Consider the following 144,179-nt stretch of genomic DNA (forward strand, 5'->3'; position numbering starts at 1 on the left):
GAGACAGCCGCTTGTATACCAAGGGTTGATGCATGTAATGAGCCGCTGGCATGGCTAATTGCAGGTTAGTTTTTAACAAGACAAACTAGCTGCGAGATAAAGCTTGTGATTGATTATAACTACATAGTCTGGTGGAACTCCCCCTAGCAACAGGGAATGATAGGTTAGAAAGAGGCGTGGCCCAACCTTATGAGAAAACATTGTCAAAACCGATCCCATTTATATCAGCGACTTGGAAGAAAATGTTGATGGGTTGGTTAGTAGGTCTGCCTATGACAAAAATTGTTAGAGCTACAAGTAGTGAGGAAAGCTGTCAAAGGATATAGGTCAGTTACAGAGATGGCTGATGGAGTTTAATCCGGGCAAGTGTGAGGTGTTGCACTGTAGCAGGTTGAAGACAGGGGTTAAAGGCAGACACTTCATGGCAAGACCATTAACAGCATTGATGTACAGAAGGATCTTGGGCGTTCAAGTCCATAGTTCTCTGTACACAAGTACATCGAGTTGTAAAGATAACACATGGTTTGCTTGCCTTCATCAGAGGACATAAGTTTAAGGTGAGGGGATCAAGACTTAATAGGAACCTGAGGGATAACATTTTTTACACAAAGGGTGGTGGTTATATGGAATGAGCTGGCGGTGGAAGTAGTTGAGGCAGGTACCATCGCAACCTATAAGAAACATTTACGGTACATAGATAGGATAGGTTTAGAGGGATATGGGCCAAACACAGGTGGGACTAGTGCAGATGGGACATGTTGGGCGGCTTTGGCAAGTTGGACCGAAGACATTGTTTCCACGCTGTACGACTCTATAACTTGAATGTAAGTCAGGAAGTCATGTTGCTGCTTTCTAAAAATGTTGGTCAGGCTGTCTTTGGAGTATTGTATGCATTTTTGGTTGCACCATTATAAGCAGGATGGAGGCTTTGGAGAGCTTGCAGAAGAGATTTACCAGCATGCTGCATGGATTAGTGGGCATTAGCTAATGGAGAGGTTGAACATTTGTTTTCTTGGAGCGTTAGAGGCTGAGGAGGAGTTGAAAGTCAGTGGGTGAAAATGTCAATTATTAGAGGACATAGCTTTAAGATGGGAAGGGCAAGATTTTTTTTACAACGCGAGACTTGGGTGCCTTGAACGTGCGGCCAGGGATGGTAGTGGAGACAGATACGATAGTGACGTTTAAGAGTCTTTTAGACAAGCACATGGATATGCAGGGAATGGAGGGATATGGATCATGTGCAGGCAGGGGGGATTGGTTTAACTTAGCATCATGTACAGTTTGGTACAGACATTGTTTAGTTTATTTTAGTTTATTATTGTCCTGTGCACCGAGGTACAGTGAAAAGCTTCTTGTTGCATGCTATCCAGTCAGCGAAAAGTCTATACATGATTACAATCAATCCGTCCACAGTGTGCAGATACAGGATAAAGGGAATAATATTTAGAAAGGCCTTTTCATGTGCTGTACTTTTCTATGTTCTATGAATGAGATAGTCTTTGGTTAGAATCAATAATTATCAATAGGTTTGACATTACAATGCAAATGCTATCGGCCGTGTCTAAGCTAACGTGCATTTTCCACTGGGAAGAAGGGAGGGGAGGAATATAGTTGATTATAACAATTGCCACAGATGTGATTGAGATTACTCAACATATTCATGCAAACCTATTGCTCTGACAGGAACCAGTTAGGTGAACAAAGACAAAGCAAAAACATTTGCCAGTGCTTCTGCTGTCTTGCCCAGTAATCCATTACCTAGATCTTTACTTTAGAGATACAGCGCGGAAACAGGCCCTTCGGCCCACCGGGTCTACGCCAACCACAATCACCCCGTACACCAGCACTATCATACACACTAGGGACAATTTAACAAATTTACCAAAGCCAATTAACCTACAAACCTGTACGTCTTTGGAGAGTGGGAAGAAACCGGAGCACCCAGAGAAAACCCATTTGGACATAGGGACAATGTACAAACTCCGTACAGACAGCACCGATAGTCAGGACTGAACAAACCCGGGTCTCTGCCGCTCTAAGGCAGCAACTCTATCGCTGCGCCACCATGCTGACCTCTGTGATAAAATGTAATTTGTTACCTCCCTGCTGAATAACGTCACAGCTAATATTATGAATAAATAATTGTAAGATGCAACACTCTCAATACTTCACCCTGCGCCCACACTGCAGCCTGGTGACACATCTCGGGAAATGTTCACAGTCCCCAAATATTTGAAGCACAAAATGAATACCCCATTGCTGCTCTAGACTATAGCAAGGTTGAGTTTGATAGGATTCACAGAAATACAAAGCGTTTTCACACAAAACAACAAACACTGGGGCTACTTGTCACTGTCATCTGATACTGTACTGATTTTGGAGATACAGGTGAGGTGCAGGAAGACTGGAGGGTGACTAATATTTATTTAAGAAGGGCTGCAAGGACAAGCCAGTCTTTTATCTCAAGTGGGGGAATCAAGAACCAGTCATGTTTAAGGTGAGAGGGGAAAGATTTAACAGGAATGCGAATGGCAACTTTTTCCACACAGAGGGTTGGTGGGTAAATGGAACGAGCTGCCAGAAGAGGTAGTTGAGACAGGTAATATCACAAAGTTTAAAAGACATTTGGACAAGTACATGAATAGGAAATGTTTAGTGGGATATTGGCCAAAGGTGAGCAGGTGGGATGAGTGAAGATGGGACATCTTGGTCAGCATGGCCAGGTTGGGCTGAAGGGTCAGTTTCCATGCTGTATAACTCTATAACGTGGCACTGCAGATGCTGGTTTACAAAAAAAGACACAAAGTGACGGAGTAACTCGGCGGGTCTGGAGAACACGGATAGGCAATGTTTCGGGTTGGGACCCTTCTTCAGGCTAATTTCAAACTTCTTTTGTTTGCTGGCATTTCCTAAGAGATGCCCCAAGCATTGAATGTAAAGCAACAATAGGAGTTGTGGAGCAATGCACACACTTCTGTAAGATTAGTTTGTAGCACACAGCAATAACTAGATTTAGCTCTGAATGATCCAATCCTCCTAATCTGTTAGTAAGCCAGTAGTACTGTTCATGCAGATTTCCATACAGCCAGCATTAGTTCCAGTGCACACAAGGATGGGAGTGACCTTAAAGTCCAATCTTCAAAATGCATTGTAAATAACTCTGCATTGTACATTTTCACTCTCATTGCACTGAAATATTTGGAGCAGCTGATAGCTCGTTCCAGGCACCTACCACCCTCCTTGCAAAAATATGTCCCAGGCATTCCCTCCCTCTGGAGGCTCCATGGACCTACCACCTGTGTAAAATGTGTAAGAAGGAACTTCAGACCTTTCTGTCCTGGGCCTCCTCCACTGTCAGAGTGAGGCCACAAACAAATCGGAGGAACAGCACCTCATATTTTGCTTGGGCAGCTTACAACCCAGTGTTATGAATCTTGATCTTTCAAATTTCAAATAACCCTTGCATTCCCTCCCTCTCCTTCCCTCCCACACCCTAGTCTTCCTGCAAGTTTCACAGCTAGCATCCATATATCCATTCGTTATCACCATTTCCACAGCCAACAATGGACCATTGTGGGCTCCACCTTTCCTCCTCCTATCTTTCTCATCGGTGCCGGTTCTGATTTGTTCTGAACCTTTTCATACCTTTAGTTCCATCCCTCCAACTCCCAGTCTGTAGAAGGGTTTCGACCAGAAACTTCACCTATTCGTTTTCTCTATAGAAGCTGCCTGACCCGCTGAGTTACCCCAGCATTTTATGTCTATCTTCGGTGTAAAATGTGTTCTATGCACTCTCACTCCTCTGCAAAAACATTACTCTGGCAGATTTGCACTATGGGCCTTCACTTGCTCTTTCTTCCCATGGTGGTAAAACAATGGCCCCTGTTCACGGTCCTTTGTTCATCTTGTAGGTCTTTTCCCAGTCGATATGGGGAGTTGGCACAGGGGCAACATCTTGACCTGAACATGATAAAGCCCTATCTATACCTTTTATACCACAAATAACTTTTTATCCCACCCGTCTGGCTGGACTTGGAAGCAGTCTGCAAACAGTAAAGTAAGACTGTACAAACATAATTCATCATCCAGTCCGTTAACCAGCACCTTTATGAAAGTATTCTTAATTCCTTTAAAAAAAAGGAATAAACCTTTGAAATAAAAATTTTGGAGATGAAACTCAGTGTATAGATTCTAAAAGAGGAAAAACAGACTGTGGAAGAACTCGGGATTATAAAAGATGTTAACACATTCTCCCCTGTGACCGACCGCCTGGATTTCCTCCGGGTGCTCCTGTTTCCCCCTACATTCCTAAGACGTGCGGGTTTGTAAGTTAATTGGCTTCTGAAAATTGCCCCACTATGTAGGGAGTGGATGAGAAAGTGGGATAACATAGAACTTGTGCGTAGGAAGGAACTGCAGATGCTGGTTTATACCGCACATAGACACAAAATGCTGGAGGAACTCGGCGGGTCAGGCAGCATCTCTGGAGAAAAAGAATAGGTGACATTTTGGTTCAGAACCCTTCTTCAGAACTAGTGTGAATGGGTGATTGATGGACAGAGTGGAATCTGTGGGCTGAATGGCCCACTTCCAGCCTGCATCTCTAAACTAAATAAAGGACTGTAATTGTTTTATGGCGGTTGACTCCAAAGTTTAAATGTTATTACTGTTATAAATAAAGTTTGTGATATGATTATTTAATGGCTTCTGGTATCATGCCCACACTGGTAAAAGTGTCCCTAATGTTTTCACAAGACTTATTTTTTTGGACACCAACAGCTGTTGGGTAAAAATACCCAGCAATGTTTAAACACCAACATTACAACATTGAAAAGCTCCCCCTTCACTGTAAATCTAGTAAAACGCTAAGGCTTGTGGAGGGCAAGATAGGTAGAGCACTTGGCCATGTAAGAGGGCAGGACACTGGCACAGCTGGCCGAGGATGCTATGAGGTTGCAGGGTGACTTGGACAGGTTGTGTGTGTGGGCGGATGCATGGCAGATGCAGTTTAATGTGGATAAGTGTGAGGTTATCCACTTTGGTGGTAAGAATAGGAAGGCAGAGTATTATCTGAATGGTGTCAAGTTAGGAAAAGGGGACGTACAACAAGATCTGGGTGTCCTAGTGCATCAGTCACTGAAAGGAAGCATGCAGGTACAGCAGGCAGTGAAGAAAGCCAATGGAATGCTGGCCTTCATAACAAGAGGAGTTGAGTATAGGAGCAAAGAGGTCCTTCTGCAGTTGTACAGGGCCCTAGTGAGACCGCACCTGGAGTACTGTGTGCAGTTTTGGTCTCCAAATTTGAGGAAGGATATTCTTGCTATTGAGGGCGTGCAGCATAGGTTTACTAGGTTAATTCCCAGAATGGTGGGACTATCATATGTTGAAAGACTGGAGCGACTAGGCTTGTATACACAGGAATTTAGAAGGATGAGAGGAGATCTTATCGAAACATACAAGATTATTAAGGGGTTGGGCACGTTAGAGGCAGGAAACATGTTCCCAATGTTGGGGGAGTCCAGAACAAGGGGCCACAGTTTAAGAATAAGGGGTAGGCCATTTAGAACTGAGATGAGGAAAAACTTTTTCAGTCAGAGAGTTGTGAGTCTGTGGAATTCTCTGCCTCAGAAGGCAGTGGAGGCCAATTCTCTGAATGCATTCAAGATAGAGCTAGATAGAGCTCTTAAGGATGACGGAGTCAGGGGGTATGGGGAGAAGGCAGGAACGGGGTACTGATTGAGAATGATCAGCCATGATCACATTGAATGGTGGTGCTGGCTCGAAGGGCCGAATGGCCTCCTCCTGCACCTATTGTCTATTGAGCCGCTGCCTCAGAGCGCCAGAGACCCAAGTTCGATCCTGACCTCAGTTGCTGTCCGTGTGGAGTTTGCAGACTCTCCCTGTGACCGTGTGCATTTCCTCCCACATCCCAACGATGTGTGGGTTTGTAGGCTTATTGGCCTCAGTAAATTTCCTCTTGTGTGTAGGGAGTGGATGAGAAAGAGGGATGAAATAGAACTAGTGTGTGAATCGATGATTGGCGTGGACTCAGTGCGCCGAAGGGCCTGTTTCCATGATGCATCTATCAATCAATCAAAAACCAGATGGACAACTAACATTTTCATCTCAGTGGGAAAATTAGTGACGGGTGCTTAATTACATGTAGAAACTTCATTAGGCTGGCTATAAAGAATACACATGATATTGGGACAAGCCCTTGGTATTAAACTGAACCCAGTTTAAGGCAGTGGTTGGAGTCAAAGAACTGCAGATGCTGGAATCTTGAACAAAATACAAAGTGCTGGAGGTACTCTGTACGAAGGAACTGCAGATGCTGGTTTAAACCGAAGATGGACACGAAATGCTAGAGACCCTTCTTCATACTCTGAGACTGAAGGAGTCTGAAGAAGGGTCTTGACCTGAAACGTCAGCCATTCCTTCTCTCCAGATATGCTGCCTGTCCCGCTGAATAACTCCAGCATTTTGTGTCGATGTGCAGGAGGAACTCAGCGGGTCAGGCAGCATCTGTGGAGGGAATGGACTCAAGAGGTGTTCGGACCCGAAACGTCGCCTGTTCATTCCCTCCAAAGATGCTGCCTGACCCGCTGAGTTCCCCCAGCTCCAAGTGTTAAGGCAGGCCATGTCGTTTATCGTTTTAATGTGGGAAATAATTCAGAAGAGAACAAATCCCCAGCGAGTTCAACTGACCAGCTGTTTAGCCGCCGCGCTGGGACTGGAAGGCTGTGGGGAAGTTATTTATTTTGCCGGCTTTAATTTGTTGTGCTTTTGTCTGGATGTTTTTGAAGGCCTTGCAAACTTTCACTCACTTGTGTGGTCTTGGACGTTTATTGCAATGCACCATTAAATACTTCTCAAAAACACTTAATTATCTTCGTAATTGCCACTTTTAGCATGAGTGGACAAGGCTTATTTTGCGATAATAACAATAATTTCAAACCTAGACCGTGCATTCTATGTGGTAAGGTTTGGAAAATAAACCGCGGATGTTATAAAACACAACAGCCCAAGATTGTACGCTGGAATCTGTCTCTTCTAAACGCTGTCTTTTTTTCTTTTTTTTTTTAAAGAGGTCAATTAGTTGCAATTAAACGATGGAGAAATAGCTGGGAACTGCCGATCGCCGTAAGGCGGTACAATTTGCATTAACTTTTTTTTCCTGTGCAACGGAACGGACCTCATCTGGTCAGTCCCTGACATGTCCTGCTCCCGCTTACAACGGAGGACAGGCGAGTGAGGCCGCTCCCACTGCACCGCCCTGCACGCCGCTGCCACGATACACGGCTCTCCCGGGCAGCTGTGTTACACAAGTGCTCCCATTAAAGTCTCTGCTGATTGTGTCTGAAGCTTCTCCAATGCGTAGATAGTATCTTTGGCATGGATCTCCCTAGTCTTAAAGACTAAAGCCCACAAGAGCATGCTTTCTGAACGCAAGCAGGGACCCTGTTCTGGGGAAAAAGTCGTCTGGACGAGAAAGTCGTCTGGTTTTAGCCTTCCACGTTACAAAGTCATCGAGTTACAGAGTGATAGTGTGGAAACAGGCCCTTCGGCCCAACTTGCCCACAGCGGCCAACGTGTCCCACCTGCCTGCTGCCCGACTGGCTGAGTTCTTCCAACATTTATCTTAGCAACAAAGGTACTGCGTCCCCTGGTTCCACCGTCCCCACTCACCCACCCACACTCACAGAGCATTATCAGGACAGAAAACAGCCAGGAAGGCGAAATGCTGGATCAGATTTTACCAGAGCGCTGGAGAGGAGGCAGAATTCGAGAGCTGGGAAACGTGTCCCACTGACTGATCAAACGTTTCATTGGCGTTTGAGAGGCATTTTCGATATGGGGAGGTATGGGTCATGTGCAGGTTGAGAAGCTTAGTTTAACTTGGTATCGTGATGGACACAGACATTGTGGGCTGAAGGGCCTGTTCCTGAGCTGTACTGTACTATGTCCGATATGGATCTTATGAAATGCCGGAGTAACTCTGCAGCATCTCTAGCGAAAAGGAATAGGTGACGTTTCGGGTCGAGACATTTTTTTCTTCAGACTGAAGGGTCTCGACTGGTCACCCATTCCTTCTCTCCAGAGGTGCTGCCTGACCCGCTTTTACTCCAACATTTTATGTCTATCGTGGATGTAAACCAGCAATTGCAGTTCACTTAATATAAAATGCTTGCTTGCTGCAACTTTACAGGCACATTGACGCAACAATAAATATACAATAATCAATGCTACATTCCTGGTAAGTAATACTAAGTAACTGGGACACGACAGTGCAAACCCAAGGTACTGATCCACCAAATTCCACACCACGGGAATAATCATTCGGTCTAAACTAAGCTCCACGCTGCTTGCTGTTCGCGATCACATGCTGCCTATATTTCCTTCAACCCCTTCTTCGTCCTGTGTTTGTCCTTTTGGTTTTACCTGCATTAGCGATGTGACCCGCTGCTTTCTCGCAAGTAACGTAATGTAAAGAGGGCACCCGATGGACAGCAGATCCTGGAACCTTCAGCAAAACACAAAGTGCTGGAGGAACTCTGCTCTGTGGGTCAGGCAGCGTGTGGAGGGGGATTGGGCAGTCTGGAGTAAACTCAGCGGGCAGGTAGCGTGTGGAGGGGGGATGGAGAGTCTGACGATGGGTGGTTTGGCCATTTAAGTAAACTCAGTGGGTCAGTTAGCATCTGTGAAGGAGATTGGATGGTCAGAAGTAGATTCGTCTGCCTATTTCCTGCACAGATGTTGCCTGACCCGCCGAGTTCCCCCAGCACCGTTGTGTGTTGCTTATTGCGATGCAAACTCGTGAACATTGACCTCTTACCTGCGGGAGAGTTGCCGCCGTCCCTGCCCTCTCCACCACCCGGGGCATCGTTGCCGCCGGCCGGCTGGTCGTTGTCACATTGCCCTTGGTCTAACCTGGCCTCGGCGCTGGCGCAGCAGTAGCGCAGTGAGCAGGAGCCGCAGCAGATGGTGGCCGTGTCCGAGTCAAAGCGCTCAGGACACTGGAAGCCGCCGTGCCAGGTCCCCTGGGTGTCCATCCAACCATGGCAGTACTCGCCGCTGGCAGCGGTGGGAGCCGGGGGTAGAATCAATGTCCATGTCCCGAGCACCAGAAACAAGCCTCTCGCCCACAGCCCGCACCTCCCCATGTCCAGGCAGCACACGGCCGGGGCAGCAAATGCACAAACGCACACTACAGGCTCCAACACACACACATAACTGCATCAAAAAGTTCTGAAGTCGGTGAGGAGAGGAGAGGCGACATCCGAATCAGCAACAAGACTTTTAAACAGCGAGCCCGACAACAGGTAGACAGAGACACGAGGTCTTGATGCTGGGGTCTTCAGGGAAACACAGACGGCTGGAGGAGGAAGGCAGCATCTCTGGAGAACGTGGACAGGCGGCGTTTAGGGTCGGGACCCTTCTTCAGATAGATAGATAGATATAGACTTCACCCCATCACCGTGCACTGGGGCAGCGCGGAGTGGGAATTTGCAAAGAAATTCAACAGTTTCTCCTATTTAGGGGGCAACAACGTGACCCCCTCCCCTTCCCTCGCTAACATTTCCACGGTTCTTCTCTGACCAGTGCAAGAACAAGCAGTAGACTGTGCGACCTATGCAGAGGTGGGCATTCAATACAGGTCACCGGCGATGGCTGGCAGCCTATCTCCCTCTCTCTCCCTCAGTCCTCAGTCGTGTAATCCCGCACACGGTCCGTGAACGGCATGGATGCTGGCGCTGGCTGTGTGTGCTCCACAAAGCATTGGCCGGTGCAGCAGATCCTTGCTCCTTTCCCGTCCATGTGTCTTGACTGGCGGTTCGCAGCTGCTGGTGTCGATGAGAGGGAGGAGTGTCCAACGTTTCAGTTGTTGCATCTAAGTTACCTCCCTCCTCAACGCCCCCTTTACTTGCTGTAACTGTTGTTTTTGTTGCTCCCCATTGCAGCCGGCCCCTTCTCCAGCTCCCTTTGCTGCTGCCGCCCCCCTTCTCCTCCAGCTCCCTTTGCTGTTGCTGCCCCCTTCTCCTCCAGCTCCCTTTGCTGTTGCTGCCCCCTTCTCCAGCTCCTTTACGTTGTTGTTGTTGTTCCCCTCCCTCCACTTGATAAAGGAGACTCGTTCAGTGGCAGTAAGACCTGCACACTGAACCCTCCTCCCTCACCAGTGAGTGAGTGAGTCAGCTACACCAGAGGCCAGGCAGGGTGGATGGTTTATCCAGCAGGTAGCCCCTCATAACACAAAGGAGAAACACGTGCGAAGTTTAACACTCTCAGGTAGGGCCACCAACTTTTTTTGCTCAGGCTTTGTAACACAGCCCTGCTGGCGGGACATTGCATTGCAGGGCAGATTTATTTCAGAGATACAACATGGAAACAGGCCCTTCGGCCCAAGTTTGCAAGAATTTGCATGGGTTTAATGATTGTGCGATTCATTCATTTCCATCGTTCATTCAAGACACAGGAGCAGAATTAGGCTATTTGGCCCATCGAGTCTACTCTGCCGTTCAATCATGACTGATCAATTTTTTCCCCTCTCAACCCCATCCTGGCTTCTCCCCATAACCTTTGACACCCTTATTAATCAGGAACCCATCAATCTCCGCTTTAAAAAACACCCAGGAGTCTGCCGCAGCAGCTCTGCACCAAGGTGTGCCACCCTATTTTTCATTGAAGGACCTAAAACTATCCCATCCCCCAAACAGTATGGCCTGACGGAGTCTGAAGAAGGGTCCCGACTGAAAACATCGCCGATCCATGTCCTCCAGAGATGCTGCGCGACCCGCTGAGTTACTCCAGCACTTTATGTCAATAGACAATAGGTGCAGGCCATTCAGCCCTTCGAGCCAGCACCGCCATTTAATGTGATCATGGCTGATCATTCTCAATCAGTACCCCGTTCCTGCCTTCTCCCCATACCCCCTGACTCCGCTATCCTTAAGAGCTCTATCTAGCTCTCTCTTGAATGCATTCAGAGAATTGGCCTCCACTGCCTTCTGAGGCAGAGAATTCCACAGATTCACAACTCTCTGACTGAAAAAGTTTTTCCTCATCTCAGTTCTAAATGGCCTACCTACCCTTTATTCTTAAACTGTTCTGGACTCCCCCATGTCCTTTTTTGTTAAACCAGCATCTGCGGTTCCTTGTGTCTCCCAGGTCAGAGGGTCGCAGGTTCAACAACACAAACATGTATCTCGTCACAGAGAACGGGCTGGAAAGAATGCATAGATATACCTTAAATATACCTGGACTATCTCTGACATTTCCCTCCCGTTTCTGGACCTCACCATCTCCATCACAGGAGAAAAACTAGTGACGGACATTTACTACAAGCCCACCAACTCGCACAGCTATCTGGACTACACTTCTTCCCACCCGGTCCCCTGCAAAAAGTCTATCCCCTACTCCCAATTCCTCCGTCTACGCCGCATCTGCGCCCGGGATGAGGTGTTTCACACTAGGGCTTCCGAGATGTCCTCGTTTTTCAGAAAACGGGGCTTCCCCTCCTCCATTATAGATGAGGCTCTCACTAGGGTCTCTTCTACATCCCGCAGCTCCGCTCTTGCTCCCCCTCCCCCCACTCGCAACAAGGACAGGACCCCCCTCGTTCTCACCTTCCACCCCACCAGCCAGCGGATCCAACATATCATCCACCAACATTTCCGTCACCTACAACAGGACCCCACCACTGGCCATATCTTCCCATCCCCTCCCCTCTCTGCGTTCCGCAGACCGTTCCCTTCGCAACTCCCTGGTCCACTCGTCCATTCCTACCCAAACAACCCTAACCCCGGGCACTTTCCCTTGCAACCGCACGAGATGCAACACCTGTCCCTTTACCTCCCCCCTCAACTCCATCAAAGGACCCAAACAGTCTTTCCAGGTGAGACAGAGGTTCACCTGCACCTCCTCCAACCTCATCTATTGCATCCGCTGCTCTAGATGTCAACTTATTTATATCGGCGAAACCAAGCGCAGGCTCGGCGATCGCTTCGCTGAACACCTGCGCTCGGTCCGCATTAACGCAACTGATCTCCCGGTGGCCCAGCACTTTAACTCCCCCTCCCATTCCCAGTCTGACCTCTCTGTCATGGGCCTCCTCCAGTGCCATAGTGAGGCCCGCCGGAAATTGGAGGAGCAGCACCTCATATTTCGCCTGGGCAGTTTGCGGCCCGGTGGTATGAACGTCGACTTCTCCAACTTCAGATAGCTCCTCTGTCCCTCCCTTCCCATCCTCCTTCCCAGATCTCCCTCTATCTTCCTGTCTCCACCTATATCCTTCCTTTGTCCCACCCCCGACATCAGTCTGAAGAAGGGTCTCGACCCGAAACGTCACCCATTCCTTCTCTCCCGAGATGCTGCCTGACCTGCTGAGTTACTCCAGCATTTTGTGAATAAATCGATTTGAACCAGCATCTGCAGTTATTTTCTTATACATAAGAATGCATAGAAGATTTACAAGGATGTTGCCAAAACCTGAGGGTCTGAGCTATAGGGGGAGGCTGGGCAGGCTAGGTCTTTCATCTTTTTCAAAAAAATCAACTTTATTCAGAATAAAAAATACATGCAAAACAAAAACTTTACAAAATCTCTTCATACATTTTATATACATTAAATAGTGGCATACTCACTACTATAAACAAAACACCATTGCCACTCACATGCCCCTCTTGGGGTGATATCCCTTTGCTTGTTTGAGGGGTGTCCCCACCCGACTCTGCCCCTCAATGTCCAGTAGTAGAAGGACACTAGTCTGGTTAGTAGAGGAGCTGATAGAGCTGGATAGGGGAAGAGGAGGGTAAGGGGGGGGGGATCGGTTTGTTGTTGGTAGGCAATAGGTAGAAACCGATTAGGAAAGTAAAAAGGGGCACAGATGTAGTCAGGGTGGGGGTGGAGATGGGATGGTGGAGGTGGAGATGGGATGGTGGAGCTAGACACAGAGGTTCACTGTACCGAAGTGAATCGAGCTGTGCACAGTTTACATATACATGATAAATAATAATAATAATAATAATATTCATTTATTGTCATTGCAACGAGTACAACGAAATTAAAAAATAGCCAATCCTGACGGTGCGTACAAACATATATGCAATAAATGCAAAAACAAATAAATACATAAATACAATTAAATACAATTATGTTAAGTACAAAGATTTTTTAGTGTTGCCTAGTGCAAAGGTAGTGTTCAGTTCTCGTATGGCCCTGGGGTAAAAACTGTTCTTAAGTCTGTTTGTTCGGGATTTTATCGACCTGAAACGTCGACCAGAGGGCAGATGAACAAACAGACGGTGGCCGGGGTGGGATGGATCTTTTATTATTTTGCCTGCTCTACTGAGGCAGCGTAGGCTGAACAGGTGCTCCAGGGAGGGCAGTGAGCAGCCGATGATTTTCTGGGCCGTCGTGATGACCCTCTGAAGGGCCTTCCTGTCCTTTTCTGAGCAGCTGGCATACCATGTGGTTATACAGTATGCCAGCACACTCTCGATGGAGCAGCGATAGAAGGACAACATGAGCTTCTCCTGCAGGTTGGTTTTCCTGAGGATCCTCAGGAAGTGGAGTCTCTGCTGTGCCTTCTTTACTGTGGTGATGGTGTTGGTAGACCAGGTGAGATCCTCTGCGATGTGCGTACCCAGGAACCTGAAAGCTGGTACCCTTTCCACACAGACCCCATTGATGTAGAGTGGGAATAACGTGAATAGCGTTTAATGAAAGATAAGGTCTAGTAAATTCCGATTAAAATATGTAGGTAGGAACCTTAGATGTTGGTTTACACCAAAGATAGACACAAAAAACTGGAGTAACTCAGCAGGAACAGCAACATCTCTGGAGAAAAGGAATGGGTGACATTTTAGTTTGAGACCCATCTTCAGACAGAGTCAGGGAAAAGGGAAATGAGAGACATAGGTACATATAACAAATGAATGAAAAACCAACTATGATTAAGGAAAGGTGGAGTCCACAATGGCCCATTGTTGGCTGTGGGGTAGGTGATAACGAGTTATACAGACAGTGAAACGCAACGGGACGACAGTTAAATTGGTACGACAACTAGTGTGCGGGAGGGACGGAAAGAGAGGGCATGCAAGGGTTACTTGTATTGCCCAAGCGAAATATGAGGTGCTGTTCCTCCAATTTGTGTGTGGCTTCACTCTGACAGTGAAGGAGGCCCAGGGCAGAAAGGTCAGTATGGGAATGGGAATTAAAGTGTTTGGCAACTGGGAGATTGTGTAGGCCAAGGCAGGCTGAGGAAAGGTGTTCAGCGAAACGATCGCCTGGCCTAGCCAATTAAACATAGATAGGATTTACAGCAGTCAGAGGTTATGGGGAGAAGGCAGGAGAATGGGGTTCGGAGGGAGAGAAAGATCAGCCATGATTGTATAGTTGTATAGGGCCCTGGTAAGACCATATCTGGAGTATTGTGTAAAGTTTTGGTCTCCTAATTTGAGGAAGGACATCCTTGTAATTGAGGCAGTGCAGCGTAGGTTCACGAGATTGATCCCTGGGATGGCGTGACTGTCATATGAGGAAAGATTGAAAAGACTAGGCTTGCATTAATTCACTGGAGTTTAGAAGGATGAGAGGGGATCTTATAGAAACATATAAAATTATAAAAAGACTGGACAAGCTAGATGCAGAAAAAATGTTCCCAATGTTGGGTGAATCCAGAACCAGGGGCCACAGCCTTAGAATAAAGGGGAGGCCATTTAAAACTGAGGTGAGAAGGAACTTTTTCACCCAGAGAGTTGTGAATTTGTGGAATTCTCTGCCACAGAGGCCAAATCACTGGATGGATTTAAGAGAGAGTTAGATACAGCTCTAGGGGCTAGTGGAATCAACAGATATGGGGAGAAGGCAGGCACGGGTTACTGATTGTGGACGATCAGCCATGATCATAATGAATGGCGGTGCTGGCTCAAAGGGCCGAATGGCCTCCTCCTGCAACTATTTTCTATGTTTCTATGATTGAATGGCGGAGTAAACTTGATGGACCGAATGGCCCAATTCTACTCCTATCTTATCCCTTTTGACCTTATAGTCAGAGGGTCTCCAATGAGGTAGACACTATGATATGTGAGTTTCTAGGTTGAATTTAGCTCCTCTGCATGTTCCAGGCACAAACTGCAGCTCCCCCTCAAATGTACATGCTAATTGCCTAATAAACAGAGCAGAAGGTAAGACTACATAATTACAACAAACATAGCTAATTAACATTGCAATTTGCCAATTCAACAGCATCCAGTCTCTCATTTAAACCATCTAGTTTCATCGCTGTTTGCACAAGATATATTTTTAAAGAGGTTTAAATTTTATTTTTACATTTTTGCAGAAATATTGATTGATGGATACATTGCCCAGGACACAAGGGATAAAGTGCCTTTCTCCTCTTTGACGGCATCTTTTACATTCACCCAAGAGATTTGGCGCCAGGGTCTCAGTTTAACGAGTCAGTGAAAGGCAGTAGCTCCACCACTCTCTCACTGTTGAGACCCAGTTTGGGATTATGTGCGCAAGAAGATAGACACAAAATGCTGGAGTAACTCAGCAGTTCAGGCAGCATCTCTGGAGAAAGGGAATAGGTGATGTTTCGGGTCGAGACCCTTCATCAGACTGAGAGTCAGGGAGGGAGAAACTGGGGGTAATGGAAGGTACAGAACAAAGCAGAGCCAAGTGCACAAGATGCAGGAATGGGATTTAAACCTGGAACCCTCTAATTTATAAATGAGGGCGCTGCTAAAGTGGTTGTAGCTGACACGATGACCTGTGCAATTTAAGCAAGATTACACCTCTGCTATTCTACCGGCATTTTGAATTAACATATGGAGGAGATTATACATGCCTATTCCACTGAGATGGTGCAGTGAAAAAAGACATCCTGTGCCTGTCATTCTAACTAACCTACTGGGAACCGAAACCAGCTGAGCTGAGGTGTGTCAGATAAACTACTAAAAAAATAACTAATTCATAATTAAAATAATAATACTCGCTGAACAGACCATGCATTTTTGTTAAGAAAATATACTTTATTCTTAGACCATAAGACACAGGAACAGAATTGGACCATTCGGCCCATCGAGTCTGCTCCGACGTTTGATCATGGTTGATCTATTTTACCCTCTCAACCCCATTCTCCTGCCTTCTCCCCATATACCTTTTGACTCCCTTATTTTTAGTCAGAGGGTGGTGAATCTGTGGAATTCTTTGCCACAGAAGGCAAAGTAAAGGCCAAATCAGTGGATATTTTTAAGGCAGAGTTAGATAGATTCTTGATTAGTACAGGTGGTCAGAGGTTATGGGAAGGCAGGAGAATGGGCTTAGGAGGGAGAGATAGATCAGCCACGATGGAATGATGGAGTAGACTTGATGGGCCGAATGGCCCAATTCACCAAAGAATACAGTCCTGACCTGCCCAACCACTCCCTATAGCTCAGGTTCTCAAGTCCTGGCAACATCCTCGTACATCTTCTCTGCATTCTTTCCAATTTTAACAACAACAGCAAGTGAGGGTTCTCAGTCACTATTGCCCATTGCTGACTTCTATCCCACTCAGGTAGGTGGATAGGTGTATAGAGAGGAACTCCAGATGCTGGTTTATACCGAAGATAGACACAAAGCGCTAGAGTAACTCAGCGGGTCAAGCAACATCTTTGGAGAAAAAGGGACCCTTCTTCAGACTTCAGATTCAGTGATAGGTGGAATTCATTGTCACAGAAGGCCGTGGCGACCAAATCAATGGATATTTTTAAGGTGGAGGTTGATAGATTCTTGATTAATACGGGTGTCAGGTGTTATGGGGAGAAGGCAGGAGAATGGGGTTGAGAGGGAGAGATAGATCAGCCATGATTGAATGGCAGAGTAGACTTGATGGGCCGAATGGCCCAAAGCTGTTCCTACAACTTATGAATTTCTGAATACAGGTGAGAGAGGTTTGACTGGCAGATGGGTGGATAAAGGCCAGAGATGAAAAGGAGACAAAAGGTTGTGAGATTAGGAAAGAAGATGCGTGAATTGTGCAATTAAAACAGAATACTTTTTATCCAGTAATTACTACGTTTCAGTCTGTACTTAATTTCAAATCAATCTACTGTTGCCTTCGAACTGATTAATTTATGACTTGCCACGCTTTGTCCTGCCCCTCCTTTCTTTTAGCTTTCTTTTCCCCCACCCCTGCAATCAGTCTGAAGACGGGGCCCGACCTGAATCGTCATGTCCTCCAGAGATGCTGCCTGACCCGCTGATTTACTCCAGCAATTTGTGTCTCTCCTTGGTAAACCAGCATCTGCAGTTCCTTGTTTCTAACCTATTTGTTTTGATGATCTTGTAGGATGTTGTAACTAGTTAATTAGCGAATGAACAGCAATTAATCTTTTGCACGCACATCTTTAATGAGCACATAGAGAATTCTTAGAACTAAACGATGGAGCACAAAAACCACAGTTTGTTGGAGAAGGCTCTGCCGGCGTGGAAAAGGAAAATCCTAACTGGGATTGACATGTTAAAGCAGTGATCTGTAGCTGGGGCCTGATGTCAGCTTGTTTTTCCTGAGAAGGCAGAGAGAACATCATAACATCATAACTGTTGAATTTCAACAAAATGCAACAACAAATTTCAGCAACTACACCTCACCAACAAGATTTCCTGAATGATTATGGCTTCCACGCTCCCTGGACACCAGCTTCTTGCTTACTTACGGAGCGTGTCTGACCTCCACAGTTACTGGGGCACAACCCTCGTTGCTTTTTTTCCTGCATCAATACCTTAAAGATGAGAGCCCATAAGCTGAAAAAACACATACCTTGAGTCATTTGATAGCAGCCACAAAGTTTTCCATCTGGTGTCGCCCTAATCACAAGTTGTGAAAAAAGCTTTTAATGATTGTGAAGCTGTGGCCACCAACAAATTAAGAAATTAATTAGTCGTAATTAAATATAATAAGAAAGAACTAAAGTTGCTAGTTTATAGTAAAGATAGATGCAAAGTGCTGGAGTAACTCAGCGGGTCAGGCAGCATCTCTGGAGAAAATAGATAGGTGACGTTATGGGTCAGGACCCTTCTTCAGAGATCCATGTTCTCCAGAAATGCTGCCTGACCCAGAGTTACTCCAGCATTTTGTGTCTATCTCTAGTAGTAATTAAACTTTAATTAGTAGGTAGGGCTTAATGACTACTAAACCCTATTTGAGGTGACTACTAAATGACCGTAACTAATCAGTGACTAATCAGCGCTGCTAATGAATTAGTTTGTGTATTTAGCACTAAAAAAAATAGGTCTTTAATAAAGAAATTATTTAATTAAATAAACAAAGATTAGTTGGGTTATTGTTGTGGTGATAGTCGACACTGCCTTTTACAACAGACATTTCAATAACCCAATTAAACTGCTAGTTATTTTATAATAATATTAACAATACGTGAACTTCTAAAAGGGGGGAAAAATGAAAGTTAAAAGGATTCTTCTAACAATTGTTACTAGTTTGTCAATTATCCATCTCCAATTCATTTCCCAGCAAAATTAGATAATGATTGGCAGATCTCAAAAATGAAAAGAAAATGTTTGACTATCAAATGAAAAACGGTATAGATCAAAATCTATATTGTTTAATCCTGATTTATGATTTTCACTAAATGATATTTTTTTGATGCAGTAAAATCTATTGTCATTTTGGAAGATTTTATGTCATCTTATGGTAAAATTTATATTAGTGCTACTTTGTAGGAATTAATAGCACATAAAAAAGAATAAATTCGGATGTCTAAATGTTGCGCAAACATTTAGCCCTCAATGTCCACTCTGTACATGACCAAATTCATAGCCTTATTAGTTTAAATTTGCTATGCACTGATACGCTTTCACTTTCAGTATTATTCACTGTTAACCTGATTTTTACATCATAAAAATCATCAATGATATATTACATACATCTTTTTATGTTTATACTTCTTGACTAAACTCTCTTAGGATAGTTTAATATTTGCCTCTTAGCTTAACTCTACCATTTAATATCTAATTCCACAATGAACTCAAATATTGTATTACAGTTCATTCTCTATCTAGTTTAGATTAGTCTAGTTACTTTTCTCTATGTCCTTTCAATGATTTTTACACTCGGTAACCAGAATCACGCACAACAAAGTTCAGTGTGGTCTTTTCAATGCTATTACTCTGTGTTTATAGTTATGATTATTCTTTTATCTTAATCAGTTTTCTACTTTCCATCATTCTCATTGGATTTATTTTAATTAAAAGACGTTCATACTGAATTTTAATAAAATCTTTCCGAAAGTCTAAATAAACTATGCCACATTGGAGACTTTTATCTGTAAGGGCTTTAAATAAGTTACTTGGCCAACGAAATATGTGGATCTCAAAACTCTTTCACTCATTGAACCTCCCAGATAGACATCAATATCCTCATTAATACCATGATACCATGACATAGAGCAGAATTAGGCCAGTCTGCTCATCGTCTAATCCACCATTCATTCATGGCTTATTAAATTATATTCATTTTCTTAATTAATACCTCTAAAGAATATAAATTTTAGATATTAAAAATAAACAATTTCATATTCAAGATCACCATCATTTAAACTCACAACTGGTTTAACTTTCCAGATAAAATTTGTTTCAGCAATTTCATAAAATTGTACCCAACCACACCCAGTCTTTGTAATATTAATATTTTAAATGGGTCTATTTAGCATATGTTTAGTTTTTTCCGGAAATTCTTTCATTTGTAAGGTGTTTGATCAATCATGCCTTCAGTATTGCAATCACGGTTTGCTCGCTGATGTTTCACACCCTTTTTTTTCCCGTAAAAGAGGACAATTTTACTTCTTTTGAGCTATTCGCAAGTAATTCAATTAATTGACAGTTGTTGTATTAATGGCTCATTCACGTTGAATAATAATCTAAAATGTGTTAGAGTTCAAAGATCTGAATTCCCTACTCGTCACCTCAATTTTTATCATCTCCTTCACACCAGACGTTTGACAGACCAACGTGTCAGAGATCAATGGCTCATAGATCTCATCTGGAAGAACTCACAAAACCGTCTACCATGCAAGATCTGTTCAGCTATGGACTGAGCCCTGCTGAATGATTTACTGACGCCCTGTCTCATTGCTAATGAACTGAAGCCTGTATTCCCACAGCCATTTGATCTTTCCTCCTGGGTCAGCAAATTAACATCATCAACGTGGCTGCTTTAATTAATTGTGCTCTAACAGGAAAACTATTCTAAGGCACGATTGCAGAATATAGTGGTAGTGTTTGAATGCAAAGTAAAACAATCATAAAAGTCAACTTTTGCCCTTCCAATCACCTTTGTGTCTGACCTCCCATCCACCTCACTGAAGTCCTTAATTAGACTTTTTCCAACTACAATGTTATATCTTACACTAAATGCTGTACTTTTATCCTTTGTGTACTGTTTAACTTGGACTTGAATCATGAAAAATGGTGCCTAAACATGGCGACTCTTGTATACAGTCTCTCTGTATTATTCCCATTCACTTGTACTTAACTAAGATAGTACTTTTACTGAACTGAATTTCACTGTATCTCGGTACATGTGACAACAAAGCACCATTGAACCTGTAGACAGCTTGATAGTATTCATGCATACTCTTTTTATTGACTGTATAGCACACAAACAAAACCATTTCACTGTACTTTAGACTTTAGAGATACAGTGTGGAAACAGGTCCTTCGGCCCACCGAGTCTGCACCGACCAGCAATCTTCCCGTACACTAGCACTAGCCTACACACTAGGGACAATTTACAATTTACAATTTACAATTTACAGAAGTCAATTAGCCTACAAACCTGCACGTCTTTGGAGTGTGGAGAGAAAACCCACATAGCCACAGGGAGAACGTACAAACTCCGTACAGACAGCACCCATAGTCAGGATCGAATCCGGGTCTCTGGCGCTGTAAGGCAGCAACTCTACCACTGTGCCACCGTGCCGCCCTCAGTACACTTGACAATAATAAACTAAACTAACATGTTTTTGCTTCAGCTAATCCAATTTTGGATGGTGGTAGATTTTGAGAAATCGTGCCTATAAGACATGATTTTTCTACTGTGTGATAGGAAATCTAAATCCATGCTATACCTGCAAAGTAGTTTACTGTAAATCCTAATTCAACTTAACCTAATTCAATGAAGTAAACAATTAAGAGATTGACGCTAAACTTAAAATCATTGTTCAAGAATATTTTCTATTCCTTTGGTACAGATGCCCAGGTGAGTACAGGCATAAAACACAGAGAGCAGTGACATATTTAAAAATAATTTAGTGTTCTGCACCTGGTAACCTGCTTTGACGGGGTCCGGGTGGGAAGGATTGAAGTGTAGATTGCTGACTCTGGTAATCTAAAGGGGCATCACATACATGCACACAGAAAGCTCAATTCTCTGGTTAATTCTGAAAACATCAAGCGTTATCTCGATTCTGTGAATTTAGAAAATGTCATTATATGGTGCTTGATTTAAAACATACTAAAATGAGATAGAGTCAGAGAATCACAGAGCAATATAGCATGGCAAAAGTAATTTGGGGCCCATCTTGTCCGTGGCAACCAAGTTGGCATATTGGCATTTTTGCCTGCATTTGGCCCAATAGCCCTCCAACTTTTTCCTGTACCTGGAGCATCAAGGAAAAGAAAGATAACGGAAATATGCTTACTTTGATTTGCTGAAGAGTGATTAACAAATGTTTTCAAAAACTGGAGCTCAAAAGCCGTTGTTTCTCGTGGCAAATTTCTACAGTTGAAAGCACACAACCTTTTCTGAAAGAGTAATAATTTGGATAAATTAATTTCACTTGTGAACTGATTATTTTAATCATTAACTGAACCCACATAACTAATTGCTATTATTAACACATTATTTTGAGTCCTGAATATATATTTTTGAGTACCAGTTCTCATAATTTCTGTAATTAACCAAATTCACCAGTGAGCAGATTGGTTTAATCATTGATTGAACCTGCATAACTATTTGACACTATTAATAAATTATTTTGGTTTTTGAACACATATTCTTTTTGGCCTCTTCTCATCATTCCGTAATTGAGTATCAGTTTCACCAGTGACCTGACTGTTTTAGTCATTAATTGAACCCGCATAACTATTTGACATCATTATTTTAGATCCTGAACGCATATATATGAGTACCAGTTCTCATCATTCGTTTAGTTTAGAGAAACAGCACGGAAACAGGCACTTCGGCCGACCAGTGATCCCCGCACTCTAATGCTTCCCTACACACCCTAGAGACAATTTACACTTATACCAAGCCAATTAGCCTACAAACCCGTACGTCTTTGGAGTAGAAAGGACAGGAAGTTCAGAACAAGAAACTCAGGGAATTACTTAATAATTGATTAGTCTTCCCAAATAATGTAAATTTTTAAAGAGAATTCTCCACTTGAAAGTTTGAAAATCATATATATATATATATATATATATATATGTGGACATTTTTCAGGGTTTGATTCAGTTGATTGTTTTGATTCAATGAGGAACCCGGCCTGTGGGGGCCCCCAAGAGAACAAAGAGGGACCATTGGGGACTACATTGAACACTTGTAACTTTGTCGGTGCCCTTTACGTGGCAACTCATTGCATACTTTGTGTATGGTATGTAAAATAAAGAATTTCACTGTGACATGTCACATGTGATAAGAAAGTATCATTCATTCATTCTGAGTTTATAAATTGCCAATCTGAGCAAAGATTGATACAAAGTACTGGAGTAACTCAGCAGGTCAGGCAGCATCTCTGGAGAAAAAGGACGGGTGAGGTTTCGGGTCAGGACCCTTCTTCAGACTGCTATTCTGAGCGATGTGCCAAGATGTCAGCACATATTGCCGGCTTAACTGACTACAGTCCCACGGGATGACTGGATTGTTGGTAAGTCCATCCTGTGGATAATGTAATAAACTAGAGTGCCATCTTCCAGAGTCTGTGATTAAAGTGAATCTTTGAAAAACAATCTAATTGAATGTATTGAAGAGAGCTCTCATAGAGTCGTAGAGTCAGACAGCACGGAAACAGGCCCTCCGGCCCAACTTGCTCAACATGCCTCACCTATTCCCATATGCTTGTGTTTGGCCCATATCCCTCTAAATCTTCCCTATCCATGTACCTGCCCAAATGTCTTTTAAATTTTGTTATAGTACCTGCCTTAACTACTTCCTCTGGCAGCTTATTCCATATACCCATCACCATGGGCACTTCGGCCCACCGAGTCCACGCCAACCATCAATCACCTGTACACCAGTTCTATGTCCTACATACTGGGGGCAATTTACAGCAGCCAATTAACTTATAAACCCGCACATCTTTGGGACGTGGGAGGAAACCGGAGCTCACAGGGAAAACCCACCGCCACAGGGCAGTATGGTGGCGCAACGGTAGAGTTGTTGCCTTACAGCGCCAGAGACCCGGGTTCGATCCTGACTATGGGTGCTGTCTGTACAGAATTTGTACGTTCTCCCCATGACTGCGTGGGTTTTCACCGAGATCTTCGGTTTCCTCCCCCACTCTAAAGATATACAGATTAATTGGCTTGGTGTATGTATAAAATTGTCCCTAGTGTGTGGGATAGTGTTGGTGTGTGGGGATCGCTGGTTAGTGCAGACTCGATGGGCCGAAGGACTTGTTTCCGTGCTGTATCTCTAAACTAGAACTCTAAACACAGGGAAAAGGTACAAACTCCGCACAGATAGCACCCAAGGTCAAGATAGAACCCAGGTCTCTAGCACTGTGCGGCTGCAACTCTACCGCTGTGAGGCTGCAACTCTACCACTGCACCTTTCAAAAAGTTGTACTTCTGGTTTCTATTAACAAATTTCTCTCACCTTAAACCTATGTCCTATGGTTCGGTTTCCCTACTCTGGGTAAAGAACTCTGTTATTCACCCTTTCTATTCCTCTCATGATCTTGTACACCTCTATAAGATCACCCACAGCTTCGTGCACTCCAAGGAATATAGCCCAAGTCTGCCCAACCTCTTCCAATAGCTCAGGCCGTCAGGTCTTGGCAACATCCTCATAAATCTTCTCTGCACTCTCCCTTTTATTTGGATAACATTCCTCCCTCAGTCATTATCACCTATAAAAAAATAAACATACATCTAATTGCCAGATTTAGTTTGCTTGCTGACATAAGCCAGGGATCATGTTGAAACATGCCAAATAATGAAAGGCCTAAATAGTGGATGCGGAGAGGGCGTTTCTAGCAGTGGGAGAGTCTAGGACCAGAGGGCACAGCCTCAGAATTAAAGGACGTACCTTTAGAATGGAGATGAGGAGGAATTCCTTATTCAGCCAGAGGGTGGTGAATCTACGGAATTGATTGCCACAGACGGCTATGGAGGTCAAGTTATTGGCTATTTTTAAAGTAGAGATTGATAGATTTTTGATTAGTAAGGGTGTTAAACGTTATGAGAAGGCAGGAGAATGTGGTTGAGAGGGAAAGGTAGATCAGCCATGAATGAATGGCAAAGCAGATTCGATGGGCCAATTGGCCTAATTCTGCTCCTGTATCATGGGTACAATGCAATTTACCTCTACTCCATTACGGACATTGGACTTTGTTCCTGGGACTGTTGTGCTACAATGCAGAGAACTATATTCTGCATTCTGTATCTTGCCCTTTTCTCTACCTATTGCACTTAAGTTTGGCTTGTTTTTTTATGTATAGTATTATCTGATCTGTTTGGATAGCATATAAAACAAAACTCTTCACTTTACCTCAGTACACATGACAATTATAAACCTAAAGCTAAAAATCCCCAAAATAGGATTTATGAATAATAATTGAAAAAAATGGAAAGTTGGAGAGAGAAAAATGTTCAACCTGTGTCAGGGAACAATAAAAGCACGATGGATCAAAAAGCCTGCAGTATATCACAAAGACTGATGATTTTATCATTCTAGATAATAGGTGGCAGTGGCGCAGTGGGAGAGCTGCTGCCTCACAATGCTAAGAGACCTGGGTTCTATCCTGACCTCGGGTGCCATCTGAGTAGAGTTTGTACATTCTCCCTGTGACCGTGTGGGTTTTCTCTGGATCCTCTGTTTTCCTCCCACATCCCAAAGACATGCGGGTTTGCTTATACGTTAATTGGCTTCTGCAAATTGCCCCGGGTGTGTAGGGCATAGTATAGGTGATCGATGGTTGGTGTTGGCTCGGTGGGCCGAAGGGCCTGTTTTCACAGTGTATTTCTAAACTAAGCTAGATGTTCTTTCTTGTTTAGACATGCAGCATGGAAACAGGCCCTTCAGCCCACTGAGTCCATGCCGACCACATCACCCTTCTCATCTGTTTAATATTCAGCATCTCCAATAGCGTTATATTTCTTAAAGTCCATTTTCAAATAGTGAAACTCACCTTTACAAAAGCAACAGATCAAACAGAAATCTTGGCAAAAACCTGTGGTTCAAGTCCTTTTGAGCAGTGTTGAATGCAGCCTCTTTCCATCTTCTCCCAAACACAACAGTCAATACACAGTAAAACACAGAGATGCTGGACTAACACTGCGGGTCAGGCACATCTCTGGAGGATATAGATAGGCGACGTTTCGGGTCGGGACCTTTCTTCAGTTAATAAGGTGCGCTGACATTTATTGGATAAACCAAAGTGCCTCATAGTCAATTAACGAGTTTTCAAGTGCCAGCAAAGTTTTAATGTAAGAAAATAGCAGCAAACGTGTTCAAAGCAAGGTCGTGCAAATTGTAATAAGGTAAGTGATCAATTGAACTATTTCACTCGTGTTGATTGAGATATAAATGCTGGTCAGAGCATCGGGTGTTTTCTGAATTGTGCTGTGGAATATTTTACATCCACTCAAGCAGCACAGTGGCGCAGCAGTAGAGTTGCTGCCTTACAGCGCCAGAGACCCGGGTTCGGTCCTGACTACGAGTGCTGTTTGTACGGAGTTTGCACGTTCTCCCCGTGACTGCGTGGGGTTTCCTCCCGCATCCCAAAGACGTGCGAGTTTGTAGTTTAATTGGCTTCAGTAAAATTGTCCTTCGTGTGTAGGATCGTGCTAGTGTATGGGGTGATCGCTGATCAGCGCGGTATCAGTGGGCCGAAGGGCCTGTTTCTACACTGTATCTCTAACTTCTAGTCACTCACTCCAAGAGAGCTACTATATCAAAATGTTAATTGGTAGATGGCACCTCAATAACCCAGACTTCCTCTGTACCACACTGAAATTCAGCCAAGATTTAATGCCCGACTAGATCTTAGAATTTTGGAAGCTTTTACTTCACAACTTAATTACTTCACAGTTGGCTCTATACTTTAGAAGGAAATACATAGAACAGTACAGCACTGGAACAGGTCCTTAGGCCTACGTCTTCTTCAGACTGAAGAAGGGTCCCAACCCGAAACGCCACCTATCCTTTTTCTCTGGTGATGCTGCCTGACCCGCTGAGTTACTTCAACACTTTGTGTCTTTCTTTGGCATAATCCAGCATCTATCTGCAGTTCTTTGCTTCTATGTCACCTATCCATGTGTTGGAGTGCTGGACTAACTCAGCAGGTCAGGCAGCATCTCCGGAGAAAAAGGATAGGTGATGTTTTGGGTCGGGACCCTTTTTCAGTATGAAGAAGTGACCCGACACGTTACCAACTCCTTTTTCTCAGGAGATGCTGCCTGACCTGCTGAGTTACTCTAGCACTTTGTGTTTATTTATGCTTAGACAACTCTTTGGGTTGGGACCCTTCTTCAGACTGGCATTACTGGAGAACATGAAAAGGTGATGTTTTGGGTTTGGGTCAGGGCCTTTCTTAAGACTGCATGCTAGGAGTACTGTAATTGAAATGTTGTCCTCTGCTTGACTAACATTTTATTCTCACCAATTCCGATCAAAGATTGGTCCCAAATCTCAACACCTGCGATCATTTGTAATTATTGCTGTAAGGATGCGAGTCCTGGTAGGAAAGGAGGTGCTAACGTTTTTCCCATCTACTCCAAGCAACTCGAGTGTGTCTGCAAATGACAAGCTTGCCCCCTAATGGACACTGAGACAAACTAAAGTGTAGTATGAACATGGATTTTTTTTAACAAGAAAACTTTTGCCCTGCCATTGCCATTGCCAAGTAGCCTGAGAGCCACTGGATATTAGTACCCCACAGGGACCATCTTCAATGGTGGAACATTTATTTTAAAGATACAGCAAGGAAATAAGCTCTTTGGCCCATTGAGTTATTGCCGACCATTGATCAACCGTTCACACTAGTTCTATGTAGAAACAAGGAACTGCATATGTTGGGTTACGGAAAAAGACACAAAGTGCTGGAATAATTCAGCAGGTTAGGCTGTATCTCTGGAGAACATGGATGGGTGACGTTTTGGGTCGAAACAGAAGAAAGGTCCCGACCTGAAACGTCGCCTCTTTGTGTTCTCCTGAAGTGCTGCCTGACCCGCTGAGTTACTCTAGCACTTTGTGTCCTTTTCACACTGGTTCTATGTTATCTCACTTTCTCATCCACTCCCAACACACTGGGGACAATTTACAGAGAGCCAATTAACATACAAAACCACACATCTTTAGGATGTGAGTGGAAACCAGAGCACCTGGAGGAAACTCAGGGTCACAGGGAGAGCATGCAAACTCCCAAATAGCCAACACCCGAGGTCAGGATCAAACCCAGGTCTCTGGTGCTGTGAGGCAGCAGCTCCACCAGCTGCACCACCACGTCGCCCTGTACTGCCTATAGAATCATTACATCACTAAAAAAGGCCTGTGAAACCTCCACCAGCCTCCCAGGAGAGATCTAATAAGACCTACTGCCTAGTTACCCGTAACAATGGGTTTTATTTCATCTAATATATGTATCTCATTTTGTTTTTAAAACAAGGTTTGGACCTGCTGATATCAGCCAGTGAATTTGAGATTACTCTCTAACTGAAAAGATATTCTGGATTCTGAGATCTGAAAGGCTGATTCTGAATGATCAGCCATGATTATATTGAATGGCGGTGCTGGCTCAAAGGGCCAAATGGCCTACTGCACCGATTTTCTATGTTTTCTATATTCCACATGTCTTTCCTTGTTCTGTTGTACCTTCACCTTAAATCCATGTCTCCAATATTCAACCCTTCTATCCATGGGAAGTTTGCCCAACCTCTCCCTATGGCTCAGGCCCCCAAGTCCTGGCAACATCTTCATAAATCTTCTCTGCACTCTTTCCAGCTTCCCTTTCATTTTCTCCATCTGCACTTCACGCTGCTTCAGCAAGGCCAGCAGCACAATCAAGGACGAGTCTCACCCTTCGATCCATTGAGTCCATTGAGACCATTGATCACCCATATACTAGTTCTATGTTATCACACTTCCACATCCTACACACTAGGGGCAATTGACGATAGCCTGGTAAACTAAAAATCTGCACATCTTCGGGATGTGGGCGGAAGCCGAAGCATCCGGAGAAAACCCACGTGGTCACAGTGAGAACGTACAAAGTCCACACAGACAACACCCGTAGTCAGGATCAGATCAGGGTCTCCGGCGCTGAGGCAGCAGCTTTACCGTTGCACTTCTGTGCCTCCCTAGATGAAGAATACTTTCTCTGAGGTAAGTCAATCATTGGAATTTTCCACCTCAGAGGGCGATGGATGTTGAGACATTAAGGGTATTTATGGCTGAGGCAGTTAAGTTGTTGGAGTACAGAGTTTTGGGGAAGGGGCGGTAAATCGAGTTGAGGGTGAAGATCAGATCAGCGGTAATGTTATTGAATGGTGGGGCAGGCGCAGTGCACAGTGTGGCCTACCCCTGCTCTTATTTCTTGTGTTCTTACAAAACCACAAATCTAGATAAAACATACACCATTCTATTTAAGAGCAAAGAAAGTCCTGACCATTATTACAGAACGCAGTGTTTAGTTTAATTATCCAGCAGGGAAACAGGCCCTTCTGCCCACTGAGTCCGTCCCAACCAGCGATCCCTGCACAAAAACACTATCCTACACACTAGGGACAGTTTTATCAATTTTACAGAAAAAAATTAACCCACAAACCTGCATGCCTTTTGAATGTGGGAGGAAACCAGAGCACCCGGGGAAAACCCATGCAGGTCACAGGAAGAACGTACAAACTATGTTACAGACAGCACCGGTAGTCAGGATTGAACTCGGGTCTCTGGCACTGTAAGGCAACAACTCTACCGCTGTGCCACTGTAGAGGGTGCGGTCCCTAGTGTTTAGTAATGGAAGGCTGCTGGTATGGTATTGCTGTTTCAAAAGAGAGAAAAAGATAGACCAGGTAATGCGGGCTAGTTCGTCAGGCAATGAAGACCAATTACTTGGAATAAATTCTGAGGAACAACATTATTCTCCAATTAGAAAGGCATTAGAAAGTTTAATCTGGAAAATTGGGCATAAATTTGTTAAAAGAAAGTTCAAAGCTGTTTAACAATTGAGGAGGTAAGAAGTTTGGTGAGATTAGTTCATTTGATATCATCGACATGGATGTTAAAATTAGTCTAACATGAATGAGAAAATTAAAACTTCATGGAATCAAAGGGATCCAACAATGGTTTAAACAGAAACAGGATAATGGTGCTTTAACAAGAAGGCAGGTGTAAGTAGTTAAATTCTGGGGAATTTAATAACAGGTTTCTGGCTTTTCATGGCATTTGTCCATCATTTGGACGAATGTTGGGGGAAAAGGTGAAGTGCAAATTATATCAAATTGGCCGTGCGGATAATTGAGATCTACAAATCAATAAATGGAGCAGGTGGACCAAAAAGAAAAGATAATGACAAGAGAAGAGTGAGGTAATTCATTTAGAAAAGGCAAACAAGAGAATATCATTCATTTGTTCTGTCCCTTTTCATACCTCTAGTTTCCTTCTCGCCTGACTCAGTCTGAAGAAGGGTCTTGACCTGAAATGTCACCTATTTCTTCTCTCCAGAGATGCTGCCTGACCCGCTGAGTTACTCCAGCTTTTGGTGTTCATCTTCAGTGTAAACCAGCATCTGCAGTTCCTTCCTACACAATATACATGGCAGCTATAGGGAAATATAGAGGAACAAAGAGCACATGTACTTAAGGAGCAGGGCAGGTGGATGAAGTGGTTAAGAAGGTTTGGGGAATATTTGCTTTTATTGATTGCACAGAACACAAGAACAGTAAAGGTCATACCTGATAGTATAAATGGCTACTTTGTGAGAATTCAGGCCATCACAGTAAGGGCATCGACCAGCGCTTATGCTGTACACTAACACTATCCTACTTAGAGTTGAGAATTTCAGTTAGAGGGAGGTTTTTAACCAGGCAGGTTGTTTTCTCTGGGACAAGGGAAGGCAAGAACACATTTAATCAAGGTATATAAATGAGGTGTTTAATCAGGAAGTTTGAACTCGATTGGCAAGGGAATGGGATCCAATGCAGGACCAGGGCAGGTTAGAGGCTAGAAGTCAGAATGGAAGGCGATGAAAGAAAGTTCAGTGGACAGAATAGGCAGAAGCATGGCAAGGAGCAAGGAAGGACTATTTGATTGAATTGCATTTATTTTAATGCGGGAGGCCTGACAGATAAGGCTGAGATGAACTCAAGGCATGGATAGGTATGTGCGACAGGGACGTTGTAGCAGTCACAAAAACCTGGCTAAGAGAGAGACAGGACGGGCAGCCAAATGTTCCAGGGTAGAAGTGCCATAGGAAAGATAGTGGAGGGGATGTTGCTTTATTGATTAAGAAGAATGTCACAGCAATAGTCCAAGATGACATTACTGATGGTTCGCCCAGTGAAATTACATGGGTAGTGTTGACAAATAAAAAAAGGATGAACAACTTTTTGGGAGTGTACTACAGGCCCCCAAATAGACAACAGAATTAGAACAAATATGCCAGTGATTGCAGGCAGCTTCAAGACTAATCAGGTTGTCATAGTAGGGGATTTTAACTTTCCCAATATAGACTGGGACTGTCATAGTTCCAAGGGCTTAGACAGGGTGGAATTTGTCAAATGTGTTCAGGAAAGTTTCCTCAGGGTAGAAGCGGCAAAGCATGATCTACTCTTAGGAAATTGGGAAAGGCAAGTGACTGAAGTCTTTGTGGGCAAGCGTTTTGAGACCAACAACCACATTTATATTAGCTTCAAACCAGCTATAGATAAAGACAAGCAGGTCCACAAGTTAAAATTCTGAATTGGGGCAAGTCCAATTATGATGCTATGAGACAGTTGATTGGGGTAAGTTGATTGGGGCTAAAGTTGATTGGGGTAAGTTGTTTGTGGGCAAAGGAACATCCAGAAACTGGGATGCTTTTAAAAGTGTGATGACAAGAGTTCAGGGCATGCATGTTCCTGTTAGAGTGAAGGGCAAGGCAAATGAGAGTAAGGCAGCTTGGATAACAAGAAAAATGGAGGCACTAATCAGGAAAAAGGAGGCATGGGACTGGTATAGGCAGCTGGATCGTGTATTTCTGGAAGAGTTTTGGGACTGAGGAGCATACTTGAGGAAATAAAAAGTGGTCAGGAGATAGCTCCACAGATAATATTAAGGAAGATCCAAAGAGATTTTTTAAGTATCTTAAGGGAAAGAGGGTAACTAGAGAGAGAATAGGGCCCCTCAGAAACTAAAGTGTTCAGCGCTGTGTGGAGCCACAGAACGGCGAGGTCCTCAATGAATATTTCTCCTTTGTTTTTACCACAGAGAAAGACACGAGGATTAGGGAACTTGGGACAGTTAATGGAGATGTCTTGAGGACAGTCTGTATTATGGTTGAGGAGGTGCTGGAAGTCCTAAGATGTTTGGAAGTGGATAAATCTCCTGGGCCTGACCAGAAATATCGAAGGACAACTTGGGAAGCTAGAGACGAAATTGCAGGTGCCCTGGTTGGAAGGTTGTTTTTTGGACTGGAGGCCTGTGACTAGTGATGGTGCTGGGCCCATTGCTATTTGTGATTTATCTCAACGATTTGGATGAGAATGTTGAAGGCATGGTTGGTATATATGAAGATGCCACTAAAGTGGGCGGTATCGTAGATAGCAAAGACGGTTATCAAAAATTATAGCAGTACCTCGATCAATTGGGCGTGGGCTCAGGAATGGTTAATGGAGTTTAAGGCTGATAAGTATGAGGTGTTGCATTTTGGATAGTCTAACCAGGTAGGACCTTCACAATGAATGGCAGGGATGTGGGGAGGGTTTTTGAGCAGAGAGAGTGCAAACACATAGTTCCTTCAAAGTGCATCGCAGTTAGATAGGGTGGTCAAGAAGGCTTTTAGTACATTGGCCTTCATCAGTCAGGGTATTAAATATAGAATTTAGGATGTTATGTTACAGTTATACAAGGTGCTGGTGAAGTCACATTTGGAGTATTGTGTTCCGTTTTGGTTGCACTGTTACAGAAAGGATCCTGTTATGTTGGAAAGGGTGCAAATTTACGAGGATGTTGCCAGGACTTGAGGGCCTGAGCTACAAGGAGAGGTTGAGCAAGTTGACTTTATTCTTTGCAGTACAGGAGGACGTGGGGCACGAGTTAAGGTGAGGGGAGAAAGATTTAAAATGAACCTGAGAGGCCACTTCTTCACACACAGGATGGTGGGTATATGGAATGAGCTGCCAGAAGAGGTATTTGAAGCAACAGAGCAACTTTTAAAAGACCTTCAGACAGGAACAGGGACAGGAAAGGTTTAGAGGGATATGGGCCAAACTGGGGCATTTAGAAGATTGAGGGGGGATCTTATAGAAACTTACAAAATTCTTAAGGGGTTGGTCAGGCTAGATGCAGGAAGATTGTTCCTGATGTTGGGGGAGTCCAGAACAAGGGCTCACAGTTTAAGGAAAAGGGGGAAGTCTTTTAGGACCGAGATGAGAAAGTTTTTTTTCACACAGAGTGGTGAATCTGTGGAATTCTCTGCCACAGAAGGTAGTTGAGGCCTGTTCATTGGCTATATTTAAGAGGGAGTTAGATGTGGCCCTTGTGGCTAAAGGGATCAGGGGGTATGGAGAGAAGGCAGGTACAGGATACTGAGTTGGATGATCAGCCATGATCATATTGAATGGCGTGCAGGCTCGAAGGGCCAAATGGCCTACTCCTGCACCTATTTTCTATATTTCTAATCTGCTTACTCATATCTATCATTACTACAGTTAATGCAAAAGCTACATATGACAGGAAATGTATAGAATCTATATACTAAAACTCTTGTTTGTTTGTTTGTTTCTGAACTACAGCCAAAACGGTACACGATGGCGTGACAGTTTTAGGCCCACCTTACTCACTGTCGTCTCCTCGGTGCTAATGGAAGACGTTTCATTGAGATCGGTGTTATATTTTTTATTCACATTTTAAAGTTTAAATCTATCTCCTAGGGAGGGAGGCGGGTGGAGGGAGGGGGAAGGAGGGAGGATGAGGGAGGGTTGAGTGGGATGGAGTAGGGGGGGAGGGGAGTGAAGGGAGGGGAGTGGAGGGGGGAGTGGGGAGGGGGAGGGAGCTGCACCAATGCAGGAGAGGTTTGGGCCCAACGGGTCTATTTGGTCTAGTCTGTTACTTAAAATTCAGGATTTTAGCCCTTTTCACAATGGGCAAGCTAGGTTAAGATGCAATTAAATTTAATTTTCCATTTAGTGTTACAGTATAGGGCAATTCTAGAAACAAGGAACTGCAGATACTAATTTATACATAAGGACACAAAGTGCTGGAGTAACTCTGCAGGTCAGGTAGCATCTGTAGAGATGTGTAGGAAGGATTTATTCACAAAATGCTGGAGTAACTCAGCAGGTCAGGCAGCATCTCGGGAGAGAAGGAATGGGTGACGTTTCGGGTCGAGACCCTTCTTCAGACTGTGTAGGAAGGAACAGCAGATGCTGGTTTACACCAAAGATAGACACAAAATGCTGGAGTAACGCAGTGGATCAGGAAGCACCTCTGGAGAAAAGGAATAGGTGATGTTTTGGGTCGAGACCCTTCCTCAGACCTCTGAAGAAGGGACTCGACCCGAAATGTCATTTTGTGTCAGAATCTTTCTTCAGACTCTTATCTGAAGAAACAAAATGTCGCTTATCTATGTTCAACAAAGTAAGTGTTCTATGGAGGGGAAAATGCCAATGTCAATTTGTTTTAATATAAAGTGCCAAATAAATATTGGGTTGTTTCATTCTCAGAGGGACAAGCACCATAATTGAAATAATTTTGAAGTGTCGTATAAGACACATTTTTGTTTCTTCAGGGAAGAAAGATATTTAAAGACATTTTTGGTCTCCTAATTTGAGGAAGAACATTCTTGCTATTGAGGGAGTGCAGTGTAGATTCACCAGGTTCACTAGGGATTGCGGGACTGGCATTTGATGAAAGAATGGACCCTGGGCTTATATTCACTGGAATTTAGAAGGATGAGAGGGGATCTGACAGAAACATATAAAATTCTTAAGGGATTGGACAGGCTAGATGCAGAAAAAATGCAGGAAAAATGATCCACATGTTGGGGGAGTCCAGAACCAGGGGTCACAGTTTAGGGATAAGACGCAGGCCATTTAGAACTGAGATGAGGAAAAACTTTTTCACCCACAGAGTTGTGAATCTGTGGAATTCTCTGCCACAGAAGGTAATGGAGGCCAATTCACTGGATGTTTTCAAGAGTTAGATATAGCTCTCAGGGCTAACGGAGTCAAGGGAAATGGGGATAAAGCAGGAACGGGGTATTAATTTTGGATGATCAGCCATGATCATATTGAATGGCTGTACTGGCTCGAAGGGCCGAATGGCCTACTCCTGCACATATTTTCTATGTCTATGTCACAATGGGAAAAAAATGTACTGGAGTTTTGATAAACGGACTAAATAACCTATAGAGTCACTTTTTTCTTTAAAACTTGTGCGTGGGCTACTTGTGCAAGTTGTGTGGAAAGGAACTGTAGATGCTGCTGTCTACCAAAGATAGACATGAAGTGCTGGAGTAACTCAGCGGGTCAGGAAGCATCTCTGGAGAAAAAGGACGGGTGATGTTTCAGGTGAGGACGTCTGAAAAAGGGTCCCGACCTAAAACGTCACCATCCTTTTTCTCCAGAGATGCTGTCTGACCCCGCTGGGTTACTCCAGCATTTTGTGTGTATCTTCTGTACAAGTCCATTGTTATATTACTGTTAATGTGTGTCTAAGAAACAGATCCCGTGTTGCAAGTCATAGACGTAGGTCTCATTAGAAACATACAGAATAACAAAGCTTGTGGAAGTTGCTTTATTTTAACAAAATTAACAATTTTCTCCAAATACAATTGCATTTTCTTCTAATTCAAGACTTCACAACAAAGTTCAAATACATTTGTCATATACGTTTCCATTTTACTAGTTTTGAAACAAACAGACGTAAATAACTTGGTGGTCACGAAGAAAACAATTCAGAAAACAAATCTGGCCTTGAAAAGTCATTGTAAGTAAATTCCAAATTAAGCCTGCACACAGCAGCATCTCATGCACAAAAACACAGTGAGATTCAGGACAACAGTGACATCCGCTAACAATCCCATCCAACTCAACATCTCTCACTTCCTCCCTCACTAATAAAGGCATCCGAGCGGAGTTTCCTCCAACCTTACAAAAATAGACATTAACTATATATTAAAGGAAAGTCACCACCACCAAATCTCTCAACCATGGTACCTTCACAACGCAAAGGTATGACAACCTAACTTTCTGACTACAAAGACACATATTGGGCAGTACCTACTGTATAAAAAGTGCAATGTTTAAAGGCTATGATCGCTGTGAATTTCCATATTTAAAACACGCATGTTACCGACTTAACAGAAATAATTTCCATTTCTCAGTGAGGCAGTCGCCTGCAAAACTCATGGTTCAAATTCACTTACATAGCAGTTGATCTTCAATAGGTATGTGACCAATTACTAACATAGAAAACACCTGATACACTCCTCGTTTAAGCTTTGTATATATGAAATTAGCTAGGTACACAATCCATCTTGCGTTACTTTCAAAAATATAATCTTCACTGTGAAAACTCATTGATATCAGACTCCTTCTGGAAAATGAGGAATTTCTGATTAAAGCTCGCCTGGTCAAATATAAACATTCTATTTGGTGGTAGATTTCTATCTACAACTGTTAAAAAACATATTTGGGACACAGAACCATGAATCATGCCTAATTTAAGAAATATGTGGCCCTGCCCAAAAGAATAATTCTCTATCTTTTGCCCCGCTTGTTACCGGCTGGTGGTTTCTTCAGTTGTAGGAGCTGTGCCCCTACAAGATTGCTGCTAAGACCTGATGTTGAAGGATTGGACACACCAAAGGTCAGACCAGCAGACGCTGTGATCCCAGGGTTATTGAAGTTAAATCCAGTTGTAGTTGAGCTGCCAAAACCTTGTACATGAAAATAAAAAAAACAAAAACTACTCATAAAAAAACTTCCTTGCATCCGTTTTCCCAAATTGCAGGCTTATATAAGTAGCAAAAATAACACCCCTGTGTTGAATGCACTCTTGTTATAGAACTGGCGAGGCGTTTTTAAAATAAAATAAAAGCAGTCAGATATGCTTTCTCTCCATATTACACAAACGAATTTAAGAGTTCAAATGCCCAAAATATTTCTTTTTGGACAGCAATAACAGTTCATAAGTTGTGTCATTTTTAAAACTATCAGCACCATATTGCATTAAATTATTCCTTTAAATCCAGTTTTTGGACAACTTTTTGAACAAATAGTCTTCAGTGCAAGATCTCAAATTAGACAGCACGTCACTGCAATTTTCGCACCGAGATTCATTCCAAATATTAAGAGTGCATTTCTAATCATTTACTCGCCTCTTAAGAGTTCGAAATTAATCTGAAGAATAGTAAAATGCATTCATTATTTAATTAACTCAAAATAAATGGGTTGAATAAATTTGTTAAAACCAAGAAGGAAGGAACTTTTTGTGTGATTTTAACCATTAAATTTTGAAAGTAATACATATTGATGTCAATTACATTTTCAGCACCCTTAGATTATGCATAAATATCATTTGTGGGTGGCTTTGTTTCAAGAGGAGGATGGTAGAATATTATTTTCAAGTATTTATAAGTACCTAGAGTTGGGCGATGATAATGCCAGAGGGAAATTGACCAAGAGAAAAGTCATTGTGTACAAAAACATGAGGAATAGATCGGGTATACACACAGTCCTTTGCCCAGAGTTGGGGAATCGGGAACCAGAGGACATAGGTTCAAGGTGAGGGGGGAAGATTTAATAAGAATCAGAGGGGTAATTTCTTCACACAAAGAATGGTGGGTGTATAGAATGAGCTGCCGGAGGAGGTAGTTAAAGCAGGTACAATCGCAAAGTTCAAGAAACATTTAGACAGGTATGGGCCAAATGCAGGCAAGTGGGACTAGTGTACATGGGACATGTTGGCCGGCGTGGGGAAGTTGGGCAAATGTCCTGCTTCCATGCTGTGAGACTATGGCTCTAAATCACACACCACTGCAAGAAAATAAACGACAGTTTACATAATCAGATAAACGAAGTCTCTTATGCGCACAATTAATTTCCCTAAATGAAAATAACTGAAATTTTAAAAAACAGGAAAGTAATATTAAAACCAGTAAATAATCATTGTGATATTTGTAAAAGAAAATGGTTCTCACACACAGATAGTGGTATCACTAATTCGCCATGACACTCGGGTTAAAGCATTTGACTCATCTGGGTGTGTATCATTCTTACAAAATAAACACAGCTCCATGTGGATTTTCAATTTTCATCACTCATACTGACTAGGTAAACTTCCTCCAAATAAGACCAATGATAGGCAACAGCAGGTGACCAGAAAAAAAACAAAACTATGTGACAAAAATCCTAATTAAAAAACAAAACTAAAAATATGTTAAAATCACAACATTAGTTGTAACTGGTTAGCTTTGTATAAACTCATGCAACTGTTGTCCACAAAAATCAAATTGGATCAGTTTGGGCGGCACACAGTGGCACAGCTGCCGTCGACAGAGACCAGGGGTCGATCCTGACGTCACGTGTTGTCCGTGTGGAGTTTGCACGTGCTCCCTGTGACTGCAAAGATGTGTGGGTCTTTAGGTTGATTACCCTCTGTAAATTGCCCCTAAAGTGTGGAGTGGATGTGAAAGTGGGATAACATAGAACTAGTGTGAACAGGTGATGGTTGGCGTGGACTTGGTGGGTCAAAGGGCCTGAATCCATGCTGTATCTCTAAACTAAACATCTTTGCTCATAAACATAAAGAAAACAACAAGTGTTATTTGCGTTGCCAGCCATAAAAAGTACTCTTTCAAAACAATAAATGCTATTCATTGAGATATGATTCCTAAACAGTGAAGCTCGATGGTAAATGGACCAGCTAATTTTGCCAAGAACACCGGAATTTCTGTTTTAACACTAAATCTTCTGGGTGTCTAAATAAATATTTCCAATGACAAAAATGATTATGCTGCACATTTAGTGACTTCTGACTAAATTCAAAAGTAAAATCAATGTCATTTGACAAAGCTGATTTGACAGCTATTTCTAAAAAAAAAGAACTTTTTAGTTTTAAGGCATTTGTTTAATGAGTGTCAGGAGCATAATCCAGATTTAATACAATGAATAAAACTTAGAGATTCCGGAAAGATGTTATACGAAATCCTAACATATTTGCTCTAGAATAGGTAAAATGCTTATTGACTACTGAAAAAGCTCTGGTAAAATAGGAAGAAATGAATCTTGATGCATTATACATAACTCTATTCTTCCTGGCCTGCTACTGCTTCAAGTGGAGTCAATTAGCTTAGCTTTCAGTTACAATGACCACATATATTTATTCTATAAATACAGACAATTTAGCTATTCTGTGATACGTCATTGTTATGTATCATTTATTTACCTCATGATCAACTACAAACAGGTATACAAGTGCTGTTTTTAAGCCAAGAAAAACAAAACATTTTTACAAAATATTTCCAGTTTTAGATGGGAGCAGACAGGAAGAAAATAAAAGGTGAATAATTTTAAAAAATGGAATTTAAGGAATTATCTTTTGTATTTTGATAGAAATATATAAAATTATCAAATGCATAGAATAGACAATAGGTGCAGGAGTAGGCCATTCGGCCCTTTGAGCCAGCACCGCCATTCAATGTGATCATGGCTGATCATTCTCAATCAGTACCCCATTCCTGCCTTCTCCCCATACCCCCTGACTCCGTCATCCTTAAGAGCTCTATCAAGCTCTCTCTTGAATGCATTCAGAGAATTGGCCTCCACTGCTTTCTGAGGCAGAGAATTCCACAGATTTACAACTCTCTGACTAAAAATGTTTGTCCTCATCTCCGTTCTAAATGGCCTACCCCTTACTCTTAAACTGTGGCCCCTGGTTCTGGACTCCCCCAACATTGGGAACATGTTTCCTACCTCTAACGTGTCCAACCCCTTAATAATCTTATATGTTTCGATAAGATCCCCTCTCATCCGTCTAAATTTCAGTGTAACAAGCCTAGCCGCTCCAGTCTTTCAACATAGGACAGTCCCGCCATTCTGGGAATTAACCTAGTAAACCTACACTGCACGCCCTCAATAGCAAGAATATCCTTCCTCAAATTTGGAGAAGAAAACTGCACACAGTACTCCAGGTGCGGTCTCACTAGGGCCCTGTACAACTTTAGAAGGACCTCTTTGCTCCTATACTCAACTCCTCTTGTTATGAAGGCCAACATTCCATTGGCTTTCTTCACTGCCTGCTCTACCTGCATGCTTCCTTTCAGTGACTGATGCACTAGGACACCCAGATCTCGTTGTACGTCCCCTTTTCCTAACTTGACACCATTCAGATAATAATCTGCCTTCCTATTCTTACCACCAAAGTGGATAACCTCACACTTATCCACATTAAACTGCATCTGCCATGCATCCGCCCACTCACACATGTCCAAGTCACCCTGCAATCTCATAGCATCTTCCTCACAGTTCACACTACCACCCAGCTTTGTATCATCTGCAAATTTGCTAATGGTACTTTTAATCCCTTCATCCAAGTCATTAACGTATATTGTAAATAGCTGCGGTCCCAGCACCGAGCCTTGTGGTACCCCACTAGTCACTGCCTGTCATTTTGAAAGGGACCCATTTATCCCCACTCTTTGCTTTCTGTCTGCCAACCAATTTTCTATCCATGTCAGTACCCTAACCCCAATACCATGTGCTCTAATTTTGCCCACTAATCTCCTATGTGGGACCTTGTCGAAGGCTTTCCGTTACATCCTCAAAAAATTCCAGAAGATTAGTCAAGCATGATTTCTCCTTCGTAAATCCATGCGGACTCGGAACGATCCTGTTACTGCTATCCAAATGTTCCACAATTTTGTCTTTTATAATTGACTCCAGCATCTTCCCCACCACTGATGTCAGACTAACTGGTCTATAATTTCCTGTTTTTTCTCTCCCCCCTTTCTTAAAAAGTGGGATAACATTAGCTACCCTCCAATCCACAGGAACTGATCCTGAATCTACAGAACATTGGAAAATGATCACCAATGCGTCCGCAATTTCTCGAGCCACCTCCTTAAGTACCCTGGGATGCAGACCATCAGGCCCTGGGGATTTATCAGCCTTCAGTCCCATCAGTCTACCCAACACCATTTCCTGCCTAATGTGAATCTCCTTCAGTTCCTCCGTCATCCTAGGATCTCTGGCCACTAGAAAGGGTAAACAGTCCACCAAGATGGAAATAAAAGTACTAGAGGGTACAGCTTTAAGGAGAGAGGGGCAATGTTTAAAGGAAAGTTCAGGGTAAGTTTAAAAAAAAAAACAGGCTGGTGCATACCTGCAATCCACGTTGTGGTAGAGGCAGATACAATCGTGGCATTTTGGATAGGCACATGAATATGTAGGGAATGGATTATGTGCAGGTAGATAAGAAATGGTCTTGTTATTATGTTCAGTAAAAAACATTGTAGGCTGAAAGAACTGTTCTTGTGAGTACTGTTCCAAGTTCTATGATTATTTTTGCAGTTATATTATAGAATGGCAGTAAAGATACTTTTGAAATTAGAGTTTTATTGCTTTAACAGTTGTCATTTGTTTCAGAGTTCTAGTACAAATTGAAAACTATATACAAAAACCACCTCAGGGTGGTGATTTCTTTCCACATAACACTCTAATGGAAAATAAGTGATTAAAAATATATATATATTATGGCAACATATGACTTTGAATACTAAGTTTGTGTGTAAGGGACTCCTCCTCATAGCTATTTAATATTGAAAAGTCATGGAAGATAGGTTGTTTCCAGAACAGTGCACAACAATTTTGCAGTCTAAGTGCACCAGTCACTCAGTTTCACCAATTGAGCCTTCCAGATTTTCAACCATAAAAAACAAGCAAAGTTTTCTATTAAACCGAGGGTTTCCATTGAAGCCTGCTACTACTAACCTGCCAAGCTTCAACAGGAGGCTAGATACAATATGACGAGTTCAGCCATAAATCAGATGTATGAGGGATAACATCTGAGAACTTCAAATTTTCAACATAATGAAAAGTCCCAGACTATAACATTAATACGGATGTGGTTAAAATAATGTTTTGATAGATGTGCTATCATTACATATCATTTATTCCTATGAATAACAATGCCTAAATGATTCTTTAAATCTTTCCACCACCAATATCACCACAGACCAACAACACCAGACACCTTGATTCAATGCTTTTTAGTTTAGTTTGGAGATACAGGGTGGAAACAGAACCTTCGGCCCACCGAGTCTGCGCCGACCAGCGATCATCCCGTACACTAACACATTAGGGACAATTTACAATTTTAGCAAAGTCAATTAATCTACAAACCTGTACGTTTTTGGAGTGTGGGAGGAAACTGGAGCACCCGGGGAAAATCCACACAGGTCACGGGGAGAACGTAAAAACTCCGTAGACAGCACCTGTAATCAGGATCGAACCCAGGTCTCTGGAGCTGCAAGGTAGCAACTCTACCGCTGTGTCACTACTACCCAATTTAGAACATTCTTTTCTAATATTCTGTTTAAAATGCCAACTGAGGAGACTATGAGGATAATATTCTCTTTAGCTTTTCAGAATTATATCAGTCGGATGTTTGGCTGATGGGCCCGTTTCTGTATGCATTTCTCAACTAAACGAAATGACTTTGCTCTCTGCACCCTTTACGAAAATAGTGAGTGTATGGAATGAGCTGCCAGAGGAGGTAGTTGAGGCTGCTACTATTGCAATATTTAAGAAAGGTTTAGACAGGTACATGGATAGGATAGGTTTAGAGGGATATGGGCCAAACGCAGGCAGGTGGGACTAGTGTAGATGGGGCATGTTGGGCGGTGTGGGCAAGTTGGGCCGAGGGGCCTGCGTCCACGTTATACGGCTCTCAACCACAAAGAAAATACCGTGTTATTTGTATTCCTACTCCATAAAAAGTACTTTTTCGACAACAAATATGATTCAGTGAGATAAACTGAAACTATCGGAGCTGAAACAGGGCTTCCCCTCTTCCATCATAGATGAGGCTCTTCCTAGGGCCTCTTCTACATCCCGCAGCTCCGCTCTTGCTCCCCCTCTCCCCACACGTAACAAGGACAGAATCTCCCTCATTCTCACCTTCCACCCCACCAGCCAGCGGATCCAACAAATCATCTGCCAACATTTCCATCACCTACAACGGGACCCCACCACTGGCCATATCTTCCCATCCCCTCCTCTTTCTGCGTTCCGCAGAGACCGTTCCCTCCTTAACTCCCTGGTCCACTCGTCCCTTCCTACCCAAACCACCCCACTTTCCCCTGCAACCGCACGAGTTGCAACACCTGTACCTTTACCTCCCTCCTCAACTCCATCCAAGGACCCAAACAGTCTTTCCAGGTGAGACAGAGGTTCACCTGCACCTCCTCCAACCTCATCTATTGCATCCGCTGCTCCAGATGTCAACTTATTTACATCGGCGAAACCAAACGCAGGCTCGGCGATCGCTTCGCTCAACACCTGCGCTCAGTCCGCGTTAACTAATCTGACCTCCCGGTGGCTGAGCACTTCAACTCCCCCTCCCATTCCCAGTCTGACCTTTGTCATGGGCCTCCTCCAGTGTCACAGTGAGTCCCACCGGAAATTGGAGGAACAGCACCTCATATTTCGCCCGGGCAGCTTGCAGCCCAGTGGTATGAACATTGACTTCTCCAACTTTAGGTAGTTCCTCTGTCCCTCTCTTCCCCTCCCCTTTCCCAGATCTCCCACTGTCTTCCTGTCTCCACCTATATCCTTCCTTTGTCCCGCCCCCCTGACATCAGTCTGAAGAAGGGTCTCGACCCGAAACCTCACCCATTCCTTCTCTCCTGAGATGCTGCCTGACCTGCTGAGTTACTCTAGCATTTTATGAATAAACTGAAACTATGACTCCTAACAGTGAAGCATGATGGTAAATGGTTCCATTAATTTTGGACACCCATATGAATTTCATTCTCACTTAAGTGAGATTAGATAGAAATTGCAACAAAGAAACGGGGTCTTTGGTTATCAGTTACCGTTAAAGTATTCATCATAAGCACTGGCCCTAATTCCAAAACAAATTAAGGAAAACACACAAATGAGTCTTTTGCTTGTCCAGTTCATATATGGAAGATAGATACAAAATGCAGGAGTAACTCAGCAGGTCATGCAGCATCTCCGGAGAGAAGATATAGGTGACGTTTCGGCTCGGAACCCTTCTTCAGACTGAAAGATAGAGGTGGGAAGGGTGTGGAAACTGGGGGCGGGAAAGGCCAGAACAAATCAGGGCCACTAACAGATGACCTCAGGAAGGGTGGAGTCCATAATGGCCCTTTGTTGGCTGGGGAAGATGTGCTAATGAGAGGAATACAAGGATGCAAACAGTGAAACTAGTAGGGTGGGGGTGGGAATGCAGGAGTTACTGGAAATTAGAGAAATCAACGTTCATACCGCTGGATTGTAAACTACCCAAGTCAAATATGAGGTGCTGTTCCTCCAATTTGCACATGGCCCTACGGACAGTGGAGGAGGCACAGGACAGGAAGGTCAGTATGGGAATGGGAAGGGGAGTTAAAATGTTTGACAACCGGGAGATCGCGTAGGCCATGGCAGACGGAGTGTAACTGTTATATATGTACTATATCTTCACTTGTATATGTTATATTTGTAAAAGTATACATATATCATTTACCTAAGTCCAGAAATTGAATGCGTAGTTTGGAAAAAGCCAATGGTTAGGGATTTGAAACAACACCAGAAAACCATGAAGTAATTCAGATAACCAGAACTCCAGCATCTCCACCATTGGCACGATTATGATTACTAATTCTATATAAATACCCTGCCAAATGGACAAAGCAATGCATTTTCTACGAGCCATACATCTTGCCTCCTGCATCTGACAGAATCTCAGATTTTGCATTGGCATCTTTATGATATAAACTGTGCCAAGATCTTTCAGATTATACTATTCTACTGAAGCGAAAATGTGTGTATTTATCATCAATGCAATGCAACATCAATAGCAATCAAAATGCAGAGTACAACTGCAGATGAACAACGTAAAAGGATGATCTTTGGTATATATTTTTCACGTCTTTCATTAGTACATCTAGAGTACGAGTACATCATTGCAGTGCGGTCTTGATCAGTTGGCCAGGTGGGCTGAGCAATGGTGGATGGAATTTAATACAGAGAAACGTGAGGTTGCAATTTGGGAAGTCCAACATGGGCAGGACCTACACCGTGAATGGTAGGACTCTGGGGAGTGTTGTAGAGTAAAGGGATCTTGGAATGCAGGTACATAGTTCCTTGAAAGTAGCGTTACAAGTAGATAGGGTGGTCAAAAATGCTTTTCAGCACATTGGCCTTCATCAGTCAGGGTATTGAGTAAAGAAGTTATGTTGCAGTTATATAAGACATTGGTGAGATCAAATTTAGAGTACTGTGTTCAGTTTTGGGCACCATGTCATAGGAAAGATGTCAAGCTGGAAAGGGTTAAAAGAAGATTTACGAGGATGTTGCCAGGACTGGAGGGCATGAGCTATAGGGAGAGATTGAGCAGGCTAGGACTCTATTCCTTGGAGCACAGGAGGATCTGGTCTGATAAAGGTGTACAAGATTATGAGAGGAATAGATTGGATAAATGCACAGAGACTCTTGCCCAGGGTAGGTGAATCGAGAACCAGAGGACATAGGTTTAAGGTGAAGGGGGGGGGGGGGATTAATAGGAACCCAACATTATTTTTTTTTACACAAAGGCTGATGGCTGTATGAAAAGAGCTGCCCGAGGAGGTAGTTGAGGCAGGCACCATCGCAAAGCGTAAGAAACATTTAAACAGGTACATGGAAAGGACCGGTTTCAAGAGATATGGGCCAAATGCAAGCAGGTGGGATTATTGTAGAAGGGACATGTTGGTCAGAGTGGGCAAGTTGGGCCAAAGGTCCTGTTTCCATGTTGTATATGACTCTATAGCTCTGTCTGAATACCCAATAGATTTCTGCTATATCAGCTGCGAGTTATCTGAAATCACTTCTTTACCACTAACAGAAACAAAATTACAACAAACCTGCACTGAGGCTTCCTGAGGGTTTAGTGGCTGATCCAAATCCAAATGAGGCGTTGCCTGAAGTATTACTTCCAAAGGCAGAAGTATTTCCAAATCCTACAAGAATAAGTACTACGCACTTAATATTCAGTGTGCTAGAAACATTATAATCGTACAAATTAAAATTCCAACACGCAACCAAATGGGAATAAATTTTGCTTCAAAATTCCATTAAAAATTGTAGCCAGAGCAAATAATAACAATATCCTTTCATCTTTTCATTCATGGATAGGAAAGGTTGAGAGGGATATGGGCCAAACGGGACTAGATTGAATGGGGCATCATTGTCGGCATGGATGAATTGGGCTAAAGGGTCCGTTTCATGCTGTATGATTCTATCCAGAATATTTCCCAGTAAAAAGAAAGCTTTAATAAGCTTCCTTGTAATCTCCTTGTACGTGACAAAATGTACAGCAAATCTGCTGCACCACATACGTACTAAAGAGTAGGCCAAAACTAACGAGGAACTTGATTGCCCAAGTGAAGTATTTGTCCCTTTGATAATTACTACATACACTGTATTGATACTAACAGAGAAAAGTGTGAATTTGAGAAAACAAAGCAATTCTGAACATGATTTTCTTTTAAAATAAAGTCATGAGAGCACTACAAAACAGGATTTCAACGTCAAATAATCATTTTCTTTTTAAATTTGCACTAAAATCTATTTTCCGCTCTTAATTTAGTATCATGTTGTCTGACAACATTAGTAAAGAAAAATACCCCCCCCCCTTCCCCAAGGTGAATATTTTTTTCTTAACACCGATTTGGATGGGCACACTGGGATTCTTTAGTAAAGCAAAGACTACACTATTGAATCCTTTAGAACTTCAATGGTATGAAGGCAGCAGGCATGTGAGCGAGGTAAAAAAAGAGGAAAAGAGCCGTGTGCTTGCTTGAGACGTACAGCGGGGGTCAAAAAAATAGGGTTTAAAAAAAAATGTACACAAAATTACCAGTTAAGCCTCTTTTAGTGCATTTCAAAGTAAAAACGCACATTACAAAATAATGTGAATATGTCTCTGCATACTACTAACAATTAGAAGAAAATTTGCACATTAATTGATAATCAGCCCAAAAAGGCGGTAATTGGCTTTCCTGCTGTTTTTTATATTTTAACCCCGTCTTAATTAATTTAGTTATATAATCTTGCACTTAAAAGCACTCTTCGCTCCAGGGCTTGCTGATTTATCCAGCCGGCCAAGGAAGTCGGCTATGGGGATAGATGTGCTGGCTCCAGCTGGGCTGGAGTTCCAGAGCCCCGGCCGCAGGTTGCAAATTCAACCCACCGATCGGCCATGGAACTCCCGATAAGGTAGAGATTGGCTGCCTTGCCCAGCTTAGGTGCCACATTTTCGGGAAGACTCCTAAGGCGCGGGGGATTTCTTGCGGAACCCCTAGCGATCTCTAGCGGAACCCTAGTGTTCATTACAAGTCTATACATAGTTTATTTTCTTTTTTTCGATCCGATTTCTCCGATTATTTGACAAAGTGAAAAATGCAGAAATCGTGCAAAAAGGAAAATGGATTTTAAAAACGCGGATATCTGTGGAAAATTCACATGCCTGAGGCAGTGAACAAGGAGACCAAAAATCACTCAGAAAATACAAATTTCTTTGAAAGAGATTTAATGCATATTAGGTTAATATTATGAAAGATTGCTCTCACAATCTTCATAAAAGATTGCCCAAACATTGGGCTTTCTCAGAGTAACAACGGCAATTACATTTTTGATTATAATCACCTGAATGCCTTAGGAAGACAAAATAAATTTTCATTGCCAAAAGCGAATAGATTGACAGGAACCATTGATAATTGTTACTCGAGGCACAAGAAGTACCAAGCAACAGAAAATAAAATTCTCCCCAAATTTAAAAAAAAGACACAAAGATCCAGACAGGCACAAATATCCATTAGTCTTATTTTAGTTTTGCATTGAAATAATGGAAATAATGTGCAGGTGGACTAGGTTTTTAATTTGTAGATTAACTAGTATTTTATCTGGTTAAAAAACCGAACAGATTCAGAATTGGAAGATTTCCCCTGTTTTGAAGGAGTGCCAACCCAAGTGGATTGTAGAAAACTATTATGACCATACAGAAACATTGGACACAAATAGATCATATAGTCCATTCCAACTCGTCCCACAAGGTAGCATGAATAAGATAATGGTCAAAATTAAAACTTCAGAATTTATGGTGCTGGCTTAAGTGCCGATAAGTACTTACGAGAGTAAGGACACCAAAAATGATTCCCCGCTAACAATCTAAAAGGATAATTTAGATTTATCTCGCTGACACCTCCATTCGTTTCTTAAACAATCCTGACAGTATCTACAGTCAATTAACTGTCAATGCCAAAATTAAATTTCAGAGATAATCCTAAGTAAAATAAACTAACTACACAAATTCACAACTGCTTTTGAGATTGGAAGATTCGAATCGCAAACTTAAAATAAGCTAGATTATACAGTAATAAGTCCATAAGTTACAGGAGCAGAATTAGGCCATTCAGCCCATCAAGTCTACTCCACCATTAAATCATGGCTGATCTATCTTTCCCTCTTAACCCCATTCTCCTCATAACCCCCGACACCCTTACTAATCAAGAATCTGTCAATCTCCACGTTAAAAACATCACTGACTTGGCCTCCAGTCTTCCATGGCAATAAATTCCACAGATTCACTACCCTCTGACTAAATAAATTCATCCTCATCTCCTTTCTGAAGGCACATCCTTTTATTCTGAGGTATGGCCTCTGGTCATAGGCTCTCCCACTAGTGGAAATATCCTCTCTACATCCACTGTATCCAGGCCATTCACTATTCGTAATGTAGCATAACAGCCTAGTGTTAAATAGCAGTTACTTTCCTATTCATAACTCGTCCCATGAAATGAAAAAATAAACAAGGATCAACTTGTATCGTCAGAGGTATTTTGTATTGTGGTGTTAATTGACAACATGACGTCAGGCAACGATTTGGAAGGTGTTGCAGGGTCTGTGAGACGCAGTCGAGCAACAAAGATAATTTGCCCGAGGAATCAAAAAACTGTAAATGCTGGAAATCTAAAATTAAAGTAACTATCAGAAAATGCTGGATCATACAGCTAACAGGCCTGATAAAAGGTCAATGACTTGCAAACATTAAATGTTCTTCCCTTACCATTTCCAGCAAAAACTTTGTTAAAAATTATTTTTATTTGAATATCCAAGCAAACAAAAACTACAGTAATTTTACACAATGAGAAATAATTTTTCCAAAATAAATTTCGATCCTGACTACGGGTGCTGCACTGTAAGGAGTTTGTACGTTCTCCCCGTGACCTGCGTGGGTTTTCTCCGAGATCTTCGGTTTCCTCCCACACTCCAAAGACGTACAGGTATGTAGGTTAATTGGCTGGGTAAATGTAAAAAAATGTAAAAATTGTCCCTAGTGGGTGTAGGATAGTGTTAATGTACGGGGATCGCTGGGCGGCACGGAATTGGAGGGCCGAAAAGGCCTGTTTCCGGCTGTATATATATGATATGATGATGAAAACTCTGAGTGAAGTCTAGTTGAATACCTATTGTGGTGTGGACACCCAGTTCCACTAAATTACCCATTCATCTCCGCTCCTTTTAGAAATAGCATTATCACTCCACGGAGATTTATTGATAACATTGTATCGGGCATGGAATTGGAGATCAGCCAGAATCTGGACAATAAGTCTACTGCACAGCAGTCAATGTAGGAACAAGGAACTGCAGCTGCCAGTTTACCACAAAAAAAAAAGACAAAGTCCTGGACTAACTCTGCGGGTCAGGCAACATCTCTGCACAGTCAATTTAATCAGCTCTGAATGAAAGTTCTTTTCACATTTGCTGCCAAACAGCATTCACTGAGACGGGCGCGCACAGTGGCGCAGCTGGTAGAGCTGCTGTCTCACAGCGCCAGAGACACAGATTCGATCCTGACCTCAGGTGCTGTGTGTGGAGTTTACATGTTCTTCCCAAGACTACATGGGTTTCCTCTGGGTGTTCCGGTTTCCTCCCATATCCCAAAGACGTGCAGGTTTGTTGGTTGATTGGCCTCTTTACATTGCCCCTAGTGTGTCGGGATGGACGAGAAAGTGGGACAACATAGCACCAGCGTGAACGGGTGATCGATGTTGGCACGGACTTGGTAGGTCAATGAGCCCATCTCTAAACTAAACTAAAATTGATAACAAGACTATCACTGTTTGTCATTGTTATAGCAGGGAACTGAATAAATCTTCTGGGATACAGATATGCATCGTTGACTGCAGAAATTCCTGTCAGTGAAAATTGAAATAGAACACAAAATGTCTTTCCAGAGAAGAGGAAAAACTACAGCAACCTCTCCCCGGGAAGGCAAGGTTATTTATCCAGGAAAATGAAATGATAATTACATACAAATTGCCAATCTGTTATCATTCGTAGTAGTGTGGTCACCAACTAGACTGAGAAGGAATTCTGTCTGTCTAAAGTATAGTTATTGTATGCAGTTTTCAATAAAATGCAGTTTACCACTAATATTCACAACTATTTTACAAATTAAAAATTTAATTGTTTAATGATTTGAATTAAGCAATCTGAAATATAATTTGGAAATTCAAATGATCAACTTTGCAATTAAGGGCTTCTTAATTAAAAGTAGCGTGTAAATTAGTAGTTGGGCAACTAGGAACATTTCTTAAAATATTCTGACACATTTTACAGTTACCAAACTTAAGGTAAGGAATCTTGAATTAGCAGTTTAATTCTCCATTTCCTAGACTAATGCATGACAACAAATGAGGCCCAGTTTAATTAATCTGATATGAGCAATATTTAATACCAGTTTGCAAATAGTTTGTGTGCCTACAGGTAGCTCTCGACTCTGAGTAATTTGCTGCTGAAATGATAGAAACACTCAATATTTGCCTTCGTTATAGTATCAAAATGATAAAAAAAAGTTCTGGGATACAGATAAGGAAGGGTGATTGCAGAAATATCGATGTTTCTGTCACTATAAGAAACTGCTTTGAAACCATAAGCAACCAGTGATCTGATGAGAACTTTGGGTATGTCTGAACTATTCCGTCTACAAAGTACCCTAAAAATGCGGTGCTTTGTTGCGTCAATGAAACTGAGCTTTTAAATAACATGCCACTCTCTAATTACTGTGCGGGTGCTTAGAAACTTCTCTAGCCCCCAAAGAAATCACCATATATATGTGCACCTGTCAGCAGTGAAGTATTGCAGAATATATTGTATTTTAATATAATAAAAGTTTAACTACCTCTTAAATCATAGGAGCAGAATTCGGCCATTCAACCCATTGAGTCTAGTCCACCATTCAAATCATAGCTGTTCTATTTTTCCCTTTCAACCCTATTCTCCCGTCTTCTCCCCATAACCTTTGACACCCTTACCAATCAAGAATCTATCAAACTCTGTTTTAAAAATACCCAATGATTTAGCCACTGCTGTCTGTGGCAGTGAATTCCACAGATTCACCACTCTCTGACTAAAAAACTCCTCATCTCCATTCTAGAGGTACGTCCTTTTATTTTGAGGCTGTGCCCTCTGGTCCTAGACTCTCTTACTACTAGAAACATCCTCTCCACATCCACTCTATCTAGGTCTTTCATTATTTGGTAGGTTTCAATGAATCCCTTCTCATCCTTCTAAACTCCACCGAGGCGTCAAATGCTTCCCACACGTTAACCCAATCATTTCCCGGATGCAACACTGAGCTTCCAAGATTGTTCCAATGAAATCCGAGGATGATGAAAAACACCTTGGTTTTCCATCATGTTACAACCTTCTACTTAATGTTGTGTTCAGTAATTTCAGACAATGGTTCAGTTATTTCCGTGTACCTTGCTTCCAGATTTATCTCCAATTATTATTTCCCTTTGTCGAATCTGCATCCCTTTTGTTATTTAATTTCCCAACTATCCAAGGCCTTTTCCTTTCGTTCTTTCTTCCGTTTATTTTTTAAAAGTTGTTTTTATTCTATATTTTTTCCGTTCCTAATCAAAGATCATCAACCTGGAAAATCCACACTGCCTGATCTGCTTGTTTTTCCAGCATTTTCTTTTATTTCTGATTTCCAGCATTCACAGTGTTTAGCTATCATTACATTATGTGAGATGTTCTAACAAAGATAGAGTGAAGCTTTGTTAATGCGACACGCTAGGGACATTGATGGTGCTGGAGCAGCAGATTTTCTGACAATCAGTTATTGTTCTACTAAGATACTAACACGTATATATTTCACTTTTTATTTTAAGGTGTACACAGACGAATAACAAATTTTCCACTGATCCTGGCAAATTTAAAGTGAGTGCAGGAACCAAAGAGTGGTTGGGAAACACAAAAAACTCAACTGGCATGCCAGATGCTGAACTATTGGGATTTCTGAATAGTTTCACAGTATCAGATTTTGCTGCAAATAGCATACAAAAAAGGTAGATATATACTCTAGATACATAAGCAATCAAAAAGTGTTAATGCGCAAAGCAGTTATTGTGCGTGCACAAACATTTGTCATCTTTGAGATGCTGACAGAAATACTGCACATTTCTATTGTTTTTATATTTTTTTATGTCAGAGCTAGTAGGATGATGGGAGAGGTGATGGTAGAAGCTTGAGGGAGATAGCGAAAGAGAGGGTTGGTGGTGAAAAGGGCACAAAAAAAATAAATAATGTCAAATCACCTTGGAAACTGGGTAAAGTACAAAAAAAATACACTAGTTTTTGTAAATTGAGACAACAGAATTCGTGTTCACATATAACATTTTATTTGGCTGAAGGCAGCACAGATTTTTATTAATGTATGGAAGTTAAAGAGGAGAAACTACCAGGTAAGTTTGGCAATAACATCAAAAATAATTTGTACGGTTAAGTTGTTTAAAAAGTGATTGCATCCAAATTCTAGATTTAGATTGAAGAGAGCATGTCATTTGATACTTTTTTTAATGGTTGAATCAATATTATGACAACTCGCTAATCACAAATGCAAATTTTGCTTACAGTAGGAAAGTAGTTAAAGATATGAAACAGAACATGCAAGGAAATTTTGATTACGGAATGGGATTGCAATTATTTTTCGACTTATTTTAAAGTCACTTTAACAGACCCAATGCATTTGAAAACTATTTCTAAAGCTGTAAAATGAAAACCTGGAGATTATAAAAACGTTTTTTTAATAAAATTGTACCTCCAAGTGTTGTAGAACCTAAGCCAGTTGACTGCAAGCCAGCGCCAATACCTGAGACGAACGGTACTCCAAAGTTAACTCCCAAAGCTGGCTGTGATCCTGATACAGAAATAATTAAGAAAAAAAAGACAAAAATTTCCATTACACTTAGAAATAGTTTTCAGCATATATTTTATAAAATGACTCTCCAGTACGAGAATGTTATTTCTGCCCCTCTTAAAATAATGGGCAAAGTCTTCAAATGTATGTGGTTCAAGCTTAAACTGATCCAAAACAAATTAGAATCTAGAACAAATATTTAAAAACAAAAATAGACTAATCCATTTCTATGCTACTTCAGTTTTTAACTTTTTTTTGCCAATTTATCTACTCAGTAGTCATTGGGGAAACAAAATAAATCCGAAGCAAATCATACTTAATCTTCTCCTAGTTACTTTGGTGGCTTATTTTGTTTTACGCTTTAATCGTGGTCACACTAAAGTCCCTTTATATTCAGCATAGTGACATGTCCCAAATGTTCTTTTTAAAAGTAAGCAAATTGCCTCAGTTTTAGATTTAAACTTTACATGCGCATTGCACTCAAGTATGAGTCAATTGAGCAATAATTAAAGAACAAAAATACATAAGAAGACAATAAGATCTTTCACATCTCAATTTATTGTTTAGTTTTTGAAACAACTCAATTACATATCAGCACAACAATAAATTTTTCATTTTTGTTAATTCATAACTGCTATATTCTTGCTTTTAGTGCACTACAGTTTGATATTAGGCAACTTTTTAAATAAACGGAGGGAATATTCAGGTTCTAAAGGCAGTTACAACCAGAAGTGAATTTCTATGCGTGCGCAGTTTGAAAAAGGCACCACTGAATTTACACTTCAAATGTAGGTTTAACACATCCACACTTTCAGTTCAAACACACTACTTATTTTGCCCTGTGCAATGGTAGAACATATTGCTTTTGGTAGTCTGATGTTCTAGAAGAGTTAATTGTCAAAAGGGAATGTGGAAGGTGCAGAGAAGCAAAGAATTATAATTATGCCAAAGAAATGCCGGAAAACATCAAACTATGGATCAAATCCTGAAGTGACCGTCCAATCTTAGGCACCTACGTTGGGCTCATTTCAAAACTGTCCACAATTCTTGCACAACTACAGGCAAACTTAAAAAACGAAATATGCTACCAATACAGAAACAAGGCAGGCTAGCATATGTTATTTCAAAATTTGCAAAACTAGTTGGAACATTTATGAAAAGATGGTTTAAGTAGAAAAATTGATCATTTCCATTATTCAAAAAATCAGCCCACATAAGCCAAGTAATTGACACTGTCTTCCTTTATCATAGATATCAAAGAACAATGAAGAGACAGATACATAGATGACTATAACATGAGTTTTACAGATAATGCAGTATTATATAATATATAGTTTACAAAGACTGATTTCATAACCAAACTAGTGTTGTAACCTAGTGTCTGTAAAGAAGGCAACTGCGGCACTGCGCATTTGTGTACACTGAAAGACTTCATGTAGGTGTTTGGAATATTACAATACTGGGAAGTAGTAATAATTTTTGGCAATTGATTTCAGTGGAACAATTCTATTGCTGCTCTTTCAGAAAGCAAACAGAAAAATCGTTTTATACTCATAAAATACAGCACATGAAAAATGCACAGACTTACCTGCACTTTTTTCTAGCAGCCCCAGTTTGTAAATATCTTACAAATTTTAATTTACTTAAATGTTAACACTGCTATTAATTTTGGTTAATAATAACAAATACACTGTTCTTCCTTCTTCAAGTTTGTTTACACATATTTTTTTACTTTTAACGTTGTAACTGAACCAGTTACACTGGTTGTGAGGGAGGAGGGAAGAGGCGAGCCATCAATAAATATTCACTGTACAAAACGGAAATGTTTTGTGGCTGAGATTAGTAAATAAGACGCGCATTTTAAATGCTGCTTTTGGATATGTTAAATAGAATACTATGGAGTAAGAATAAAAAATTCCAAAGTTCTAACACTGATTTCCTACTCCTTTACCACCTATTGTAAACAATTTACTTTGTGTCAAATTCCATTTTTTTAAAAATTGATCACATATTGTAGAACTTTCTTAATGTAAACTTTATTGTTACACCTTCATAAAAAATATCAAGATGCTTTCATTCACTATATTTGCTTATCTCCGTAAAACTTCAATTATGAAAGAGAATTTCTACCCCAGGCATCCTATCTTAATTTGGAATAGCAATCATGATGAAAAACTACCATTGAGGGGTATTTTATGCAATGACATTTTTAAAATTTCCCATCAATTTAGTCAACAACTTGCACAATAGAAGATGGGCAAATGATCTGTTACGTATTGTAACAAACTATCAAAGGTGTTAGGGGAGTTGTGAAAACAGATGACTTGGATTGTTTGAGTTTAGTTTTAGATTTAAGCACAAAAACAGGCCCTTCAACCTACTGAGTCCACTCCGACCATCAATCATCCGTTCACACTAGTTCTATGTTTTCCCACTTTTGCATCCACTCCCTACACACTTGGGATATTTTACCTACAAACCTGCACGTCATTGGGATGTGGGAGGAAACCAGAGCACCCAGATAAAAACCACGTGGTCACAGGGAGAATGTATAAACTCCACACAGACAGTACCCGAGGTCAGAATCGGTCCCAGCTCTCTGGTGCTGTAAGGCAGCAACTTTACCTTCTTAAATTATATTCTTGTAGAAAAACTGACCACTCTCACTGATCAACGGTTATCTCAGATTGGGAATGTGCCAGACATGGACTTTAGCATAAAGCAATTTCTTCCAGCTTATTTTATTATATCAATGTATTATACAATACTGTTTTCCATGATTAAGTGAAGAAAAAAAACCTCATTGTAAAATAGATATGGTATCTGTATCATCCTTCAGTAGTTATTATTATCTGTAGGTTAATCAAAGCAATATCTCACCCAGAACAATTTTAGCGCTATGTGCATCTGTAATTCACCCATGTACCTCATACCTTGTTTAAATTTTAACATTTTGTTTTGAACAAAATAACATCAATCTTAACAAATATTTTACATTCTCTGCAAATTATCATCAGAATTTAGTGATTCAACAACATTCAAAGCCTCACAAGGTCACTTCTAACTAGAGTCTTAGTCACCTTCATTATAGTATAAAAAGTCACTTCACATTTTCTAAATTACCAATTTTAAGAAATTAAGTATTTTACAGCTTTAAGATTATTGCTTTGTATATCCTGCATTACCATAAATTAGTAGTTTTTTTTATAAGTAGATATCAGTAATTTAGAAAACTTTAAAAAAGTGACAAAATAAGGTACAAGAAAGTCTTGGGTCTTGGGTGCTTTCTAATACAGCAGTAAGACTACTGAGATGTGTTCAGGAAGACAAAAGAAGAGAAATATGTATAATACTAGAAAGTTTCTATCGTATAACCAACGTAACCAGATATTTGTCTCAGCTCTATTCATCTATAACTTGAAGACATTCAGACCTGTAGCAGGCTGTTGCTGCTGTGTTAATGTTGCAGCCATGGCAACTGCCGCTGCATTTGGTATGCTGAAGGGAGTTGGCCCAGTTGTGACACGTGGAGTATTTTGCCACTTCTTAGTTTCAGTGCGCCTCGCTTCAAAGACATCAGTGGCGTCGCCAAAGTATGTCTTACGGTAGCCAAGATACTGCTCTCTTAGAATCTGAAAATAAATGTCAAAGTTCATTATGTAGAATGGCAATCAATATTAAGACTAAATAAGTAAAAAGCTTGTTTGAAACAACATTTAGTGCATTATGAACATTGTTAAATACAGCATTATGAGAATTGTTAAATACATTTAGAGTGAAAATAGCATTTTGTGCAATGTTTATTAAAATAGATAAATACATTTAGCATGAAAACAGCATTTAGTGCACCATTTATGCAAACTGTTAAATACCTTTAATCCATGGGGAAGGTAACTCGCTTAATCATCAGTTGTAAGCATACACAGACAACCATTTTCTCCATCACTTTTGCATCCACGTTAAAAATGTTGCTCCGTTAGAATTCAACAATTGTTTTTAATCTGTGCAAATTTTGTACAAACTAGATAATGTAATCAACTTAACAGTCCAAGGTATTTATTTACAAAATGCTGGAGTAACTCAGCAGGTCAGGCAGCATCTCAGGAGAGAAGGAATGGTGACGTTTCGGGTTGAGACCCTTCTTCAGACTGATGTCAGGGGGGCGGGACAAAGGAAGGATATAGGTGGAGACAGGAAGATAGAGGGAGATCTGGGAAGGAGGAGGGGAAGAGAGGGACAGAGGAACTATCTAAAGTTGGAGAAGTCGATGTTCATACCACTGGGCTGCAAGCTGCCCAGGCGAAATATGAGGTGCTGTTCCTCCAATTTCCGGTGGGCCTCACTATGGCACTGGAGGAGGCCCATGACAGAAAGGTCAGACTGGGAATGGGAGTTGAAATGCTCGGCCACCGGGAGATCGCGCAAGTGTTGAGCGAAACGACCGCCGAGCCTGCGCTTGGTTTCGCCGATGTAAATAAGTTGACATCTAGAGCAGCAGATGCAATAGATGAGGTTGGAGGAGGTGCAGGTGAACCTTTGTCTCACCTGGAAAGACTGTTTGGGTCCTTGGATGGAGTTGATGGGGAGGTAAAGGGACAGGTGTTGCATCTCGTGTGGTTGCAGGGGAAAGTGCCCGGGGATGGGGTGGTTTGGGTAGGAAGGGACGAGTGGACCAGGGAGTTACGGAGGGAATGGTCTCTGCGGAACACAGAGAGGGGAGGGGATGGGAAGATATGGCCAGTGGTGGGGTCCCGTTGTAGGTGACGGAAATGTTGGCGGATGATTTGTTGGATCCGCTGGCTGGTGGGGTGAAAGGTGAGAACGAGGGGGATTCTGTCCTTGTTGCGAGTGGGGGGAGGGGGAGCAAGAGCGGAGGTGCGGGATGCAGAAGAGACCCTAGTGAGAGTCTCATCTATAATGGAAGAGGGGAAGCCCTGTTTCCTGAAGAATGAGGACATCTCTGATGCCCTAGTGTGAAACACCTCACCCCGGGCGCAGATGCGGCGTAGATGGAGGAATTGGGAGTAGGGGATAGACTTTTTGCAGGGGACCGGGTGGGAAGAAGTGTAGTCCAGATAGCTGTGCGAGTCAGTGGGTTTATAGTAAATGTCCGTCACTAGTCTGTCTCCTGTGATGGAGATGGTGAGGTCCAGAAACGGGAGGGAGATGTCAGAGATAGTCCAGGTATATTTAAGGGCAGGATTGGAAGTGAAGTGTATGAAGTCAGTGAGTTCTGCATGGGTACAAGAGGTAGCACCAATGCAGTCGTCGATATAGCGGAGGTAGAGTTCGGGGATGGGGCCAGTGTACGCCCGGAACGGGGATTGTTCGACGTACCCGACAAAGAGGCAGGCGTAGCTAGGGCCCATGCGAGTGTCCATAGCTACGCCTCTGGTTTGGAGGAAGTGGGAGGAGTCAAAGGAGAAGTTGTTAAGGGTAAGAACCAACTCTGCTAGGCGGAGGAGAGTGTTGGTAGATGGGGATTGGCTGGTTCTACGGTCGAGGATGAAACGGAGGGCTTCGAGACCATCCTTGTGGGGGATGGAAATGTAGAGTGACTGGACATCCATGGTAAAGATGAGGGAGTGGGGGCCTGGGAACCGGAAGTTATCGAGGAGATGGAGAGCATGTGAGGTGTCTTGGACATAGGTGGGGAGGGATTTAACCAGGGAGGGATAGGATGGAGTCGAGGTAGGTGGAAATAAGTTCGGTGGGATAAGAACAGATAAGGTTCTGTGCAAAGGTTCACCTGCACCTCCTACCCAAACAGTCCTTCCAGGTGAGACAAAGGTTCACCTGCACCTCCTCACCCAAAGAGTCTTTCCAGGTGAGACAAAGGTTCACCTGCACCTCCTCCTACCCAAACAGTCTTTCCAGGTGAGACAAAGGTTCACCTGCACCTCCTTACCCAAACAGTCTTTCCAGGTGAGACAAAAGTTCACCTGCACCTCCTCCAACCTCATCTATTGCATCCGCTGCTCTAGATGTCAACTTATTTACATCGGCGAAACCAAGGGCAGGCTCGGCGATAGCTTCGCTCAACACCTGCGCTCGGTCCGCGTTGGCCAAACTGATCTCCCGGTGGCCGAGCACTTCAACTCCCCCTCCCATTCCCAGTCTGACCTTTCTGTCATGGGCCTCCTCCAGTACCATAGTGAGGCCCACCGGAAATTGGAGGAACAGCACCTCATATTTCGCCTGGGCAGCTTGCAGCCCAGTGGTATGAACATCGACTTCTCCAACTTTAGATAGTTCCTCTGTCCCTCTCTTCCCCTCCTTCTTCCCAGATCTCCCTCTATCTTCCTGTGTCCACCTATATCCTTCCTTTGTCCCGCCCCCCTGACATCAGTCTGAAGAAGGGTCTCAACCCGAAACGTCACCCATTCCTTCTCTCCTGAGATGCTGCCTGACCTGCTGAGTTACTCCAGCATTTTGTGAATAAATACCTTCGATTTGTACCAGCATCTGCAGTTATTTTCTTAACTTAACAGTCCAAATCAGTTAGAGGTCTAATGGTGATAAAAGAGTCTGCAGATGCTGGAATCTTAAAACAAAACACAAGGTGCTGGAGGAACTCAGCAGCTCAGGCAGCGTATGGGGAGGGAACAGATAAGCAACGTTTGGGTCTGGACTTTTCTTTAGTATCCGTCTGAAGGTCACCTGTCCATTCCCTCCCCAGATGCTGCCTGACCCGTTGAGTTCCTCCAGCACTGTGCTTTGCTCAGTTTGAGGTATGTCGATGTTCTCTTTGTATCAATGTTTGAGTGCTTAATTTCACCCCTCCTCCACTTACACTGGTAATGGATCATGGTCAAATATATCCTTCTCATTCCATATGGATTAATACACTAACTGTAGGTAGTTGAGATAATTTAACAATCAATTGTTTCTAAAATATCCTTATACAGGTCCACCACCAATTTTCCAGCACCCCTGGCTCAAGAGCCTTTCCGGATTATCCATTTTGCCGGGCCAACAGAGGTCACGACCTCCAAGAGGAGGTAAACGGCACTGGAACAGTCCGCCTAGGCCGCCGAGATACCAACTCGCAAAGTCAGCCTCATAAGTCGGCTATGGGAACTGATTTGCTGGCTCCAGCCGGGCCAGAGTTCCAGAGCCCCAGCCGTAGATGGCAAATTTGACACGACAATTCTGTGACAGAAGTCCGGATGAGGTCGAGATCGTCCGCCTCACCTTGGCGCTTGGGCCTTTATCCAGATTAAAGGGCGGGGGGGGGAGGAGAAACCATCAGTTGTTGGAAAATCGATGTTGGACCTGTATCTGAAACAAATTTCAGAAAATGTACAGGAAACCTGAGGATTTACTGTTCATCTGTAAATAGACTCCAAGTCTTTGGAATAGAAAGGGAGAGGAGCCAAGTCGCAGTTGCCTTTTCTTTCGAGATTGTATTTGTCATGCAACTTTCAACGGTATCAAATTGGCAACATACTGATTTTTACTATACTGAACATGAAAGACAACTTTTGATTTATCAAAGGAAAGGATTTTTAGATTATAAGGAAATACTAGATGTTACCTTTGCACTTTCATGTATTGATTGAAGTTGAGCAGCCAGAGCTACAAACGTCTGGTATACTTTCTGCATTGCAAGAGACAGGTCTGTAGAAATGACAATAATGATCAATAACAAAAATAATCTCTGTTGTCTAATGTTTTTTAGTTTAGTTTGGAGAGACAGCCTGGAAGCAGGCTCTTTGGCCCACTGAGTCCATGCCGACATTGTGATCACACTAGTTCAATGTTATCTTATTTTCTTGTCCACTCCCATTTTAGGGGCAATTTATAGAGGCCAATTAACCTACAAATTAACATGGCTTTGGGATGTGGGATGAAGGTGGATATAGGGAGTACAGATTCAGCATGATCTCACAGAATGGCAGTACCAATTCAAGGAACCAAGTAAACTGCAGTTACTCACCAAAGATACCTTTCAAACCCATGACATTATACATCCGACCAAGAAGGCCAGCATACAAATGAAAATGTCACCGTATTAAGGTCTCTATCCCTTCCTTCTGCCTCCACAAATCAAACAACATCCAGAGTTAGCCATAGTCACAGAGCTGCACAGTACAGAAACAAGCCCTTTGGCCCACTTTGTCAATGTTAACCAAGTTGGCATACTGGGCTAGTCCCATTTGCCAGCATTCAGCCCATAAACCCTTCCCAGTCCAAATTTATTTTAAAAGCCGTAATTATATCCGCAAGAAATGTAGACGTTCAAGGTGGATATTAAGGTAGGGGTGGTCAATAATTGCCCACATCGCATAAATAAAACCTTATTACCCCCCCTCCCCAGTATCCACCCATCACTTGCCAAGCTTTGCACCTCTTTTCCAGCTTTCTCCCACTAGTACAATCAGTCTGAAGAAGGGCCCCGACTCGAGACATCACTTCTCAATATCCTTCAGAGATGCTGCCTGACCCGCTAAGTTACTCCTGCACTTTGATTTGACCTCATTCAGTTCCCTGGTAGCCCATACGGCAAGACAAAGCCATACAGCATGGAAACAGTCCCATCTACACTGGTCTCACTCACCTGCCTGCATTTGGCCCATATCCCTGTAAACCGGTCCTATCCCTGTACTTGTCTAAATGTTTGTTAATAATTGCAATAGTCCCTATCTCAACTACCTCCTCCAGCAGCTCATTTGATACACCCACCATCCTTGATACACCCACCATCCTCAGTACACCATTGAACATACGATGCAATGTATCCACCCACCTTAAACCTATGTCCTCTGGTTCTCGATTCCTCTACTCTGGGCAAGAGACTGTGCTACTACCGGATCTATTCCTCTCATGATTTCGATGGAATCATAAAATCAGAAAAATGTATTCAAGCTTTTTATCGGAAGGACAAACCTTGTGGAGTCATGTGAGAGCTGTTACCCTGCGCAGCAAGGTGATTTTCCAGTTCCTCTATCTGCTGTCGATACTGCTGTAACTGAACCTCAAATTGTTCCACCAGCTGCCTGAAATAGCTGTCAAATACAAGTTGGAATAGCTGAGAACAATAGTCAATATTCATCACAGCGTACAAATATAATTTTCATAACAGGTACAGTGGCGCAGTTGGTAGAGCTGCTGCCTTACAGCATCAGAGACCTGGGTTCAATCCCGAATTTAGGTCCTGTTTGTCTGGTGTTTGCACATTCTCCCTGGAACCATGTGGGTTTCCTCCGGGTGCTCTGGTTTCCTTAGTTTGGTTTAGTTTATTAGTGTCAAGTGTACCGAGACACAGTGAAAAAGATTTTGTAGCGTACTATCCAGTCAAAAAAACTATACATGATTACAATCAAGCTGTCCACAGTGTACAGATAATGGACAAAGGGTACAACATTCAGATAATCAGATAGAGTCTGATTAAAGATAGTTCAAAGGTCTCCAATAGGGTAAATGGGAGGTCTGGACCCTATTTTAGCTGTTTCCTCCCACACCCCAAAAGACACGTGGGTTTTGTAGGTTAATTGGCATACATTTCCATCACATGTACTGACCTCCCCACCACTGAAAGGATCTATGAGGCGCTTTCTCAAAAAGGCAGCCAGCCCCATCAAGGATCAACACCACCCTGGCCATGCTCTCATTTCACTCCTGCCATTGGGAAGAGTCTGAAAACTGTAACATCCAGGATCAGGAACAGCTTCTTCCCAACAACCATCAGGCTATTGAACGCTATGAACTCCAAACTACAAACTGCTTGGGATGCACTTGGGACTTTGTTTTATTTTTGCACAATATTGATTTTTTAATTGAACTTTTCCTTGTTCGTTATATTATCTATTTAGTACTGCGTTTACAAACCTGTTATGCTGCTGCTGCACGCAAGAACTTCATTGTTCTGTTTTGTGACATCTGACAATAAAATACTCTCGACTCTCTTTATCCCACAATCCAAGTTCTTTGTAAATTTGAATAACTACAAAAACGGGGTTCTTTTCAGTACACCATTGAACATGCTATGCAATGTATCCACCCATGAGCTCTCACTTTCTGCCACTCTAACGAGGTTAATAATTAGTCTTCAATCCCATGAATATCAACTAAAGGTTTCCCATTATGGACCTTTTCAAATGGCCTCTAGAAGTTCATATAATTAACATTCATAAACATTTCTCTGTCAATGGTCCTAGATCAGCAAAGTGTACAGAAATAGTCCACTGAGACCCCAAGTATGAGGCGCCCAGCTTTGGTGCCATTTTCAAAGTGCAGCACATGCTCAAGGTCTTATGAGCGGCTCCCGATCTGGGCGAGCCCCAGGCTGCCGCGGGCCTCCAGCCATCGCCTTCCTTGGACGTCTGTATCATCCAGTGAACCGACATCAGTCTCCTCACCCATCCACCTTTGTGCCTTGGGGGCGCCTATGGCAGCCGACCTTGAGGACACAGGAGGACAGACCCCGGTTCTCTCTCCTAAAGGCCTTGCTCCTCGCGTCTGACATCCCTTCTCTTCAGGTTCCCATCTCTCCAGTCTCTGGTCTCCAGGGGACGAGCAGGGGATGGCTCAGCGAGTTCCCTCTAGCACACCGGGTCTTGTGCATCCGGCCGCACAGCTCGCCAGGGAGGTTACAGGGAGAAGGCAGGAGAATGGGTTTGTGAAGGATAATAAATCAGCCATGAACGAATGGCGGAGTGAACTCAATGGGCCAAATGCCCTGATTCTGCTGTAATTACCACTTCAAACAAAAATGATCCATTATAGCAGGAATAATGCAAATTCAACAGAGCTGTGGCTTTTTTCCAAGAAAGGTATTTCCTCCAGGTAATAAAAAAGGAACTGACGATGCTGCTTTATACCAAAGATAGACACAAAATGCTGGAGTAACTCACGGGTCAGTCAGCATCCCTGGAGAAAATGGAAAGGTGACGTTTTGGGTCGGGACCCTTCATACCGATTTCCTCAAGGTGATGGTTTATAAATACCTCGGCTACACAATGTGTCTGGGGATATACTGTACACAAATGTAGGGTAAGAAAACCACATGGAGAGTCGCTTGGAGGTTTAAAGTTACTTGGACGCTGAATACCTGCCTCAATTAAGTCATGCAACAATCAGAAAGCCATGTTCTATAATTTCTGCTTCTTAGTCGGCCAACATTATAGATGAAATGGTCAGGCTGTATGCTTATTTTCCATTGACTATGATAAAGGAGAATGCAATAAAATGCAAAGCTCCAGTCCGATCATCTTACTGGAGAAACAAGGAATTGCTGATACTGGTTTGCCAAGGAAAGACACAAAATGGCAAAGTAACTCAGCGGGTCAGGCGGAATCCCTGCACAACACAGATGGATGCCTTTTTGGGCTGCAACCCTCTTCATTCCTGACATGAAATGTCACCTATCAATGTTCTCCAGAGATGCTGCCTGACCCACCGAGTTACTCCAGTATTTTATGTCTTTCCTCGATCATCTTATTCATCTGCAGAGCACCAATTTGGTAATAAAATGTATCTTTTAACTCGATGTCAGAATCGTATCAACTGTGTATCACTAAATATCAGTTTAAAATTTTTCAGTCGTATCTTGAATAAAAGGTTTGGCGAACATTGTACTTAAGAGAAATTCACAGACTTACTCTGCTGGTGCGGTGTTTTCATGTTGAAGACCTGGTGGTATCTTTTGCGTTCTTAATGCTATTTCAGCATTCTTAAGTTCCTGTGAGAAAAGCATTTGCAGATTTAAGGGAGCCTTTTTCTCCTGCTCCAATTTCTTTGCTAATGTCCATTGTTTATATTTCTTTTTTCTTTATTTTTAGATATATTGTGTAAACAGGCCCTTTGTCCCACCAAGTCAGCGCCATCGACCACCATGCACTAGTTCTATCCAACATATTAGGGACATTTAACTATAGAAGCTAATGAATCTACAAACCTGTACGTCCTTGGAGTGTGGGAGGAAACCAGAGCACCCAGAGAAAACCCATGCAGTCACACAGAGCACCCAGAAAAAACCCACTCAGAACATACAAACTCCATACAGACAGTAGCCGTAGTCAGGATCGAACCTGGGTCTCTGGCGCTGTAAGGCAGCAGCTCTACCCCTGCGCCACTGGGCTGCCCTTTTATCCTTTTGGAAACATGGGTCCGGTACATACTTCATAACTCCAGCATTTTGTGACTATCCAACAGTATGAACATTGAATTCTCCAATTTTAGATAACTAACCAACAAACACTCACTGCTCTTTATCCTCCCTCTCTTTCCTGTACCCCACCAGTATCTACCTATCACATACCAGGCTTTATCCCACCCCATCTTTTCCAGCTTTGTCTCCCCTACAAAAGACTGGCAAATTATACTTAAAGGTTTGACGGTGGAGATGCAACGGCAAAGATTTAAAGACCGCATGGATGAACTCCAAAAATTGTTCATCCCTGTCTGGCGAAAAAAATAAAACGGGGAAGGCGGCTCAACAGTGGCTAACGAGGGAAATTAAGGACAGGGTTAATTCCAAGGAAGAGGCATGTAAATTGGCCCGAGGAAGCAGCAAACCGGAGGACTGGGAGAAAGTTAGAACTCAACAGAGGAGGACAAAGGGGTTAAGAGGGGGGAAAAAAGAGCATGAAAGAAAGCTTGCGGGGCATATAAAAACTGCCTCTAAAAGCTTCTTTAGATATGTAAAAAGGAAAAGATTAGTGAAGACAAATGTAGGTCCCTTACAATCAGAGACAGGTGAATTTATAATGGGAAACAAAGAAATGGCAGAACAGTTAAACGAGTACTTTGGTTCTGTCTTCACTAAGGAAGATACAAACAATCTCCCAGAAATACTAGTGGACCGAGGATCTAGTGGGATGGAGGAATTGAAGGGAACCCGTGGGCGGCACGGTAGCGCAGCGGTAGAGTTGCTGCTTTACAGCGAATGCAGCGCCGGAGACTCAGGTTCGATCCTGACTACGGGTGCTGCACTGCAAGGAGTTTGTACGTTCTCCCCGTGACCTGCGTGGGTTTTCTCCGAGATCTTCGGTTTCCTCCCACACTCCAAAGACGTACAGGTATGTAGGTTAATTGGCTGGGTAAATGTAAAAATTGTCCCTAGTGGGTGTAGGATAGTGTTAATGTACGGGGATCACTGGGCGGCACGGACTTGGAGGGCCGAAAAGGCCTGTTTCCGGCTGTATATATATGATATGATATGATATTAGTCAGGAAACGGTGTTAGGTAAACTGTTGGGACTGAAGGCAGATAAATCCCCCGGGCCTGATGGTCTGCATTACAGAGTACTCAAGGAGGTGGCCGTAGAAATCGTGGATGCATTGGTGATCATTTTCCAATGTTCTCTCGACTCTGGATCAGTTCCTGTGGACTGGAGGGTAGCCAATGTAACCCCACTTTTTAAGAAAGGAGGGAGAGAAAAAACAGGGAATTATAGACCAGTTAACCGTACATCGGTAGTGGGGAAGATGCTTGAGCCAATTGTTAATAATGTTATAGAAAGCAATGATAGGATCGATCAAAGTCAGCATGGATTTATGAAGGGGAAATCATATTTGACTAATCTTCTGGAATTTTTTGAGGATATAACAAGTAGAATGGATAAGGGAGCCAGTAGATGAGGTGTATCTGGACTTTCAAAAAGACTTTGACAACGTCCCACATAAGAGACTAGTGTGCAAAATTAGAGCACATGGTATTGGGGGTAGGGTATTGACATGGATAGAGAACTGGTTGGCAGACAGGAAGCAAAGAGTAGGAATTAACGGGTCCTTTTCAGAATGGCAGGCAGTGACTAGTGGGGTGCCATAAGGCTTGGTGCTGGGACCCTAGTTATTTACAATATATATATAAACGATTTAGACGAGGGAATTAAATGTGACATCTCCAAGTTTGCAGATGACACAAAGCTAGGTGGCAGTGTGAGCTGTGATGAGGATGCTATGAGGCTGCAGGGTGACTCGGATAGGTTGGGTGTGTGGGCAGATGCAGTATAATATGGATAAATGTGAGGTTATCCACTTTGGTGGCAAGAACAGGAAGGCAGATTATCTGAATGGTGTCAGATTAGGAAAAGGGGAGGTGCAACGAGACCTGGATGTGCTTGTACATCAGTCACTGAAAGTAAGCATGCAGGTACAGCAGGCAGTGAAGAAAGCTAATGGCATGTTGACCTTCATTGCGAGAGGATTTGAGTTAAGGAGCAAGGAGGTCCTACTACAGTTGTACAGATCCCTGGTGAGACCACACCTGGAGTATTGTGCAATTTCGGTCACCTAATTTGAGGAAGGACATTATTGCTTTTGACTGAGTGCAGCGTAGGTTCACCAAGTTAATTCTCGGGATGGCGGGACTGACATATGATGAAAGAATGGGTAGACTGGGCTTGTATTCACTGGAATTTAGAAGGATGAGAGGGAATCCTATAGAAACATATAAAATTTTAAAGGATTGGACAGGCTAGATGCAGAAAAAATGTTCCCGATGTTGGGGGAGTCCAGAACCAGGGGTCACAGTTTAAGAATAATGGGTAGGCCATTTAGGACTGAGATGAGGAAAAATCAGAAAGTTTTCACCCAGAGAGTTGTGAATCTGTGGAATTCTCTGCCACAGAAGGCAGTGCAGGCCACTTCACTGGATGTTTTCAAGAGAGTTAGATTTAGCTTTTAGGGCTAAAGGAATCAAGGGATATGAGGAAAAAAGCAGGAACAGGGTACTGATTTTATATGATCAGCCATGATCATATTGAATGGCGGTGCTGGCTCGAAGGACTGAATGGCCTACTCCTGCACCTATTTTCCCATGTTTCTAAATCAGTATGAAGAAACCAGACCCGAAACATCGTCTATTAATTTTCTCCAGAAATTCTGCCTGACCCGTTGTGTTACTCCAGCACTTTGTATCTTTTTTTGTAAACCAGAATCTAGAATCCCTTGAACCTACATTTGGACAGGTACATGGATAGGAAAGGTTTAGAGGGATATGGGCCAAATGCAGACAGGTGGGAATAGTGTAGGCATGGGCATATTGGGCCAAAGGGTCTGTTTCCATGCTGTGGGACTTGGCTCTACAAAATATGTTTATTGTTTTTACATACACTATCCTCTCTGCCCGCATCCCAATGTTAGAGTGTAAAGTATCTCTAGTAGTTACAAATATAATAGATTTGTACTGAAGTAACAGACACAATGGCGTCTTACTTATTTCGTTACAATACAAGAAACTAGAAGCATTTTTAATTTACCTGTGCGGATTCTATCTTGAGTTTGTCAATGGCAAGTGAATCCCTCTGCAGTCCACTTGCAACCACTGCCAGCAGTTGTTTCAGTGCCTTGATGTCTTCTTGTACTTTGAGCATGGCTTTAAAAGACATTCGACTGATCTCTTCTTGTACCTGCTTTTGTTCTTTTACAAATTTCCTGCGAACGTGTGAAGAAAATCCACAACTTTACAAGTTCTTGCGCCAGAAAGTAACAAGCCAATGATTGCATGCAAGGCCGAAGAAACAAACTCACTGAAAGTTTTCCACATCCTGACAGATAACAGGGGGCAGATTCTCATCCTTCAGCACTTTGCTTTCACTGATAGACAAAATTAAAAATGTTAACATTGAACAAAGAACTTCTTTGCAACAATTGCAACTTTTTGTTTTAATTTCTGAATATCTTGGAATATATCCAAAGATGAATTACACCGCTTGAAAATTATTTGTAGAGTTTCAAAGTGTGGAAGAATTAACATGCTAACTGTTTGACTTGATGAGAACTTAATCAGGATAGATAATAGTTTAGTTTACTTTAGTTTAGATATAAATTATGGAAACATGCCCTTCGGCCTACAGAGTCCGTGCTGACCAACGATCACCTGTACACTAGTTCTATCCTACACACCATGGATAATTTTCAGAAACCAATTAACTTACAAGTCTTTGGAATGTGGGAAGAAACCGGAGCATCCTGAGAAAACCCACGCGGTCACAGGGAGAACTTACAAACTCTGTACAGACAGCACCCATAGTCAGAATCGAACCCGGGTCTCTGGCACTGAAAGGCAACAACTCTACCGCTGCACCGCCACCAAGTAGCAGATTGTACTAACTTTCTTTGTTTTATCTCTCAGAATTTTATAATTTTGAAACAAAGTAGCAAGCTCTATTTCAGAAACCATAGCTAGATATCATATCTTCACTTTTGCTTAATTTTACATAACAGGTCAATGCAAGTTCTGTATCATATAGCAGCTACAAGTGCGATTAACTTTACAAAATAAATTAGTTGCACAAGAATTCTACATTCCAAAACCAAATACAACAAACCAAGTGCAATGTAGATGAACAAAGACTCTTATTATTCTTTATCTCTCATGACAGTGAGGAAGGCGGTGAAAGGATAAGAGGTAAATAGATCAGTTACAGATATGGGCAGTGAAATGGCTGATGGAGTTTAATCGAAACAAGTGTGTGGTGTTTCACTTTGGGGGATCGGAGGCAAGGAGAAGCTTTACAGTTAATGGCAAGACCGTTAACACCATTGATTTACAGAGGGATCTAATTTTATAGCTCCATGAAAGTGCAGCACAAGTAGATGGTAAGGAAGACGTACGATATGCTTGTCTTCATCAATCAGGGCAATGATTACAAGGATAAAGTCATGTTACAGCTTCATAAAAGTTTGGTGAGGTCGCATTGGGTGAAATTCTGGTCGCCCCATTAGATGTGAAGGCTCTGGAAAGGGTGTACAAGAGATTTGGCAGGATGCTGCCTGATTTCAAGGGCATTAGCTACAAGGAGAGGTTGGACAGGCTTTGGTTGTTTTCTCTGGAACATTGGAAGCTGAGAGATGACCTGATAGAAGAATATTAAAATTATGGGAGACATAGATTGGATAGACAATGGATAACCTTTTTCCCCCAGGTTGGAAATTTTGAAGAGCAGAGGGCACAGCTTTAAGGTTAAAAAATGGATGGTTTTTAAAAGAAACGTGCAGGGGAAGTGTTTTTTTTAAATTTTTTACCCAGAGTGTGGTGGGTATCTGGAACGCACTGCTAGGGGGCGATGGTCGAAGCAGATACAATAGTTGTGTTTGAGGCTTTTAGACAGGCACATGAATATGCAGAGAATGGAGGGATCTGGATCACTTGCAGGTAAAAGAGATTATTTTGAGGTGGTATCATGTGCACCACAGATATTACGAATCAAAAAGGCCTGTTCCCGTGCTGTAATGTTGGATACGTTCCATGTAAACACAAGCACATGCACTTACAAACAACTTACTTACTCAGGTCTAACTCCAGTCGAACATTTATCATCTGTGAAGCACAAATATGGAAAAGATTAATGACTCAATGCTATCTTTAGAATGGACAATGGACATCAATTAGTAAAAGGGCAGGGAGAATAATGCAATCTACTCCCCTACAATGTAAACCAAGGAAGGTGGGTCACAGAAGTGGCCTCAATTTTGCACCAACTACATTAGGAGCTTGACACAAAGTGCTGGAGTAACTCAGCGGGTCAGGCAGCATCTCTGGAGAAAATATGTGACGTTTCGGGTCGAGACCCTTATTCAGACTGAGAGTCAGGGGAGAGGGAAACTCGATGTGAAAAGATTCAGAACAAATAGAGAACAAAAGGTTCTGAACCTTTTCAGTCCGAAGAAGGTTTTTGACCCGAAACACCACCTATTCCTTTTCACCAGCGATACTGCCTGACCCACAAAGTGGCACTCCAGCCACTTTGTTTTCATCATCAGTGTAAACCAGCATATGCAGGGTATAGAGGGATATAGATTATGCGCAGGCAGATAAGAGTTGGTCTGGGCATCATGTTTGGCTTGAATATTGTGGGCCAAAGGGCCTGTTCTTTTGGTGTACTGTGGTATGTTAATTTCAGAATTGCAAGTCAGCTCTATAGAAAACTGAACCTCCTTAAAATAATCTACTATACTGCACCTCACTTAGTTTGCTAGAATTTACAGCAAGTTATTGACAGTCACCTTACAAATGTTCACTTCAGAGCAACAAGTTACCAGTATTATTTATAACCCAAGCGAAGAAACTGTAATCTAAAGTCGAAGAAACAAACTTTGAATTCTTTCTTAGAACAGGTATTGTTACTTCATATTTATTCATACCTGTTGCTCCACTTCCCATTTCACCCACATTCCTTCCTCTGGCTTCACAATTCGCAACTCCAGTCCTTCTGTATCACACCTTCTGTCTTTTCATCTCTGGCCTTAGTTCAACCTAATTGATCTACCTATCAAAGCACCCCCCCCCTCAGCTATATCAACCTATTACCTGCCAGGCTTTGTCCTGCCCCTCCACTTTTGCAGCTTTCACCCTCCCCCCAATCATTCTGAAGTGTCCCGACCCCAAACGTCACCTAACCGTGTTCTCCAGAGATGCTGCCTGACCCACTGAGTTACTCCAGCACTCTGTCGTTTGTTGTTACTTCAGCAGTAACTTTATACAATGAAGTTCAAATAGAGTGCTCACTTTTCTTATCAGAAGATCCACTGAAGTCTATTCCACCAAGTCCTTCACTAGCTGCAGTGGTTGCAGCAGCTGTCGGTACACCAAGATTTAAACCCAGCGACTGTCCGAGTGCTGAAGGTGAGAAAAATCACTGAATTATGTCAAAGTTGAGAAACATTTATTTAATCATTTCAAAAACCGTGAAATGCATAAAAACACACATTTTAATCATGAAATTATCATATACTTTCCATTGCTCCCAATCATTATGCAGCCACGAGGGAACACCGAACACAATGAGTAAATAATAATATATTCCTTTATTCGTCCCAACACCTCCCTCCCCTTCATGATCTAATTTTCCATCACAAGAAATAAACGATTGACTGACATCTATTACAAACCCATTGACTCCCACAACTATATCGGCTCCACTTCTTCCCACCCTGCTTCCTGCAAAGACTATCCCCAACTTCCAATTCCTCCGTCTACGCCGCATCTGCGCCAAAGATGAGGTGTTCCATACTAGAACATCCAAGATGTTCTCATTCTTTAAGCAACAGGGGTTCCCCTCTCCCATCATAGATGAGGCCCTCACTCGTGTCTCCTCAGTACCCTGTAGCTCCACCCTTGCTCCCTCTCCCCCTAGTGGCAACAGAGACAGAATCCCCCTAGCCCTTACCTCCACCCCATCAGCCGTCGCATGAAACAGATGATCCTCTGAAATTTCCGCTACATCCAACAGGATCCCACCCCACAAGCCATTTTCAAATCTCCACCCCTTTCCACCTTCCGCAGAGACCGTTCCCTCCACAACTCCCTGGTTAACTCATCCCTTCCCACCCAAACCACCCCCTACCCAGGTACCTACCCCTGCAACCACAGAAGATGCAACACCTGTCACTATACCTCCTCCCTCAACTCTGTCCAGGGATCCCGACAGTCCTTTTAGGTTAGGCAGAGGTTTCACTTGCACCTCCTCCAACCTCATCTACTTTATCCGTTGTTCAAGATGTGGACTCTTATACATCGGCGAGATCAAACACAGACTGGCGATCATTTCGCGGAACACCCTCGCTCAGCCCGCGTGAACCAATCTGATCTCCCGGTTGCTGGACACTTTAATTCTCCTTCCCATTCCGACACAGACCTTTCTGTCCTCGGTCTCCTCCATTGTTAGAGTGAGGCTAAACGCAAATTGGAGGAACAGCAACTCATATTTCACTTGGGCAGCCGATATAGTTGTGGGAGTCAGTGGGTTTGTAATAGATGTCAGTCATTCCCTCTCTCTATCCCTCCCCCACCCAAGTCACACTAGCGTCTAATTTTCACCCTACAAACAGCTTACAATGAATGGCCTGTTTCCTTTATCATCGTTACTTTGTTGCATATCTTTCATTCATTGTTCTTTATCTCTCCACATCACCGTCTGTTTCTTTCATTTCCCTTATCCCTAACCAGTCTGAGAACCCTTTTCCCAGCTAACAATCTTTTGTACATTTTCCTTGATCTCCATTCCCTTTGCCCTGTTTTCACTTACACTTCCTTATCTATGTATCGTCCTCTCCCCTGACATCAGTCTGAAGAAGGGTCACGACCCAAAACGTCTCCCATTCCTTCTCTCCAGAGATGCTGCCTGTCCCGCTGAGTTACTCCAGCTTTTTGTGTGTATCTTTGGTTTAAACCAGCATCTGCAGTTCCTTCTTACACTACTCTACCCCATTTGCCCTCACTGGGTCAATATCCCTCTGAACCTTTCCTATCCATGTACCTGCCCCAGTGCATTATAAATGTTGTTACAGTAACTGCCTCAACTACCTCTCCCGCAGTTCGTTCTACATAGCCTCCACCCTCTGCGTGGAAAGGTTGCTCCTCAGGTTCCTATTAAATCTTACTCCTCTCACCTTAAACCTAGTTTTAAGTTTTTTTATTGTCATGTGTAATAACATACAGCTATTTTATACTACAAACTCCAACTAAACTTCAAACTGCCTTGGTTGCACGAGGGAGTTTGGGAATTATTGGGGTTTTTTGCAGTATATTGGATTTTTTATTGATTGAACTTTAAAAAAAATGTTTGTCTATCATATTATCTATTGAGTAACCGGTTTTCAAAACTGTTGTACTGCTGCTGCCAATAAAAATTTAATTGTTCCACTTCAGTACATTGAACAATAAAAAACTCCTGACTCTTCATTCAGCATTAATAACTATCAAAATTTACCTCCAAACAGACAGACACAACGAAATTAAGCGGCACAGCATTAGAGTTGCTGCCTTACAGCATCAGCGACCCTGACTACGGGTGCTGTCTGTGCAGAGTTTGTACCTTCTCCGTGATCGCATGGGTTTTCTCCGGGTGCTCCGGTTTCTTCCCACACTCCACAGGCGTGCAGGTTTGTCTGTTAATTGGTTTCAGTAAAATTGTAAATTGTCCCTAGTATGTAGGATAGTGCCAGTGTACGGGATGATTGCGGTCAGTGCAGACCAAATGGGCCATGAGGACTGTTTCCACATTGTATCTCTAAAGCCTAATTAACTGTCAAAACCCACTTCCACACAGACACAAGCAAGACCATAAGAACTCCCTCGGCTGAAAACCATGTACTTACCCATAGTTGAGGCAGTTGTACCCTGAAAGAGGGTGCTACCTAAGCCTGTCAGAGCCCCTCCCAAAGTCAGACCTGTGGGTATGGATGTCGTGGATGCAGGGATTCCACCTAAATTCAATGCAAATCCCGTAGATCCTGCAGATAACCAAGTAAATCAATTATGTAGAAAACCATCTAAAAATCTTTTTTTTATTTTTTTACAGATTTGCACAAAATGTGTCCTGCAACATCACATATTTCCAAATGTTTCTGATCATGTAAAAGCAAAATCTCACACAAGCATGGGATATATGTATGAGCTACATTAACTTTAAATAGTTTACACGATGGAAACTATTGTGGAGGTGGAAGTACAATAGAACAAAGAATGCAAACATATTTGAAAATATTCTGCTATGGGAGCTTACAGCCCAACGGTATGAACATCGAATTCTCCAATTTTAAGTAATAATCCAACCTCCACCCACCCCACCCCCCTTATTAGTTTAGCTTAAGTTTTGATTCTAACATTTATTTATTTTTTCGTGTGTAAATGCTTCACGTTATCTTGTCTGCCACCCAGTTTTTATAATCATGTAAATAAAGACAAGTTTGGTTTGGTTCTGCTTATTGTCACGTGTACTGAGGTACAGTGAAAAGCTTTTCTGTTGCCTACTATCCTGTCAGCGAAAAGCCTATACATGATTACAATCAAGCTGCCTACAGTGTACAGATACAGGACAAAGGGAATAACGTTCAGCACAAGATATAACATTGAAGTTCGATAAAGTCAGATTCAAGACAGTTCAAAGGTCTCCAATCAGGTAGATGGGAGGTCAGGACCGCACTCTAGTTGGTAGCGGGATGGTTCAGTTGCCTGATAACAGCTGCAATGAAAGTTCTCTTCCCTGCACCCCACCCGGATGCACACCCATTTCTCCAACTATCCCATCTTCCCCTTCCTTCCCATCCTCTGGCTTCACATTTCATTTTATCTCCTTATCTTACATTCTTTTGCCTTTTTTCCATCTCTGGCCTTTGTCCACTCATCTGCCAATCAAAACATCCCCCTCACCTGTACCCACCTATCACTTGTCAGACCCCACCTCTTGTTCAGCTTTCGCTCCCCTCTCTCTTCCCCACCACCACTTCAATCAGTCATTGGGTATTTTTAAAGCTGAAACTGAGAGGTTCTTAATCACCCATTTCCACAAGTTCCATGTTATCCCATTTATACCTCCATCCTCTGGAATTAATTGCCATGGACAGAAGCATTCATTGGGTATTTTTAAAGTGGAGATTAATGTTCTTAATTAGTAAGGGCATCAAAGGTTACAGGGAAAAAGCTCCAGAATGGGGTCGAGAGGGAAAAATAGATCAGCCATGATCGAATGGCAGTGTAGACTCGATGGGCCAAAGGACCTAATTCTGCTCTTGTGTCTTATGATCTTACGAAGAAAGGACCCGACCTGAGATACGGTACAACAGAACATTATTTATCCCAGGAAGGAAATTGGTCTGCCAACAGTTATAATACACAACAAGGTACATGAAATTAAAACAACGAGTGGAAAGTCCAAGATTTGGCATGTGTCAAGATTGGGGTGGGGATTGAGAGGGAAGGGGTGTCAGTCTACCCCACAACAGAATGGGGAGGAGTTGTATAGTTTGATAGCCACAGGGGAAAAGGATCACCTGCGGCATTCTGTGCTGCATATTGGTGGAACCAGTCTGTTGCTGAAGGTGCTCCTCAGGTTGACCAGCGTGTCATGGAGGGGGTGAGCTGCATTGTCCAAGATGCTCCACAGTTTGAGGAACATCCTCCCCTCCAACTCCAGTGAATCCAACTCCACCCCTAGGATGGAGCCAGCCTTCTTGATGAGCTTGTAAATTCTGTTGGCGTCCATGGCCTTCGCCCTGCTACCCCAGCACACGACAGCAAAGAAGATGGCACTGGCCACCACTGATTGGTAGAACATCTGCAGCATCTTACTGCAGACGTTGAAAGAGTTGAGCCTCCTCAGAAAGTACAGACGGCTCTATCCCATCTTATACAGTGCCTCAGCATTCCTGGACCAGTCCAGTTTACTGTCCAGGTAAACTCCAAGGTATTTGTACTCCTTGGTAAACTGCACATCCACACCCTTGATAGAGCCTGGGGTGTTCCTCTCCTCCTAAATTCCACCACTGACTCCTTTGTCTTGTCGGTGATGAGCTGCAGGTGATTCGGCCCACACCACTCAACAAAGTCATTGACTACACCTCTGTATTCAGCTTCCCTCCCCTCACTGATGCAGCCCACAATTGCTTATGTCGCTTATACAAGCCCTCCAAAGATGCTGCCTGGCAAGGTGAGTTATTCCAGCACTTTGCATGTTTAAAAAAAATAATTGGACTGTAACCAATTGATGAAGACAAGTTAAGATCAAGGTCTGCCAACCTTTACCTGCTGTAGATGTTGGGAGTACAGATGGCAGGCACAGTCCCCCTGCTGCAGTAGGTGCCACGGGCATTGTGAAAGGGGTTACAGTGCCCGATGGTTTAGTGAATCCCAAACCAAAACCAGTTGCAGTTGTGGGTGCTACTGGGAAATAAATTGAATTACGTTTTAATAGCACAATAGTAATTTTAGAAGGTAAATTAAGAATGACATTTATGACATTTTACAGACAAACTATATTTTAATGAAATACATTAAGGAACTGTACTTGAGAACTTAGCAGGTACTAACACGTTTACAAAGCATTTAAACAGGTATATGGATAGGAAATGTTTAGAGGGATATGGGCTAATCACAGGCAGGTGGGTCTAGTATAGATGGGACATCTTGGTTGATGTGGGCAAGTTGGGCCAAAGGGCCTGTTTCCACATTGTATGACTCTATGAACTATTTCCTTACATTCTCCTGTTTAGCTTATCAAATATTTTTGCCACTTTATCAGACTTACCCAAAGTTAGTCCTGTCGTTGCTGCTGTTGCAGTCCCTGTAGTTTAGGAAAATAAATATGGAAGAGCATAAGTAGAAATATAGAAAATAGGTGCAGGAATAGGCCATTCGGCTCTTTGAGCCAGCACTGCCATTCAATATGATCATGGCTGATCATCTAAAATCAGTACCACATTCCTGCTTTTTCTCTAGATCCCTTGATTCCTTTAGCCCTAAGAGCTAAATCTAACTCTCTCTTGAAAACATCCAGTGAATTAGCCTCCACTGCCTTCTGTGGCAGAGAAGTAAACAAATACTTGGAGGTTTGTCAGTTAATTGTCCTCTGTAAATTGCCCCCTAGTGTGTAGTGGATGTGAAAGTGGGATAACAGTGTGAACGGCTGATGGATGGTCGGCATAGATTCAGTGGGCCAAAGGGCCTGTTTCTATATCGTATCTCTAAAACTAAAACCTATTGAGGTAATAACCCATTTTGTTTCTCTCTCCACTTAATTTGGGGATGTTAATATCAGTGCCTCAATATACAGACAAAAGCAATAATCCAGAATGTTGGAGGGAATTGTGTGTTTAACCTGTACTCTGAATCTGGCTTTGACATAGGTCACAATTGACCTCTTGGTTCCAGCTTAGATAGGAACAGACAAAAAGCATCTCGCTAAGCAGTGAGTTTATCAAACAAGTCGGTTTATTCGGGGCCTTAACAGTACGCACTGAGATACAGCCCGAGCGAAGCCAAAGTGTTTCAGTGACTCACAGCACCCACAATGTTTACATTCTCACAACACAATATTACATGTGCTTTTTACATTTTTGAGATGATTCATCATTGATCACTGTCTCTCCTAAGCCTTTCAACTTTGTTATCCTTAACCATCTGTTCCCTGTTATTTAGAAAACCATTCTCCCACTTGTCTAAACAAACGGGCACAATAAAATACACTTTCATGATCCTTCACTCCAAGGAATAGAGTCAACCTTTCCCTAGAGCCCAGCCTCTAAATCTTCTCTGCGCCCCTTCCAACTTGACATCTTTCCAGTAACATGGTGCTCAGAACTAAACACAGTACTCTAAATGCAGCCTCACTAACATCTTATAAAATAATAATATATTCCTTTATTCATTCCACACTGGTGCTGGTTGTGCAGTCTCACAGCAGCAGGAAGGAAGGACCTCCTATATCTCTCCTTCACGCACTTGGGGTGAAGGAGTCTGTCACTGAAGGAGCTACTCAGTGCAGTGACAGTGTCCTGCATGGGGTGGGAGTCGTTGTCCAGCAGCGATGTTAACTTTGCCATCATCCTCCTCTCTCCCACCGCCTGCCCAGAGTCGAGGGGGCAACCCAGGACAGAGCTGGCCTTCCTGTCCAGCTTGTCAAGTCTCTTCCCTTCTGCAGCTGAGATGCTGCTGCTCCAGCAGACCACTCCATAGAAAATGGCTGATGCAACCACCATGTTGTAGAAGGTCCTTAGGAGTGCCCCCTGCACTCCAAAGGACCCGAGTCTCCTTAGCAGATAGTCTGCTCTGGCCCTTTTTTTTTTTTTTTATAGAGCGCATCGGTGTTTTCGGTCCGGTCCAGTCCAATTTATTATTGAGGTAAACACCCAGGTACTTATGAGTCCACCCTCCCGATGTCCATTCCCTGGATGTTCACCGGTGTCGAGGGGACCTGGCTGCGTCTGCGGAAATCTACCATCATCTCCCTGGTTTTCCCCACGTTGATCCGGAGGCTGTTCCGCTGGGCACATTACTGTTGTTAAATAGTTTCAGTGGCTGGCAATGTGCACTCTCTAGGACGTGATAACTCACATAAACCTTTAGCTCAGGGCTGTTAGACTGTTGTGTAACGGCAGATGATTGCTTACGATGCACTAGGCTGCCGCAGGTAATGTCTGGCAGACATTGTGGGCTGAAGGGCCTGTGCCAGTGCAGTACTGTTCAATGCGAAGGAAGGAACTGTAGATGCTGGTTTACCCCAAAGATAGTCACAAAATGCTGGAGTAACTCAGCAGGTAAGGCAGCATCTCTGGAGTAAAGGAATAGGTGATGTTTCGGGTTGGAACCCTTCTTCAGACTGCTCAGGAGGGTTTCGATTCGGAACGCCACCAACTCCTTTTCTCCAGAGACGTTGCCTGACCCACTGAGTTACTCCAGCATCTTGCGTCTAGCTTCGGGCTGTTTCAATGCATTCTGTACCTAATCGGGGATTGTATTTGTGCATGGTAATAATCTTACTGATCTGTATGGAAAAATCATTTTCACTGATAATAAAAAAATATTGAATCAAGTGCAGAATTTGACAGATAGATGCAAAGCACTTGTTTAGTACCTTGCCGACCTCCTCTGATTCTTGATTAGTAAGGGTATCAGGGGTTTATAGGAGAGGGGGAGGCAGGAGAATGGGGTTGAGAGGGAAAGATATATCAGCCATGATTGAATGATGGAGTAGACTTGATGGGCCGAATGGCTGAATTTCACTCCTATAACTTATGAACATGACTTAATTTGAAAATACCTGCCGAGGTGGGTCCAAATGAGAATCCAGTGGTTTGTTTCTGTCCAAACAATCCACCACTAAGGCCTCCGAATGTAGATGCAGCCGTGGTAGCAGTTGGGGCGGTGGTTCCAAGATTTCCAAAGGCAAACCCTCCAGTACCACTAGGGTTGCTGAAACAAAATGGAGGGAAAGCAGTTCAGAATCAGATGGCTAAATCTTTTTTTTTTTTCTGGTTCACACATTGCTCCAAATATCATCATTACTTCCTACAAACAATCTAAGGGAGGCGAGGATTTACACGGTTGTTTGTCAAAAATGTTTGTTTTGGTGTTCACACAAACCATAAGGCCATAGGAGCAGAATTAGGCCATCAAGTCTGCACCGCCATTCGAGCATGGCTGATCTATTTTGTCCTCTCAACTCCATTCCCCTGTCTTTCTCCCCTGTAACCTTTGACACGATTAGCAATCAAAAACCCGTCAATCTCCACTTTAAAAATGTCCATTGACTTGGCCTCCACAGCCGTTTGTGGAACAGATTTACCACCCTCTGGGTTAAGAAAGTTCTCCCCATCTCGATTCTCAAAGTACTTCCTTTTATTCTGAGGCTGTGCCCTCTGGTCCTAGACTTTCCCACCAGTGGAAACATCCTCTCCACACCCACTCTACCCAGGCCTTTCATTAATAGCACAATGGGAAGAACATGCAGAGGTGCCACTATCTGGCGCCATCTTGTGGAATGGTCTTGTACATGGAGTAAATACAGTCAAAATCAACAAGCATTCCCCAATCATAACGTGTGATTCCCCAATCATAACCCCCCCCCCCCCCCCAACCACCACAATCAGTCTGAGGAAGGGATCCTACCCGAAACGTCACCTATCCATGTTCTCCCGAGTTACTGGCTGAGCCACTGAGTTACTCCAGCACCCTGTCTTTTTAATTCTACTTATCATAAAAACTGGGAGGCAGACAAGATAATGACAAGCATTCATACAAAGACAAAAACAATAACATTTTAGAAGTAAAAAAGAGATGAATACTGTTTTACAAACATTGCAAAGATTTGAGACTAATAGTTGTTATCTATTATAAAATAGACAAAATGTTATGACAAATTAAGAGTAATTACTCCCTCCCCTCTCCCATCAGGCAAGAGTTAAAGTGTGAAAACGTCACCTCCAGTTTTTTCCCCAGCTGTTATCAGGCAAATGAACCATCTTATCTCCTACCTCATTGGAGACCCTCGGACTACCTTTAGGTATCACAAAATGCTGGAGTAACTCAGCGGGTCAGGCTGCATCCCTGGAGAGAAGGAATGGGTGACAGTTCGGGTCGAGACCCTTCTTCAGACTGATGTTCACATCAGTCTGAAGAAGGGTCTCAACCCGAAACGTCACCCATTCCTTCTCTCCAGAGATGCTGCCTGACCCGCTGAGTTACTCCAGCATTTTGTGATACCTTCGATTTGTACCAGCATCTGCAGTTATTTTTCTACTCGGACTACCTTTAATCAGACTTTACCTTGCACAATGTTAGTCCCCTTGTCGTGTATCTGTACGCTGCCCGATTGTAATCATGTAGTCTTTCCACTAAGGAACATTTTGGTCAAATTAACACTACAATTTTTTTAAACTTCAGACTTCAAGACTACAAAATGGCAGACAAAACACAACAAATCTTGTGTACCGACTCAATGTGGTCTATTATTTTACACTCCTATACGTAGTGTGATTGTGCCCAATGTATAGTAGGATTGTTACTGAACAGCATGCAATAACTTCACTGACAGTAGGTACACAAGACAATAAGGTACTATTGAATCCAACGCCACAAATTGCTTCCACAATGCTAAGTAGCACTTAGCGTTACTTGACGCTATTACTTTCATTACCTACAATGTGATCAAGAGAACAAAAAGACACAGCAAAACCAAGCACATGTCTAATTCTTTAAACTATAAAGATGGCGCCCAATCCAGACAATTCTCCGCATGCTGGTCCCAGAAGTGGATCTGCAATCATTCATTATAATCGCTCTTTTAAACCTCTACTCCGACAGAATCAGACATTACTTGACTTTATCCTGCACTATATGTTATTCCTTTTATCCTGCATCTGTACACTGCGGCCGGCTCGATTGTAATCATGTATTGTTTTTCCGCTGACTGGATAGCACATAACAAAAAGCTTTTTACTGTATCTCAGTACACGTGACAATATATGAAACTAATTCTTCACTTCTCGTAAATGGATTCGCTCAAAATGGGTGCATCTGAATTGTATTCAGCACCTGTAAGAGGCACAGAAGGGCTCTCAAAAAATCAGAGGTCATCTTGAAAGATTTGTGACTAATAGGAGAACGAGGCCAGATATCAGATTATAGGTCTAATCTGTAATCATTCAGCTCATGAAAATAGCAAATCCCTAACAGGACGATTCAGAAAATATTTTCAAACATATTTTTCAAAATCTGATTAAGTTCTCTCCATGCCAATCACATTTTCTTCTGTGAATCTATGATGAATATAAACAATTTACAGATAAGCCATTTAATTTATTTTAAAATGTTTACTGCTCGAGATTTGCATGATTATGGAAAACCATACTGATTCCCGAAAAGGCCATAATAATGGATAACGACAGCAACTTAGTAATAATCTGGCACTGTACATAAAACATATAAGCATAATTAGGCCATTCAGCCCATCAGGTCTGCCCTACCATTTGTTCATGGCTGATCTATTTTTTCCTGCCAACACCATTCTCCGATCTTCTCCCTATACTGTTTGATAGGTTCTTGATTAGTAAGGGTGTCAATGTGTAGGAAGGAATTGCAGATCTCTGGAGAAAAATAATTGGTGACGTTTTGGGTCGGAACCCTTCTTCAGAATCAACCTATTCATCACCGCTTTAAAAATACCCAAAGACAGCACAGCCGTATGTGGCAATGAATTCCACAGAATCACTGCCCTCTGGGTAAAGAAATTCTTCCTCATCTCCATTCGAAAGGTACACCCTTCTAATCTGAGGCTGCGCCCTCTGGTCCAACTCTCTCCCACTACTGGAAGCATCCGCTCCACATCCACTCTACACAGGCCTCATAAAAACTCTCTCTAATCGATAGAATTGGAAAAACTTCTAGCAACAAGTCAAATCAAATACAAGGTCCCGTTGCACGTTCTTCCAAAGAAACATCATCGCTCCGAGTATTTTTATCTCCAATGAATCAGTTAAAGTATTTTGCAACAGTTGATCACGCCTTTTCCACTACCAATTGGAAATAAAATGATTGACTTTTCCTCCAACGTCCGAAGAGATTATTTGTAGATGATCCTGCAGGTTTATCCACCATTCTCGGTTCCTCCAATAGTGAAGCAGCAGCATAATTGGCCTTTCTCAGGACCTGACCATAATCAATGGAAAGCTCAAGGTCACAAGTAAACATTACTCCCACAAGTGGTAGAATATCACCAAAATCAAATAAGAGTCATAGTCATACAGCACCCCTCAGCCCTACTTGCCCACGCCGACCAACATGCACTGGCTACACTCATCCTACCTGCCTGCATTTGGCCCATATCCCTCTAAGCCTTTACTATCCATGAACCTGTCCAAATCTTTTAAATGCTGTTATTGTACCTGCCTCAACTACCTTCTCTGGCAGCTTGTTCCTTACACCCACCACCCTTTGTGTGAAAAAGTGAAATAGGAAACGTCAGATTCCTATTAAATCTTTCCCCTCTCACCTTAAATCTATGTCCCCCGGATTCCCATACTCTGGGTAAAAAACTGTGCATTCCCTTCATATTATACACCTCCATAAGATCACCCCTCAGCTTCCTGCACTCCAAGGAATAAATTCCCAGCCTGCTCAACCTTCCCTGCAGCTCAGGATCCCCGAGTCCTGGTAATGTTGTTGTACCTCTTCTCTGCAATCTTTGCAGACTAACAACATCTAAATGAACCAATGTACTCACTTTCAATAGGTTCTTAATCCACCTCACCACTGTTGTTATCCTAAAGTGACCACAGACTAGACAATTAAGTGAGAATTCCAAATAAAAACATGTCAATCAGTGAAAGAAGTCAGAGATACCGGCAACTGGAGCACAAGGCACAACAGAAAATAAATTTAGTGAAGAAAATTAAACAGTTGGGAGACAACCAACTGATTATACCCACCAAACACACACTTGACAGATGGCTAGATTTGACAGCATTGATCAAGGATAATAAACATCACAATACTGCCTCCAGCCAATGAGATTGCTGAAAGCAAAAGCAGTGTGATGCATACTGAAGATAGACACAAAGTGCTGGAGTAACTCAGCAAGTCAATCTCTAGGGAACATTGATAGCTGAAGTTTCGGGTCGGGACCCTTCATCAACTGACTAACATTATATAAAACCACGACCAACATTTTTAAGTCTTTTATCCACAGTAGGGGAGTCAAGACTGGTTCTCTGACCAGTCTGACTGTTCCCGATTAAATTTTTATCTGTTTGTTTCGTAGTCACCTTCTCCTAGCTAACAATGATCTATTCTACATTTTTAATCTCATCTCTTTTGATGTCTCATTTTCACACCTTACACTTCCTTATCACTGTGTCTCCCTGTCCCCTAACTTTCAGTCTGAAGAAGGGTCAGCACCTGTGGTTTCTTGTTTCTACATAAGGAACTGCAGATGCTGGTTTACAACAACAAAAAAGACAAAGTGCTGGAGTACCTCAGCAGGTCAGGCAGCATCTGTGCAGTGCAGTCTGAAGAAGCATCCTGACTTGAAACAGCACATATCCATTCCCTCCATAGATGCTGCCTGACCCGATGAGTTACACCAGCACTTAATGTCCATTCGTGTAAACCAGCATCTGCAGTTCCCTCCTTCTACACATTCCATGTTTCTACTTACAGAACTGCAGATGTTGATTGGCCAAAAGAAAAAGTGCTGAAATAACTCAGCAAGTCAGACAGCATCTCTGGAGGGAATGGTTAGGTGGTGTTTCAGGTCAGGACCCTTCTTCAGACTGTCTACTTCCCTCCAAAGATGCTACCTGGCCCACTTGAGTTGCTTGTCCCTCTCTGCCCCCATCTCAACATGTTCCGGCTGCGCCATGACATAGAGCTTTTCTTCTGTTGCCTCCGAGCCTTTTTCTATTGGAAGGGGTCCTAACCACCAGTGATGACCCCCTTCCCCAAATATCCTCCTCCTCTTGCACCCCCCCAATGGCCTTCTACCCTCCCTAGACCTTTTCATTTCTAACTACTGGCGGGACATTGCCCGTCTTTAACTTTTTGAATCCCCTTACCTACCCTAACCTTACACTCTCCATTACGGACTCAAACCTTCCTGAGGTCATTTGTTGCCGGCCCAGTTTTGTTCTCGCCTTCTCTTAGGAGGGTCTCATCTTCCCTGAAGAAGGAAGCGCTCCGACCCGAAACTTCATCTATCCATTCTCTCCAGAGATGCTGCCTGACCCGCTGTTACTCCAGCACTTTGTCTTTTTTTAGTGTGAAGGGGTGATGGGCTGAAGTGCCTGTTACCAGCTTGTAATCGCATCTTTTACTTTCTACCGGATAAACCCGGGCAGCAAGGGGCCAAGGGCCGGGGATCCGCGCCCCAGGACCACGCGGTGATTGTCTACCTGGCGGCTCCGAGGGCGAAGCCGCCGCCGCCGGTGGCCGGGGCGGCCGCGGTGCCGAAGCCGAAGCCGGTCGTCATTGCCTATCCGCCGGCTGTCGAGCGGCGACGCCTCCGCCTCTCCCCCGGGCCCGGAGTCAGCAGGGCCGGGATCAAACCCCGGGCAGGCCCCGACCGGGCGACCGGGCCAGGCTCCCCTCAGCGGCCTCGGGCGAAATACCCGCCGAACCACGCCGTTAGCGCAGGACGGAGCCGATTCGTGCGAAGGCCGTGCCGCCGCCGGTGCTGCTGCAGTTGCTCTTTTTTTAAATGGATCCTGGAATCGGCGGGTTTTCTGCGGGTCCACTCGGCTTCCCGGAAGTTGCCGGGCGTGCTGGGATACTGGAGGACCAGTCATATGTTTATGGTCCTTATACTGCACACCATTCCTTATTGAGCACCCCATTCCTGGTTCAGCACACCATTCCTTATTGTGCATCCCATTCCTTATTCAGCACACCATTTCTTATTCAGCACACCATTCCTTATTGAGCACACCATTCCTTATTCAGCACCCCATTCCTTATTCAGCACCCCATTCCTTATTCAGCACTCCATTCCTTATTGAGCACACCATTCCTTATTCAGCACACCATTCCTTATTGGGCACACCATTCCTTATTCAGCACCCCATTCCTTATTGAGCACTCCATTCCTTATTGAGTACACTATTCCTTATTCAGCACACCATTCCTGATTGAGCACACCATTCCTTATTGAGCACTCCATTCCTATTCAACACCCCATTCCTTATTGAGCACACCATTCCTTGTTCAGCACACTATTGTACGTTAATTGGCTTGGTAAATGTGGAAAAATATTTGTCCCTAATAGGTGTGTTAAAAATTGTCCCTCGTGGGTCTAGGATACTTCCAGTATAGTCCCTGGTGGACTCTTCGGAAGTGATGACCACAAGATACCAAATTCCTTATTCAGCACACTATTTATTATTCAGCACACTTTTCCTTTTTCAGCACACTTTTCTTGATTATTAAATGTGTCAAAGGTTATGGGGAGAAGAGTGGAGAGGGAAAGATAGATCGATGGGCCGAATGGCCTAATTCTGCTCGTATGTCTAATGAACATGAGTAGGAAGGAACTGTAGATGCTGGTTTACACCGAAGATAGACACAAAATGTTGGAGTAACTCAGCAGGACAGGCAGCATCTCTGGAGAAAAGGAATAGGTGACTTTCGGGTCAAGACCCTTCTTCAGACTGAGAGTCTCAGGAGAGCCAATTGTCCCTCCACAACTCTCTGGTTAACTCATCAATTCCCACCCAAACCCTCACACTTCGACTCATTTCACAGTCCTTCTGATTAATTTTACTGATTGCATACCTCCTTGTTATCTTCCCCTTGGCTAACAATAAACCATCCTACACTTGCATCTCTAGACCCCCTACTCCAGTCTGAAGAAGGGTCTCGACCCGAAACGTCACCCATTCCTTCTCTCCAGTGATGCTGCCTGACCCGCTGAGTTACTCCAGCTTTTTGTGTCTATCCTCCATGTAAGACAGTATCTGCGGTTGCCTCCTCCGCATGCTGCTGGGCCAGCAGGTGCACTGGGATGTTGGCGAGTCCTCCAGTGTAGGGGGCGCTGGGGGAGCGCTGCGCCGCGGCCCGGGGCTGGGGCCGGACGTGAAGGGTGCCGGGGATGCAGGAGATGGTCGTGCGCTGCTCCGTGGCTGAAAACAACGTCTGAGACCGTCCGCCGACCTCCCTTCAGTTAACATGGAGCACATACGAACTCCGAAGGTGGGTGATGGCCGCAGTTATTAAGAGCCGTGTTTTTATTTGTGCGTGGAATTGTTTATTGGGTGGAGATTGGTCTCGGGCCTCAGTTGTTGCCCGATCCCCAGGCATTGGTTCTGAAGGAGGGTCCCAACTCGCAGTATCCCCCAGTCCATGTTCCCCAGAGCTGCTTGATTCACTGTTATTCCAGCACTTTATACATTTTTTTCTGTATTAACCAGTAACTGCAATTCCATGTGATGATGATACTTTATTGTCACACACAGTGCAGTGAAATTCTTTGTTATGCATACAATCTAGTCAAATCATATTATAGATTACCACAATTACAGGTAAGTACAAAAGTGCGATGATTGTAGTGTAATAGTAGACTTCACTGGTACAGTACACAAAGAGTCATCATGTTTCTGGAGCCTCATGAAGTTTCAAAGTTCTTAAAAGTATTGGGGTCACTAATTTTGGCTTGATTGTTTATTATTTGATTTGATTGAATAGAATGCAAAACAAAGCTTTCATTGTAGAAACAAGGAATTGCAAATTCTGGTTTACACAAAAGGACACAAAGTGCTGAGTAACGACATTCAGGCAGCATCTCCGTAGAACATAAATAGATGACATTTCAGGTTGTGCCACTTCTTGAGACACTTTCATTGTACTTCGGTACACGTGACTAAAACCATATTCTCTTTACAGCCCTGTAAAGAGCTTACATGCAAGATGCTGCAAGTTAAAATTTCATTTGTTCTCTTAACTTCAGATGTCACAATTAAACACTGTAGACTCCAAGAGTCATATAGTCATACGATTCTGAAACAGGCCCTTCAGCCCAACTCGTCCTTGCTGTTCAGATGTCCCATCTTAGCTAGTCCCGTATGTCTGCATTTGGTCCATATCCCTCTAAACCTTTCTTATCCATGTACCTGCCCAAATGTCTTAAATGTTGTCATAGTACCTGCCTCAACTACCTCCTCTGACATCTCATTCACATATCCACGACCCTCTGAGTGGAAAAGTTACACCTCAGGTTCCTATAAACCATGCCCCTCTCACCTTAAGCCTATTTCCTCTGGTTCCATACTCTGGATAAAATACTTTGTGCATTCATCCTCTCAATTACCCTCATGACTTTAAATACCTCTACAAAATCACCCCTTAGCCGCTACACTCCAAGGAATAAAGTCCTTACTTGCCCATTTCTCCCCGTAGCCTAGGGCCTCGAGTCCTGGCAACGTCCTCGTAAATTTTCTCTGCACTCTTTCCGGCTTAGTGACATCCTTCCGACAGCAAGGTGACCAAAACTGAACAGAAAACTCCAAATGCAGCCTTACACTGGCTTGCACAACTGTAACATAACGTCCTAACTTCTATGCTCTTGCTCTGACTGATGAAGGCAACTGTACCAAAAGCTTTCTTGACCACATATGTGTCCAGACAAGTGCAACATTTGAGGAAAACATGCCTCAGTAGAAAGTCTTTCATGTAGCCTATTTATTGCCAAGCTTATCAGCTTTTCCAAACATTCAACCATCTTCCTATCATAACTGCGACCCCCCCCAAACATGCTCTCCGTCTCCTCGATAACTTCCGGTTTTCAGGCCGCCACTCCCTCATCTTTACCATGAATGTCCAGTCACTCTACACTTCCATCCCCCACAAGGATGGTGTTGAAGCCCTCAGTTTCTTCCTCGACCATAGAACCAGCCAATCACCATCTACTAACACTCTCCTCCGCCTAGCAGAGCTGGTTCTTACCCTTAACAACTTCTCCTATGACTCCTCCCACCTCCTCTAAACCAGAGGCGTAGCTATGGGCACTCACATGGGCCCGAGCTGTGCCTGCCTCTTTGTCAGATACGTCGAACAATCCCTGTTCCAGACGTACACTGGCCCCATCCCCGAACTCTACCTCCGCTACATCGACGACTGCATTGGTGCTACCTCTTGTACCCATGCAGATCTCACTGACTTCATACACTTCACTTCCAATTTCCATCCTGCTCTTAAATATACTTGGACTATCTCTGACATCTCCCTACCATTTCAGGATCTCACCATCTCCATCACAGGAGACAGACTAGTGACTGACATCTACTACAAACCCACTGACTTCCACAGCTATCTGGACTACACTTCTTCCCACCCTGTCTCCTGCAAAGAGTCTATCCTCTACTCCCAATTCCTCCGTCTATGCCGCATCTACGCCCGGGATGAGGTGTTTCACACTCGGGCATCAGAGATGTCCTCATTCTTCAGGAAACAGGGCTTCCCCTCTTCCATTATAGATGAGGCTCTCACTAGGCCCTCCTCTATATCCCGCAGTTCCGCTCTTGCTCCCCCTCCCCCATTCGTACCAAGGACAGAATCCCCCTCGTCCTCACCTTCCACCCCATCAGCCGTCACCTCCAACGGGACCCCACTACTGGCCACATCTTCCCATCTCCTCACTTTACTGCGTTCCTCAGAGACCGTTCCCTCCGTAACTCCCTGGTCCACTCGTGCCTTCCTACCCAAACCACCCCCTCCCCGGGCACTTTCCCCTACAACCGCAGGAGATGCAACACCTGTCCCTTTACCTCCAACCCTCGAATCCATCCAAGGACCCAAACAGTCTTTCTAGGGGAGACAGAGGTTCACCTGCACCTCCTCCAACCTCATCTATTGTAACCGCTGCTCTAGATGTCAACTTCTCTACATCGGCGAGACCAAACGCAGGCTCGGCGATCGTTTCGCTCTACACCTTCGCTCAGTCCACTTTAACCAACCTGATCTCCCGGTGGCTGAGCACTTCAACTCCCACTCCCAGTCTGTCCTTTCTGTCATGGGCCTCCTCCAGTGCCATAGTGAGGCCCACCGGAAATTGGAGGAACAGCACCTCATATTTCGCTTGGGCAGCTTGCAGCCCAGCGGTATGAACATTGACTTCTCCAACTTTAGTTAATTCCTCTGTCCCTCTCTTCCCCTTCCCACTTCTCCCTCTGTCTTCCTGTCTCCACCTATATCCTTTCTTTGTCCCACCCCCCCGACATAGTCTGAAGAAGGGTCTCGACCCAAAACATCACCCATTCCTTCTCTCCTGAGATGCTGCCTGACCTGCTGAGTTACTCCAGCATTTTGTGATACCTTCGATTTGTACCAGCATCTGCAGTTATTTTCCTACACCCCCCAAACCTGTGTTCACCTGTTACCTGTGAGGCTTTGTCCTGTTCCTCCTCTCTTCTAACTTTCCTTCCTCCCCTCCATCAGTCAGAAGAAGGGTCCTGACCTAAAACGTCACCTACCCATGTTCTCTGGGGATGCTGCCTGACCCACTGAGTTACTCCAGCACTTTATGTCCTTCTTAGATCTGACCAGTACGTTCTATCTATCATAAGTAAATTGACACTTGAAGGTTCCTTTGAACTCCACTCATCTTGATCTTTTGTAAAAGGGTGAATTATTTTTGATCTTCTGTTTAACCATTTGCATTGATACCATAAAATGTTCAATCTGTAGACCATAAATTAATTCAGGCATCTCAGTAATGTATTAACTAGGTTTGCTAAATAACTTCTGAATAGCATCTTGGTTCCTTAATGAAATGAGCAGAATGCATTGAGGCAATTTGGCCACTGCCTTCCATAAATGTCATAAACCTTTTGCAATAAGCCAATGATTTTCAGGGTGGCACAGTGGTGCAACAGTAGCTTTGCTGCCTTGCAGCGCCAGAGACCCGGGTTTGATCCCGACTATGGGTGCTCTCTGTACGGAGTTTGTATGTTCTCCCTGTGACCACGTGGGTTTGCTCCGGTTTCCTCCCACACTCCACAGATGTGCAGGTTCGTAGGTTAGTTGGCTTCGGTAAAATTGTAAACTGTCCCTAAGGTGTAGGATAGTGCTAGTGTACAGGGTGATCGCTGGCTGACGAGGACCCTTCAGGCTGAAGGGCCTGTTTCTGCGCTACATTGTCTAATGTTTAAAGTAAAGTCTTAATTCTACATATTTTCCATACATTTATCTGGAGCCTTAATGGATGTCAAAAGTCAGAACCACTATTTTTGATAAAGTAAAGCATGGTCCTGTTCAAAAAAGAATGTTCTTGTTTGTAAGCAATGTTAAATGCATTATTACTGGCAATGAACAAGTACAAACATCCTTTAGATGGCTATCAGGCAGTAGAATCAAGCTAGCCTGGCTTTAGATTCAGTGCCTACTGATATATGATCTTATATAATCAATGATTTTCAGCAGTGATCAAAAACCAAACAGCTTGAATAGACCATAGAAGAATGGCAGTGGAACTAGCCCTTTTTAAGCACTAGCCAAAGGCATCATTCTCATTTTGAGTCACAATCTCATGTCGACATCTTATTGTCCCAACACTTTATTCAAAGTTATGCAAAGGGCTAAAACGTTATTATTAGTGTTAGGTCACTTATGTTGTGTTTCTTAACATAGTTGACAAATAATGCGTAGAAATCATTGTTGACTTACTCTTTTGGGAATGTTTAGTTTAGAGATGCAGCGTGTAAACAGGCCCTTTGGCCCATCGACCACCCCGACCAGTGATCACCCGTATGCTAGCTCTATCCTACGCACTCGAGACAATTTATAGAAGCCAATTAACCAATAAACCTGCACGTCTTTGGGATGTGGGAGGAAACCTGAACACCCGGAGAAAACCATAGGGTCACATGGAGAACGTACAAACTCTGTACAGACAGCCACCATAGTCAGAATCAAACTCGGGTCTCTGGCACTGTGAGGTAGCTCTATCGTTGTGCCACTGTGCTCCCTTTTCAAGTTTCTTGCCACTGTAAACAAACAAAAAATGTTTTGCTTTTTCCTTGCATATCTTTGCATGCATTGGCATTGCCACCTAGGATTAAAATTACATCAACTTTGTCAATGTGAAAATATTCTATTTGCCCTATTCTGCCAGTGGTGCTTCTTCTATTAATTAAGAAAGGTTTAAGTAAGAAGGATCCACATCTGTGCAGCCTGTTACCAAGCCTGCAGTAGAGCATTACAACAGTCGCCAACACATGGCTGTAAAGCACTATCAGTTTAGTTTATTGTCACATGTACCGAGGTACAGTGAAAACCTTTTGGTTGCCTGTTAACCAGTCAGCGGAAAGACCATCCATGATTACAATCGAGCCGTCCACAGCGTACAGATACAGGATAATGGGAAGAGCGTATAGTAGTCGGAGAATCTACAGATCCGAGAGGAGATTAAGAGTATATTTAAAGTAAAAATGCTGCTGTTGGAGTAGAGGTTTAAAAGAGTGGAGCAATTGTAATGAGTGATTGCAGATCCACTTCTGGAACTATCACGCAGAGAGTTGCTTGGATTAGGCCCAGTCTTCCCCTATTTTTCATTTTTTTCCTCTCATCTTTCCTATAGGTGGAGCAGGTGAAGTTATTGGATCGTTTTGGAAGTAACAAGTCAGTTATTGGAACCTTGTATCTGACTGCAACCCATTTAATTTATAGAGAGGTGACTACAGTCAATCCAAAGGAAATCTGGGTAAGTTTGTTCCCTTGTACAAATAATGCTTGACATTTTCACATTTTTTTGTCAGAAAATTTCTAATTTGTTTATAACTTGAGGTGAAATTATAACAGTGGAGTAAAACTGAAGTACATGTACATGGATAGGATAGGTTTAGAGGGAAATGGTCAAACGCAGGCAGGTGAGACTAGTGTAGATGGGGCATGTAGGTTGGCATGGGCAAGTTGAGCTGAAGGGGCTATTTCCAAGCTACATGACACAATGGTACCCAGTCTCTTATAAATGAAATGCTACATCTTGAGCAACATGGTGAATGTTTCTGCTCCCGACCCTAATATCTGTCCCTACTGTAGTGTGGTCACCAGAAGTGCACGCGGTTCCAACTGTGGCCTAACCAATAGCTTATAATGCTGTACCTTAACCTCTCTGCTCTTATGTGCTACGCCCTGGCTAATGATCCTTCACATTGCCTTCGTCACATTATGCTGCCACTTTCACAGGATCCTTGGATCTTTACACTAACATCCCTCTGTACCTCAGTACTCCCAAATGTATGCACAATGCATACACTATTCATTGTGTATGCATTGTGAAAGCACAGGAGCTGAGTGTGGAAGAGGGCCCATCAATTAGTGTCATATCGTCATGCAACATGGAAACAGGCCCTTTGGCCTAACTTGCCCACACTGCCCAACATGCCCCATCTACACGAGTCCCACCTGCCTGCGTTTGGCCCATATCCCTCTAAACCTAACCTATCCATGTACCTGTTTAAATGTTTCTTAAACGTTGCGATAGTTCCTGCTTCATATGTACTTTTATGTTATTGTTTTTATATGTACTTATTGGCTTTTTCATAAATGTTTCTAACTCCTATTTCGTTCCATCTTAACATCTATTCTTTTCTGGTGTGAACTTTTGAAATGGTTCTTGCCACTTTAATTTATTTTCTCCAGTCCTCCAATTCCTCAAATAGTTGAAGACAGAAATTGAATGTCGCATTGTTTGAGCATTTCTGAGTTTATTAATATTTCTGCTCCTTATTTCTATGTTTTAGATAATGCATCATCATATTGCTGTTGTGGAGAAGCTACCCCTGACAACGGTTGGGTGCCCGCTTGCAATTCGGTGCAAGAATTTTCGGGTCATTCACTTCATTATTCCGCGAGAAAGGGACTGCCATGATATTTACAACTCTCTCCTCAAGCTTTCATCCCCAGGTTTGTACGTTTCCCCAGAAGCAACATATTACAGGGGAGGCACATAATATTCGGGCAATATTAGAGGCAAAGAAGATCAGTATGAGTTGGTGTCATGTTCGGCACAGACGTATTGTGCCAAAGAGCCTGTTTTTGTGCAGTACTGTTCTAGATAATGTTTCATGTGCTATATATTTTTGATCCTGACCAGAAACACCACCTATCCATGTTCTCCAGAGATGCTGCCTGACCCGCTGTGATACTTCAGCACTTTGTATCTTTAGACCATCTATATAAATTCCTATCTAAATTGCTTGCAAATATTTTACTGTTACTTTGGGTTTAAATACAGCCATTTTTAACAGCCCAGTACGTATCCTACCATCACTTTGTAAGGAGACTTTTGTTTAGGTTTAGGTTTGTTAATTAATGTCACGTAGACTGAGGTACAGTGAAAAGCTTGGCTTTGTATACTATCCAAACAGAATAGATATAGGTTTAGGTTTATTATTGTCATCTGTACCAAGGTACTGTGAAAAGGTTTATTTTGCATGCTCTCCAATCAATCAGACAATACTATTCATAAATACAGTCAAACTAAACTCCATATACGATAGATGGGGCAAAGGGGAAGATAAAGAGTGCAGAATATAATTCTCAGCATTCCAGCAAATTTTCGTGGGCTTGTTGGAAAATCCCCCTATTTTCTAAATGTTAAAAAAATCTTTAACTCCGGATGAAAACTTGGGGTCTGCCAAATTAAGGTTATCTCATTTCCATTTGTATGTGAGCATTTGCAATTCTTTCAAGCTTGTGAAGCATTTAAATATATTCCTCAATTCCAGTAAAATACGATGACCTGTATGCATTCGCTTTCCATCCGAAGAAGACTGAATACGAGAGGGAAATGGGCTGGAAAGTCATTAATTTAACCGATGAATATAGTCGTATGGGAATTCCAAACGCAATCTGGCAGCTAACAGACGTAAACCGCAGTTACAAGGTAAGGGTGCACTGAAAGTTTAAAAGAACTATTAATACATGTGTTTAGTCAGGTATTCATAAGTATGTTGAATTGGAACCACTGCAGGCCATTTAGATATTGGCAATCAAATCAACCAGTCTTGATCCCTACTACTTAAATACCACATGCTAACACAGTGAGAGATGTTGGCTTCTGTTTCCAACTGCTATTCTGAGGATCTAATAGGCAATTTCCTTGTCATTCAAAAGTGATATTTTATATTTTAGAGATACAGCATGGAAGCAAGCCCTTCAGCCCACTTGGCAGAAAAATAACCTTCAAACCTGTACGAGTGTGGGAGGAAGCTTGATGTTAACAATATCTGTCATATAACAATTGTAACAATATCAAGCAGGCTGGTTGGTGTGGACTCAGTAGGCCAAAGAGCCTGTTTCCATTTTGTATCTCTACACTAAAACTAAGATGCTGCCTGACTTGCTGAGTTCTGCCAGCACTCTGTGCTTTTCTCTCAAGATTCCCGTGTCTACAATTTCTTGTCTCCAAAGATAGCAGGATCCCTGAAGTTGTATTAAGTCTAACACGCAGAGTCAGAAGACGAGGTACTGTTCATCGGGCTTGCGTTGGACATCCTTATAAAAGTGCAGGAAGGTCACAGTGTGATGATGAATTAAAGCGATCGGCAATGAGAAACTGAGGGTCCCCCCTGTGGTCTGAAGCCATGTGCTACACAAAGCAGTCACCCAGTCACCAGGTTATCTGGCAAGGCTGGTGTGATTTGACTATGCAAAATGAACAATGACCACTTGGATGTGATAATCTTCTTCCTCCCTCATTCCTTGTTGACATTAACTTCCATGTTTTCCTATGTGGGGCTGTTCTTTATCCTCCCCCTCACCATCATAATGCACCAAATGTTTTTCTTTTGAAAGAGGGTCTTATGCAGGCAATCCAGCATTGTGGTCTTGTGTTCTCAGCCTTTTATTATCTGATCACGTATGCACTCTTCTGGCCTTTTCTCGCCTCCAGCTTATTTTAAAATGGATTCTTTTCAATTACCTCTAAAATAGCATTCTTTGTTGCTTAAAATTTGCAATTTTTAATTTGCTGATCAGATTAATGTTGATGTTGTAGAGTCATGATCGTGATGACAAAACTGTCTTATATGGTTTTTTTTCCATTTTGTTTCATAATTATTCTTGCTTTTCCCCTCAATAGATTTGTGATACATACCCAACACACCTGTATGTTCCCAAAAGTGTCAGCAAGCCCATTGTAGTTGGAAGTTCCAAGTTCAGGAGCAAAGGACGATTCCCCACATTGTCCTATTTTTACCAGCAAAAGCAGGTATGATTAATGATATGTAGTGGGGTGCGTTCGTATTCATTGCAGTGAAGCCACCAGCACATGCATTAAGACGTAATATAAAATGCAGAGAAAGGCAGAGGAAAAGAGATAATAAAGGAAATGTCATGTAGGAGAGACCAGGTGCCAAACGGCGTAATAATGCAAAGAGTCAAAACTGTATTATTGCGACTTTACTTGGAAAGAGGACCGTTATCGTTTATCTTTCAATGTTTCACGGTACCAAGATACAGTGACATTTTTATTTTGCATACAGATCAGTAAGATTATTGCCATACATATGTCCAATCCCCAGCTGAGCACGGAATGCATAGAAACGGCCCACTGAGTCTATATGCAAGAGTCACCAGGTTTTGGCGCCATTTTGAAGTCCCAATTTGCAGCCATCACCTCCATCCAGTCATCCCGCAACTGTCATTCTTCTCCTTGCCCAGTGGTGCCTCCCGCAGCTGACCTTAAAGGCAAGGAAGGTAAGACCCCCGGTTCTTCTTACTGGCCCTTTGTCCAGCGTCCGTTGCCAACTCCCTCCACCCTCCTCTCTGGTTCCCAGTCTTCAGGAGCGAGCAGAGACTGTCTTCAACAGCTTCCCTCTCTCAGTTCCACAGCGGGTGAGCCTGGCCTGCTGTCGGGGTGTGGCCGAGACCTGTGCACTGTGGATGACTTGATTGTGTTCATGTATATTAGAGTCATACAGCATGGAAACAGACCCCTAGGCTCAACTTGCCCACACCGACCAACATATTCCATCTACACTAGTCCCTCCAGCTTGCATTTGTCCCATATCCCTCTAAACCTTCCCTATCTATATTTTGTTTGACTGAAGAGCCTGCAAACAAAATCTTTTCACTCTACCTTGGTACACGTGACGATAATAATAAACTAACTAAATTAACTTAACTGTTTGAGTCCTTGGGCAGTGGTACAGCACGAGAGAGTGCAGTGAGAAGGGCGAGAGTGGTTGTGGAGATGAACCAGTGGCAGAGGCAATGTTCTCGTGGAATGGCGGCTTGATGGCATTTTCGGAGTCAAAGTTGTGTTCAAACCCACAGCAGAATTTGATTATGTTAATCATTAACCCAAATAGGAGAGTGTTGTGGGGAAAAATACATTTTTGCTGAGATATTTGCTGTTAAATAAATGCATGTTGTTTTTAACCATGTTAAAAAAAGCAGTCTTCCGAGATCCAATGGTACCAGGTGTGTGGGATGGCAGGAGGGATTGTCACTGTTTCGGCTTGAGACCCTGCATCGGGACGGCACGGTGGCACTGCAGTAGAGTTACTGTCTTATAGCGCCAGTGGCCTGGGTTCCATCCTGACTACCGATGCTACGATGCTATCTGTATGGCGTTTGTATGTTCTCCCTGTTGGTTTTCTCCTGGTGCTCCGTTTTCCTAACACACTCAAGTTGTGCAGATTTGTAGGTTAATTGGCTTCGGGAAAATTGTAAATTTTCCCGAATGTGTGTCGGTTAGTGATCGTCATTCATAGCGGTAAAATAATTTTGTCTTATCCACTGAACCTTTTAATTGTTTAACTGAAAGATACAGCATGGAAACAGGTCCTCTGGCCCATTCAGTCCATGTTGGCCATTGATCACCTGCTCACACAAGTTCTATGTTGTCCCACTCACTACCCACAAGGAGCAATTTAAAGAGGCCAATTAACCAACAGACCCACACGACTTTGGGACATGGGAGGAATCTGGAGCACCCGGAGGAAACCCACACGGTCACAGGGAGAACGTGCAAACTCCACAAAGGCAGCACCTGAGGCCAGGATCGAACGTGGATCTGTGACGCCGTGAGGCAGTGGCTCTACCAACTTTGTTGCATTGCTTCCCATGTACTTTGATGTGATTGAACCATCACCAAAGCGATGACTGAATTTGCCTTCTCTGTTGATAGATGTTATACTCTTTCTACTTCACCGGTCGTGTTCTTTCCCCTGCTTGCAGGCTGCCATATGTAGGTGCAGTCAGCCGTTGTCTGGCTTCAGTGCTCGGTGTCTAGAGGATGAACACATGCTGCAAGCAATAAGTAAAGCCAATCCCAACAGTCACTTCATGTACGTAATGGATACAAGGCCAAAAGTATGTGTTAATTTTAACATTTAAATTCTCATTCATAGCAAAAACCGATTTACCCTCGATCTGCAACAGGTTTTGTGAGTTATCCATTTATTTTTTTACAGCTAAATGCAATGGCAAATCGAGCTGCGGGCAAAGGATATGAAAATGAAGACAATTATTCCAATATTAGGTTCCAGTTTGTTGGTATTGAGAATATCCACGTAATGAGAGGAAGCTTGCAGAAAGTCAGTGAAGGTAACTTTTAGTAACAAGTCGCATCTCAACTTGATGGAAATGAACCTTGTGAGTGTACTTTCTTTTCCATATTTTCATAAGTTATAGGAGCACAATTAGGCCATTTGGCCCATGAGGTCTACTCCGCCTTTCAATCATGACTGATCTAACTTTCTCTCTCAACCCCATTCATCTGCCTTCTCCCCGTAACCCCTGACATCCTTACTAATATAGAATCTGTCAATCTCCACCTTAACAATATCCATTGTCTTGGCCTCCACAACCGTCTGTAGCAATGAATTCCACAGATTCACCACCCTCTAAAAACGATCCCATCTGAAAACGATGAGTGATGCAGAAATTAATTTCCAAAAGCATTGTTTATTCACTGTTCTTTACGGGTGAATCATAGCTGTGCCTAAATTGCTTGAGTTTTCCAATAAAGGATGTCAGTTTGGGATAAGAGCTTTGGATAATCATTCACATAGTCATATAGCATGGAAAATGTCCCTTCAGCCCAACTCGTCCACGCCGACCAAGATGCCCCATATAGGCTAGTCTCATTTGCCTGCGATTATAAATTTGTTCAGTATTTCAAATTTCCTAAACCACCCTAGTTATTCTTGATGGGTCGAATGGCTTAATTCTGCTCCTATGTCTGATGATCTTATTAGATGGGCATGATCGGCATAGATGCAATGAGGTACAATGGGCCGAGGAGTCTTATTTAATGCTGTACAACTGATTCTAAAGGTTATTGAAAATGATGATTATAATTAAGGTGTGGGGTCCCCATCTGTCATCTCCTTCGTTCTGAATACAGATGTTACTTGGACTCTTGCCTGTTTCTTGCATCTTCTTGTTTTCACACTTGTAGTGTTTGATTAAAACATGCATCCACTCCCGCTGCGCTCGGCAAGGAAGCCAAGAGATTTTCAACTAGAAGTATTATTTAGTGTCATCAAAGAGCCAATGTTTCTGCAGTGTTTACGTTATTAATTAAGCAGAGGGATTAACCGAGTCACGAACACCAATGAATGTTTGAGCATATTCTCAAGTTTTGTATGGAGAAAAATCCTTTTTGTTACTTTTGTGAAGGACAAAACAAAAATTATTTGTAGTTGAGAAAGCAAAAAATATGCTGTTCTTGTCATATGCACAAGCTTAAAAGCTTATTCTGAATTGTACTAAATATATACTTTCTGGTTTTTAGTGTGTGGAACCAAAGCTTTAACTCCAAATGACTTCTTGAGTGGTTTGGAGAGTTCTGGATGGCTTCGCCACATCAAAGCTATTTTGGATGCTGCTGCACTTCTTGCTAAAGTAAGTACAATTTCATAGGTCAGACATAGTGTCATACCGCGTGCGAAGAGGCCCTTCAGCCCAACTTGTCTACACTGACCAACATGCCCCATCTACACTAGTCCCATCTGCCTGCGTTTGGCCCATATCCCTCTAAACCTATCTTATCCATGTACCAGTCTAAATGTTTCTTAAACATCGCAATAGTACCTACCTCCACTACCTCCTCCGCCAGCTCGTTCCATATAGCTATCACCCTTTGTGTAAAAACAGTTGCCCCTCGGGTTCCCATTAAATCTTTCCTTGCCTTAAACCTATGTCTTTTGGTTCTTGATTCCCCTGCTCTGGGTAAAAAAACTCTGTCTTTACCTATCTATTCCCCTCATGTTATACATCTCTATTACTATTAAAACACAAAGTATGTGGTATAACACCAGGATAAGCGCTCAACCAAGAAAATCAAGCCCAAAGCTAAAGTAGTGTCTAAACTGCTTATACACACTTCTGCTAAAGACAATAACTAACTACATCTGCAAGTACATACAAACTGATCATGTAGACGCAAATGTATCATTGGGATTCTCATGTGGGCACATCCCTCTCTGGTGATGTACAAGATCACCCCCTCATCCTCCTGCACTACAAGGAATTAAGTCCTAGCTTGCTCAACCTCTCCCTATAGCTCAGGCTCTCGAGTTCTGGAAACATCAATCTTCTCTGCATCTTTCCAGCTTATCAACATTTTACAAACTTAATATTTAAAAATATGTAATGAATGTTAATTAATTATATACATATATATATATATTTTAATGAGTTTTCATTTGTAGCTCTACCAGTTGCACCACAGTACAACTTCTAGGGGCTAGTGGAATCAAGGGATATGGGGAGAAGGCAGGCACGGGTTACTGATTGCAGATGATCAGCCATGATCACAATGAATGGCGGTGCTGGCTCGAAGGGCCAAATGGCCTCCTCCTGCACCTATTGTCTATGTTTCTATGTTTCATCTCTGACAAGTAATATTTCTATGAAAGAAACATAGATAATATGGTTGCTATTTGATCAGTTTGTATGTTATCATTTCATTATAAGAATTTTATTAGCCCAACTACAATGGTGCTCTCAAGTAAGAGGATCAATTCTTTGAAGTAAAAGTTAATTAAATGAGAGATACACACTTTACTAAAATAGAGGCAAGGAACTGTAGATGTTGGTTTTCAAAAAAAAAAGACAAAGTGCTAAGAGTAACTCAGCGGGTCAGGCAGCATCTCTGGTGGACATGGATAGGATAGGATAGGATTTATTACCTGGTAGACCCAAAATACTGGAGTAACTCAGCGGGTCAGGCAGCATCTCAGGAGAGAAGGAATGGGTGACGTTACCTTATGTTTGCAAAAATTAACATCAAAGCCTTGACAAAATGTTTAAATAAAAATTATATATAAACCTGGAGTTTCTGCACTTGATGGCCTAAAGAAATGTTAGCTTGATGGCTCCATGACTTGCCTTTCTCTTTACTTTGTCCAGGCGGTTGGATATGATGGTGCCAGCGTCTTAGTCCATTGCTCTGATGGTTGGGATCGTACTGCACAGGTCTGTTCTTTGGGTTCTTTGCTCCTGGATCCATATTACAGAACAATAAAAGGATTTATGGTAAGTAAAGATCATTATCATCCGTTTAGCTCTGTGCAGATTGTATTCAATTTGATGAATAACAATTCAGAATTTATTGTACCACATGACAGGGCTTGATAAATAACCCTGGTTTTGATTAATCTCACAAACTGTAGGCACCCAGATTGTTGAGAATTCTCTCCCCTCTCTCTTTTTTACCCCTTCCTTCCCTCTTAACTGTACCTCACCTGGACTTGCACACATTTCTCCCCTTCACCCTATATTCCCTCCTCTGGCTTCACAATTCACACATCTTCTATCCTCATTTCACAATGTTTGCCCTTTCATCACTGACTTTTGTCCAACCATCTGCCAATCAATTCTCCTTCCCTCACCTGTGTCCACCTATCACTCGCCAGGCTTAGTCCTGCCCTCACTTCTCTTCCAGCCTTCTCTTTGTGCCCACACACACACTCACACATTCAATCTAACGAAGGGTCCCAGCCTGAAACAGCACCTGTCTGTGTTCTCCGGAGATGCTGCCACTCCTTTTTTCTCAACACTCTTTTTCTTTGTAAACCTGCATCTGCAGTTCCCAGTATCTCTCACTGAGATACCTGTTAATTACACTTGTCGTGCCTTGACCTGCTGACTGCAGATGCTGGAATCTGGAAAGCAAATGATCTGCTGGAGGAACTCAACAGATTGAACGGTAACCATGGGTGGGAAGGAATGGTTGACGTTTCGGATCGAAACCATGCATCAGGACGGAGAGGGGAGAGTGGAAGTTGCCAGTGTAAAGAGGAGAGGGGGTGTGGTGAGAGGGGGATGAGAAGTGACTGGTGGGCTAGGGAGTGTTGATGGATGTCGGGGCATATGGAACCAGGTAGGGGAGGGGTAAGGGTGGAGTGCGTGTGCAGGGGGAGGGGGGGTGACGAGGCAGATAGATGATGGATGGAGATAAACAGAAGAGAGGAAAAGGAGGCAGATAGAGCTAGGGGCGGGTGAAGGTGGAGACAGCTGCTGGAAGGTTATTAGCAGGAGCACAAAGTTTGCCAGTGTTGGAATCTGATAATATGGAAGGTTATTGACTGAAAGATACAGCATGGAAACAGGCCCTTTGGCCCACCGAGTCTCCACCAACCATCGATCACCTGTTCGTTCACAGTCGTTCTACGATATCCCACTTTCTCATTCACATCCTACACAATAGGGGCAATTTACATAGGCTGATTGACCTTCACATCTTGTGATGTGGGACTAAACCCAAGTGGTCACAAGGAGAAGGTGCAAACTCCACACAGACAGCGCCAGGGGTCAGGATCTCTGATAGAGCTGTTGTCTCACAGCGGCAGGGAGCCGGGTTCGATCCTAACCTCGGGTGCTGTCTGTGTGGAATTTCTAACATTCTCTCCGTGACCATGTAGGTGATAATGGGAGATATTTTAGCGGATAAGTGAGTGACATCTGCAACCAGAACCAGAAGGGGTGGGAGGGCATGGGTGAAATAGATGGATGGAACTACGAGGGGCTTAGCGGCAAAAATGGATGATGGGGGGGAGGAGACTGTGTGTAGGAAGGGGACAGAATGTGGGAGAAGCAGAAGAAGAGCGGGGGGGGGGGGGGGGGGGATGAGTGGAGAAACAACCCGGGGGAATTTAAAATTTAAAAAATTGGAAGTATTTCATGCATTTATAACTTATATTTTCTATTGCAAGGTTTTGATAGAAAAAGACTGGATTTCATTTGGTCACAAGTTTGCTGACAGGTAATGCAAGTAATACTTGTGTGGAATTTTTTTTTAACTGTTGAAAAGGGTTTAATGTGAATTGCTGTTAAATGATTTATTTCTAAGTACCACATGGATGAGGCTTAATAAGTGTTCCAAATGTCCATATGGTAAAGTACTCTTTGCAAAATCAATTGTCTTTCTGTCAGATTATCAAAGATTTGAACTACGGTATCTTTTTAAAATTAAATAATTTTTTCACTTTGGAGATATAGCACAGAAACAGCCCTTCAGCCAACCAAGTCCACGCTGACCAGTGATCACCCCGTACACTAGCACTATCCCACACACTAGAGACAATTGACACATTTTTTACTGTAGCCAATTAACCTACAAACCTGTATGTCTTTGGAGAGTGGGAGGTAACTAGAGCACCCGGAGAAAACCCATGCACGGTCACAGGGCGAACATACAAACTCCGTCCAGGCAGCACCCATAGTGAGGATTGTACCCGGGTTTCTTGCGCTGTAAGGCAGCAACTCTACCACTGTGCCGCCCTAAATTTTGATGTGAAGAAAAGTCCATTGTTAGCCAAAAGTTGGGAAGCAATTATCTTTCCAATGCAATTTTACAAGAGGCACCTTTCCAATTACGGTGAAAATCCAATGGAGAAATCTGTTTTTTGACGTTTGGGAGGGTTCTAGATAGGCACATGGAAATTCAGGAAATGGAGGGATATGGATCGTGTGCAGGCGGAGGAGATTAACTTGGCATCAAGTTTGGCACAGACATTGTGGGCCGACGGGGCTGATCCCGTGCTGTACTGTTCTACGTTCTATTTCAGTATTGCCACTTCGTTTGCTTTTAGACCAGAGTTGTATTTTAAGTGAGAAAATAAGTTTTTTTTTAAAAGAATGCTATAAATTTAATGTTGTTTTTCCTGCCTCGCCTCGTTATGTTTTGTAGATGCGGCCAACTTGATGGAGACACCAAAGAAGTATCACCAGTGTTCACCCAGTTTATTGAATGTGTGTGGCACATCACAGAGCAGTTCCCTCGGGTTTTTGAGTTCAGTGAAGCGTACTTGCTTGAGATACACGGATATGTTAATTCCTGCCAATTCGGGAACTTCATTGGAAACTGCCAGAAAGAACGGGAAGACATGAAGTAAGTGTTGCACGTTGATCTGGTGGGTTTGGTGAAGTAACAGGCACAGTGACTGTGTGACTCAGAGCATGCAAGGGGCCAGCGTAGGGGTGCACGGTCTGCAGCAGTTGAGTTGCTGCTTACCGCGCCAGAGACCTGGGTTCGTTCCTGACTACGTCTGCTGTCTGTATGGAGTTTGTACGTTCTTGCTGTGACTGTGTAGGTTTTCTGCAGGTGCTCCGGTTTCCTCCCACGCTCCAAAGACGTACAGGTTTGTAGGTTAATTGGCTTCTTTAAATATTGTAAATTGTCCCTATTGTGTAGAATAGTGCTAGTGTATGTGAATCGCTGGTCTGCGTGGACTCAGTGGCCCGAAAGGCCTATTTCCGCGCTATATCTCTAAACTAAATGTCAAGATTAATAAAAAACGATTGCTTTGCTTTGCAGCAAATTTGAGATTAGAAGAGAGGGGAAGTTTTGTTGCCTCCATCACAGTGAGGGGGTGTTTGGAGTCACTGTGATGGATGTTTGTGTTGGGGTCGGGTGTCCTGTGTTCTTTTCTTTTTGCTGTATTTTGTGTGACTGCTGAAATTTCGCTCGGTGTTGTGCCGAGTGACAATAAAGTGTTGTTATGTTATGTTATGTTATGTGTGTACATTGTAGACTTGATACTTCTTTGCATTCTAATAGGTAGTATATATAATTATATTCATTATGGGATATCGTACTATTAATATTGAGGTGTGTTAACGTGCTACAATGCTGACTTTTCTACCTCAATCAACATCTCAAAAAATTGTATATGATATAAATAACTATTATTAAGTTGGGGAGTACCTGAAATTAAAATGTAACTTGAAACTGTTTGGAATTAACTCGAATTATTTTAATGAACAGTTGTATATCTGAGGAATTATGAATTTGTGCATATATTCGACTTGCCTTGACAAATTGCACAGAATATTAACAGAAGATCTATAACATAGACATTGCCTTAGGAAATTACAGAAAGAGAATATTGGTGCTTGCAGAAACTGATTTGGGGGCAATAGGCCGAGAAACACTAATGTCAAGATGAACTAGGGGATTAATGCAAAGAGGATTGCTGACACATCCTCATATTAGAGGATTCTCCTTGTGTCCTGCTGTTAGTTTTTGATTATTGTCGTTAAATTCATGGAGATTGTTAGAGGTCTGTGATTTAATATGAAAGTAATTAATATTCCCCATTTAAAATTTGATTGAGAATTGATGACAATTGCTTGACTATTGCAAGGACTATTAAATTTGAGAATTTATGGTTTTTAAACACTGTTGTTGGAAAAGCAATACTTGTAACAATTTTTTTTTGCAGTATTAAACACAAGACACATTCCTTATGGTCATTCCTTTTGGAAAATCAACATAAATATTTGAACCCACTCTACGATCCTAATCTTCCCTGCGTACATAAGGTGATTGAACCAAACACAGTCTCCTTCAACTTTAAGTAAGTTTGGACTTCTGTTTAAAAAAATGTGCACAATGAATGTAAAGCTCATGTTGACCCGGGTTTGATCCAAACTACGGGTGCTGTCCGTACAGAGTTTGTACAAATTCCCTGTAACCGCGTGGGTTTTTCCTGGGTGCTCCAGTTTCCTCCCACACTCCCAAGACGTACAAGATTTTAGGTTAATTTGCTGCAGTAAAATTGTCCCTAGTGTATAGGATAGTGCTAGTGTTCGGGGAGATCGCTGTTCGGCACAGACTCGGTGGGCCGAATGGCCTGTTTCCGCGCTGTATCTGTAAACTAAATTAACTTTCTCCTAATTTCCAATTCTTCATTGTGATTACAGGTTTTGGCGCAGTATGTATCATCAGTTTGATAAAACAATCCATCCCCGCCAATCACAACTTGGACTAGTTTTATCTCTCAGTGAACAGAATAAACAACTGGAGATTGAAGCCAAAAAGTTGGAGAAAGTGAGTTGATACAAAATGCGATGTGTACAAAGTGTGGCCCCACTGAGTGTGATAAATTTACATCAAATAATATTGCCTATTTTACTCTGACTGGAAACAAATTTGAGGGGGGCACGGCTGGTAGAGCTGCTGCCTCACAGCGGCAGAGACCCGGGTTCGATTGTGCCTCGGGTGCTGTCTGTGGAGTTTGTGCATCTCTAAACTAAGGTATTTATTCACAAAATGCTGGAGTAACTCAGCAGGTCAGGCAGCATCTCAGGAGAGAAGGAATGGGTGACGTTTCGGGTCGAGACCCTTCTTCAGACTGCTAATTTTCTTAGATTAGAGTTTGTCCGCGTTGGCCAAACTGATCTCCCGGTGGCTGAGCACTTCAACTCCCCCTCCCATTCCCAGTCTGACCTGGCCTCCTCCAGTGCCACAGTGAAGCCCACCGGAAATTGGAGGAACAGCACCTCATATTTCGCCTGGGCAGCTTGCAGCCCAGTGGTATGAACATTGACTTCTCAAACTTTAGATAGTTCCTCTGTCCCTCTCTTCCCCTTCCCCCTTCCCAGATCTCCCTCTATCTTCCTGTCTCCACCTATATCCTTCCTTTGTCCCGCCCCCCTGACATCAGTCTGAAGAAGGGTCTCGACCCGAATCGTCACCCATTCCTTCTCTCCTGAGATGCTGCCTGACCTGCTGAGTTACTCCAGCATTTTGTGAATAAATACCTTTGATTTGTACCAGCATCTGCAGTTATTTTCTTATATTATATATATCTCTAAACATCTTTCCTGTAACAGGGTGACAAAAACTGAACACAATACTCCAAATATGGCCTCAGCAATGTCTTATATAACTGTAACATAACATTCTAACTGAAGAAGGGTCTCGACCCAAAATATCACCCATTCCTTCTCTCCAGAGATGCTGCCTATCCCGCTAAGTTACTCCAGCTTTTTGTGTCTGTCCTAACTTCTATACTCAGTTGTACTACATATCGTATCTTAAATTTGTGTCTTTTGACCATAGTAATTTTGATGTGTTTTCTTCAACCAAAGACTTTCCAACTAATTGAGGATTTCTGTTTTTTTTAAACTTTGTTCTTTTACAGAAAATAATAGAACTGGGGGAGAAACCACGTACAGTTATCAAAAAAGAGCCATTCCATTTGGTTAGCCGATTGTCACAGACGATAAAGACCACTGATAAAATGTGTAAGGAACGGCAAAGCACACCGGGAACTAACCCGTTTCGAACGGTGGAAGGTAGTAACATTCCTGAAGATGGATGCAAAGACCTCAAACCAAGCTTCTCCAAAGCCGAGCCCAAATTGGTTAATTTGGAGCTTGGCATGGCAAAAATGACCTGCTGAATCAGAGAAGACATGGTATTTGCTTACATACCTGGAAGAGCGCTTCTGGGAAACGTTTGGATCAAGTGTGCAGTAGTATGGAAGATGTTTGGAGTATCAGCCATTCAGTTTTGTGGGCAATGACGCAATTATGCACTTCACTCATGAATTGACTTGAAAATTTAATATTGCTCAAGTGGTTTTGATAAGTAACTGCTGAATTATCTAATTTGGAAATTCCAGTCCAAAAATATGTACTCTGCTTAATTAATTCAGATTGAAATCGGTGAGGTTGCACTGCCATGGATTGTAAATATTGTACTTATACAGAGACTCGACATTCAATTTAATGTTTTTGTAGAGCATTTTATTGGATAAAAATTACGTGCTTTGGGTGTCGGGTGGTGCAATTGATGTTAATGGTTCCTTGAAAGTAAGTAATTGTGAAGATTTGACATTAGTGCAACTTGAGGGGAAAATAATTATTAGTGGCTTGGAATTCCGTTAACATTTTATGATGATTATCACTGTGTAACTATGCTGTAAAGGTGCATCTGCAGTTCAACTCCCAAAGTGTAAAGTCTGCAGTGGGATTACCAGCGTGTTTGGTCCAATGAAACCAATGCCCTTCAGATCACGGCCATTGAACCAGCCATCATCCACTGACCTCTGAAAATGAGCAGAATTTCTTTTATCTTGCTGAAAACTTGGTGATGTCTTGGAAATGCAGATTTCATTTAAAAAGGGAAGTTACCTACATGTTGTATGCGCGATGATTTCCTTAATATTTAAACAAGAATACTCCATGTGCTATTTCCTTAATATTTAAACAAGAATACCATGTGCTGCATTCAGGGAAATGGACAGAGTGTGGCCACTCTGTTTAATACACCATTTGTTTTTAACTCTGAGTGTAGCAAAGATATCTGTAAGGAAGCAGTCAGTATTTGGTGGCACTTGGCCCCTAAAATTGGTTCAATTCAGTTGTTAATGCCTATATAGATCACTACTTGATTACTTAATTGCAATGGAGATTTTTTTAGGATAACCTCCAGGCATTAGTTTTTTTTTTAAACGTGCATTGATCTGGATTTGACAAAGTGTCCTCTGAATATAACCCACCTTTGTTCCTTATATTTGTCGTCTGGTTTGAGTGTATTTAATTTATTTTGTAAGTAAGTGTGAACTTTAACCAATCTTGACTGAGCGACTAAAACAGCTACTGTTACTGTTCTCTTCCTCTAACTACTGTTCTCTTCCACTAACTAGTGTGAGGCTTACGTGTGTAATTGGAGAAATCATTTTGTCTTTAAGTAGTTCCCTGTGATCACAAGCAACTTGGAAACAAATGGTGTGTACATCGGTACTGGTAGATGTAAATCTATTTGTAAGGATTGAAAATGTTTTCTCTGCACTGAGTCTGAGTATGCTCCCGATTAAGCAGAAACCCAATGAATTATTGCGAATACTCAAATTTTGTCAGCTACAGAACTCCATACAGTTAGAATCAGTATGAAATTATTTGTCTCTTTTCTGATCCTTCACATGAGCTTTATTTATTTATTTCCAATGTGTTGCTTAATTTTGCTTTAAAATGTGGTATACTTTGGGAATCCTACACTTTCTCTTACTTGGCACCTAAATAATGTAAAAGCCAGTTAGTAGTTCAACATTCTGAAATGTACAGACTGTTTTTAGAAATCATTCCAATATTGAAACTTCATATTCCTCAGGGTTTATGGCGGTTCCTTGCACTAATAATATTGATCTTGGTCATGTTTACAGAAGTTGAGCACAATCTTCAGAAAGTTTTACCTAGAGGGAACAAGGTTTGAAGAATTATTAAAGTTGGGTTTTTTTTAATGTAATCACTGTGCAAATACTAAAAATATTGACAACCAACTTTTAAGCCTCTTTACTCCTGAAGTAATTTGACCAAAATATCAGATTTTCACAACGAGAAGTTTGGCTGCAGAGGCTGTGTGCCTCAGTTATCCATAACAGAAGATGGAGAGGTGTGTAGGAAATTCTGTTGTGCTGTTTGTTGTGTTTATGTGGTATTTGCACTTTATTATAGTGGAAGATTTAATTTAACAATTTGGAAAACTTGTAATTCTTGGGATGGTCCACGCTGTATTAACTTAATAAATATGGGGCACTCGGATATATTTTGATAGATCTCACAGGAAAATGTTATCCACAGGTGCCACTACAATTTTCTTGGGTTGATTTTAAATCGTATTGATAGAGCTTGCAGTTTTCCAATGTGCACACTCTGGAGATATGGCTTCATATTGGAAGTGAACATTCAGAAAACGGGTCTTTTTTACTGCTTTCTGAAGCATGAAAGTTTACTGCTTTGATGCTCTTTTAAAAGTGCCATTAATGAGTGGAATAAAATTTAATTTATTTCAAAGAAGGCTTTCAGTTCATCCAAATCGGCCTCCTTTCTATCTGAAAAGAGGGATATTCTTGTTGACACTGCCTCACAATCTTTGAGCATGTTTTGATGGAGATGTATTTGATTGGCAAAGTTAGGGGGAAATTGCTCAAAATACCAACCATGTCTGAACTAATAATGGGAAACTAGCTTGATGAAAGTTCACAGGTTGTGAACAGATCACAACTGTTTCATTTAGATAACATACACCCATATTAGCTCATTTACAATTTATAAAACTTTTAGTACACCGGGGACAGGAATAACTGCTGGAAAAAATGCCTTTTTGTACATAAGAAACATTTGCATGTACTTGCAAACTCTCCAGTGCAGTAATTCAGTCTGCCTTTGGGTCTTGAATGTAATCTCTGAGATTGGGCAAGTTTTCCCACGATGGGTGCCTTTATCTTTTACTCCGCAGTGATTTATAATGGCCTATCATAAGATTTGGTGCTTTATTCAGGGCATACTTTGAACATTATGGTTGAAGTATATGAATATTATTTTTTCACACTTCTCCAAGATGCAGTCTGGCAATTAATGTTCTTGATTTGAAGTTGACATTTGCCTTATCTGAACTATGCTCTGTAAAGAGGGGAACTGTTTCTGCACATGGTGTAACATTTAAGACATGGGAATGTTTCAGTTAAAAATAAGGTTTGAGCTTTTGGCTGTTGAAGCTGCTTCCACAGATCGCTTAAATGGCAATGGTGAGAATTTATTGATTGGGACTCATTTCCAGTGTCATAGTTTATAAATGTTATTAAAGCTTAGTTATTTATTAAATATTTCTTTGTTTTAAACAATTTGAAAATTCAAAATTTCTAAAGGATTATGTGGTGCAAAGTATTACACAAAATATGAGGTAAATAAATTTATCAAAAGAAACATGATTAAATAACTTCATCACGATTCTATTTTCAAGATCAGTGTCATGCGTATTATATATCTGCACAAAAGGTCTTGTGAAAAGAACGGTGACCTTGCATGGGTGAAGCAGATCAAAGTTAAATAATATTCAGCAAATAAATTATACTAGTTAAAAACTAAGCATACTATACATCTGTAAAGTGTCTTTATAATCTAAGTATTAATGCTACCTCTTCTAATTAGGTGATGTATATCTATTTGTGTTTTGCTCTCTGGACCAGTAAATAGAATTGTCTCATTTGTAGTTCTGGAGAAGTGCTGCACAATCATGTGTATGTACTGCTGAATTCTGCTGTTGTCCCTTTGCAGAATGTCATGGGAATGAGAAGGTGTGGGGTTGGACGGGGTGGGTGGCTGGTTAGTGCAAATAGGTGGGACTGGAAGGAGGCCCGATGACACTTAATGAAACTCCACTAGGAATACTTGAAGCCTTAAGTTATTTCTTAACTAAGAAATAGTTGCTCTGCTAGTTCCTGGGATTAAACATTAAGTGTAGCCTTGCCGAGAGTTCATACTGTAATTGGGTGGGGTAGAGTCCTTTTGTAATTAATGCACATGTAGTTTAATGTGAGGTGGTCTGAATTTTTAGTGTCGCTATAGAAACTCGAAAGATCTTTATGTGATCTGGACACTGTTGCCTTACATTTTAAAAAAATATGCTTGGAATGTTATTTTGTGTAAATTCTGTAAACTAAGGCTCAAATATTTGGGTTACTACAATAAATTCTGTCACTTTCCTTATTGCTGGTATTTTTTTAAACTAAATAAAAGGAATCATTTATAGAATCATGGCACAAAAGGAGGTGTTTCTACTCATTGTAAAATGAGCTGTCCAATTTACTTTGAACTTTTTCTGAAAGAATTCCCAAGGATGTATGGCACAGAAACAGGCATCAAAATGCAAATTTCTTTCAGTTCCTCTAGTGTCTCCTTAGATCTTCCGTCCTCCAGTACATCTGGGAGATTGTTTGTTTGTGTCTTCCTTAGTGAAACAGAACCAAAGTACCTGTTCGACTCCTCTGCCGTTTCCTCGATCCCCATAATAATTTCACCTGTTTCTGCCTTCGAGGGACCCACGTTTGTCTTTACTAATCTTTTTCTCTTAACATACCTAAAGAAGCTTTTACTATCCTTCTTTATATTCTTGGCCGGCTTACCCTCGTACTTCATCCTTTCACCCCGTATTGCCCTTTTTGTTACCTTTTGTTGTCCTTTGAAAGTTGCCCACTCCTCTGGCTTGCCGCTACTTTTTGTTTTATTCCATCCCTAACTTCCCTCGTCAGCCACGGTTGCCTCTTGCTCCCCTTAGAATCTTTCTTCCTCTTTGGAATGAAATGGTCCTGCATCTTCTGGATTATGCCCAGAAATTCCTGCCATTGCTGTTATTCCACCGTCATTCCTGCTAGGATCCTTTTCCAGTCAACCTTGGCCAGCTCCTCTCTCATGCCTTCAAGGTCCCCTTTGTTCAACTGCAACACTGACACTTTAACCTGATTTAACCTTTTCCCTCCCAAATTGCAGATTAAAACATCATATTATGATCACTACCTCCTAGCGGTTCCTTTACCTTGAGTTCCCATATTAAATCTGATTCATTGGACAACACTAAATCCAGAATTGCCGCCAGTACAAGCTGCTCTAAGAATCCATCTCGGAGGCACTCTGCAAACTCCCTCTCTCTATTGTGTGCAGTTTTGGTCTCCTAATTTGAGGAAGGACATCCTTGCTATTGAGGCAGTGCAGCGAAGTTTTCACGTGGGTAATCCCCGGAATGGCAGAGCCTGTCATATGAGGAAAGATTGCAAAGACTCGGCTTGTATTCACTGGAATTTAGAAGGATGAGAGGGGATCTGAGGGAGACGTATAAAATTATGAAAGGACTGAACAAGCTAGATGCAGGAAAAATGTTCCCAATGTTGGGGGAGTCCAGAACCAGGGGCCACAGTCTAAGAATAAAGGGGAGGCCATTTTAAACTGAGTTGAGAAGAAACCTTTTCACCCAGAGAGTTGTGAATTTGTGGAATTCTCTGCCACAGAAGGCAGTGGAGGTCAATTCACTGGATGAATTTAAAAGAGTTAGATAGAGCTCTTGAGGCTAGTGGAATCAAGGCAGGCACGGGTTACCGATTGTGGATGATCAGCCATGATCACAGTGAATGGCGGTGTTGGCTCGAAGGGCTGAATGGCCTCCTCCAGCACCTATTTTCTATGTTTCTATGTAATAAGCAGCATCCTGTCCACTCATCAAAATTAAGCTATCAGCATTAAGTTCCTGAGCATCCCTTAATGCATCTATACTATTGCCTTGGCCACAGTGTGGTCTCAAATTCTGTATTTCCACCATTCGTAGAGTTCATTCAAGTTTTGAATTGGTATATACAAAATGCTGGAGTAACTCAGCAGGTCAGGCAGCATCTGGAGAGAAGGAATGGTTGACATTTCGGGTCGAGACCCTTCTTCAGACTGATGTCAGGGAAGTGGGTGGTACAGAGATAAAATGTAGTCGGAGACAGTAAGACTGGTCAGAGAACTGGGGAGGGGGTGGAGGGAGAGAAAGCAAGGGCTACTTGAAGTTAGAGAAGTTAATGTTCATATCGCTGGGGTGTAAGCTACCCAAGTGAAATATGAAGTGCTGTTCATCCAATTTGCGCTGGGCCTCACTGACAATGGAGGAGGCCCAGGACAGAAAGGTTAGTGTGGGAATGGGAGGGGAGTTAGTGTTGAACAACTGGAAGATCAGGTAGGTTTAGGCAGACTGAGCAGAGGTGTTCAGCGAAACGATCGCCAAGCCTGCGCTTGGTCTCACCATTATAGAGGAGCCCACAGTGGATACAGTAGATAAGGTTGGAGGAGGTGCATGTGAACCTCTGCCTCACCTGAAAAGACAGTTGGGGTCCTTGGACGAAGTCAAGGGGGGAGGTATAGGGACAGGTGTATCTCCTGCGGTTGCAGGGGAAAGTACCTGGGGAGGGGGTGTTTTGGGTGGGAAGGGGCGAGTTGGCCAAGGAGTTGCGGAGGGAATGGTCTCTGCAGAAAGGGGTGGAGATGGGAGGGGGAGCAAGAGCGGCGCTGCGGGATATCGAGGAGACCCCATTGAGAACCTCATCTATAAAGGAAGTGGGGAACCCCCTTCCCAAAAAGATGAGGACATCTCCGATTACCTGGTATGGAACATCTCATCCTGGGCGCAGATGCTGCATAGACGGAGGAATTGGGAGTAGGGGATAGAGTCTTTATAGGAAGCAAGGTGGGAAGAAGTGTAGTCTAGATAGCTATGGGAGTCAGTGGGTTTGTAATTGATGTCAGTCGATAGGTCAGTTTGTAATAGATGTCAACTAGCGACTGACATCTACTACAAACCCACTGACTCCCATAGCTATCTAGACTACACTTCTTCCCACCCTGCTTCTTGTAGAAACTGTGCTGGATTAACTCAGCGGGTGAGGCAGCATTTCTGGAGGATGTGGATAGGTGATGTTTCATGTTGGGATCTTTCAAACTAATTGTAGAAGGGGGAGAAAGCTGGAAAAGAGATTGTTTTTAATTGGCAGTTGTGTAGACAAAGGCGAGAGATAAAAGAGGCTACATACAAGTTTATGGCCTTACTGTGCATTATATCCTAATGAAGTCCTTTTGAGAAGGAATTATCATTAATTAGACGACATTTTATTATTTGGTTTTATTATTCAAAAAAGGTCTTAATGATACCATTCTAAAAAAATCTACCAAATACTTAGATAAATTTCCATGCTTCAAAATATTTTTATTTATCCCCACCTAATATTTCTATGGGTATTTTTTGATTTTCGGCTGTGCAAGTGTCCTGCATTCCTAGCCTAACTTGGAACTTTTTTTGAATGAGACGTCCAAAGTATATTCGGGATACAATTCTTTAACTTGCAAATGTAAACTGTGCTCTTGAAACTCCTTCTGGACTTATAGTGGTCCCTGCATGTGGTAGACCTTGTGCCCTCGACTTGTCCCACTTAATAGTCAGATTAGCATTTGGTGGGTCATTATGTGAAGAAACACTAGCTTGATTCCCTCGACTCCAGAACAATGTGACAGCAGGTCTTCCCTGCCTGATCAGGCAATGAGAATGTACGTCTTGGGGAAAAAAATGATTTGGCTGTCTCTTTACAGCCTCTTCTCTGATGGTGTGTGTGACACAATGTGTTTCCATGGTAACAAATAACAATGCATAGCAAATTTCTGCTTGGGGCAAATCCCATTCCCAGTCTGACCTGCCAGTCTGTGGTTTCCAGCAGTGATCTGACGCAAGCTTCAGGAACTGCCTCTCATCTTCCATCGGCACACTGCAACATTCTGGACACGGTACCTTATACAATAATTTCACTGGGAAGGGTCCCAGGATGGGCCAGGTGGCGGCACAAGGCTCCTGGGATGGGCCGTGGAGCTGAAACCTGCCCAGGAGAGCTGGTGGCCGGACGAAGGAAGACCAGGCAGACTGCAGTGGGGAAGCTCGGAAGCCGCCAAGCTCGAAGAGCGGGGAGCCGAGGAAGAGGGAGCCGCTGGCGATGACAGACACGAAGAGTGGCTGGTGGGAGAAGGACTGCTCCAGCTCCTTCAAGGAGGGCTGAAGGAGGCGCCCCCAGGACACTAAAGTCAGAAGTGATAGGAGCAGAATTAGGCCATTCGGCCCATCAAGACTACTCCACCATAGATCATGCTGATCTAGCTCTCTCCTAACCCCAATCTCCTGCCTTCTCTCCATAATCCCTGACACCCATACTAATCAAAAATCTATCTATCTCTGCTTTAAAAATATCCTCTCCACATCCACTATCCTAGCCTTTCACTATTCAAAGGCGGTCGGGCAAGGATAGGGACATCGATTCACAGGTTGAGCCGGTTGAGGGCAACGGAGGAGGCCCTGCAGGAGCCTGAGGTTTACGTGGATTGAGAACTGCTCCACTACATTGAGCGTGTGGACCAGACGTTGGACATTTTGTAAATGGCACCAAAATATAGCGACTTGACATGTGTGATCTATGCAAAAAGAATTTCACTGTGCGGTGCTCACATGACAATAAAGCACCATTGAATCATCTGGCATATTTGCTGCCTGTATCAGAACTGACCAAATCTGCAGTAAGATTGTCCATCTTTGATATTAACTCAGATTTCTATCTCTTCAGACACTATGATCTAGGCATTCCCAGCATTCTTCTCCTTGGATCTAATACTATCTTGTTTTTCCTGCTGAACAAGTTGGGGAAACTAAATATTTCTCAGCATCACATTTCCAGAATCATGGTTTGAAAGAGCTTTGAACAGTTTCAAATTACAGTCAAATACAACTAAAAATGATTAATTAAAGAAGTCTTTGAACTTTTACTCTTGTTGAAAACCTACTGAAGCTTGAAAACGTGACTTGGCTATGCATTCCAAGCTATTGAAACACAAGCTTCCAACTAAGAATTTTAAATTAGAAAAACAAATTTAAAATCTAGGTAGACTTAGTGCTGAAGTAACTCAGCAGGTCAGGCAGCATCTCTGGAGTAAAAGGATGGGTGACATTAGGTCGGGACCCTTCTTGTGGGAGTGGACTGAAGTGTTAATAGAACTGAACTCATGTTTATAGTATAGTCTTATTGGGGTGTTCAACAATTACATCAAAGCGATAAACATCCTTTATCATATATATCATATATATATATACAGCCGGAAACAGGCCTTTTCGGACCTCCAAGTCCGTGCCGCCCAGTGATCCCCGCACATTAACACTATCCTACACCCACTAGGGACAATTTTTTTACATTTACCCAGCCAATTAACCTACATACCTGTACGTCTTTGGAGTGTGGGAGGAAACCGAAGATCTCGGAGAAAACCCACGCAGGTCACGGGGAGAACGTACAAACTCCTTACAGTGCAGCACCCGTAGTCAGGATCGAACCTGAGTCTCCGGCGCTGCATTCGCTGTAAAGCAGCAACTCTACCGTTGCGCTACCGTGCAAGGTTGGCCATTTCCATTTCATTTGACTTTCTCCTGATGTGCTAAATGTGGCTTTTTGAGAATGTTTTGAGAATGTTGCTGAGGACCACTGTTGGAGTATTGTGTTCAGTTTTGGTCACCCTGCAATAGGAAAAATGTTGTTAAGATGGAAAGAATGCAGAGAAAATACACAAGAATGTTGGCAGGACTTGAGCTATAGGATGCTCCTTGGAGTGCAGGAGGATGCGGGGTGATCTTATAGAGGTGTATTAGATCATGAGGGGAATAAATAGGATAGATGCACGGAGTCTTTTACCTAGAGTAGGGGAATCCAGAACCAGGGGACATATGTTTAAGGTGAGGGGGTAAAGATTTAATCGGAATCTTAGGGGGCAACTTTTTCACACAGAGGGTGGTAGGTATATAGACTAAGATGCCAGAGAAGGTAGTTGGGGCAGGAAACTAACTACATTTAAAAGACATTTGGACAGGTACATGGATAGGAAAGGATTAGAGGGATATGGGCAAAATGGTTCTGTCTTCACTAAGGAAGACACAAACAATCTCCCAGATGTACGAGGGTTCAGAGGACCTAGGGTGACAGAGGAACTGAAGGAAATTCATATTAGTCAGGAAATGGTGTTGGTTAGACTAATGGGACTGAGGGCTGATAAATCCCCAGGGCCTGATGGTCTGCATCCCATGGTACTCAAGGAGGTGGCTCTAGAAATCATGTACGCATTGGTGATCATTTTCCAATGTTCTATAGATTCTGGATCAGTTTCTGTGGATTGGAGAGTAATTAATGTTATCCCACTTTTCAAAAAAGGAGGGAAAGAGAAAGCAGGGAATTATAGACCAGTTAGTCTGATATCGGTGGTGTGGAAGATGCTGGAGTCGATTTTCAAAGATGTAACAGCGGCACATTTGGATAGTAGTAACAGGATCAGTCCAAGTCAGCATGAATTTATGAAGGGGAAATCATGCTTGACAAATCTTCGGGAAATTTTTTGAGGATGTAACAAATAAAATGGACAAGGGAGAGCCAGTGGATGCAGTGTACCTGGACTTTCAGAAAGCCTTGGATAAGGTCCCACACAAGTGATTAGTGGGCAAATTTAGAGCACATGGTATTAGGGGTAGGGTATTGACATAGATAGAAAATTGGTTGCCAAACAGGAAACAAAGAGTAGGGATTAACGGGTCCCTTTCAGAATGGCAGGCAGTGACTAGTGCGATGCCGCAAGGCTCGTGGCTGGGACCGCAGCTATTTACAATATACATAAATGATTTAGATGAAGGAATTAAAAGTAACATTAGCAAATTTGCAGATGACACAAAGCTGGATGGCAGTGTGAACTGTGAAGAGGATGCTATGAGGATGCAGAGTGACTTGGACAGGTTGGGTGAGTGTGCAGATGCATGGCAGATGCAGTATAATGCGGATAACTGAGGTTATCCACTTTGGAGGTAAGAACGGGAAGGCAGATTATTATCTGAATGGTGTCAGGTTAGGAATAGGGGAAGGACAACGAGACCTGGGTGTCCTGGTACATCAGTCACTGAAAGTAAGCATACAGGTACAACAAGCAGTGAAGAAAGCTAATGGCATGTTGGCCTTCATAACGAGTTGAGTATAGGAGCAAAGAGGTCCTTCTGCAGTTGTGCAGGGCCCTGGTGAGACCACACCTGGCGTATTGTGTGCAGTTTCGGTCTAATTTGAGGACGGACATTCTTGCTATTGAGGTTGTGCAGCGTACGTTCACGAGGTTAATTCCCAGGATGGCGGATCTGTCATATGATGAAAGAATGGACCGACTGGGCTTGTGTTCAATGGAATTTAGAAGGATGAGAGGGGATCCTATAGAAACATATAAAATTATTAAGGGATTGGACATGCTAGATGCAGGAAACATGTTCCCGATGTTGGGGGAGTCCAGAACCGGGGCCACAATTTAAGAATAAGGGGTAGGCCATTTAAAACTGAGACGAGGAAAAACTTTTTCACACAGAGTTGTGAATTTGTGGAATTCTCTGCCTCAGAAGGCAGTGGAGGCCAATTCACTGGATGCATTCAAAAGAGAGTTAGATAGAGCTCTTAGGGCTAACTGAATCAAGGGGTATGGGGTGAAGGCAGGAACGGGGTACTGATTGTGGATGATCAGCCATGATCACATTGAATGGCGGTGCTGGCTTGAAGGGTCAAATGGCCTCCTCCTGCACCTATTGTCTATGTATCTATGTATCTAGTGTAGATGGGGCATCTTCGTCGGTATGGGAGAGTAGGGCCAAAGGACCTGTTTGCATGCTCATTGATTTGAGTTTCTATTTAATCTAAATGTGTTGTATGATTCCTGGTGAATGTTGGGATTAAAATGAGATCATTGGTTAGCAGCTTTCCATGATTCCCGAGGAATATACTAATTTATTGAACTCAAATGTTTCCGAATGATAATCTCAAGTCAAATGCATGCAATAATTTGTAAAATAAATTATTCAAATATAACTGATCTTCAATTGAGCTTAATATTACTTCTAACGTCAGAATAATTTATGGAAATAGTCCTCTGTCTTCATATTGCAACTACTGTTTATTACCTTTTTGTTTCCATTTTCTTGAAGAGAAGGGAAATATTTTTGGGGGGGATTTCTTTTATTGATATTGACTTTTACAAATTTCACCAAAAAATCCTAATAAGAAGTAACACTTTTTCAAAGTTTGAGGAAGAGTCCCAACCCGAAATGTCACCTAGCCATGTTCTCCAGGTATGCTGCCTGACCCGCTGAGTTACTCCAGCATTTGTGTCTGTCGACATTTAAAAAAATCTAGTTTCAACATAAATAGATGGGAACTTGATAACTGAATTAAAGTCAAGTTGTAAATTACTCTGACTTTAGAAGTAATATTAATCTTAGCTGTTAATTACTGTAGATAGAAACAACATGGTGGAGTAACTCAGCGGATCAGACAGCATCTCTGGAGAAAAGGAATAGGTGTCTTTTTTGGTCGAGACCCTTCTTCAGACTGAGAGTCAGGGGATGAAAGGTACAGGTACAGAACAAATCGGAGCCAGCACCGATGACCAGGGAAAGGTGGCACCCATAGACAAACTGTTAATTACTGTATTTGCACATCTATTAATTTTCTCTTTAAGTTGATATATACATATCGCACTTTAAAGCAGTTTATCTTAATCCTAAAGTAAGTTTGATTTATATTTCTGAGAAATGCATTCAAACCAGCATCTCAGTTTGCCCCCTGTGGCTGCTTGGTTCGGCCTGTGAATCCACTTTGAACTGATTGATGGCTCTTGAATGTGAACAAAGCTGGGACATTCTGTAATCCAAATTAGCTTTTGCAGACAAAAATGAACTAATGCACTAGAAGTAAATCGAGGGCATATCAGAACAGGGGATTAAATACTTAGAATCATAGAAAATTAAATCAGCTTTGATCATATACTTTAATATCACTAACCTTTATTCAAATTCCTGTAGATTGTGAATGCAGTAGACCTAATTGATGATTTCAGGAAAATCGTATTTAGATGTTTTATACCATTGTCATACTCAATGTTGTTTTATTCTCATCTGAAAGCTAGCTTCGTTCATGGTTCTTCTATTTAGCAACATTAATCCCAATATTTTCTCATCTACAATCATCATATCCTGTTACCAAAATTTAACAATATCATTTTGATATTTTCAAAAGTGTAAGAATAAGAATAAAAAGAATAAAAGAGATTTATATTGTTGCTTTAAGAAAGTAAATTGTTCCAAGCCAAGATCATTGAAGGGTGGCGTAGTGGCGCAGAGGTAGAGTTGCTGCCTTACAGCGCCAGAGGCCGGGTTTGAACCTGACTATGGGGGCTGTCTGTACTGAATTTGTGCATTCTCTCAGGGTTTTCTCAGGGGGCTCCCGTTTTCTCCTACATTCCAGAGAATGTAGGTTTGTTGGTGAATTGGCTTTTGTAAAATTGTTCGTTGTCTGTCGAGTAGAACGAGTATGTGGGTGATCGATGGTGGGTACAAATTCGATGGGCCGAATGGGCCTGTTTTCGGCCTGTATCTCTAAACTAAACTAAACAATTATTGGCAGCAAGCATAAAGGGAAAAAGAAACAATAAAAAGGATGCATACAAGGAACTGCAAACGGTGGTTTACAAACCAAAGACACAGCAGGTCTGGCGCCATCTCTGGAGAACATTGAAAGGTGACATTTTGGGTCAGGATCCTTCAATAAAAAGGACGTCGTAAACAGCAACAAAGGAAGCAGCATATAATGAAACAATTTATCAGAAATAGCCTGGTGTGTTATACATTTTTCTTGCTTTGCAAACCTTGACTGCAGATTGTCTTTCAGTAGTCCATCACAAGAAAATGAACTCTTTTGAATGTTCTTTGCAACTTTCACATTTGTTATCAGCCAAAAATAGGGGTTGCATTTCCCATGATCTCAAATCTCCATATGTCTTCCAGGTAACGAAATTCCAGGTTCCAGTAATTATCTAGTTCCTCTTCCAAATGTTCATTATTTCTATTCAATCTGAACAATGAAATGTTCACAGGCTATTGAAGCATAGAGAAGAAGTTGAAGCAGGTACCACAACAACATTTAAAAGGCATTTGTGCAGATATATGGATAGGAAAGGTTTTGAGCGATAAGGGCCAAATAAGGCCAGATGGGAATAGTGTAGATGGGACAAGTTGGGCCACGGGGCCTGTTTCCATGCTGGGTGACAGCACAGTCAACTGACTCGGCCTTTGCTCATGTGTGTGCACCTCCCTTCCTGTGTTACTGGAGAAAAGTCAGGATTGGGAATTTGGTCAATTTATTGCCTCCTCGTTAATTTAAAATTGCTACAATCTAATGAAATTTTCGATCTCTTTCCCATCTGAGCTCAATTGCTGCTGTGTTTGGACTCTTGAGCTTTGTATAATTTAAAGTCCATAGTTCAGGAAAGAAATGCAGATGCTAGTTTAAATCGAAGGTAGACACAAAAATGCTGGAATAACTCAGCGGGACAGGCAGCATCTCCTCCCCACTTCTCCTTATCTTTCTTCTGACCAATGTACAATCGTGGGAGAATGAGATAGAAGACCTGGTGATGATCAGTCTGAAGAAGGGTCTCAGTGTCCAAAACATCACTGATCCATGTTCTCCAGAGATGCTGCCTGACCTGCTGAGTTACTGCAGCACTCAGTGCCGTCTTTTGTACACCAGCATTTGCAGAGCCATGTTTCTAATTAAATCCATGCTTCATTCTCATCAAAACAGATACTAGTTATGTTTGTAGATAATTGCACCTTTGGATGAAACTAGAACTTCTGAAACACATGGTACTATTGAGCTTAGATAGACACAAAACATTTTGGGTCTCGACCGTCTGAAGAAGGGTCTCGACCCGAAACGTCACCCATTCCTTCTCTCCTGAGATGCTGCCTGACCTGCTGAGTTACTCCAGCATTTTGTGATACCATGATATAAACCTTGGCAAGCTTAACCTCTGAGTTTACCTTTTCCCTCAGGTGAAAATAAGTTTCCCTTTTCTTTTCTGCACCATTGTGCATGCACATATTATTTTGTTTTGTGTTGGGCTGACCAGAACTAAAGTGGTTAGACTTGATATTCTTCGAGCTACATAGGAGAGATATCGGAGGTCCTTCCTTCCCACTGCTGAGTGGAGATATAGGAGGTCCTTCCTTCCCGCTGCTGTGAGACTGCACAACCAGCACTGCTCCCAGCAGACGAGTCAACAGTAACAGTTAAGGAATACACAGTAAACTGATGACCGTTTATCCTTGTCTTTACTTTTATTTATAATGAATGATCTCTTGCTATCCGCTTTGCTGCTGTAACATTGTAAATTTCCCCGGTGTGGGACAAATAAAGGAATATATTATTGTAACCTAACTTTCCTTTTTAAAAATTGTTTCATTATGTAGCACAGAGGTGCCGCTGGTAGAGCTGCTGCCTCACAGCACCAGAGACCTGAGTTCAATCTTGACCCCGGGTGCTGTCTGTGTGTAGTTTGCACGTTCTCTCTGTGACCACGTGGGTTTCCTCAGGAGCTCCAGTTTAGTTGGCCTCTGTAAAATTGTGTCTAATGTGTAGGGAGTGGATGTGGAAGTGGGATAACATAGAATTAGTGAGAATGGGTGATCAATGGTTGGCGTGGACTTGGTGGGCCGAAGGGCCCATTTCCATGCTATATCTCAAAACAAAACTATATTGCCCAAATTTAAATTTGAACTGTTTTTCTAAGGTTATATTAATATTACATTAATATAATGGAACAATTGCAAATAATTGTTCCTTTTTTCATGACTTTAATAATTAGTTCATGCAAAATTGAATGCTTTTATTTTTTGTAATCTTATCTTAGTTTGGCTTAGCTTAGGGATACAGACTGGAAACAGGCTATTTGGCCCACTGAGTCTACTCATCCATTCACACTAGTTCTATGTTACCCCACTTTCGCATCCACTCCCTACACACTAGGGGCAATTTACAGAGGCCAATTAACCTACAAACCTTTGGGATGTTGGCGGGGACCAAAGCACCCGGAGGAAATCCATGCAGCTACATGGAGAATGTGCAAACTCCACACAGACAGCAGCTGAGGTCAGGATTGAAACCGGATCTCTGGCGCTGTGAGGCAGCAGGTCTATCTACTGCGCCACTGTGCTGCCCTTTAGTCTTTAGTTTCTTGTCCTTTTCCATTGTTATTTTCTGACCACAGGGGAGGGCATGCCATCTGCACCAAAATTCCCACAAGTTCCATCGTCTAATGAATCATTAGAAATTTAGGTATTTGGAAATTTCACAAGCCAGTTTCCCTTCTATTTTTCTGTAAGGTCTACAACTCGAAATCCTGATAATTTGCCTAACGTACAAACTCCCTCCAGAAGATTATTAACCCAAAATATTGTCAAGTTGCCCTGTGTAAGTTATTTAATGCATCTGGTTTCTATTTAGCTTTTATATTGTTAGATTGTATTTAACATAGGATCATATGACATGGGAGCAGTATGAGGCCATTTGTCCCATTGAGTCTGCTCCATCATTTGATCAGGGCTGATCTATTTTTCCCTCCACTCCCCCCATTCTCATGCCTTCTCCCTGTAACCTTTGACACCCTTCCTAATCAAAAACCTATCAATCTCTACTTTAATAATAACCAAATGACTTGGCCTCCACAGCAGTCTGTGGCTATGAATTCCATAGATTCACCACCCTCTGACTAAAGAAATTCCTCCTCACCTCGATTCTAAAGCTACGTCCTTTTATTCTGAGGCTGTGCCCTCTGGTCCTAGACTCTCCCACTCGTGGAAGCATCCTCTCCACATCCACTCTGTCTAGGCCTTTCATTATTTGGTATGTTTCAATGAGGTCCCCCCCTCAACCTTCTAAAATCCAGCAAGTACAGTCCCAGAGCCATCAAACGCTCCTCATACGTTAACCCAATCATCCTGGGATCATTCTCGGTAAACCTCCTCTGGACCTTTCTCCAACACCAGCACATCCTTACTGAGATATGGAGCCCAAAACACTCTCAATATTCCAAATGTGGTCTGATATTTATTAATATATTAATATATGTCAATGTGTTCGAATCATTTCTGTTGATTGAACAAATGCAATTAAAATTAAGATAGAAACAATTAATTAAAATAGGAACATTGCTTGAATGCATATATATACATACACACACTGAAAAATGTTGTTGTTTATCAGTGCTTTTCAGAAATTCAGGTTAATGTAGCGAAGCTCACAGTGGACTGGCTGCAGTCCACATATGACGAAAGCTGCTTATCCTCTTGGTTGCCATGGAGTTAAATTCGAGCAGCACTGAGGCTGCAAGTGGGGAAAACGAGCATCAGGCAGCTGCAACGGTCTGCAGGAAAAAAAAGACAAGAACAAGATCGTGGCAGTCATGGACTTGCATTGTGAATGTAATGAAATCTCGGCTTCTGAACAGCAGTCTGGCAAGATAAGTAGGACGGCATTTAAATTGTTTGGGAGAAGGAAATCAGGAGGCACAATGCCTAATATCTTCAGCCTGAAAAACAAAGGGGATGGGAAGAGCTCTCTGAAAATGGGGCTTGTCCGGAGCAAAACGCACGATGGAATTGCTGATATGGGATTGGAAGTGAGCAAGAAGGAAGACTCTCTCAGCAACTATCAATTGGATAGTGATTCCAGCACAAAAATAGTCAGTAGTATGAGCTTTGCCGCTGCTAGTTGTGGACCCATTGCCAAGTCTCACAGTTTCTTTTCGTTGCTGAAAAGGAATAGTAAATTAGAAAATTGCAAGGGGGAGTCAATGTGTTCAAACTCTGACCCGATGAAAGAGAGGAGTTGCAGCAGACAAAAGAAAGGACTGAAAGGATTGTTCAGCAGCATGAGATGGCACAGAAAGGACAAAATCAGTCGAGAGGAAAAGGCTGGGCAGCAGGAAATCGCTGACTTTCTAACATTGCCCGGGTCTCTGACCGCAAGCTTGGAATGTGTTAAAGAAGAGCCACAAAAATCTACCCCAGAATCTGAAAGTGCTGGAATGGACGTTAAGCTCACCTGTGAAATACAGAGTGATAATGAGAGTGTTGCCACTGAGGATGTTGAACAAGCAGCGAAGAGGACATCTCTTCCCGAATTACATCAGTATGTGGAGAATGTTGCCATCGATAGCCATTCAATGGACTATCCTTCCAATGGCAAAGCATTGGAACAGTTAGAGGACAATCGGGATGAAAATACACTTGGTGCGAGGCAGGATGTACAAGAAGAAGGTGCTTCTGAGACCGGATCTGCTTCTTGCCACCTTGCTGAAAGTGCAACCGCTGGCCCAGACAATAATGATCCGCCCGCAGAACAATCAATTGATCGGATTTGCATCATGTTTTCTGACGTCACGTCCTTGAAGAGCTTTGATTCACTCACGGGATGCGGGGATATTATCGTTGACCAGGAGGACGATGGAAATGCATGTGAGAGTGGAGCAGCGGCAGAGAAGGGCAAGGGTGGTGGAAGGAAAAGCACAATTGTACTGAGCTACCAAGGAGGAGGGGAGGAAATGGCGAGTCCTGACGAAGTCAATGATGAATACCTGCAGGAATTCTGGGACCCGCCGCCGCCAGTGACCGAGGCTGGACTGGTTGCAAGTGACCAAACACAACAGTTTGCTTCAGGGACTGCAACTTGCCTTAATGAGGCAGGAGACAGTATGTTAGTGAAACAGCTTCAGTTGAATGACATTTCGATAAGTAAGAATGATGATGAAAAACCAATCAGTGCAAAATGCGACCAACAAGAAAGTGTTCCAAATAGCGATGAAGGATACTGGGACTCCACAACACCCGGGCATGAAGATGAAAGTGGGAAAACTCTTGCTACCAGGGCAAGCATTCCAAGAGACGGTCACAGTGGAGATGGCCTGTATGATCTACTTACGGATCCAGGAGAAAGCCTCACAAGTATTGTCTCAGATGAAGAAATATGTTCTGTTGCAGAACCTAAAACACTGTCTCCAAAAGCTGTGTCGAACATTCCAACAATCTCCAAGGATAGGAATATATCTGCCATCCCCAGGCACAAGACCACTTTTACTGTACGTCAAGGGGAAGTGAACCACATTCTTGGTCCTCAAACGGTTCAACAGTTACTAGGATGTGAGCCAGTGAGAACCAAAATCCCAATCGCTAAGACCTCAATTCCCAGACCCACCCACAAAGTCATCACTGGGTCAACTGCAAAAGTCTCATCTAACAAGGGAGGCATGAAAAAATAGCCTTGGAAAGACTTCTGTGTCAAAATTAATATCAGCATGTTATGTCAGTCCAGAAGTAAGCACAGTTGGTCGAAATTCTGCTTGCATCCCGAATATTCACATCGTGCAACAGGACTTTGCCATTTGCCAAGAGCAATCTCCTATCTTGTGACAGAATCGTGCCTAGAAAAATAAATTAATTCAAAGCTTTATGAAGCACAGATGCAACACATCATTTTTATTGCTACCGAAATCAGGAAAGGGGAAAAAGAAAAAGACTGACCTAAATTTAAACAGATACGAACAGAGAAAGATGCTTGTGAAATATATTTGTGAAATCGTGACCAAAAGTATTTACAGAATCATATTTTCTTTCATGAGCACTGGGGTCTGTGTTGCAACTTTCTTTTCTGTACCGGAATGTAAGGACAATATTTTTTCAAATATTGGTCATTAACTACTATTTTTACCGTCTGCACAGTAATTGATACTAAAGATGTCTTATTGTGGGACCAAATTCGATTCAAATATTGGATGCTTATGATCTGTAGCCAGAGAATGAAGCAACGGATATGTAAGATGGTTACATAAGTGAAATCAGGGAACGATGACATAATCAGGACCAGCTTGTGTTTTCATCACAATGAAGTCATTCCAAATGAATCGTAAAAAGATCCCTTGAAAATATTTTCTGCAAGGTGATGGGAGGGAAGGTATTTCAATGTCTTCATGATGTGTCTTTCGAGTTTTTAATCTGACCATTTTATGGAATAAGTTATTTTCTGCATGTGAATGAGTACAAATTTTAAAAGTGGAGTTAAAATAACTTAAAATCCAGCACAGTGAATGATTTCACAATAACAGGAGACAGAGTAGTGTATATGTGTATATATCTTATAAACCTTTTTGTAAAGCCACTGCTTTAAGTCTACATAGAGATTGACAGTCACATGATCTACAATTTTTATATTTAAATACTTTGGCGTGGCCTTTATTCGTAACAAAGTGATTGTGCCAGAGAATAGTCTGCTTAAAAACAGTGGATAAAATTGGTTAATGTGTCGTACAATTTTGTACTATCGCCCCAAGAGAAACTGGTTGAAGGTTCTTACAATTCTTTGCAAGCAATATACTTCATAATTGCTTGTTTTATCTAATTTGGTCCAATGTTTATTCAGTATGACATTTAAGCAGACTGATAAGCAGATCAAATAAGAAGAATTGGCAATAATCCCCAGCAGTGCTGGAAGTGTGTGGTTTGAGACTCACGTGATATCAAGCCCCGCGTCTCAGCCACGTATTGTTAACACTGCAGATACCCACTGGGCATCTGAGAAGCTAACTAATGGAGAGGATTTTAATTCTGGATGTTGCAACATTGGCAGAGATCCTCAGTGTATTCTGGGAGGGAAAGCAATTAATACAGAAAGGGAGACAATCGAGGAATGGAGAGGGGGAATGCTGGCAATCAAGAGAGGAAGTGGAGTGATCGAGAGAGGGAGTGAGGAATGGAGAGAGAGAGTGGAGCAATGGAGAGAGGGAGTGGGGGAATGGAGGGAGTGAAATAGAGAGAGGGAGTGGGGAATGGAGAGAGGGAGTGGGGAATGGAGAGTAGGGAATGGAGAGAGGGAGTGGGGAATGAAGAGAGGTTGTGCAATTGAGGGCATGGTAATTGAGAGAAGGAAGCAGTGGAGATAGACTCTGTTAGTGAAACTGTCGTTTGAAGTATCAAGACTTGTTATTAAGTCATATTGGATGCACCTCAAAATTGGGCACAGTGTCTTTGATATTCTTGGCCACATTATTTAGAAAATGTACACTTGTACACTAAAAAGTAAGAGAAAAATATTCCAAATATAGCAGGAAAATATATTTTGAAGCAGATTAGAAAACTAATGTTTAAAGGTACAGAGTGAGAAAGAAATACTACCATAAATGGAATAGAATTATATTGCTGATAATTTTGAAATAAATTAAGATAAATGTATTAAAGATAAATGACAATCTTTCCTACTCAATTTTTGTTCAGAATTGTAATTTACCTCAATATTGAGATGTATAAAATTGGAAAATAAGTTGTCATACTATTTAAAATAACCATCTATTTAGAAGGGCATCATATGAGGCTATGTTTTTAAAATGTTAAATTTTTACAAATATTTGCTGTAAAATCTTACTGGCTTCTTTATGAAAAGATAATGGAATAAAGTTAGCGGTTGTAGGCAACAACTGAACAAGACATGGAGAGGCAAGGTATCGATCTCCAGTCTGATTTCACAGTTTGAGAATAGTGTGTGTGCCAATCCATAAAAATATATCATATATATCCAAATATCTTAGAGTGAGAAGATTTACGAGGATGTCGCCAGGACTTGAGGGCCTGAGCTGTCGGGAGAGGTTGAGCAGGCTAGGACTTTATTCCTTGGAGCACAGGAGGATGAGGGATGATCTTTTGAAGGAGTACAAAATCATGAGGAATAGGTCATGTAGACATACTGAGTCTCTTGCCCAGAGTAGGGGAATTGAGAACCAGAGGACATGGGTTTAAGGTGAGGGGAGAAAGATTTAATAGGAACCTGAGGGGTAACTTTTTTACACAAGAGTGATGGATGAATGGAACGAGCTGCTGGAGGAGGTAGTTGAGGCAGGTATTATCGCAATGTTTAAGAAACAGTTAGACAGGTACATGGATAGGATAGGTTTAGAGGGATATGGGCAAATGCAGGCAGGGGAGACTAGATATGGGACATGTTGGTCAGTGTGGGCAAGTAGGCCTGAAGAGCCTGATTCCATGCTGTATGACTCTTAGAGTAATTCAGTAAATAATCTTTGTCCTATGGAATGGAATGCTCTATAACATTGCCTGCTGCGGTTGTTTGTTAGATTAACCCAATATTAATCATTAATCAAGTAATTATTTCATGTAGAATTAAAATTGAGTTTATTTGATCAGATAATCCTGTAACTAGATTTTAAATAACTCAGTTTCTGTTGGTTCCCAGATGATAAACTTCATAACTCTCCAACTTCAAATATTAATTGATTGGGCAACCAAAGGTTTTTTTGAATAACAGTTCTTTTACTGTCCAGAAGTGGCAAAGTTGGGGAGAGGTTAATATTGTCACGTCATAACATTAGGCACCTGAGTTAAATCATGATTTTAGTGCTTTCAATGCAGAGTTTACCACACTCTCGGTGATTATGTAGATATCTTTCAGGTCTTGCACTTTCCCCCCACATCCGTCACGGCGGCATGGTAGAGCAGCGGTAGAGTTGCTGTCTTACAGTACCAGAGACCCGGGTTCGATCCTGACTATAGATGCTGTCGGGTGTGGAGTTTGGATGTTCTCCCTGTGACCGTATGGGTTTTCTTTGGGTGCTCCAGTTTCCTTGCACATTCCAAAAACATGCAGGTTTGTAGGTTAACTGGCCTCTGTATATTGTCCCAATTGTGTAGGATAGTACTAGTGTATGGGTGATCGCTGGTTGGTGCGGACCCAGTGGGCTGAAGGGCCTGTTTCCACTCTATCTCTAAACTAAACTAAATCCCTATGGTGTGCTGATTGATTAACCATTTAGTGTAGATGAATTGATTGATTGTATGATTGAAAGATACAGCATATAAACAGGTCCTATGGCCCACCAGGTCTATGCCTACCGTCGTCGATCATCTGTTCACACCAATTCCATGTTCTCCCACATTCGCATTCACTCGCTACACACCAGGGGCATTTTTACAGTGGCCAATTAACCTACAAACTCGTACGTCTTTGGGATGTGGGAGGAAACTGTAGCACCCAGAGAAAATTCACACGTTCACAGGGAGAGCATGCAAACTCGTCAGTTTTGAAGCTGGATCTCTGGAGCTGTGGGGCAGCAACTTTACTTGTTGCATCACTGCATCAGAAAAGGAAGTTGATGTGAGAGAGAGAGAGAGAGAGAGAGAGAGAAAAAATTGCAGGACATAAGTAACAAAGGAGGGGGGGTACAATAGAATTGCTCTCTTGGGAACCAACATGGACCTGATAGGGTGAATCGTCTCTTGTAAGATTTAAGCACTTTTGGTATTGCATTGTAAGTGGTTGGATTAGGTTGTGACTTCAATGGACACTGATAGGTTTGGGTCAAAAATAAAATTAAAATAATATGCCTATTTTATCAGACTATAATGCTTTATTACAACTCTCTCAGAAATATCTTAATTAATTAGTATTCTTTAATAGGTGGTGATTGTTTTACATTGTATATAGTATGATGCCACTAACAACACTGAAATGGATAATCAGTTATGGCTACTTTTGGTTGTTTTGGTTGTAGAAAGGATATTTAAGAGGAGGCTGAAAGAAATCCGTATTATTTCTTTGAATATCATGTTTAAACCTCAATTTAAAATTTTGCCTGCAGGACTGAATGACTAACTGAAAAGGGCGGCATAGTGGCGCAGTTGTACAATTGCTGCCTTCCAGCACCTGAGATCCAGGTTCTATCCTGACTACGGGTGCTGTCTGTACAGAGTTTGGACGTTCGCTATGAGGGTTGTCCCTAGCATATAGGATAGTGCTAGTGTATGGAGATTGCTGATGGTGTGGGCTCGGTGGGCCAAAGGGCCTGTTTCCACACTCGCCTCTAAAGAAACTGTCCTTCCAAAGCCCTTTGGCACTTTGGTACCACATTGGAGCATCAGTCTGTGGGCTCAGTGGAATGAGGTTTTAAACAACAACCTCTGACATCTGCCGCTCATCTCCACTGAACTACTTCGGCCTAGAATGACTTTCATGTGCTTTTCCTTTCAAGAATGAAGGCACGAGCTTTACTTTTTATGAACAAAGCTACTAGGCAACAGATGCATGAGTTGTCCTCTGGTTTCAGTTCGCATAGAACATGATACAACAATCTGTTTACCATTTTTATGCCAACTCTGTTGGATTTCCAGATTTCACTTCCCCCCTACCATCAGAAACCATTGAGAATATTTGAACACCTTAAATATGCATTTTGTGGGTTCTTTTGTATTTAAAAGGATTTGGAAACACGTCAAAATTTAAAATGGAATCTTAATTCAATACCTACTCTTAATGTTCGTATTGGCTATCTCTCTTCACTTAAGTCCAACTAATCAACTGAACAGATGGGGCCACCAGGAATCCTCAAACATCCATATTAACAAAACAATGAGATTTAGAAAGGTTAAAAAATGAATTGATTTTAAAATTATTTAAATCACACAAGAAAATTAAACCTACCAAAATCTTTTTGTCGGTGATTTAAACAGCAAGTGGAATTGAATGATTTTTTAAAAATCATAAAAGTTTTGGATTGATTTTAATAATTTTCAGACTCTGACCCTGGTAGGGAGACCAATGCCTGCCCCCTTTATATGGCATCTGACTGTGAATTCTGTGCAACTAGAAGAGGCTGCACTTGTCATTTGGCTTATTTTCATTGTCCAGGTTTCCAAATACTCTTTCTAGACAAAGCAGCAATTTACTTGTATTTAGTTTAGTTTAAAGATATAGCATGGAAACAGGCCCTTCGGCCCACTGAGTACATTTTAACTATTGATTGCCTGTTCACACTAGTTCTATGTTATCCCATTGGCTCATCGACTCCCGATACACAAGGGGCTATTTACAGAGGCCAATTAACCTACAAAACGGCACAACCCGAAGGGTCTCGACCCGAAACGTCATCTATTCCTTTTCTCCAGAGATGCTGCCCGACCCGCTGAGTTACTCCAGCTTTTTGTGTCTATCTTTGGGAAGGGATAAATGTTGGCCAAGACACTAAGGGGAATTCCTTTGCTCTCCCCTTAAGAAGTGCTTCGTCTAATTTAAAGGATTAATGTTACTTCACCTATTCCATTTCTTTTCTGAAAGATAGCACTCAAAAATGCAGTCTGTTCCAGCATGATACTGGTGCCTAGATTTTATATTTATGTCCCTGCAATGGAACGTGAAGCCAGAACTCTTTGACAGTCAAGAGTGCCTCTACTGCTCCAGAGGAAGGAAAAGTGGAATCTGAGGATACCAGAGAGTAATTTAAGTAAATGATAAAGATTAAGAAGAAAGGATGCAGAAAGAGAATATAGAATTTCAAAGTTAACAGCAAAAGTTCCATAAATGTAATTGGTTAAAAAAAGTGGTAAAGGAGGATATGGCCCCATTAATGATCATTTAAGTGGAACTAAAATTAATAAGAAGGAGATGTTAGTCTTGTATGTATTTTCAGAGAGAAGAAGACAAAAGACCAAACAATCAAAGGAGCCAAAAATATTTAACTGTTTGCCAGTAAATGGCGCATCGGTAGAGTTGCCGTAAGCATCAGAGAACTGGGTTCAATCCTGACTACGGGTGTTGTCCATGCAATATTTTTACGTTCTCCCTGTGACCATGTTGGTTTTCTCTGTGTGCTCTGGTTTCCTCCCATAGTCCAAAGATGTACTGGTTTGTACGTTAATTGGCTAAGGTAAAAATTGTAAATTGTCCCTAGTGTGTAGGATAGTGATAGTGTACAACATGATCGCTGGTCACGGGCTCGGTGGGCCAAAGGGCCTGTTTCTGCACTGTATCTCTAAAATCTAAATGATACAAGTAGATTTAAGATGAATGAACCATGACATTCCAAGTTCTATAACTTGGAAATTGGCATTGTGCCTTTCGATTTGAAAACTGGAAGAGTGACTGTTATTACAGAGATTTTATTTCAGATTGGAAGGAAGGAGAAACCATTGAACCACAGCTTCTCAGTTCAGTATCAATTATGTTTAATTTATTATGGTCTGAAATAGAGAAAGAATGATAAATATAAGCTGATCTTTACTGGACTTTGTCTTGCCCTAAACGTTGTTCATGTTATTCTCTTTATCATGTATCTGTACACTGCGGATGGCTCGATTGTAATCATGTCTTGTCTTTCCGCTGACTGGTTAGCACACAACAAAAGCTTTTCACTGTACCTCGGTACACGTTAAATAAACTAAACTCAAACTGATCAATGAGTCAACATTGACCTGTAACAAGCAAGTCGAGTCTAATAAATTTAGCCGAATATGTTAAGGTAGTCACTCGAATGGTGAATTGGGATTGCCCCGAATTGGTGTCTGTGTGTACATTTGAAAGGTACTTGAAAAGGGGTTGTACACAACAAATTATCAGCAGATGACTATCTTGGAAATGTACGTATGTGAAATCGGAAATGGACACTAAATGAGTTGGGAGATAAGAGTCAAGAGGAAGGCACAGTGGCGCAGAGGTAGAGTTGCTGCCTCGCAGCGCCAGAGACCTGGGATCGATCGTGACTACGGGTGCTGTCTAAGTGGAGTTTATCCATTCTCCCTGTGACTGTGTGGCCTTTTCTCTGGGTTCTCTGTTTCCTCCCACACTCCAAAGACGTGCAGGTTTGTAGTTTAATTGCCTTTGGTAAAAATTGTAACATTGCCCCTAGCGTGTAGGATTGTATTAGTGTACGGGGTGATCGCTGGTCAGCGCTGACTCGGTGGGACGAAGGGCCTGTTTCTGCGCTGTATCAATGATATACACATCCTCTGCAGGTTATGAACGCCTGATTTATGTATGGCCCGAATATGGGAACAAGCAATTGGGAGACTGGCGGGATGGATTTTCTAGCTGCAACGGGGCTGCTGGCATCTTCTGCTATGTGGGAACTTGGCTTGTGGCAATATCTGGATGGTTGGGTTAAACGATACTTTGCTGTTAGTTGGCCCGAGTTTTTATTTACCTAAAAAAGGACACAAAGTGCTAGAGCAACTCAGCGGGTCAGGCAGCATCCTGGAGAACATGGATAGGTGACGTTTCGGGTCGGGACCCTTCTTCAGATTTATATATATATTGCTGGGCTGGCTGTGAACAGCTCTCAGGGATGGCACTCCATTATAACCTGGGGAGGACTTGCAAATGAGTCGACAATACCAAATGAAATATCCCAGTAGAAATCATGGAAACAAAACAAAAGGATAACAAAATAAGTTAATCTGAAGTTGAGAACAGTACCCATGGTAATGAAACCATTAAACATTTATACAGGAATATTATAAGAAAAGAAGAACATTGCATCATGCATAAAATAGACACAAAGTGCTGGAGTAACTCAGTGGCTCAGGCAGCATCTCAGAGAAAATGGACAAATTGCATTTCGGGTTTCTTCAGACTTTTGCAGTTCCTTTTTTATCATATTTGCATAGTTAGAATGAAATTTCATGACACTTAATTTCTTCCATTATATAAAATAAATAGTTACGATAGATTAAAATAGTAGCAGTTAAGTAACATATTGGGTTTTAGTTTTAAAGTTGGTGCAACACGCATATCTATGAAAGATTATATCTTTTTATGCTTGCAGTTATAATTTCATAACTACCAATGTAGTGGTGTTCTACAAAAGGTCATTAACTAGGGAAGTGTCTTGTTTCCAACCATTTTGGTGATATGGTTGGTAGATTCAAGAAACAACATGGAATATCTGCATGCTACAAATACATTTCCATAAATAAGTATGACTGAAAATCCAGTTTTATGAATTGTTAACTTGATTAGCCACTCAGCTTTAGAAAGTGTAATTGAAAAATCTGCTAGTAATGTTTTCAATTGCTGTTCATCACTTGAATTTGCACCATCTGCCATTTCATCAAGTGCCAAAATATATCAGAAATAGTCAATGATCACAGCTTCATAAACTGCACTTCTTCTATGTATCATAATCTCCCATTATTGTGGTGTGAAAAGAACTTGTCAGGTCTGTGTTTAGGATTAAAATGTAAGAGAATTGCTAATAAAAATGTAATCTGCTTTTGTAATCTACTGTCTTTTTACATTTCAACTAATAACAATACATCAGATTATCTTAAACAATCAGAAGCAACAGTAGTCAAAATAATCAATTAGATTATTCAAGAGTTCAATAAATCTTTACTCAAATACAGTTAAATTCATTTCTGTTTAAAAATAAAAATCATACATCATATAAGATGTTATGATGTCATTTAACATACAAGATGCTACTTCTTATACCAAACAATATTTTTCATTGCTGGCAGAGGTGGAAATTGAAATGGAAAGGAGTGGGTAACTTTGATTTTGGCCAATACTGTAAAATGGCAGCCCATTTTATCATTCTTATATCTTTTATTTCTTTGGGTTTCACTAGAAATAAAAACTGAGAGAAAGATAACTGTGACTGCAAATTTGGCATGTTTTGCAATATATTATTGGACAAAATCAAAAATACCCCAGATATTACATCCCAAGCTTAAGAATGCCACATTTTCATTTTGTTGGGCTGAAAGATGGTTGCATTTCTATTGGCTGCATAATTAAATCTAAAATGGATATATTTATTTGAAATGTTTCCATTTATTTACTTTAAATAAAACATTCCTCACCATGAGTTAGAGATCTGGTATGAAATTGTTATTTAACAGAACGTTTGTCTCCCCATTTCAATCTGAGAAAATCTAATAAGGATTATTTCACAAAATACTTTGGTCTGTTCAAATAGGAATGCAGATGACAGGAAAAATACATTTAAGGTTCTTAAGTTTGGACTCAAAATTAATTCAATCATCCCTCTCTCTCAAATATCTATCACACAGTTGTTTCGGGGCTGCTGTATCAAAAGAGAAAACTAACTTGTCCAGGATGATATTGAGGTCCAATTGTGTTGATGGAGCTGCATTCATCCAAGTAAATGAGGGGCTTTCCAGCACATTCCAAATCATGGCTTTTAGATGATGGAAAGGCTCTGGGAAATCTGGGGGTAAGGCACTTGCAGCAAGATACCCAGCATCTGATCTGTTTTCACAGCAACGATATTTATGTAGCTGAAATGTTAACTTTTTTCTCTTTCCAAACATGTCACCTGATCTTTTGAATATATCCAGCATTCTATCTTTATTTCAGGTTTCCAGCATCTTCATTTCTGTGCTTGCAGCATTTCCTTTTTTTTTTTTCTCCTGTTTTTATTTGTCTTTGATACATCCATCTCCTCTGGAAAGATTGCCTATTAAGAAACCATCACCCTCTCTGAACCAGCACTACCACCATGTTTCTCTTTGACTCCCCCCTCTCACAGGCTTTCCTGGTGTAAGACGATAAGACAGGAGCAGAATTAGGCCATTCGGCCCATGGAGTCTGCTCCACCACTCGATCTCAGTCCCATACACCTGTCTTCTCCTTACGCCTTTGATGCCTTTTACGAATCAAGAATCTATCAATCTCTGCTTTAAAAATGCCCAGTGACTTGGCCTCCACCACCATCTATGGCCATGAATGCCACAGATTCGCCAAGCTCTGGCCAAAGAAATTCCTCCTTATCTCCATTCTAAAGATATATCCTTTTATTCTGGGGCTGTGCCCTCTAGTCCTCGGCATTACCACTATCCAGGCCTTTCACTATTCAGTAGGTTTGTTGTCTCTACCTCTCTCCGTACTCCGGGTATATGTAAATTTCCCCGGTGTGGGACGAATAAAGGAATATATTATTATTATTATGTTTGATTTCTAAAGTCTTTTTAGTTCTAATGAAAGATCAACAAGCTGACATGTTAACTTTTTTTCTTCGTGAATATTGCCCGCATTTTCTGTTTTTATTTTAGAGTTTCAGCATCTGGAGATTTTTTAATGCTTTTTGATTTACCTACTTAGTCCAACATAAGTTTCTGGTTAATTGTGCTTCAATGTAGGCAGGGATCTTGGAAAAGTGGAAACTGGATAAAGCTCTTGAAAATCAAGAATGGGTTTAGCTTAGTTTAGAAATACAGCATGGAAACAGGCCCTTTGGCCACCGACTCAATGCCGACCATTGACTACCCATCCACACAGGTTCTATGTTATCCCATTCACAAGTGAGGAATTTACAGAGGCCAATCAACCTACAAACCTGAACAACTTTGTGATGTGGGAGAAAATTGGAGCACCCAGAGAAAACCCATGCGGTCACAGGGGAACGTGTAAACTCCACATGGACAGCACCTGAAGTCAAGATCAAATCAGGGTTTCTGGTGCTGTGAGGTAGCAGCACTACTAGCAGTGCCACTGTGTTGCCCTTAAGTGATTAGACTCTTCCTGGATATGGTTACGGCCTGCCACTGTGTGACACAAATGCTATCTGCCACTTAGTATTACCATGCCTGAATGTTTTGTGGGGCTTGCAGCATACAGGTATGAACTACTTAATTTTCTGAGATGTGAATAGAATTGAACATTGTGCAATAATCAATGATCATTCCCAGTTCTTATCAAAAGGTGACCTTGTCGACAACATCCTCATCTTACAAATACATAACAGAGTTGATGAAACAGCAGAAGATAGCTGGATTGAGGATACTACCCTGAGGAACTACTGGAACACCAGACTGGATGACCTCCAAGTATAACTATCTTCGATTGCTCAAGTTCTGATTCCAACCAACAAGGGTTCACTTACCTTTGCAAACCAGTTTACCAGGGCTCCTAAATAATAGTAGTAGTACAAATGTTACCTGGTGTTAATCATTCTCACTTTGGGTTTAGGTTTAAGATTATTACTATTGTCACGTGTAACGAGATACAAGCTATTGAAATGGATGCAAAATACCATACATAAGTACAATCAAGCCAAACTTAAGTGCAATAGAGAGAGTAATGGGGAAGATAGAGTGCAGAATATACAGTGCATTCAGAAAGTATTCTGACCCCTTCACTTTTTCCACATTTTGCTACGTTACAGCCTTATTTCAAAATGGATTAAATTCATTTTTTTATCCTCAATCTACACACAATACCCCATAATAAAAAAGCGAAAACAAGTGTTTCGAAATTTTTGCAAAGTAATTAAAAAGAAATAACTGAAATATCACATTTGCATAAGTATTCAGACCCTTTGCTATGACACTCAAAATGTAGCTTATGTTCATCCTGTTTCCATTGATTATCCTTGAGATGTTTCTACAACTTGATTGGAGTGTACCAGTGGTAAATTAAATTGATTGGACATGATTTGGAAAGGCACACACCTGTCTATATAAGGTCCACAGTTGACAATGCATGTCAGAGCAAAAATCAAGCCATGAAGACGAAGGAATTGTCCATAGACCGAGACAGGATTGGGGAAGGGTATAAAACAATTATCCCCAGATCTGGGGAAGGGTATAAAACAATTTCTGCAGCATTGCAGGTCCCGAAGAGTACAGTGGCCTCCGCAATTCTTAAATGGAAGAACTTTGGAACCACCAGGACTCTTCATAGAGCTGGCTGCCCGGCCAAACTGAGCAATCGGGGAGAAGGGCCTTGGTCAGGGAGGTGACCAAGAACCCGATGGTCACTCTGACAGAGCTCCAGAGTTCCTCTGTGAAGATGGGAGAACCTTCCAGAAGGACAACTATATCTGCAACTCTCCACCAAGCAGGCCTTTATGGTAGAGTGGCCAGATGGAAGGTACATGACAGCCCGCATGGAGCTTGCACCTAAAGGACTCTCAGACCATGAGAAACAAGATTCTCTGGTCTGATGAAACCAAGATTGAACTCTTTGGCCTGAATGCCAAGTGGCACTGCTCATCATCTGGTCAATATCATACCTACGGTGAAGCACGGTGGTGGCAGCATCATGCTGTGGGGATGTTTTACAGCGGCAGGAACTGGGAGACTAGTCAGGATTGAGGGAGAGATGAATGGAGCAAAGTACAGGGAGATCCTTGATGAAAGCCTGCTCCAGAGCGTTCTGAACTTCAGACTGGGGCGGAGGTTCACCTTCCAACAGGACAACGATCCTAAGCACACAGCCAAGACAACAAGTCTGTGAATGTCCTTGAGTGGCACAGCCGGAGCCCGGACTTGAACCTGATCAAACATCTCTGGAGGGATCTGAAAATAGCTGTGCATCGACGCTCCCCATCCAACCTGACAGAGCTTGAGAGCATCTGCAGAGAAGAATAGGAGAAATTACCCAAATACAGGTGTGCCAAGCTTGTAACGCCATACCCAAGAAGACTTGAGGCTGTAATCGCTGCCAAAGGTGCCTCAACAAAGTACTGAGTAAAGGGTCTGAATACTTATGTAAATGTGATAATTCAGTTATTTCTTTTTAATTACTTTGCAATAATTTCCAAACACCTGTTTTCACTTTTTTATTATGTGGTATTGTGTGTAGATTGATTTAATCCATTTTTAAATAAGGCTGTAACATAGCAAAATGTGGAAAAAGTGAAGGAGTCTGAATACTTTCTGAATGCACTGTTGTTCTCAGCATTGTTGTGCATCAGTTCCATACACAAAGTCCAATGTCCACAATGGGTAGAGGTGAGTACCCTAACTTAACTGTTCAGAAGCCTTACAAAAGAGGGAAAGAAGCTCTTTCCTGAGTCTGGTGGTGCGCACTTTCAAGTTTTTTACCTTCTGCCAGATGGAAATGAGATGGGTCAGGTGACGGAGGTATGTGTTGAGGAGCACTTTGGGTCTAGTGATCATAATGCCATTAGTTTCAATATCATTATGGAGAAGGTCAAATCTGGACCAAGGGTTGAGATTTTGGATTGGAGAAAGGCTAATTTTGAGGAGATGAGAAAGGATTTAAAAGGAGTGAAATGGAAATTGTTGTTTTATGAAAAGGATATAATAGAGAAATGGAGGATATTTAAAGGTGACATTTTGAGAGTACAGAGTCTTTATGTCCCTGTTCGGTGGAAAGGAAAGAATAATAATTTGAAAGAGCCGTGGTTTTCCAGGGAAATTGGACACTTGGTTCGGAAAAAGAGGGAGATATACAATAAATATAAGCGGCAGGGAGTAAATGAGGTTCTTGAGGAATATAAAGAATGTAAAAGGAATCTTAAAAAGGAAATTAGAAAAGCGAAAAAAAGATATGAGGCTGCTTTGGCAAGTAATGTAAAAGTAAACCCCAAGGGGTTCTACAGATATGTCAATAGCAAAAGGATAGTGAGGGATAAAATTGGTCCATTAGAGAGTCAGAGTGGACAGCTATGTGCTGAGCCGGAAGAAATGGGGGAGATATTAAACAATTTCTTTTCTTCGGTATTTACCGAGGAGAAGGATATTGAATTATGTGAGGTAAGCGAAACAAGTAGAGTAGTGATGGAAATGAGGAGGATTAAAGAAGAGGAGGTACGGACACTTTTGAAGAATATAAAAGTGGATAAGTCTCCAGGTCCTGATAGGATATTCCCTAGGACATTGAAGGAAGTTAGTGCAGAAATAGTAGGGGCTATGACGGAAATATTTCAAACGTCATTAGAAACAGGGATGGTGCCGGAAGATTGGCGCATTGCGCATGTTGTGCCTTTGTTTAAAAAAGGTTCTAAAAGTAAACCTAGCAATTATAGACCTATTAGTTTGACGTCTGTGGTGGGAAAATTAATGGAAAAGATACTTAGAGACAATATATATAATTATTTGGATAATCAAGGCCTGATTAGAAACAGTCAACATGGATTTGTGCCTGGAAGGTCATGTTTGACTAATCTTCTTGAATTTTTTGAAGAGGTTACCAGGGAAATTGATAAGGGCAAGGCTGTGGATGTTGTCTATATGGACTTCAGTAAGGCATTTGACAAGGTTCCACATGGAAGGTTGATTAAGAAGGTTAAATCGTTGGGTATTAATAGTGAGGTTGCAAGATGGATTCAACAATGGCTGAATGGGAGATACCAGAGGGTAACGGTTGACAATTGTATGTCAGGTTGGAGGCCAGTGTCTAGTGGAGTGCCCCAAGGATCTGTGTTGGGTCCACTGTTGTTTGTCATTTACATTAATGATCTGGATGATGGTGTGGCAAATTGGATTAGTAAATATGCAGATGATACTAAGATAGGTGGAGTAGTTGATAGTGAGGTAGATTTTCAAAGTCTACAGAGAGACTTGGGCCTTTTGGAAGGGTGGGCTGAAAGATGGCAGATGGAGTTTAATGCTGATAAATGTGAGGTGCTGCATTTTGGTAGGACAAATCAAAATAGGACGTACAAGGTAAATGGTAGGGAATTGAGGAATGCAGTGGAACAGAGGGATCTGGGAATAACTGTGCATTGTTCCCTGAAGGTGGAATCTCATGTGGATAGGGTGGTGAAGAAGGCGTTTGGTATGCTTGCCTTTATAAATCAGAGCATCGAGTATAGAAGTTGGGATGTAATGTTGAAATTGTACAGGGCATTGGTGAGGCCGAATCTGGAGTATGGTGTGCAGTTCTGGTCGCCAAATTATAGGAAGGATGTCGACAAAATGGAGAGGGTACAGAGGAGATTTACTAGAATGTTGCCTGGGTTTCAGCACTTAGGCTACAGAGAGAGGTTGAACAGGTTGGGTCTTTATTCTTTGGAGCGTAGAAGGTTGAGGGGGGACTTGATAGAGGTTTTTAAAATTTTGAGAGGGACGGACAGAGTTGACGTGGGTAGGCTTTTCCCTTTGAGAGTGGGGAAGATTCCAACAAGGGGACATAGCTTCAGAATTGAGGGACAAAGGTTTAGGGGTAACATGAGGGGGAACTTCTTTACTCAGAGGGTTGTGGCTGTATGGAATGGGCTTCCGGTGGAAGTGGTGGAGGCTGGCTCGATTTTATTATTTAAGAGTAAATTGGATAGGTATATGGATAGGAGGGGATTGGAGGGTTATGGTCTGAGTGCAGGTAGATGAGACTAGGTCAGGGAGAATGGTCGGCGTGGACTGGTAGGGCCGGACAGGCCTGTTTCCATGCTGTAGTTGTTATATGTTATATGTTATATGTTATGGGAGCAGGCAGAAGAAGAAATAACTGGGATGGGACAAGTTTTGCCTTATAATCTTCCAATGTAGCCATGAATGTGATTGCACAGATAACAATATGAGTTAATTTATGAGTACGCATTGTTAAGTTGAGCGGGCTTATGTAGGATTTTGTGATGAGAATCATTGGTATCAATTGAAAATAACCTTCATAATTCCTTCTCTCCAGAGATGCTGCCTGTCCCGCTGAGTTACTCCAGCATTTTGTGTCTAAATTTCTTCTGTCTTTATCAAGAAAATGCCTTGAAACATCATGGAATCTACATTTTCCTCATTGAAATAACCCACTTGGGGAGTGGGCTTACCTACTGCGAGCAATTAATTCCGTCAGAGCTTAAAGAGTCTTTTATAGTTGTAATATATTAAACGATATCCTGCCAATAAACTGCCAATATCCACACCCAAATCCTTCATGCACCAGCTGTTTAGCCGAACTGACTAAACAAATCTACTCTGTTAAACTGGAACTGCACCATTGTTGCATCAAGAATAATCTTTATATTTTCAGCCAACACTTATAATATTCATGGGAAAAAATCTTTAATCTGATTTCAGGGAAATCTAACTATAAACAGAACACCAGGTAGTGAAATTATTTTGATGTGACTTCGGAAATATAATGCAATTAACGAAACTTTAGCTATTTCCACTTCTTAACTACCTCCCACTTTAATTATGTTTATAAAATATTTAATTTCGTAAATACTTGTTTTAACCTTAATTTATTGCTAGATGACATATTTAGGAAATTATAACCTTTGGCATGCATTTCCTTTTTTTTTCATTTTAAACTTATATATGTCTAGACACATTTAAATTCTGCAAACTCTTTCTTTGTAAGTGTATGCACAGGAATCACTCTGTTCCCGACCAGTTGCCATGGTAATGAATGTCAGTGACAATTATTTCTGCCAACTGTACAGTGCAATGTAGAACAGATCCACGGGTAGCTTGCTAGTGCAACTATCGTACGTACCATTTTCCTTCTGCCTGCATTGGTTAATTATCAATGCAATGTTAACCAGTAAAGTTGATCTTTAATACTTCCTTTAGTGGGAAGTATTTTAAATCAACGTCACTGGCTTAGAATTATGTCTAAGGAATAAAGCATTTGAAGGGTTATGGTTCAGTGTTGACGAATGGAACTTGGTTCCAGATTGTTACCTAACTGCAGCAAACTTGAAATGTTGCCATGGCAACATCATGCTAACACAAAATAGCATCAGTAAACAAAGGAGGAAGGCAGATGGATTTTCAGTTGGATATTTCAAGATGACATCGAGAATAATTGAGATCTGCATCGAGCTAAAGGAACAATGTGCAAGTGAATTGCAATCGTTACATTTTTAATTTCCTAGGTCTCTTCTTTTTTTCCAGTCACAAAACCCTCAGAAATCTTTGTGCCCACTCAATTTATGACTTTAGTTGCCCCAGCAATTGAGAATCTGCTTTCAGCTGTCAAGTGCAAAGATCTGGAATTTTATCCCCAAATCTTGCTGGCTCTTAACACATTGCATTATTTAAAATAATCAATCATGTTTCCTTTCTTTTGAAAAACTGCATTATCACTTCATTGTGGTTCATTATTAAATCTTATTTCGTTATCTTGAAGCCTTTGCATCTTTTTTGTCACTTTAAAGATGCTATTTAAATTTAAATCCCTGCTCCATTCTATATTTTGTAATATTTTTTTCAATGTAAAGATAGAGTTCGTTTGCAGGATGCTCACAATTGTAGGTATGTTATGCTGTGTGGCCGCCATCCTTCTGCCAGCCTCACTGCTGTAACTGTTCCGTGACCAGGTTGCATATGGCAGAAACTGAAACCATGCCACACACTTCCCAAATGACCTTCTAACAGCTTGTAGAAGGACACAAAGTACTGCAGTAACTCAGCGGGTCAAGCAGCATCTCTGGAGAACAGGCATAGGTGACGTTTCGGGTCGGGACCCTTCGTCAGACCCTTCTAAAGCTCAGGCTCTGTTGGTCAGGGACATTTAGTAACAACTGAAAATATTTCAATAATTTAAAAATATTAAATGTAAATCCATTCATAACCATGTTTAATTTGTGTAAATTAAAAAA

General features: G+C 42.2%; 4 protein-coding genes across 8 annotated transcripts in view; 2 read left to right on the plus strand and 2 right to left on the minus strand.

Annotated features, from left to right (window-relative positions):
• shisa2b (shisa family member 2b) overlaps positions 1-9,164 on the minus strand; it is a 14,327-nt gene extending 5,163 nt beyond the window's left edge. The window contains exon 1 of the mRNA XM_078403062.1: positions 8,837-9,164. Within this exon, the coding sequence (XP_078259188.1) occupies positions 8,837-9,164 (328 nt within the window). The remainder of the gene's footprint in view (positions 1-8,836) is intronic.
• An 8,661-nt stretch (positions 9,165-17,825) lies between these two features.
• On the minus strand, positions 17,826-85,363 carry nup58 (nucleoporin 58). Of its 4 annotated transcripts, XR_013547471.1 has the most exons (17): positions 85,013-85,363; positions 79,387-79,538; positions 76,876-76,911; positions 76,374-76,511; positions 73,949-74,083; positions 71,358-71,468; positions 70,139-70,169; positions 68,378-68,443; positions 68,107-68,281; positions 64,504-64,583; positions 61,790-61,908; positions 60,438-60,520; positions 56,334-56,532; positions 52,802-52,900; positions 45,555-45,650; positions 21,705-21,807; positions 17,826-17,853 (listed from the first exon to the last, which is right to left on the minus strand). XR_013547471.1 is itself a non-coding variant. In XM_078402414.1 (16 exons), the coding sequence occupies exons 1-16, from the start codon at positions 85,087-85,089 to the stop codon at positions 36,184-36,186; spliced, it is 1,773 nt and encodes a 590-aa protein (XP_078258540.1). In that variant the 5' UTR covers positions 85,090-85,363; the 3' UTR covers positions 35,223-36,183. The 4 variants fall into 4 exon arrangements, 3 of the variants coding, with proteins under 3 accessions (XP_078258540.1, XP_078258539.1, XP_078258541.1); XM_078402414.1 differs by lacking the exons at positions 17,826-17,853; positions 21,705-21,807 and adding an exon at positions 35,223-36,362 and having other exon boundaries at positions 76,374-76,508; XM_078402413.1 differs by lacking the exons at positions 17,826-17,853; positions 21,705-21,807 and adding an exon at positions 35,223-36,362.
• Positions 85,364-86,654: 1,291 nt separating this feature from the next.
• Positions 86,655-111,327, plus strand: mtmr6 (myotubularin related protein 6). 2 transcript variants are annotated; one of them, XM_078402416.1, is made up of 14 exons: positions 86,655-86,804; positions 92,185-92,307; positions 93,350-93,512; positions 94,337-94,494; positions 95,692-95,820; positions 97,794-97,928; positions 98,030-98,162; positions 99,355-99,464; positions 100,974-101,099; positions 102,779-102,828; positions 103,756-103,956; positions 105,290-105,424; positions 105,771-105,897; positions 106,994-111,327. In XM_078402416.1, exons 1-14 carry the CDS (start codon positions 86,781-86,783, stop codon positions 107,252-107,254), a joined length of 1,875 nt encoding a protein of 624 aa, XP_078258542.1. In that variant the 5' UTR covers positions 86,655-86,780; the 3' UTR covers positions 107,255-111,327. The 2 variants fall into 2 exon arrangements, with proteins under 2 accessions (XP_078258542.1, XP_078258543.1); XM_078402417.1 differs by lacking the exons at positions 86,655-86,804; positions 92,185-92,307 and having other exon boundaries at positions 93,355-93,512; positions 94,378-94,494.
• Positions 111,328-124,392: 13,065 nt separating this feature from the next.
• Positions 124,393-135,139, plus strand: amer2 (APC membrane recruitment protein 2). Its single transcript, XM_078402418.1, is given in 2 exon segments — positions 124,393-124,465; positions 124,468-135,139. Coding segments are annotated over 2 exon segments (1,959 nt in total). The 3' UTR covers positions 126,354-135,139.
• The last annotated feature ends 9,040 nt before the right edge of the window (positions 135,140-144,179 follow it).

Source organism: Rhinoraja longicauda, chromosome 7 (genome assembly GCF_053455715.1).
Source record: "Rhinoraja longicauda isolate Sanriku21f chromosome 7, sRhiLon1.1, whole genome shotgun sequence".
NCBI lineage: Eukaryota > Metazoa > Chordata > Chondrichthyes > Rajiformes > Arhynchobatidae > Rhinoraja > Rhinoraja longicauda.

Excerpts from the sequence above, each read along its gene's own strand:
- nup58 (XM_078402413.1), bottom strand. The coding sequence starts at position 85,089 with ATGACGACCGGCTTCGGCTTCGGCACCGCGGCCGCCCCGGCCACCGGC. Across the intron at positions 76,512-76,875 it reads AACGACAGGACTAACTTTGG|TAGCACCCACAACTGCAACT; the intron begins GTAAGTCTGATA and ends TTTATTTCCCAG. Across the intron at positions 56,533-60,437 it reads CAATACATGAAAGTGCAAAG|ATTCTAAGAGAGCAGTATCT; the intron begins GTAACATCTAGT and ends ATTTATTTTCAG.
- mtmr6 (XM_078402416.1), top strand. The coding sequence starts at position 86,781 with ATGGAGCACATACGAACTCCGAAG. Across the intron at positions 86,805-92,184 it reads AGCACATACGAACTCCGAAG|GTGGAGCAGGTGAAGTTATT; the intron begins GTGGGTGATGGC and ends TCTTTCCTATAG. Across the intron at positions 101,100-102,778 it reads GAACAATAAAAGGATTTATG|GTTTTGATAGAAAAAGACTG; the intron begins GTAAGTAAAGAT and ends TTCTATTGCAAG.